The sequence below is a fragment of the Puma concolor genome, chromosome F2 (assembly GCF_028749965.1).
Source record: "Puma concolor isolate L17-30 chromosome F2, mPumCon1.1.hap2, whole genome shotgun sequence".
In the NCBI taxonomy this organism is placed as follows: Eukaryota; Metazoa; Chordata; class Mammalia; order Carnivora; family Felidae; genus Puma; species Puma concolor.
Genome location: NC_141684.1, coordinates 32,464,035 through 32,608,213, shown reverse-complemented (window position 1 = coordinate 32,608,213; position 144,179 = coordinate 32,464,035). Strand labels below are relative to the sequence as shown.

At 38.6% G+C, this 144,179-nt stretch overlaps 1 protein-coding gene and 2 long non-coding RNA genes across 7 annotated transcripts in view; all 3 read left to right on the top strand.

Annotated features, from left to right (window-relative positions):
• The window catches only part of ZFPM2 (zinc finger protein, FOG family member 2), a 474,560-nt gene extending 421,799 nt beyond the window's left edge, over nt 1–52,761 (top strand). For 2 of the 4 annotated variants that reach the window (XM_086694916.1, XM_086694915.1), the window contains 3 exons: nt 43,051–43,257; nt 46,060–46,284; nt 49,223–52,761. In XM_086694916.1, coding sequence (XP_086551042.1) covers nt 43,051–43,257; nt 46,060–46,284; nt 49,223–51,714 — 2,924 coding nt within the window. In that variant the 3' untranslated portion in view covers nt 51,715–52,761. The remainder of the gene's footprint in view (nt 1–43,050; nt 43,258–46,059; nt 46,285–49,222) is intronic. The other 2 variants (XM_086694918.1, XM_086694917.1) reach the window with 2 other exon arrangements.
• Nucleotides 52,762–60,270: 7,509 nt separating this feature from the next.
• LOC147571911 (uncharacterized) lies at nt 60,271–116,517 on the top strand. The gene is made up of 3 exons (XR_015246800.1): nt 60,271–61,145; nt 61,351–61,471; nt 113,767–116,517. It is a non-coding gene; the product is annotated as an uncharacterized LOC147571911 (long non-coding RNA).
• A 13,532-nt stretch (nt 116,518–130,049) lies between these two features.
• On the top strand, nt 130,050–133,283 carry LOC147571910 (uncharacterized). Of its 2 annotated transcripts, none has more exons than XR_015246716.1 (4): nt 130,050–130,967; nt 131,429–131,470; nt 131,746–131,949; nt 133,070–133,283. It is a non-coding gene; the product is annotated as an uncharacterized LOC147571910 (long non-coding RNA). The 2 variants fall into 2 exon arrangements; XR_015246717.1 differs by having other exon boundaries at nt 131,429–131,500.
• Nucleotides 133,284–144,179: the final 10,896 nt, after the last annotated feature.

Sequence of the window (144,179 nt, the reverse complement as noted above, 5' to 3'; positions counted from 1 at the left end):
TTCTTGATGGTTTGAAGTACTAAGCCCATAGCCCATAGCACCACTTTCTCTGCATTAATTGTCACATGACCACTTGGCACCCAAATTGGTGTATATGACACATTGACACAGGTGCCAATTTCACCTTTAGGAATAAATCAAAAAGACTAATTCAATTTTTAAAGATACCAGAAATTTCACCATCTAGGGAAACAGTGTTTCATGGAGCGAACCTCTGTTTTCTTGCCATTAAATCACAGACAAAAAAATGAGAGTCCCAGTATAGAAATGAGCTGAATTGCTGGCCTTAGTCGGGCATAGGGACTTTATGCAGACTACTGGAGACGTACTGAGGCATCGGTAATCTCTATCAACTCATTTTCCTTCGGTTCGCTTTTCATAAAGCTGTTTCAGTGGCGATATTAAGAAGGACTAAAATAAAACTACAGCAAGTAAAACTGAAGTGCAAAATGCAGGAACATATTTTGGGGTCTTGAAAGGATACATTAAAAATGCTTTCGTCCGGGTGCCTGGGTGGCTCAGACAGTTAAGCATCCGATTCTTGATTTCAGCTCAGGTCATGATCTCAGGGTTCTTGAGCTTTCTGCTGGGTGTGAAGTCTGCTTAAAATTCTTTCTCCCTCTGCCTCTCTCTCTTTCTCTCAAAACTAAAATAAAATAAATATTACCCCCCAAAATGCTTTTGTCTGCTAAAAAGTTTTAAATATAAAATATAAAAAGAAAACCTATTTAGTAGTCTGCATACATCTGTGTAATGTGTAAGAGGTAAAATTTCCAGTCTCTAAGGCACTCTAAAAAAATGATAGATTTAAAAAACAAAACAAAACTTAAAGATTTCTTTAAGCATTAAGTGGAATAAATTCTTCTCTTTCATCAAACATATATTTAAAGGGAAATGGAGAAAAATATCTCTATGAAACAAGCATTACTTCCATCCACCATGGGCTCCAGTCTACCTTAGATTCTTTTCCTTTAAGAAGCTCTCAGAAGTTCCTGTACACGCTGCAGAACGCTATTCTGTATGTCCTGTCATGTTTGTGTTTTTCTCCATGTAGGAGTGCCAGCCCTTCAAGAGAAGTCCTACATCCTGCCAAGTGACTGTTAGGTCGCAACCAACAAATACCGTTTTTTAAGAATAGAGAGAGTGAGAGGGAAGAAGGGAGTGAGAGGGAGATAAGGAGAATGGAAAGAAGGAGAAAGAAAGGAAGCTTAGGGGGGAAAGAAGGGACAGACAGAAGGAAAAAGGAGAGAAAGACAGAAGAAAGAAGGGAGGCAGAGGGGAATTTAGCCACCCAGAAAACTACCCTTCTGTTATCTCTAGTACTTTATCATGCTGGAAATGTTGCCAGTTTCAGAAATGAGAAATGAGCATGATGAATATTTTAGGGAGAAAAACACAGAGGTAGGGAAATGTAAGATTGCTTCTGGGCCACATCCATGAGTGTCCATGACAGAAAACAAAGAACAAGAAATCGACATTTGGTAATGCTTTGTCAAGCACAAGACACAAAGAACCAAATGGAGCTAGTGTTTATTGAATACCCACTGTGAGGGGAGACTCTATATCTTATTTCATTGAAATCTTAAAACAAAAAACAAAAAAAAAATCCCTGTAGACTGAATTCTCCTTATCTTACAGATGTAGAAAAACCGAACCCGGGAAGTAGGGGTAACTTACCTATCATCAAAGAGTGAATAAGGGTGCCTGGGTGGCTCAGTTGGTTGAGCATCCGACTTCGGCTCATGATCTCGCGACCTGTGTGAGTTCAAGCCCTGCGTCGGGCTTTGTGCTGACAGCTCAGAGCCTGGAGCCTGCTTCTGATTCTGTCTTCCTCTCTCTCTGCCCCTCCCCCGCTCATGCTCTGTCTCTCTCTGTCAAAAATAAATAAACATTAAAAAAAAAAAGTTAGGGGCGCCTGGGTGGCTCAGTCGGTTAAGCGTCCGACTTCAGCTCAGGTCATGATCTCGCGGTCCGTGAGTTCAAGCCCCTCATCGGGCTCTGTGCTGACCGTTCAGAGCCTGGAGCCTGTTTTGGATTCTGTGTCTCATTCTCTGTCTGACCCTCCCCCATTCATGCTCTGTCTCTCTCTGTCTCAAAAATAAATAAACGTTAAAAAAAATTTTTTTAAAAAAACCAAGTTAAAAAAAAAAGAGTGAATAGAATAGATTCCATGAATGGATATGTCACAGTAGCATCTCTCAGTTACTTGTCTCTGAAACTAACTCTGCTGTCTCCAAGGCTGTGGCTTTAGTTAATTGCATGTGCATTTTATCTGAAATAAAATCACCTTAGTAAGATACTCCAAAAGTACTTTGTAAGCTGCAATATTTTAACTTAAAATATTTTAAAAATTTTATGACTAGTATATAAAATTGTGACTTTTTAAATCAATATTATTCAAGGCAGGTGAAATCAGATTGGTGTAATAAAATCTTTCTGGAAATTATAAAAACAATGCATATGTCTAAGTTCTGTTGTAGAAGTTATTTGTCACAATTTTATTGGGGTGCCTGAGAGATTAGCAGTTTTGCTCCATATAGCATATGTGTCTATTCTGATGACATATCTTTGATGACTACACTTTGAGCTGTTGTCTTTTTTTGTTTTTAATTTTTTTAATGTTTATTTATTTTTGAGAAGGAGAGAGACAGAGTGCAAATAGGGGAGGGGCAGAGAAAGAGAGGAAGACACAGAATCCGAAACAGGCTCCAGGCTCTGAGCTGTGAGCACAGAGCCTGATGCGGGACTCGAACCCACAAACAGTGAGATCATGACCTGAGCTGAAGTTGGACACTTAACCGACTGAGCCACCCAGGCGCCCCTGAGCTGTTTTCTTAAGGGCAAAATGAGCAAGAGTAATGCTCATAATTTGCTTGATTCAGAAGAGCAACACTGGTAGAGAATAACTAATTTTGCCAAGAGGGAGATTGGTGAAATGTATCCTAGAAGCAACTATGACATTTTAAATGTAAATGTAAGAAATATATTTGGGGGGGGATGGATATACAAGAAGAATTTTCACAGAAACAGGCTTATCCTGCAACAAAGCTACTAAAGACTGATCTGACCACCCAGGATATTTTAACTTTGCCCTTTGTCTGAGGGAGGCCGTGGTCCCATCAAGCCCTGTCATAACTGAATTATCAGTTCAGCATGCAGACTTTTAAGTGAATAGAAGGGAGATTTTTCCAATCAAATTTGGTGATGTCTTCAAAATATTCTCTATGTTAATCCAGCACAAACAGTAGGGAAATGTGAAGAGGTAAAATGTTTCCCTACCAGCAATCACACCGGGTAGACTTTAAACATTTCTATTAATGCTCAGAAGTACAAGCCTGATTTATTCCCCCCTTTCCAAACTGTGTTACATTTACACAGAAAATCCAAAATGGATTACAGGAGCCTGCGTGGCTAGGAAAAAAAAAATATGTGTCTCAAATAATTAAATAAAGTAATTATAACACAGAGTAGAAGTTAAAATATTACTAAAATATTTCTGTTAGTGGGGTAGTTTAGTCACCTCCACGGCAGTGGCAAAATTGGAAGTCGGGTTGTAACAAATGCGTGTTACAGCATTAAACAATAACACGTTCTTGCCGGGAAAACTAAAATGACAGGTGTGGCCATTGATGCTTCGAGCATATACTCTGACCTCAAGACTCACAATCTGCTACAGTCTGTAGAGCACATACTGTGGAGTCAGAATTATGTTGAGGGAAGGGACTAGAAAATGTCGTGTAGGACCTTCAAATTGTTTACTGTAAAATACGTATTTCAGTGTCTTATGGAGATAGCACTTAAAAAATAAAATGGAAATAAACATCTCCCTGACTGCTTACTTCTCCTTCTCATTTTCTTAAGCACAGAAGGAGGTGTGTGAATGATGGAGGCTATTTTTATGTAGCTTTTAAAATGGATGATGCTGTGGTATTTGACCTTAGGTACATTATAAAAAAATTTTTTTTTTCAACCGATTGTCTCTTAGTTATATTTGAAACTGGATTCTTGCTGCATTTTTTATTTAAATGTGTTGCCTTAATGATCTGGCCTCATAGATTTCAGAATTATGCAAAAGATGAAAATAAAACTAGCATTAGTTAAATTCATATTTCTGAAATACATTCGTTATTACATTTTGTAGTTCTCTGTAGAGCATTACTTTGTGCTTGGATTTGCTCATATTTCCAATTCTGTCTAATTCTCCATCACAATTTTTACATTATAACCCACTGAAGATTTTCCTTTTTTTTTCATTTCGGTAACCATTATTTGAATCATAAAAAAATGCATTACTGTATTCATAATGTACTGCTCATGTGACAGTTTTTGAACTTTAATATTCTTTTCTGTAATGTGCCGGCTTAGCAGCCTATAAAAGAGACATATTGTTTGTAATGTTTCTTACCCACAACAAATGATGTGATTCTGGGTTTTATGAAATGGCAGTAGTTTTCTAAATTTGTGATTCTTCTGTGTTCCGTTGTCAAGAACAGTTGTACATCTGCTCGGCACAGACTTTCCGAGACTATGAACTTTAATTGAGGAAAAATAATGAGGGTTCAGGGACTACTGATATGGAGTCGGTTGCAAAGCAGGTGCCCTGCTGGCAGATCAATGGATTATTTACTCCTTTGTCATAAACAGGAAACAGTTGGTTGTTTGTGGTGACTACGCGCATATTTTAAAGCCCATGTACATATTTTCTCCTTCCCTGTCAATGTAGAACATTTTAAATAGTGCTTAGTTTATGATTTAGCGTAACTATATAGAGTAAGCAAACAACACTTGTTCTGTTTTAATAATTAACCACCTTGTTTGAAAAAGAACTTTAGGAATGATTTCAGGAATGCACATCATATGTGCTTCCAGCCTTTACCTCTCAACTCATATGGTCGCAGTCATAAACCCTCTATATAATTGTCTAAATATTTTTCTGCATCTCTTTATAGACCTTTGAGAGGAGAAAACCTTTTTTTCTTCCCAAATACATAAGGAAATTTAAAATACAAATTGTAGATCGTTGTAGAATTTCATTAGGACACCCTAAGAGTCTGCACAAGGTTTTCAAACCACTGGAACAGAATTTTCTCAGGAAATAATTGGGAGGTTGGGGAGGGTGGGGGGGGCAAAGCTCAGGATCCTTTTCTGAGTTCAAAAAACAAGCACGTCTGCCTTTCAGCAGGCACGTGATTTCTGAGAGAGTTGGAACTGTCTCCGACACACCTGAGCAGGACCAACCTAAGAGGCTAGGGTCACCCAAAGGGGGCGTGCTCCTCTCTCAACACTCCTCATTAGCAAACCAAACAAAGAGCTGTCTGGAATTAGCTGCAATTTCCACCACAACAAGTGACTTTTTGTGTTACATAATGATATGCTGGGAATTTAAATCCTACGTTCTAGAGATCAGTGGTTTAAATTCTAATGATGGGTTTCGTGGCATGGAAGTCTGACTTTTAACACGTGGAGGTTGGAGACCATAGAAACCATACCATAAAGTTTGTACACACAGCCCACCCACAGACAGCTCCTCTGAACCCTCAGACAGTTCACACAAACCTCATCTCTCGACCAGAAATGTTGTCATCGAGCCTGGGTTTGGGCATCGTCTTCATTTTTACTACAAATCTCTCTTAATTTCTTATGGAATTGGGATTGCTGCTGAAAACCTGAATTATGTTGGAAAGAACTGCCACCAGAGAAAAACAAATTTATGTCACGGAAAAAGAAACTTGAAGTTCTAAAATGCAAATTAAAAAAGTAACTTCAAAGTACACTTAACTGAAGTATGATGTTTAGCAATCTGGTGAGTCTGCCTTAAAGTATGAAAATATTTTGGTAAAAAAAGCAAATTTATATTTTTCTTGTTTGTTAACTATATATTCATGCCCACATAATGTAATAATTATAACAACGCATCTTTCCTACCACGCAGTCATGACAAATATCTCATCCAATGTGGAAATAAAAATAATACCTAAATTCCTATTCATATGAAATAATTGCTACTAGTTAAATGTGTCATTCCTTAGGTGAGATTGGATTGGATGTTTCAGCAACTGTCTTACTCAGCATGGGTCTTGTAACATTGTTAGCATTTCTAGTGTGCTAGTAGATATTTTAAGAAAGCTTATGTTTAGATTTTTAATTTATATTCTCTAAATATTTTGTGCAAGTATTCATTGCCTAATATTTCCCCCTTTTTCTAATCATAATAATAAATACAGTTATCATGGTAAAGTTGAGTTTTCCATCAGTACTATGGGAATAAAGCAAAAATGAAATCCATTTTTTTTTTCCCCAGTGGGGTGGATGGGGGTTTCTAGTTCAGAGTCAATAAAATTTCCTTGGAGTCCAAAATCTAGAATGGGAATCAAGGCACATTGCCATTATGAACAATGAGAGATTGTGGTTGCTCATTTCTATTGATAAAATTTTAAGTTTAACTTAAAAGAGAAGTTGAAGTTACTTAATTTAAAAGAAAATATTCAACGATAAATCTGTATTCAACTGCTATATAAAGAATTTGTTAGATCCACTGTCTTGAAAATATGCAGCATCAGAAGTACAATTATTCAGGGGCGCCTGGGTGGCGCAGTCGGTTAAGCGTCCGACTTCAGCCAGGTCACGATCTCGCGGTCCGTGAGTTCGAGCCCCGCGTCAGGCTCTGGGCTGATGGCTCGGAGCCTGGAGCCTGTTTCCGATTCTGTGTCTCCCTCTCTCTCTGCCCCTCCCCCGTTCATGCTCTGTCTCTCTCTGTCCCAAAAATAAATAAAAAACATTGAAAAAAAAAATTTTTAAAAAAGAAGTACAATTATTCATTCTTAAACATACGTGTTATTCTAAACAGCAGGAAGTAGTAAGTACAGGCTTCGAGGCTCTGTCATACCATGCAGAGATGAAAAGTTTGAGATGAAATGATATCAGTGAAAAGTCTGTGAATAAAAGACATCAGAAGCAAAGTCTTTGTCTAGGACCCCTGATCTCCGGAGATGAATACTGTACCTGAATTTCTTGTTCTATGACCTGCCATTCTCAATCAAATCTAATTTCTCAAAAAGAATATAAGAAGTGTGAGTTGTAAGAGAAAAGTGGTAATGACTAATTTTTTTTTTCTATCAATGGAAGTAAAAGCATGTGTTGTTTCTTTCTTTCTTTCTTTTTTCCTTTTTAACACAAATGTGTTAAAAATGTGTGAGGGATCACAAAGAATAAAACCGGGACATGATCTGTAAGCCCAAACATGACTGTTGCAGATTTGGCCCCGGCTGCAGAAGCTTTAAGTAGCTACTATTAGGAGGTTTTTTTGTAGTGCGTAAACAAGTCTGCCTAGATACAGACCTTCAGTGTGTCTGTTCTTCTGCATTTTGTGATGGTGAGGGGAAATTTAATGTGTGTCTGTGTCTGCGTGTGCACGCGTGCATGCGTGCGTGCATGCATGTGTTGTTGTTGTAATAATTGTAGCCGCAGCCTCAGTAGAGACAGGGAAGGCTAACTCTGTTTTCAGGAACATGCTGGGTTGAATGAAAATGTAGCAAAATACTGAAAACTTTATTGTCTTGAAAATGAAACTTGATTTTCTAGGAAATAAAAACCATATAAGAAATGCATGTGAGAGACTTCATAATGATTTTATTGACATAGTAAAAAATTATTTTCCAGCAGAAGTTTTGAGCCTACAATAAAATCTTTATGTCAAAAATTACCCTTATGCAAGGAGATTAAAGCATACTGCAAGCCTTTCAGAAATGCCATTTTCAGAATACCTTCTGATGATTATTGGTCTCTTTTTTCTGTAAAGTTCTATAGAGAATATATTTTAATTAGCTTTCGCTTCATACACACTGCCCAACTCTGACCCAATGTCTGATCATATAGAATACATTACAAAAGAACTGGTCATTTGAGTGCTTTAATATAGCTTTGCATTAATGTCAGGCATCATTTAGACAAGGCATTAAAAGTGTTATTTTAATGACTGAAGTGTGTTGGGTAGAAGAGGCTTAATCTTTATAGGAAGAACAATTTCAATTAGCTCTAAAATATTAATTTGTTGGTACAACTATATACTCTAATGTATTTGGCTACGAAACATCTTATGAATAATACATCGCTAGAATCCACTTGTCTTATGATGTAACTAATACTGCCTTTAAAAACAAGGATTGCTAATTTTATAACCACCATGAATCAGTTAAGATAAAAAAAAAGTAATGTTTTAAAAACTTGACCATTGTTAACGTCGAAGGCTATTTTTGTGCCCCCTTCCCCCCGAAGTAATTTGGAAGGTCATAAATAAAATATGCACTCTCTGGCTAGTAAGATATTGAATAGGTTTTAAACATGCTATGGCTATCTGTCTTAAATTTTAAGGGCATTTTTATTTATTTGTTTACATGGCGAATGTGAGATATTCTCCCTGGAAACAGTTTGTCTCATGGTGGAAAGTGTGAAAATATGGGAACAAAAATGACTGCATACCTTAATCCTACCATTGTGTTTCTGGGAACTAAAAACGCTGCTGTTCTGGCTTTTACTCTCCTTGAATATCTCCCTGTAGCCTTATCTTTCCATTGTGCTGGCTGTTTATTGTAACAACTTGGCATTGGTTTTCATGGCTGCACATGTGGCCCTGCCTTAAGGTGAGTGAGAGTCACATAGGTAAAAACCCCGTAGCCCTTCTGAAAATGTGCCGTTTTCCCCTAACCAAAAATCCGCGATTGCTTCGTAGACTTCTCAAGGGCTGCCTATACAAGGTGAAACATAGGTGGCTCTTAAATGCTTGAATGCTATACGCCAATGTGGAATGCTTGTCTCCTGGCTTGGATGGTGTTAACGCTCCTGTTACACCACACCGAAGCAGCTGGATAAAGAGTGCAAAACTCTGTTGGGCAGTCACAGGTTTCATGCATCCCCATAAATGCCCTCAAACAAACAAATAAAGTAGGAACAATGGCTTTCATAGAGGTGGGCCTACGAAGCATACATCATCTCCCCCACCTCTCCTAGTGACTCTCACCATTATCCCTGGCATCGGTCGCAGTTAGCCTGATTATTCTCAAATACATGAAAACTAGATTTTTTTTAAATATAGCTCTTGCACAGTGCAAGACTGGAGGGGTGAAAATGCTGAGTTTATAGCAAAGCAGAGCCACACACATGCAGTTTTTCAACTAGGTAAAGGAGGCTTTTGTAGTAGATTTCATGCAGCAGTTGGCATTGGCAGTATTGCAAAAAGAGATGTATTCTGTTGTGCTCTGTTTGATCAAGTGCTAAACCCGTGTGATCAATAGAGAGACAGATGTCGGGTGCAGATGGCGATGCCGTGATACCTGGGGCAGCGCGGGCCTGCCAGAATGACAGAATGGGAACAAGGAAGAGCAGCAATGCAACAGAATGTGACAAATGAAATTAGGGTTTATACTAGTCGATAATTTACAGCTAATACAAAGTGACAGAATTTTTCAGTACCCAGTATATTTTACTTCCAGTAATGCTATAGCCAATAAAGGCATATTTCATGCAACATAATAAAATGAAAGCTGTGGGGAAATATAGTCCAACCATTTTTTATTATGTTACAACTTTTAAAATTGATCCCTGAGAGAATACTAATAGCATGCAGGTCTTGTTAGAGTGACGTCTAAAGGCATTTTATCTCCAAATTTATAGCAGCCCCGTCACTTAGTCTCATTGCGTTTTAGACTCGTAAGTTGAAGGCAGATAACTCTGTAGTGACCCGAAATTCATATGCTTTGCTTTAGAATAATATTATAAAAAACTCTTCCAGTCTGTGTATAAAATTATAAAAACAATTATCAGTTTCAACTTACTAAGTAAACATTTTAATTTCCTATATTAATGGGAATGTTTAAGCAGTCACCTGTGTAATTAAAAATGAAAATCTAAGCACATTTTTAAAAATTTTCCTCCACACCCAGACCAAAAGCCATAGTTCATCTATTTGGAATATATTTTATGACTCTGTAATTCAAAACACATTGATAAATACTTAGAAGTGACAGCTTTGCAGTAATGGTTAGTGAATCAATTGATACCCTTTTGTGACTTAGCCAAATTCTTCATGTTCTCGAACACACACATGCACATACTCCATGGTGACCTGCTGTCAGTCTGGGACTGGTATTGGGGGGGATAAGAAGAGTCATGTCTCAACAAAACTTATACGGTAGGTTTTTTCTCTTTGCATTCTACTCTTACCTCCTTTGTTTTTCCTCCTTTTTGTGCCATCTGCAAAAGACAACTTCATAGGACTTACCAGTGTGGGACCTCTCTCCCACCCCCTTTTCTCATTATTCAAATATTCACTGAGCAGTAGAATTTTAGTATCCTTTCTCAGAGCATCTGTAACCATATCCAGATGAAACTCCAAAGTTGAAGTGCCCACAATGAGGGATGGTCTGATAAAGGCATATTGGAAAGTATAGGAATTTCCTAACCTTATGCAGGTACAATAATGGACAGCGAGACCCATGACTGTCTGTGCCATTGACAAATGCATATTAATAATATTAATGGGAGATAATCCCTGATTTCAACAAGCTTTCCTAAGTGCCTGCTTTGTGAACACCAAAGAGGACGCAAGGCATATCCTTCAGTGGCAGTAACATATTTCATTGGCTTGGGTGGGAGAATTCACAACCACATACCAATGAAAGGGGACAAGATCATGATATTTAGCGCAGTTCTGAAAATAGTGGGAGTCTTGCCCATCTAAGATATTGCTTGGCAACTGGAAATCACACACACACACACACACACACACACACACTGCTCTATTCATTTACTGTGCATACAATCATAGTTACTTTTATATAATTCTTATTATACTCATTATCCATAGTTGTGTCATAATTCAAACTAAGTAATAGATGGACCTATGGCTCTAACATGAATAGTTACAACTACTAAAACAATTTAGAGTTGCTAAAAGTAATATAGCAATAATATACTAGATATTTCAGGAGATATCATGCTTTTGGATTTGTTACTTACGTTCAGGTTAACAACAAAAAACTTCCTGCTCTATTTTTAGGAGCTTCATTGTGAAATTTTAGAAACATTTAGGTTAGGAAATCCCTAACCTTAACTAGATCTTTAATAAAGGAGACTACTATCAGCGTGTATCCCTTAGTTATTCTAATCTACCAACTGTAAGAGCTGTTAGAGAAGGCACTGTGAACTCTGAGGGCTCATACAGAAAGTATGACTCAGGTAGTTGGCCTATTATAATATGAATGGATCATTATTTTTGGAAGATATCTACAGTTGGACTCAGTTTATATGAAACTCATGCTTGATCTTACTGGTCTGTGTTATCAGGCATCTTCCTATTTAGATCATGACACTCCCTTCCAAAGATATTTTTCATATGTCATTTGATAGGAGCTAGTTGGAAATTAGCAAGGTTATAAGTATTTAACTTGATTTTTACCATTATGTAGTTCCATTTCACACATCACAATGAGTAAGCTTAGGCTCATGGAAAACCATTTTGTTTCATTTGTAAGCTCTAAAAACTCACCTAGACTTATTTCATGATGGCAGTTTTTGGGGTTTTTTTGTTTGTTTTTTGTGGGTTTTTTTTTTTTTTTGGCATGGCATCATCACTTTACCCATCTGTCAATGTTGATCTTGGTTGGAATCAGTTGAAAGAAGCCAAGGTATAAACCTTTTAATTTTGAAGGTGAAGAAAGTTAGACTCAGAAAAATTAGATGGACTTCCCACACTTATAGTAGCACATGCTATGTAAGAATCCAGTTCTCTTGACTTTGCCATCGTGGCCAAAGGTAAAAGAACACTAGCCATCCTGGGTTCCTTTACTAGGGCAAGATTCCTCTCCACAATAGCAGCCTCATACATTATTCATGAGTCAACTCAAAAGCCACCTCTTTTCCTGAGGCTTCCCCAACTATTGTAGGCATAATGATTTTCTGCTCCCATAAACTCCTATAAGTGATGTTTGTATGATTCAGCTTGACACATGAATTGTCTCTTAACGACTGCATGCACTTTGTGTGTGTGTGTGTGTGTGTGTGTGTGTGTGTGTGTGTGTGTGTTTACTACTCAACTAGATAATAAGTTCCTAGAGCCAAGGAACTCAACTTCCTTTACTAATATTGAACTGTATCATAGTAGGCATGGTAAAATGATGGATCCATTTATGCATGAATGAATTCAACCATGAATTCTTTTCATTCATCATGACTATCTTTGCTTTTGTTTCCTGTGTATTGGTCAAAGAAAGGATGCCTCCTTAGTGCTCCTGACCATTGGTAGAGATAATGATATCCCTTCATTTCACATGTTTATTGTTAGCTTACATGTGCTGGACACCCTGATAGGTTTAAGGATATGTTAGCGAACAAAATAGACAAGACTTGTTTTTTGCAACTCTGGAAGCTGAGCAATGGATTGGCAGAGTTCAAGTCAGCCAGTGAGTGAAGAAAAGGGCAGTATATATACCAAGACAAGGATTTATGATTTTTCTTTCATGATACATAGTTTGGCGTTTATATTTTTAAAGCAAGCCACTGGGACTTCTTTAGGTGTACAATTATAAGAAGATATATTTTAAACATTAACAAACCCACTTTTGCAAGGTCTTAGCACATTTCCAAATAGGCAATAGACTCTAATTAAAAATAAAAGCAAGTAATGCTGTGTTACCATTTATGCCTGAGTCACACAGGCTTAAGCCCCTTCTCTGAACTAGGCATTTTATATGTACTACAAAATACTCAGATCAACTCTAGGAAGCAGGAGCTATTACCCCATTTTACAGAAAAAAAGTGAACTGAGACTCAGAATAAACCACTACCCAAGGTAACAGAGCTAATAAATGACCAAATTATGATGGAACATACAACACAAGTTTGTCATATTTTTTTTAATTTTTTTTAGTGTTTATTTATTTTTGAGAGACAGAGAGAGACAGAGTATGGAGGGGCAGAGAGAGAGAGGGAGACACAGAATCCGAAGCAGACTCCAGGCTCTGAGCTGTCGGCACAGAGCCCAATGCGGGGCTCAAACCCACAAGCCCTGAGATCATGACCTGAGCTGAAGTCAGACGCTTCACCCACTGAGCCAGCCAGGCGCCCCTGTCATCTTTTGACAACATTTTATATCATACCAAACTGGGTCATATTATCTCTCTTTCACCTGCCTCTATGTCAGAGGTCTTTTAAAGATGATGTGAGTTTCTGTGAACATATTTCTATGGGCATGATGAACATTTCATTTGCAAGTGTCCACTGGCATCTCAGTATACATAGATCCAGTAGGAAGTAAGGCCTGCCTATGTCCAGCATTATGGGAGAAGAGAAAGCTACCACCCCTCTTTTATGAGTACAGGCTGAGCACTCTGAGTCCCTGTATTCTTTCCCCTCTGTGTTCCCCATTGCCTTGACCAGAGTGTGTGTTCCATGAATAGAGGTGAGTAAGTGGCTGAATAAATTAATAATAACAATTATCTCTTACTTGCCACCTTATGTTTCATGCTACCTAATCTGACCAGGTAATGCTGGCCTATAATTACAAATTCAGGAATAGAAGAAGTTAGTCAGACTATGCTCTGAAAGTTTTTAAAAAATCTTTCTAGATTACTGCTCTTTTCAATAAGCTATAGGAAGGCTAAGAAAAATTTTGTGTTGCTTCACAAATGCAAGGGCGGCTATTTTCACTTCTGCACTGTTAATGCCTCGTTGGGCTCAAGATAAATTGACCCACTGGTTATATAAAAATATCTATTTTTCTGAATTCCCTTAACAAACTTTTGTGTATCGCTTCTCTAAGTAGTATCTTGAACTCAGAATAGGACACGACCATGAAAGGGAGGAAACTTTACAGATTTTAACAGTTTGAGCATTTTGTAAAAAGTTACAGGAAATTTTGTAAAAAAAAAAAAAAAACAGTGATATAAAAATGTAAATGTTATTATTTGATCCCCAGAAATAAAGTGAAAACTCAGTACCTTCGTTTAAGGTCTGAAACAAATAAATGTAGGGAAATTGACAGATACAGTATAGGAAAAGCATTTAAGAAACACTTTGAACAAAAGTGTAAGTAGTGGATTATTTTCGTGCTGCTTCTTCCCATAGAACATATGTATTATATATGTTAATGCATAGCCCTTTGAAAGTCTTTGAAAATCAATTATACTGCCATACGTATTCTTGACCTACTAAGAATATGTGTACTGATAATATTCATTCCAAAATGGTGCAAGGTCTTAGACTGAAATATTTAACTGTCTACACTTTAGTAAAAAAGTTAATGCTCTGATGAGTGACGGCACACTGATTTTTTTTTTTTTTTTTTTTTTTTGTAATGGAGTTTTAGTAACACAGGGTGCACAGAATTAACACAAATCCTCCTCTCCAATAAAGATAGCCACCAAGGGTCCTGACTACAGGAGGGGTCATAGCTCACTCCAGTATCTATCCTCTCAAACCTTCATTTTGGTGTCACCTATATCATGTTAAACTGGCAAAACTCCTTGTGAGTGGGCACAGTGCCAACATGACAGATGGCTCTGAGCTGAGCATGCCAAGGGACCAGTATGTGCATCAAGTTTGACTATTAAAAATGGAGTTTCCATCCAGGAGTGCTGTTCATATAAATATTTTTGCACATTTATAGTTTTTATTTTTTAAATTAATGCCCAAACTATGTCACACACACACACACACACACACACACACACACACACCTTCCTGCAATTGCTCTAGAATTTCAAAGATTAACTGCTTAACTAAATTTTGAATATAAACAAATCCAGACTCAACCGTACAGTACTGAAAACATGATATAATCTTTAACCTTAGGTCAGTGTTTGCAGTATAGATAGTTTGTTAACATTTAGAAAATCTTTATTAATATGAATAGTATTTGTCATGGTCATTTATTTATTGAACCTAATTTTTAAACTCCTTATTCAAATTTCTCTAAATGTGAATTGTATGTAATAAATACACATATTTATAGAAAGTATTTACTAGAGAAAAAAATTAAAATATCGCATCAGTCATGACATTATTTCTCCTTTTTCATAGTTCCACTTGTTCTATCTCCTTTAAAAAAAAAAAACCCTCAATCTGCTATCTAAAAAGCAAAACAAACCAAAATCCAAATAATTTCGGACTCTGTGCAATTATAAATACAAGTAAATCCTGAGAGTTTTGGTGGTTTGCAGGTAATCCTATTTTTTGGGTTCCTAGCATACAGAATATTAGCAAGCGCATATTTATTCCAAAAACGCAGCAAACAATAGAGGTCTGAAAGCTAAACAGGGCCAGTCTTCTTTGGAAATAACAGTCTGAAATCAGTGATATAAATCACTCCCAGAAAGGTAGCCAGGGCCAACAACAGAATAGCAGAGGAAATGTGCTTTCTAGGGGCCAATGCCTTGTAGGACAATGCCTCAAGCAGGTAATGTTTTATAATCTGCCCCAATTGAAGCTTCCAAGTAAAATATTTACAAGAAGGGAGTAGAACAAACATTTTTTTTTAAATTTTTTTTTCAACGTTTTTATTTATTTTTGGGACAGAGAGAGACAGAGCATGAACGGGGGAGGGGCAGAGAGAGAGGGAGACACAGAATCGGAAACAGGCTCCAGGCTCCGAGCGATCAGCCCAGAGCCCGACGCGGGGCTCAAACTCACGGACCGCGAGATCGTGACCTGGCTGAAGTCAGACGCTTAACCGACTGCGCCACCCAGGCGCCCCATAGAACAAACATTTTTAAAGCGCCTGTCCCATGCTCATCCCTGCACTATGTCCTTCCTATAAAATGATCTTCTCTAACGGTCACCACAATCATCTGATGGTAGACCAGATAGTCCTCATTTCCTGGGTGAAGAAATTGTGTCTCAGCAGGATTCAGGAAGTTCCCCAAGGTCACACAGTTGCTAAATATTCAGAGCTGTGTTCCTCCCTCTGATTTGTCTGGTTTTTAAAATGCCAGCTCTATGCACTTTGTGACAGTGCTCGTCTCTGTTAACCCAGCCAATAGAGTACAACCGATAGCAAGCTGGGTGATTACCAAGGGTTTGGAGGTTGTTCTTCGTATCTCCAAGAAGAGGATCAAAAACGTCATGGTCCTTAGGGTAAGTGCAGCCAACCTGCCCAGAGCCTATTAGCATCATAGAGAAACCTCTATTAACAGAAAATCTGCCATTCTTAGAAACTAAATAACACACTAATTACTTTCAGGGTCTGGAAAAGAAAGGAAGGATACAACTACTTGAGTAGGATATTCTATTGACCAAATTTTCATCCTGTTGTCTTATTTTGAGTCGTTTTAAGATTCAATTGTCAAGACATGGGGTTCCTTTTGATCTTCTAGAACCATGGGAGAGGCAGGGAGTAGACAGAGTAACAGTGGATTGCCTTCTCCTACAGGGGCCAGACTTTAAAATTGTGGGTTTGTGGTGATAAAGCTAGATCACATTTTAAATTACGGGCATGGGGCGCCTGGGTGGCGCAGTCGGTTAAGCGTCCGACTTCAGCCAGGTCACGATCTTGCAGTCCGTGAGTTCGAGCCCCGCGTCGGGCTCTGGGCTGATGGCTCAGAGCCTGGAGCCTGTTTCCGATTCTGTGTCTCCCTCTCTCTCTGCCCCTCACCCGTTCATGCTCTGTCTCTCTCTGTCCCAAAAATAAATAAACGTTGAAAAAAAAAAAAAAATTAAATTACGGGCATGAGGAGAGTATGGATTTTGTGAAAGTGTTTGAAAACTTAGGAAATATAGTATATGTGTTTTCATTGGAAATAATCGAAATAAAATTGTAATAAAAATTAATTTTCAAAAATGATGTTTGCTAAATGGATTCAGGGTTTTCACAGATACTCTTCTATTGTAATTAGAAATTGAATAGATATTCCTTTTCTTGTTTTTTACTATCCTTGATTTATTATCCTTTTATTATCCTTGATTATTACTTTCTATTGCTTTTGTCAATAATTTTCTAAACCAATAGTTTAAAAAAAACTCAGGGTTTTCTTACTGAAAACAAAAACACTCAAGGTCTTCCACAGATGCAAAGAATATTGTAGTAAGTTAGATTGTGCTCAAGAACGTGAAAGGGAAAAACTGTTTCATTCGTAGACCCTTGACTCTATTATATTTCCTTTGCAAAATGAAATGTGTTTTTTTATGATTTTTTTTCTTTCAGTTTCATGGTACATTGCTATACTTGATGCGATTTCAGGGTAATTTTATACAATTTTGTAAATGACTTAAGTGATGTAATGCACTGAAATACACAGTAAGGTGTTTTAAAATCTGTCACTTCCATTTGGAGGAAAAACACCAAGTATTCAATAAGCATTTGAAAAGAAATCAAATTCAGAACCCCTGGTGTGCAGGGAAGTTTGATTTACCTGTCTCCACCTCTCTCTCTTTCCTTCCAGCAAACATGGGCTCTAGCTTTCAGAATTATAAAGACCTTTGATTTTAAACAGTTAGTACTAAGTTCTCTGTTTCTTTTAAGAGCAGAATTCTTACAGATTTCAGAAGCATGTAAGTGGTCAGTATACAATATGTCACTTATTTCCATTTTGAACACAATTGATAGAAAGGTGTTAGGCTTTGTTTTGTTTTAACAAAACCATCCTTTCTAATCCCTGAGTCATTGAATACAGACTTTGCTATAAACATCACAATACCTATTATTTTTTATTCTATATCTCTTAGTTTGCTCATAGTTAACCAGCAGTGCTTTTAAATTTACTAAAATAGTACCAATGTTAGTTTAATCTAGTACATTAAACAGGTTGCTTGAAATTCATTTTTTTCATATTTTTTAGATCATTCAAGCCACTGTCAGTTTCCCCTTAATAAAGCTAATCTTCAGTTCTGCATTTAGCCACAGTATGCCAGTACGATTTACATTTTGATTCACCGTAAAATTCTAACTTTTCATATTATTTCATTCTGGAGTGTTCCAGTTGCTTTATTTAATAGATTGTCCTTTGATCTCTTGGAGACAATTGCATTTTACTTCTCTAATGAAGCTTGTATTATTATAGCCAAGTGAATGTTGCACCAAATGGTAGAAGAAATCCCAAAGGGAAGCATGCCTTTCTCCATGGAGGTTGGAAAAAGCAGCATAATTCATTTTTGAGAGTTCTCAGGCAGTTTGTCCCCAAATCCCTATTTCATGCCATTATTTTATTTTGCATTCTGAGGTATTTTGCAACAGTGATGTATTTTCAAGGTTCTCTGAGTTATTTCTAACAACCAGCTAGTTAAATAAGTTAATGTGTCATTTATTCAGCAGACAGAATTCACAGTAGGAGCAAAGGACATGCAGAGTAGCCTCTTGTTTCCAATATTTTTTGGCAAATATTTTTATCCTCTTATTTACACTTTAATAATTTGTCACTGGCATTTCTGGAAATTAATTTTCAAGAGGCCTCATGCAATTTATTCAACAATGAGTAAAACTTTGGCCAAAATCTCAGTGGTTGAACTGAATGTGAAGGAAGTCAGTGGTTTAAAACTCTATTCTATTACGTGTGCTGTATCTATCTTTCAGGCTTTTATGTCCATAGTTTTATCTATTTCGAGTAAAAGAAGGGTTTAAAGATAAAGTGTAGAACATGGAGGGGGAAAGAGGAAGTCTACTGTATAGACAGAAATCCAGAAGATTTGGTCTTTTGTCATAACCAGCATTGATTTATGAACAGTTCTGTTGTTAACCATTAATGCCAGAACTCAAAGCTTTATAACCTCTCACTCATCTGTTTTTCCTCCCCAAAACTTCGCTTGTGCATACAATTAAATGTCAGCCATTGAGGTCATCTTGATTTCTCGTACTCAGAAGTGATAGCCAGCATGATGCTTTACTTCTAGGATGTCATGAGAAGTAGCTTGATTTCCATCCTATAGGCAATGGAGAGCCATTCAGAGGTTGTAAGTGAGGGTGGGAACAGGATCGTGTGTGTGTTTAAGCCTTGCATTCTTATAGAAGGGTGGAGGACAGATTGAAAAAGTACAAGACGGGAGGAATGGGATTAACCACGGTGAGATAGAGCTTCGGGGGTCTGAACTGAGTGAGCATCTCTGGAGGAGGAAAAGGGGAGAGAGATTAGAAAGATACATTGGATGTTGAATTGGCTACGAGTGAGGGCAGTGAGGAAGTTAACACGATTCCAGGATTCTGAGAAGGTAATGAGACTCACTTAGGAAAATCTATTTCTCAGGCTTGTAAGTCTGATCAGAAGATGAACACTAGACCTTGATAGACTGGCAATATTGTCAACCATCTTCTCGGACCAATTTTCTGGTTCATTGTTAAATGTGTTGCTGAAATCAGCCATCAGGCCAAGAGCTCAGATACCCGCCTAACGGAGCTTAGAAATATTGGATTTTCCTGATGGGGTGATGTTTTAGAAAATAATCAAGCAGTTATGAAATGATCGATAGTAAAAATACTAGTAAAAATAATTCATATCAGACAAGCCTATTCTGCATTGAACGAAACTTGGCCTGTGTTGTTACAACAGAGAAGCTATTTACAAGGATTTGAATAACCAGACACAGATACAACGATCATGAGCAAAATGCGTATCTGTGGTTTTAAAGCAGCAGGAACAGGAGGGGGGCCGTCTAGAAAACAAACAGGTGTAAAGATTTCAAACGGTGTACGATGTACTTCTCCTTCTGTTTACAAAGCACGATTTGATTTTACATACCATCCTGTATAGTGACTTTAAAATTATTAAATGAGAGCCGTAGCCAGCAATGCATGCAAAGTATTCATTCATTGTTGTAAACTACAAAAATATTGCTTTTATGCAAAGAGAATGCCATTGTAGAATTTTAAAAGGCATAGAAATAAAAGGCTCAGGATTGGAGCGATTTAAACAAACTCACTAGAATATAGTAGATGATTAAAATACAATCTATAATTACATTACACTGGTATCAGGTAAGGATAAAAGCCTATAAATACACTGGGGTCAGGGTAAGCATAAAAAATGAAACAGTTATTTGAATAATCTGAGATCAAGTTGCAGTAATTAAAAATGAATGTATTATTCAAATGAAGGAATTAGGTTACAACACTCCTCATATGAAAATATTATTGTGACAGACTGAAATAAGTTGGAAATGATTTTGATTAAAAAATGGGTAAAGGAATGTAATATCTTTCACTAGGGAAAAAATAGACAATCAGGGAATATCAAAAAAAAAATTTTGGCTGCCAGATGAGACACCACGAGAGGCTAGCTGTTCAAATGCTTTTTGATATTTTAAACTTGCATCATTCAAGCTTCTGTTTTACTATTGCATCAAATGATTTAATTTCCCAAATTATTCAGAGGTTCTAACTTCTTCCCAAATTTTTTTCCAAAATCCCTTTCCTTTTTCATAAAAGCAATGTTTTTGTAGTTTATAACAATGAATGAATATTCTACATGCATTGTGGGTTACAGTTCCCATTTAGGAATTTTAAAGTTACTATACAGGATGTAGAATCAAATTGTGATTTGTAAACAGAAGGAGTAAGTACATCCCCTCTTTCTCTCTAGATAGATCGATACGCAGATAATGTACATATATATTTTTTTCTTGCAAATACGTACACCGAACTGGGGAGAAAGGAGGGCTGTTACTTTAAGCATTTCTTACAGTTAAAGAATGAAAATTTTAATTTATCCTATAGCAGCTAGCAGCTCTAAATTAAATACAAAATGGCATATGTCATCTGTTGAGGGAAAGAAAACTTACCTTTAATGAGGGAATATACATAGACATACATATATATCCTCATTCTGCTTATAGGTGACATTCATTTGCAATGTATTCAAATACTTATACGTTCATCTTCCATTATTATTTGTAGAAACTGCACAGTTAAACCCATGTGTATTATCCAAAAATTAAAGGTAAATTAACTCCTAGATGTAATAACATCAATACCACCGGGTCCTGGGAAAGTAGGAACATCTGTTAAAAGCAGAATAGATTTTTAAACTATTCATAAAGAAATGCTTCTCTAAAGAAGGTGATATAATGTTTTTCTTAAATATATTTGTAACTACATGGAGTTTTGCTACTAAAGCCAGAGAACATATTTTAATAACACATTTTACATGAACTACTCCCCCTAATTTAATACAATTAATTGATTTTTAAAAGCTACTGGAACAACAGTATGCTATGAACACCTACTACATCGCTTTGTATCTTTTTAGTGGATAGAGAGGACTCCTATTAGTTCTCTACGTTTTCAAACCTGGAAATGTATAAATATTTCTAGAACCACAGAAGCATTTCTTTATTAATTCACTAGGACCACCTTGTTCCCTCCCTTACAAGATACAGAGTCTGAAAGAGTGATATTATATCCATGCTGTATATTTGAATTACACCCCCATCATCAAGGCTCTCTCCCAAAGGGAGTAGCAACCTTTGTCAAAATTGACAATCATGAGAGTTTTTCTGTGTTTGTTAGGCTAATGACTTGACTGTGTTCTCTTTAACTAGTTGAGAGGCTACATAACAGCTTTGGAAGGGAGCTGACTTGGGTTCTCCTCCCCGAATTTAGAATCTCTACAAATATGGATGATTAATCTCTTTAAGCCTTTATTTCAGCGGATGTAACAACACCAACCTCACAAAGTTGTTTGGAGAACAAAAATGAGGCATCATAGTAAAAGTTTAACAACTACTAACCAGTATTATGCAGTCAAAGTCATGAACTACGTATCAATCCTACAGCAGTTCTACACTGGAAGACAAATTACTCCCACGTGGAAAACAAAAATACATACATGTGTGTGTATGTGTATAGATACACACACAAACTCACACACACACAGAGGCTGTGTGACCTTTGGTGCACCACCTAACTCCTCGGAGCTTGATTTTTTTCCTCTCTGACAGAAGGTCTAAAAGCCCTCCATGGTTCCCACCAGCCATAAATATTTACAGTCTTGTGAGCAACATTCAATGGAATAAGGTAAATATGGCTTGAGGAGTCTTACTTCAATATCTTTTATTTGGAAAGAGGAAGCAAAAAACTCAGGTTTCTTTCTCCAAGGAGAACTTGTCAACTGTCGGGATTTTCATGGTTTGGGTGGGTTTTATTTTGTTTTACTTTATGTCCTCTGAAAAACAGAATCACCCACAAAGGAAAAATGGTCATTTATGAACACATATTACTTTGTTAAAATAAAAGTCGACTTTTTGCATTCCTGCTGAGCTTAGTTTAGCTACTTGAGAGGTACATGCGATAACAATCAGGATCTATCATGAGTTTATTTCCACCACCCTTTTCACTCTCTGATCCCACCCCTACCCACCCACTTCTTGGCTTCGCTGGCCAATTCCTGGCCCAAGTGTAACTTCCTACTATGGAATACTTCAAAGATTCAGATAAATGTTCTTCTCTAGAGTAAGAATTCTCTTTGTCTTCTCTCCTTGCCTTCCTCTCCTCCTTTTTCTTTAGTGGTAGTGGTAAGGGAGTTATGGGAGGGGGATCCCTGTTCCTGACTTTATTGCCAGTTTCCTTATGTCAGAACTTTGTTGGTTCTCAAAGACTAAAATCCTAAAATGAGCCTTGATCTTGAACTTTTATTTTTATGCTGTATCTCTTTGCCTGTCTTTCCTCTTATCACTGCTTATAAAACATTACCACAATCTGTCCTTAGCCTGACCCCTACCTCTGTTGAAATCCTTTTCAAGCCTTAATTATATCCTGTCTTGACTTTTTCCGTTCCTTCTTCAGCAATCTTCCACTCCCTAAAAATTTGGCTATATTGAACACTCCAACTTCCGGTGGACCCTTTGTGTTCAGGAAAAAAATTAGCATAACCTCAACAATTTCTCCCCTTCTATTATTTCCATTTTATTAGACATATAGAGATAACCTAATCTGCCATATCTTTTTTGCCTGTATTAAGAAAAATTTATTGAAAAAGTGTTGATTCCCTTCTTTTCTCCCCAAACCACCTTAATGTTCTATTTCCCTTTTTGTTTATATTTTCATTTTATCATGCTATCGGTAGAATAGATAACAGACTGTTCTTTTAACTGTCCTTGATCTAGTAAATTTTGAGCTGAGAGAATGGTTCATGAAAATATTGGACAGAACTACAACAGGGATTTGCACAACTCAAACAGATTTCTCTTAGTATTTTCCTTGGTGCCAGTAACAATGCTAACCTCACGAGGGCCTCTAGCAGCTTCCCTTGTGGTACGGAGTTGACTATTCAGTGCACTACTCTTCTATAGGACAGCCAGAGAGATAAACCATGCAGGTGATGCACTATTACACCATGCAGAGAGTAGGCTTTTAAACATCTGAATGCTTACAAAGCAGAGGAGGAGGAGGAAGAAGGAGGAAGGGGAGGAGGAGGAAGAGAGGAAGAAGAGGAGGAGAAGAGCAGGAGAAGAAGGTGGCGCTGATCTTAAGGAAAGTAGTGACACAAACTAGAGCCATAGGACTTTCTGCTCAAAGCTATACATCCAACTCCTATTAAAATGATGGCTTATACCCAAGGATCTCCCTATTATTGTGCATGAAAAATGAGATCACATAGTAAATTCTTGAGAAATAATACACAATAAACTATATTTTCAGTTAGACTTTTCAATTCATTACTAAACCTTAGAGGATATTTTTTTACTGAAGAAGTAAGTTAACTCTACCATTCTCCTGAGTAATGTCTGAATGGTATCTTGGCTACTCTAAACTGTTAAACCAAAAACCTCCATTCAGAAATTGAAGACAAAGTAAAGTGTGAAGTAAAGTGTTTGAGGCATCTGTTCAAAAAAAAAAAGCATTCAGAGAAGCAACATAAACCATAAAAAATCGCACCCAGAAGGGGAGGGTGGTCTGACTCTGACAGAGACAGAGGTAGCTCTGGTGAATTGAAGAGAATACCACCCAGCTCAGAAAGTCCTAAAGCAACATCAGTCTCCTTGCCTTGTCCCTAGGAATCCATTTCCAGATGACTCTTTTGACTTCTTCCTCCTGTGCTCACTTCTGGCCTCCCTACAGTGCAAACGATCAAGAGTGGAGTGTATTTTTCACCGGGGCATTGGTAAATGAAGAAACATATGTGGATGCAGCCGTCGTGATATTGTCCAAATCCATTCTCCTGATGAACTTAGTGATGAACTGCACACTTGAGAGTGATCTTGTCACTCGTCCTTGCACTAAACCGCCTCTGACTTTCGCCCCTGACCTGTTATGCGGTACTTGAGGAAAGCCTCCTTGTAGAAGATCCCCGCTGTCTTCTCATTGTTCTCATTGGCTTTTACTTGAGACTTACCTAAAAATGACTGATGAAATGTGATATAAAACATGAATATATTTTACCAAATCCTGTCGCAATAGAGTCTAAGAGGGATCAGTGACACATTGAGAGCATTCTCCCCTTCATTCGCAAAGGCAGTGAGAACACTATATTTTTCTATAGTCAAATGATACCAGTCTGAGGATGTTTGCACCCATTCTGGGATAAAGATAACACATTTTACTGTTAATCTTCCTAAAAACAATTGGTATGCTTTTCAATATAGCATTGACCCTTTTGTGCAAATTAATGCACAGTAAAATTTATCATTCCAAACTGCACAGTAAAATGGAACAGAAGGCCATACAAGTCTTCGAAAAATCATTTGGCTCTGGTTTTATCATCACATGAACAAAAATTTGAGATTTTGCAGTTCATTCCCCTAAGATCACTCACTCATCTGCAACAGCCTTGGCAAGAGGCCACCCCGCCTTCCACACTGCCCTTCCTAACTCGACAGTCAAGGGCCGACCTTGAAAGATGGATTTTCAAAGCACTGGGCAGAGCCACAACTCCCTTTCTGTTTGTGGAATTACAATGACTCAGAGCCTCATTTCTTCCTTTGAAATTATATGATGCGCTGTTGTGTTGACTGAGCACTCGTTTTTAATGTCTCATTTAATTAATGCTAATAGTAATGGGTGAGAAATGCTAAATGTTCTTAAAGGGTAGTAAGCTAACACGGTAGCTATATTATGCATGTTCTAAAAATAGATGTTTTAAGTAGATCTGACAAATGATGCTGGGATACAAAATGCTGCTTATCATACATCGTCCCATTGAGCTTTCCAAACCCCCTTGCCACTCACTTTGATGGGACTTTGCCAAAAATTCAACAGTTGAAATCTTTAAAGTTGGAGACTCAGTGTTAAGTGGCTGTACAGTTGGGACACTGTTCCAGGACTTCCACATAAGAAGGACAAAGGTTAAAAATGTAATGTGACTATGGGTACCGTTGCCATATGCCAGGCCAAATTCAAATCCAGTGGGGAAAACGTTCAGTCGATGACAGAATGATAGTAAGATGTGGGAGAAGGGTAGTGTAGAGAGATTTATAAGGACACTCAGATAAAATTCCTTACACCCTTTGTCATTAAAGGGAATGTAGTGCTAGTTATATGCTGCTAGTTATAGACAGCTAATGGTGATGGGAAAATAACAGTGTTTTGAAGTTCAGAGCAAAGTTTTCTTCTTGTTGGAGAAGGCAGGCAGGGGTAAAGGGAAAGAAAACCAGAACATCACTGGGAACAGACTTTCTGCAGGGTTATTTAGTTTTACATTTATACTAATCTTTACCATTCCAAGCTGGGTTTTTTTCCTTCCTCAGCACAAGCACACAATTCCTGATAACATTCCAAGGTAGTATATGTGTCTCAGTAATCAACAGAATTTGATTTGATAATTTGATAAAACAGAAGAGTTTTATTTTATGAAGACTTTAAAACATCTATGGTGCAGATTATAAATCCATTAAAAAAAAAAAAAAGGCCTTTGCATTCTTTATTTAAGGAAGGGGCTCCAAAAAAAAAAAAAAAAAAAAAAAGAAATGGCAATTGTCTTCTTTTAAGCGGAAAATTCATTGGGTGAGTTTATGTTATACCCCAGGAACCCAAGCTTCTGTTCTTTTTCTCTTTAGGGGGGAAAAAGGTTACATCTTATGCTTTGTTATCTTCACGAGAGCGCTTGAGTTGAATGCAGTGCCATTTAGATGAGCATTGGAAGACAGTCTATAAATTACCACAAAGTTGTTTAGTCAATTAACAGAAATCTTTAGGGATGATAAAGCTTGATATAGCAACTTCACATTTAGAATAAAAAAGAATTAAATAAATAAAGCCTTATTTTCTTTTCTTATAGCTGGGCTCATAGAATGCACTGAGCGCCATCTGCTGGTAATTAGCTTTTCAAAACTTTATTTTCTTACCAAACTAGTCAAAGTCAGTAGAAATCAAGACTAGGTATATTAGTATATATATAGTAAATTTATATAGTAAAATATAGTAAACATATATAGTATATATATATATATAGTAAAATATATAGTATATATATAGTATATATATAGTATGTATAGTATAGTATATATAGTATATATATATACATAGTATATATATATATAGTATATATAGTATAGTATATATAGTATGTATATATATATATATAGTAAAATATATATAGTAAATATATATATATAGTAAATTTCCCTCATTTCACATGAAAGTGTTTTATTATTATCCATTACATAATAATTCTAAAATTTGCCTTAGGATAGAGACCCAGCAACATTTCAAACAAGAAGTGAGTTTAGTTTCACTTAAATCATGACATGAAAATATCTACCTGGTGCAAAAAATTTTAAATATTAAAAATAACAAAACACTACCGTGTCTGTGTATTTGGAAGCAGTTAATGAACATGGAGGTTTAATCTTGGTCCTCTTTAAAAAATCTTTTTTTTAATGCTTATTTATTTTTGAGAGAGGGAGAGAGCACGAGTGTGAGCGGGGGAGAGGCAGAGAGAGAGAGGGAGACATAGAATCCGAAGCAGGCTCCAGGCTCTGAGCTCTGTGGGGCTCGAACTCACAACCTGTGAGGTCATAACCTGAGCCAAAGTTGGACGCTTAACCAACTGAGCCACCCAGGCGCCCCTAATCTAGGTCCTCTTTAATCATTAAATGATATGTTAAATAATGTTATAGTTTAATTTTGTAAGACATTTTAAGTCAACGTACTTAAACATGCTACTTAAATTCTTACTCCATATTTTATTTATTAATTAAAAAAAAAAACCACTGTGACTAAAGAGTCTTAGTCTTCACAGAAGTCTGAAAGGTATGATAAGAAAGGTATATAGTACTTCTAGAAAGAATTCTGCTTCACACAGTGTCTTTGAGGATTTTTGTGTTGTTTTAAATCTATGTCAGATCTGTGTCCTGATATTTGATGTGTCTCAAATTCAAGGACCATAGTAATGCAGTTTTGCCTGAATTTTAGGTCATTTATATCCAGGCAGGAAATTAGACCCATTGTTCCCTATTAACCCTCTCTAGACCAGGCACAACATGAAACAGATGCTTGAGTGTCCATTTCTGTCATTTCTGTGAAAGGCAATTATTAGTTCTGTTGTATTAAACAGGAGATTATAAAGAACAATAATTACCTATGGGAAACTCTTAGAAAAACAAATTAAAATTATAAACATTAATTTAAATTATATAATAAGAAAACCTGACATGAATTGCTATCTCCAGAATTTGAATTTAATCACAGGAGGTGGTCAATTGTTTATCATAATACATAGCCTATGTTGTCCTTCAGTAGAATTATGAGCTCTTAGGGATATCATGTTCTCTGAATAAAGGAATAACTTGAAAAAAGGAATATCCTCTGGCAGCCAAGAGAAACAAAAAAAGGATTATATACATTTAAAATGTAAGGCAGTTTGTGTTTTAAATACTATGGGTGGTTTGGGTTTTTTTTTAATGTTTATTTATTTTTGAGAGAGAGACAGAGAGAGAGAGAGAGAGAGACAGAACATGAGTGGGGGAGAGGCAGAGCCAGAGGGAGACACAGAATCCCAAGCAGGCTCCAGGCTCTGAGGTGTCATTACCGAGCCTGACGGGGGGCTCAAACCCATGAACTGTGAGATCATGACCTGAGCTGAACCGACTGAGCCACCCAGGCGCCCCCATGGGTTTTGTTTTTTGTTCTTTTTGGGTTTTTTTGTTTTAATCAATAACATATTTTGTGAAGTGAAAATTAGAGTAAATATCTTTAAAAATTAATAAACTTTGAAAAAGCATGGAATGATGTTGGACATTCGGAGAGGGGTTTCCAGAAAAACACAACGCAGAAGAAATTTAACCTCTTTTCCTAGTTTCTTATTTCCATGATTACATCTGGTCGGCACCTAAGAGGCCAGATTGCTTCTAAGAACAAGGAGTTTCTGTCCATTCCCACTTACTGTTGTTGAAACCCGCCTTCAGGGAGGAGATTTGGAACAGAGTATCACTGGGTGTTAGCGGGGACCAGAACACGGAAGCCATCCGTCCGCCCTGGCAGACTGAGTTCTACAAGTGCAGAGGCCTGCCAGCTACTTGGCACTTTGATCTCACGCATCTACCCGGCCCCGCAGGGGCCTGCCAGCCCTTCAACACCCCTTCGTAGGAATGTACACTTTTAAACTGACTCCCTGGAGAAGTTTAATGAGCCTCTTGGAATTAAAAAATAAATAAATAAAGCAAAACAAAGAAATGTAATGGAAATGGACAAGTTGAAAAAGGAATAGAGAGGTTCATTTGCAGCCTGGTGCTGGGGGGCTTTCATCAGGATGCTGCAATGGATATTTCAGAGCAGTGGAAGGAGGAGAGAAAGAAATTAAAAACAGCCTACTCTGATGAAGTTGGATAATTTATTCCTCTGCAGAACAGTGGGCACAATGTTTCATCTCCCCACCCACCCCCCGCTCTTCTTTTCCCCTCCACCTAATTTCTGAGCATTCCCAGGCTAGTCAAGAATGAAAATTAAGCATACCCCACACACGAGTCATAATGAAAGTGCAGAATGCACTCGGATTATTCATAAGCTTGCAAGTTGTGTATTTTGGTGGAGATTTCCTCCCTTCTGCTCCTGATTGCTGATGAAGAATGGTGTTTTAATAGGCAGATGGTAAAGACAATTACAGTTAGGGGCTCAGCTGGGAGTTACATCAGTTTATTGCAAATTATTAGTTGATAAATGCTTTTGTTTACAAGCAGAGTCTTAAGCAGCTTTATAATCAGTTTATCAGCTGCAAGCGGAATTTTGACAGATCGCCTTTGGGGTGTAATGTCACCTCTTGGCTAGTCATTTAAAATTACGATGGCCAGGGAGCCAGACAGTCAGATGGGCTACCTCAGGACACCACTGTGAGCTCCCAGAAGGCCATGACACAGCACCTCTTAGACGCGAGCACAAATCCAGGAATGCTGAAAAGATTCCATGAACAGACCTCTTCCTGTTGAAAGCCCGTAGAAATAGCATATCAGTTTGCCTAAAACCAACACGGTGTGACTGATGTGACCTCAGGCACATTGGTTCAGAAAGTCTTCCAGGCAGCTCTCGATGCCTTCTTAATTATAGGGCAAACCTTTCTGTACCCACACTTCAGCAGAAGTCTGGAACTGACCACAAGGACACACTATTCACTTTGTTGAAAGGGGCTTCATATGCTTCTTAAAAGGGAGAGGAAATTATCTCAGTAGGAGACATTTTCCTACAGGAAAAAAGTAAGTAATGTGGACAGAATGCATGCCAGGAGCTAAAAGCCCTAGTGGGGATTGATTACAAGTTTGGACTGAGGAATGTCCTATGTGATAGAAGAAGAGTTTAGGAAACACACTGGTTTAACCATGTTAGCTTTTCTTCCCTACAAAATCAAAATCTATACAGTGGGATGATCGCATTTCCTATTTATCACACAGATAACTCCTTTAAATTAATGGGAGTGTTTGTGTTTCTTTGTTTCTGAGTTCTGCTCAGACCGGTATTATCTGTTGAATTTGTGCTAAATAATAAAGCTATATATGATGTTTGAAATGACAGATAATTCACAGACGATGTTGAGCTCATTTCCAAAATACTTGCTGAAGGAGGGTGCTGAAATTTAGCAATTTTACATTATAGCATTACCAACATTTACCAGTTGTTTGCACTGCCGTAAAGACATAGTTTATAAACCTGAGATGTTCAAAGGTGTATCCTTGAAAGGATCCATGTGACCATAAGTCTATAAACAGTTCATGTTTATTTACCTTTATGTTTCACTAACAAATTTTGTGGGCTTAGTCAAAACAAAGAATATGTAAATAATCATCATATAGTAGCTCCTACAATAGTCATTTTCATTTGTACCTACTGACTCTTAAAAGTTTATGTATTCTTTTTTCCTGGTATTCAAGGAAAACTTATTAATCTGATAGGAAACTAACTCCTGAATTCAGAAGCCACGTTTCATAGCTGGAATTAGGTTATTACATATCCTCTAAAATATTGACCTAATGCAGGAAGATCTTTGGAAATATGACTCCAGCTGATAAATTTGAAATCATATGTAACATGTGTAAAAGCAGAATCTTTCTTCTCTTAATCTCAGAAATATGGTTAAGTACCGCTCTTCATTTATCTCCCTGACTCCTGTTCTAATTTGATCTCACTTTCTCAATTAAGATCCTAAAATCATCAGAATAGAATCAACCTTATTTAAACTGACCACATGGTTCAGTAAAGTTTGTAATTTTAATGTTGGGTTCACACAGGCTTCCTTAAAGACGAGACTATAGTTTTTATCCTTACTTCAATATTCAGCACACAGTACTCAGTTCCCAATTTTCCAGTTCTTAAGCAATTAAATGTTCTGTTGGCATCAGAGGAAAGGCTGCCTACAGAAGAGCTGAAGAATGAAAGCCTTGATATCTTAAATTGTAAGTTGTGTTTTAGCATAAAGAGCATAAAAAGTTGTTTTTCGTTTTTGTAAATCAAGTTAATGAAGGATAAATAGTGCATTTGGCAAATAGTTCTGCTGTGTGCCCGTCCCTCTTGATTGGAAAAGGCAAAGAATGATTTAAACGAAAAAAAAAAAAGTATCTTCTCCGTTGGCCCACATACTCAGGACACACTCCAGACTTGCCGGTCAAATCTGATCTTCCCCCGCCCCCCTTTCCCAGGAACTGCTAGGATGTTCTATACAAAGATGTCAGGAGTTCCCGCATGGGAAAGTTGAATGCCCCCAAATGCCCTGCATTGCCTATAAGTACAAATGAAAAATGTTAAAGATTATTCAAAAACAGGAAAGACCTTTTGCAAAATGCTTTTGATTTATTGCTGTGTATGGTGCAGATCTTTATCAATTATTCTCACTCTATTTTATTCAAAAACTATTGTAAACTATGAGTTGGCATGTTGCTGCATACGGAAAAAAAAAGGCATTAATCAACTCTAAATAAACAAGTGCAAAGATCTATCTAACAACTATGAAGTAGTTAATACATTTTTAAGCAATTTTATTATAGAAAGGAGGTCTAAAAGAGTAATGCTTAATTATCTGGACTCCTCTGTGCTGGGCTCCCTTTTGATTGTATTAATGAAGCAGCTGGCCCATTGTTTCCCTTTAATTCCTCTATTGTTTTAAGAATATGTCACAGCTCTTTATTCTTTTATCAGGTGCTGTGCAGGAGGATCCACACAATACCTCATATTCCTACTGTATTTGCCAATGCACAAAGAAACCTCCACAGCGGTTTTCAAAGAAGGGGCACACATAATTTATAAGTTCTATTCCTTGCACTACTCCACTGTCAAGAATTTCAACAGTATTGGATTTGAATTTATTATAAAATTGGTATTAAACAATGTGGCTACGTATAGATATACGTACTATGGTGATGTCTAAAGCTTGAGATCTAGGCATTAACACGTGCAGTGTTGAAATGGGGCAATTATTTAGCTTTTAGGGAATTATTCTGACCAATTACTTCCAGTTAGGAAAAAATTTCATTTCGCAAGCAGGCATCGTGTTGGGTTTTCAAATTATTTGGTACAAATAAAAGAAGTTAATGACCAAACAAGTAAGTATCCCTGTTTCCTCCACCTCAAGAAGCAAAATGTCCCTCTGTATGTGTGTTAAACAGTCCATTTATTCCCTCAGAGAATGGATTTAATTTACTTGAATGTGCCTAAGAGGTATCATGCTTTACTCTGTAGACCAATATGTAATCTTTATTAACTAAACTCTGATCATCAATTGACCGTCTTCCTATATACATCTTATATCACATGTGTGAAGGGGATAGACTTTTAGATTAATGCAGAAATGTCTCTGTACATCTTAAATGCTGTAGCAATTTAGTGTATGATATGACATTTGTGTGCCAGAGCTATCTCAAAATGTTGGTTCCTTTATGTGGGATTACTTTTTCTCCAAATGTCCATGAAAATTCTAAAAAAGCCAACCATGGTAAAATCTCAAAGGTCTGGTTCACATAGACATTTTCTTTTTACACGTGGCTTTTTTGCTTTGTTTCACTTCTGTCAAATGTCTGTTTTGGAGGCTGCTTCATTGATTTTTTTTTCCCCTAGAGTTTTCAGTCTCTAATAAAGCGAAGTAAGACTTAATGACTTAATGCTATGGAGTAGAAGTCGCTAGCTTCAACTTTTAATATATACTTAGAAAAGTCCTTAGAATAAATTACTGTAAGCTACTGGTTTCCTTTTGTATTGTTAGGTGAGTTGTGTGTGTGTGTGTGTGTGTGTGTGTGTGTGTGTGCGCGCGCGCGCGCGCGTGTGCTTAGCTTTAAATAAAGTTTCAAACTGGTATCCCTATCTATTTGCTTAAGGCTCCTTATCCGTCTACATACTGAGGCAGAGAAATACAAAATCTAAATGTGATTTAATTGGTTCAATTTGCTGTATATTTTTATGCTAAGCTTAGGTCCGTATCTTGATGAGCCCAGATGTAGTCACGCTCGAGGTTTACAGCTTCACATTGCTTGCATTTCCTTATTTTTACAAAGCAAGCGTCTATCAATCACACAGATAAATTAGAAAGGAACATGTATAGACATAACACATGGAAAAGATTTTTCAGCATGCTATGTAATTATTAACCTGATTTTTACTATTGTAAGAAGCCGTGAATTGCAGATAGCACGGACGAAGTTAAATGCTTTTATACTGGATACATTTTGCTTATACAGAACTCTATAGGTATGGTCGAACAATATAATTGAAGCTTTGTCAGCTCTGTAACCTAGCAACAGATAATACTGTTAGGTTACTGAATTGCTCCTGGTTGACAAGTAGGGAGTATTTTTGTGTTTATCATGTTTGCTAATGATGGGCTCCTTTCCAAAAGGCTTGTCTTAATCTTAATTAGAGTTTATCAGCAGAGGTCTGCATGACATTGTGCAGACACTGATTTCATAAATAATAAAAAGTGCAAGTGAAAAATTTGGCAGGATGGAGAGATATTTAAGGGCACTGCTTCTAGTAAGGGGAGTGTGGATTTACAAAATATAATCGAGTTTGAACTGTGACTTTATTCTTTATTATCGGAACTTGTAGTACACTTCACTGCAGTTTTGACAGCAATTATGAAAAAAAAATTTATAAGCTTCCTGTTAGGAACCGTATCTGTTTGCACAAGAACTTTGATCATAAACATTACTTAGAACAGTAAGTACATGGTTTTTCAAGAATGTCAAGGTCTTAGTGGTTATTACTTTCTATGGAACCTTGAATGTATCTGTCCTTTTTTGTAAAGGGAGTGGTGTGTGGGGAGACTGGGAAGAGTGACTATGTTTGCAGCATAAGAGGCAGACAAAGAGAGGATCCTAAAATAACCTTTCCATTTGGTGGAAGGGAGAGAGGTATCAGATAGCTGCTTCAGTGCCTGATGTCATTCGATAAAGACTTCACGCCCATGCAGCAGGAATGTGATTTTTGTATTGCTCTGGTTTGTACCATGTGATCTTTCACAGTTTGGGGGGATACATATGATTGATCATTTCTAATAATAAGTGACAAACCTTCAAAATAATAAAGAAGTAAATGTTGTAAAACCAAATGTTAATTCACAAATTTGCTAAGTTCCTAACTGGCTTATTCAGTTGAAAGGTGATGCGAAGTCATTACATCCTTGCTTTGTCCATCTTTCCTCCCCTTTTCACTCATCACACCCACATTCTTCAAATATTAGGGGAAAGGGGGAAATTCAGAGCGGGGTTCAGTTGCCATTTTCTGAGTTTCGAAATCTCCCTACTGAATTGTTTGGACCTGTCTATTGATTTGATTATCAAGAGACTTGTGTTCATAGAGTCTCGCTTTTTCTACCCTATACAGATGGAGATAGTTCACCCTTAGGCCAGAGATTTTTTTTAAGTTTTTTTTATTTTTTACTTTTTTTATGTTTGTTTACTTTTGAGAGAGAGAGAGACAGAGCGCAAGCTCGGGAGGGACAGAGAGAGAAGGAGACACAGAATCTGAAGCAGGCTCCAAGGTCTGAGCTGTCAGCACAGAGCCCAACACGGGGAACGAACCCATGAGATCATGACCTGAGCCGAAGTCGGACACTCAACTGGCTGAGCCACCCAGGCACCCCAAGCCAGAGATTCTTAATGCCAGAGACGCTCTAAGCCCCTCTGAGGAGCCTCTAAAAAATAATGGAGCCTAACCATCACTCCCAGATATTTTGGTTTGATTGATTTAGAGTAGGACTTGGAAATCAGTGTTGATTAAGAGCTCCCAGGTGAATTGACTGTGCAGTCAAGATTGCCAAGTAGTGCTCTATGCTTATGTGCAATTTTGATGCCCTTTTGGAGCCTAGCTCAACTTGTAATTGACATATGGAATCGTGCAAAGGCTACATTCGTGTTTAATATCACCAAATGAGTTTAATATGTGTGAAATGTTTATTATAGCACTTGGCACATAGTAAGTGCTTTCTAAGTGTTAGCTATTCTAATTCTGTGTCAATCTTATTAGAAGGTAACCTGGAGTTATTTCCACATGACAAATATGAACATTATGCTCCACATTGTAGCTATGCACTTAACAGCTAGATCTCAGCACAGTGTAATCTTCTTGACCCTGTTTCATAAAGCGAACCATCTTATTTCTGATTCAGAGAGATCACTGTGCTAATTACTCAAAAACTGAGTGTAAGGCACAGTGTAGTTAGTGAACATCGGAGGTCACTTTGACTTGACTGGGACACCTGGTTTTTCTGTGCAACATCTAAAGCCCAGCTGCCTTGTCTAAATCCCATCTCCCACACCTCACTCCCTTCCTCCAGTTCCCCTCTACACCTTACCTACACCTCCAGACTTGTGATATCTCAGTAAAATGGGAATAAATAAAAGCCACCTTACTGCTTTCTTGGGAGAAATTAAGACGATGCATGCGAAGTGCTTAGCACAGTGCTGGTACGTAGCACGAGAAACCACTGGATAAATGTGTGATTATTACTATTGTTGGCACATTGGTCATAGAAGCTTAAAAAGTTGCTTACAACCTGATGATAATAATCTACAGGATATCTGGCCTAAGGCTGTCATTTTATATGAGATGGGTAAAGCAGTTCTCCAACACTCAGTAACTGACAGTCAAGTCAGGATTGGAACTGAAGCTTCTTACCCACTGACCAGTCAAGTGCTGTTTCTAGTCCATCTGTGCCCTGAGGACAAATATATTTTCAGTGACTTTGGGTGCCACCTATGCTTCATTATTAACATGTAATCCCTTACACCGAGATCCTGTGCTCTTGAGGGCTGTGCAAAGGAAGTTGTAAGAGCTTTATCACCTAAGCATATGTGATATTACCACATATGCACCCAATCCCCTTACATAATTCTGTTTGTTTTCAGATCAATATACTGCTAGTTTGGGTTTGCGTATTAAAAATTTGCTGGGTTTGGGGATGCCTGGGTGACTCGTTTGGCTAAGCCTCTGACTCCGGCTCAGGTCATGATCTCACAGTTCGTGGCTTTGAGCCCCATGCTGGGCTCTGTGCTGACAGCTCAGAGCCTGGAGCCTGCTTCAGATTCTGTGTCTCCTTCTCTCCCTGTGCCTCTCCCTGACTTGTGCTTGCTCTGTCTCTCTCTCTCGCTCTCACTCTGTCTCAAAAATAAATAACATTTTAAAAAATAGCTGGGTTTAAATCTGGGGGCATTAAACATACTACTGCCTATGAAAACCACAAAAAACATCTGTTTAGATTCCTTAAATTCCATATCCATAGAGAGTTGACAGGAACACTCCACTGGTACTCAAAACACAAGCAGAAATCCAAATCAACAAAATCATCAGGAGCTACATCACTCAAAATTTTCAAACCCACACAATATCCAAAATTCATCCAAATGAAAACAGTTAACGTGGCCAAATATGACCAACTCCCATCTTAGCAACCTCATTCCTCTAGGGACTGAGCTTTCAAGATGCTTTCTTTGTTAAAGTAGCTTTGCTAGGAAAACTGAGAAGGGAGAAGACCTTATTTTGTTGTTTTAAGCCATCTCATATGAGGGGTGCCTGGGTGGCTTAGTTGGTTAAGCATCTGACTCTTGATCTTGGCTCAGGTCACGATCCCAGGGTCATGAGATTGAGCCCCGTGTTGGGCTGAGCCAGCTGAGCGTGGAGCCTGCTTAAGATTCTCTCTGTCTTCCTCTGACCCTCTCCTCCCGAGCTCTGTCTCTAAAAATAAGTTCAAAAGCCATCCTATGTGGAAAGCACTTTATAAAAATTAGATTCTATCTTTAGCTGTGGCTAAAACAAACTTCTGCAAATATCGGAGGTTCATTGTGGTGGCTTTTACCGAAAAAAACGGTGCTCTCATTTTTTCCCAATGGTTTTGATTGTGATACAGTACATGTAACATTAAATCTATCGTAACCATTTTTAAGTGCACAATTCCATGGCATTAAATACATTCGCATTGTCACGCAACCATCAACATGGCCCATCTCCAGAACCCTTTTCATTTTGCAAAACTGAAGCTGTGTATCCATCGAACAATATCTCTCCATTTTCTCCTCCTCCAGCTCCTGACAACCACTAGCCCACTTTCTGTCTCAGTGATTCTCAATACCTTAAGTACCTTATTGTACATGGAATCGTGCAAGATTTTTGTCTTTTTGTGACTAATTTATTTCACTTAGTATAATGCCCTCAAATTTCTTCCATGTTTTAGCTTATGTCAGAATGTCCTTCCTTTTTATTTTTTTTAAATTTCCTTCCTTTTTAAAGCCGAATATTCCATTGTGTGTATATATATATATATATATATATATATATATACACCACAGTTTGCTTTTCCATTCATCTGTCAGTGGACGCTTGGGTTACTTCCATGCTTTAGCTATTTTTTCATCATGCTGCTATGAACATGGGTGTGCAAATATCTCTTGGAGACCCTGTTTTCAATTCTTTTGAGTATATACCCAGAAATGGAGTTGCTGGATCGTAAAGTAATTCTATTTTTAAAATTTTTTTTAATTTTTTTTAACCTTTATTTATTTTTGAGACAGAGAGAGACAGAGCATGAACGGGGGATTGTCAGAAAGAGGGAGACACAGAATCCGAAACAGGCTTCAGGCTCTGAGCATCAGCCCAGAGCCTGACGCGGGGCTCAAACTCATGGACCGTGAGATCGTGACCTGAGCCGAAGTTGGCCGCTTAACAGACTGAGCCACCCAGGCGCCCCTCTATTTTTAATTTTTAATGAACTGCCATACTGTTGTCCACAGTGGCTATACCATTTTACATTCTCACCAGATGTGGACAAGGTTCCAATTTCTCCACAACCTTACCAGTACTTGTTATTTTCTGGGTTTGGTTTTTGTTTCTTGATAGTGGTGTTCTCATTTTAAAGCCAAACGTAACATTCTCTGGTTTGTTTCCATTGATAATGAGGTCGGTAGGATGAAGACACCAAAATAGCTAAATATCAACCTAATGTATCATTTGCATGCACTCAGCTTTCTCCTTAATCAAGGAATAAATGCTACTGCCTTCTATTCAATGCTAAATTAGAGTTGGCAATATCTACCCAAGCTCCAAAAACCGGTGGGTAGGAAACTGGTTCTCCTGCCTCCTCAGCCCATTGTCAGTGCTAGAAACTATTTCTGTTTCTAACTGGTCAAGATACAGTCTGTGGTCCACGAATGGATGATGCAGCCTTAGTCTTTTCCAAAATGGGTTAGTGCGCTCCAGCAAAGCATAGATACATTTGCCCATTGAATCCATAGACTTTTCTTTTTTTTTTTTTTTTTTTTTTTCTGGTGAGATTTCATTTCTTGGATGTAGCAGGACAGTGTGAAATTAGAATAACAGTCTCAACCAAATCAAACCAAAGTGATACTCGTTAACAATTATATAGTACTTCTCTATCGGGTAATATTCTTAAGCTTTCACATATATTAACTTATTTTATCCTCATAATAGCACTATGAATTCAGTATTATTATCAGTATTCCCATTTACAAGGATGGGGAAACTGATCTCCACAGTGCTTAGGTGGCAAGTTCAAATCACAAGCCAAAATTTGTATGCTGGCAGTCTGGTTCCATTGTCCGTCCTCTTGCAGATGGGATTACATCCCCCGCTAGCAATCACACTTAGAATGGTTTTTTTTTTTTAACTTTTTTAATGTTCATTTATTTTTGAGAGAGAGAGACAGAGACAGAGTGTGAGCAGGGGAGGGACAGAGAGAGAGGGAGACACAGAATCCAAAACAAGCTATAGACTGAGCTGTCAGCACAGAGCCCAACACGGGGCTTGAACCCACGAACCGTGAGATCATTATCTGAACTGACTGAGCCACGCAGGTGCCCCTTAGAATGTTTTATTAGAATCTGTAATTGAAACCATGTTACAATACTCGGCATTTCTCTCTCCCTATAAATGACTCCCTCAAGTTGAATACTCTAAATTCACCATCTAAAAAACTCAGCCAAACAGCTTCAAAGAGCCAACCCTTGATTTTTGTGCCATTCTCTTGGTCCCCCTATAACTTTTCCAAATAGATGTTCTCTATATTTTTAAATGGTCCCTGCCCTCCACCCACATCTTAATTGTTGAGACTTCCCAAATTTCAATCTGCTCCTTTTTTTAAACTCTATAGTCTTCCTGCATTACCACATCAAGGCAAAGAGTATCCACAGTCATTTAGAACGTGCTGATGACTTCCAAAAAAAAAATTTTTTTTTCCTCCAGCCTTATGTCTTGTCCAAATTCCAACTGCCTCCTCAATACATTCATGCTGAAGTCCCCCTCAGGGACTTCAGACTTTACATTTTCAAAGCAGAATTCATTATTTCTGTGCATGCACATACATACGACAAGCACACACATGCGTGTTTGGAGTCGGACAGACGGAAGTCTAAACCATGATTCCGCACTGGCTATGCATATAGCTTTAGGCAAGTTAGATAACCTCTCCAAGCTTCAATTTTCTCAACTCTAAAACAAGGAAAATATCACCAACCTCACAGAATAATTGATGGGATTAAAATAGATGAAATACATAAACCACTTAGCCTATTGGGCCCAAAGAAAGTGCTCCTAATTAGTACAATTGTCTTCTTGTTGTCTGTATAATACCACTGTTAATACACCAGTTTTACTGTCTCATCAATGGCACCCCCGCCTCTGGTTTCCCAGACCAGAACCTTCCAGTTATTTTCAATAGCCTCCTTTCTTTTATTCATCTGAGGAGATCAGCCCAGTTCTCTGTCTTGAACCTGGCCCTTCTCTCCCTCACAATTTACATGTCTCACAATTGAACTAGCACAACAGTCTCCAAATGGCCCTCGCGGCAACATGTCCTGCCCCTAGCCCCGTTGACAGTCCTCATTACCCTGAGATCTTTATTCTGGGGGAGAAAAGCCCCTGCCGAGAATTTGTTCATTTATTCACTCAAACAAGTATATGCCACATCTTCCCACCATGATGAGCCAGACACAGCCGCCTTGATCTTACTTTCCAAGCCCCCTCGACCTACTCTAAACTTTTTGAGGGGAGGAAGCCCTGATGATAACGTCTGCTAATTCCAGTGGCAAATGCTACAACTGTCACCGTGGCAGATTTCAACTCACCAGGGTGATAGCCACTAGCACGCAAAATTCCCGACAATTGGATATTGTGCTCTATGATCCCATACAGGCTGGCGCAGTCACACCATTGCCTGTAACCAGCCTCTCTCCCTCAGACCCCAGGCTCCAGCAAGGTGGCCTCTGACCATTACCAGGACCAGTCAGGCTCTTCCATCATCCTGCACCTGCACGTATGTTCCTTCCTCTGCCAGTAATGATTTCCCTGTCGGGTCCCCTACACATACTTCTGGTATTTTACCTTTATTCTTTATGAGTCAATAAAAGTCCCCCTGGATGAGTTGCCTGACTCCACCAAGAAGTGTCCATCATTCACTCTCGCGTTTTCTTTAGCATTAGGGGATGGCACCCGCCACGTGGTATTCTCATTCATCTGCCTATGTATGTACATTCTTAGTTGTTTGTGAAGGCAGGGTGCCCAGCCTGGCACACAGCAGAGAGTTCAATGAATAGCTGATGAATGAATGATGGGAAAGATTAAATCCTAATACAACGGAGACTTTCTCATCAAGTCTACACAGTGTATTTTCAGTCTGATTCGGCCTTTCTCAAGGGTATGCCCCGACTAAACCATAAAATGAGGTAAAATGATAAAGATGACAGGGGCACCTGGGTGGCTCAGCTGGTTGAGTGTCCGACTTCAGCTCAGGTCATGATCTCGTGGTTTGTGGGTTCCAGCCCCGCATTGGGCTCTATGCTGACAGCTCAGAGCCTGGAGCCGGCTTCGAACTCCATGTCTCCCTGTCTCTCTGCCCCTCCCCCACTCATGCTCTATCTGTCTGTCTCTCTCTTTCTCTCCCTCTCTCTCAAAAATAAATAAACATTTCTAAAAAAATTTTTAATGATAAAGAAAATGAAATATGAAACATTCAGTATTTCAGAAAACATAAATATTATAATTGCCGGGCTGTCTAATAATGTAGAAAATCATTTTTGCTTACTTTTGGTTGCACTTAATAGTCCTGAATCTTATTTTATTTACTTATAGGATCTTTCTGGTTCAAAGTTTGAGCACAAGTATTCTGAGCCGTCCTGCTGCATGGCTCACTGCTGGGATAGAGATTAGTTATGAGTGGTACTTTCTCTAAACATCTCAATTTCTCCTGGAAACCTGAGTCCAAACCTTTCCTTTTTCGAAAGATACCCATGGCTGGATTTACCAAAAGTACAAATTTGTCAAAAGGGGTAAAATATCACCCATCATGTAAATTCACCACTGAACTTCAGTGATTCAGTTCATCGCTGAAATCCAGCGACTCCAAAAGAGCAGGCTTTGAAATAAACCCGAATTGCCATGACTTGCTCTGCCCACCCCACCTCTCTACTACAAAGACTCACTTAATAAACTACACCCCAGAGGAGAGATAAGGTGCAAATGATTACCTTGTCTATAGCTGTAAGTAGTTTGGATCTGTACGCACATCAGAGAAGGCTTAGCAGCTGAATGCCGAAAGCTTCCAAGGGGGACGAATGGGCACCGGCAGAAACACCACCACTTAGCCCTTTTCAGTGCTCCACGGTTGCCACAATGAGGTGGTTTAGCTTCTGTTATTGGTAGATAAATAAGTCAGTGCCAAAGTGACTCTGTTTTGCAACTTGGGTAAACTTGGGTGCTTTCAGATCCGTTAGAGTCAGTGAAAAAAAGTTCAGTTGTTTTCTGCCCTTTGGGTATATTTTTCACCTTGAGTCTATTTGTGTTTCCTTTTGCGACTTTCACACAAATTCAAGGTGTGTAATCTGGGCTTTATTTTTCCACAAACATCTACTGTCGTGGACGGTGCTGCTTACTCAACCTTTAAAACGTAATCAGCCCGTGTAATTAACTGTCCAAGGTTTCTCTGGAAGTGTCCCGATTTCTTCTGTGTAACTCGGCCATATCGTATGCTGTTATCTTTTCCAGCAGATTTTTACCACAAGTTGTTTAAAAACTATGATCTATTTAAGGATGGAAAAAATGAAGTGCCGTTGAAGACACAGTTATGCTGAAAGATAAACAGAGCAATATTACTTATCAGAATGGGTACAATTTTTGCTTGCTTAATGAGTACAATATATAGCTTTGCAATATATACACAATGAGAAAAAAAGCTTTATAACATATCAAGTATGCCACATTATTTCAGGCATAACTGTAGAGGATACGTATCTAGGCCTGAGAGTGTAGATAACAAAATATAAGTGCTTTGCCTGTCTAAACATGTTAAATAAATGAGCATACACTATCGCATTGCAATACATTAGAAGATGTACTTGCATAGTTAATTTTCTTTTTAATGCACCACACGTGATCATTTGAAGTGTGGAGCCAGAATATATCTTAGTATTTGAAGAAAGGGTTCTTTTCATTTAAACAAATCTTTATTTAAATAAGCCTTTTGAAAAGGATCTTTGGCATATCTCCTTTTCAGGAAGTTCAATCAGGGTAAACGGAGATAAAGAAGCCGCATTATAAGGAATATTATATAAGTAAAGATCACTAAGCCAAAAAAAAAAAAAAAAAAAAAAAAAAAACAAATGGCAGCAGACATACGGAGAGTAAAACTAGCTGGAATGTCGTTTTAACTTTCTAGATTTTAGGAGCTTTTGTTTACTCTTTTTTTACAGTTTTAGGCATTTCGGTATTTTGGGAAGAGAGAGGGAGGGAGGGAGAGAGAAAGAAATAACTTCTGACTTCCATAAGGTACAAAAAGAGGGACTTCAAAGGCTCACCTGAAATAAATTTCTGTGGTTGGATCCCCACCATGCCTCCTCATAAGCGTGAGACCATGTAATAGCACGGTTAATGATTAAGGCAAGCCCCAGAAGGCAAACGGTTCACAAAACTCTCTACAGATTATGTCTGTTCTTGGCTCTTAGTCCTGTCCTACTGTCAGTCACTGAACAGTTCATGAAATGCAAGGAATACAATTTTCCACATAGGAGGGCACAGGAGCACAGCTATTGTCTCCATCGGACACTCCACCCCCCATAGAAAGGGATGTGAAAAACATGAGAAGATGCTATTGACATCAATCTAGTGTGCGGCGGGCTCGAGCATTCTGCGTCAATTCTATCTTTCTCTTTCTTTTCTCTTCTTAATAGGGGGTCAGCTTTGGTGCACAACCACGAAGGCCATCTCTGAGGGTGAAGAGCTAATTGCCTTTGTGGTGGATTTTGACTCAAGGCTACAAGCTGCCAGTCAGATGACTCTTGCAGAAGGGATGTACCCTGCACGCCTGCTGGACTCAATTCAGCTGCTTCCTCAGCAAGCTGCCATGGCTTCTATTTTGCCTACAGCTATTGTCAATAGTAAGTGCTGAGTGCAATAGCCCAGTACAATAGCTTTGTAGTGGTGATGGGTATTTATGGGACAAAAAAAAATGTCTACTGACAGGCAACCAGGGACAGACTTTTTTCTCCAGTGTTGTGATTTCATTTTATCTCTTCTCTAACTTTGCGCGCACGTGCACGCGCGTGTGTGTGTGTGTGTGTGTGTGTGTGTGTGTGGTCGCCTCTCATGAGAGTATGAAAAGAACACTTCTATTCATTCATTTCAGGTTGGATTCTCAAATGTCACACAAAAACTGACTTTCTGAACTAGCTGAACAACATTTAAGGCTACTTAGTTATGAGATATTGAAGAGCTTTCATGGATGCTTCTTTAATAGAATAATATAGTTATGCTTTAGGAGCCATAGAGTTAAAAACTTTCTAGAAAAAGAAAAAAATAATGGGGCATCTGGGTGGCTCAGTTGGTTAAGGGTCCAACGTCAGCTCAGGTCATGATCTCACAGTTCGTGGGTTCGAGCCCCACGTTGTGCTCTGTGGTGACAGCTCAGAGCCTAGAGCCTGTTTCAGATTCTGTGTCTCCCTCTGTTTCTGCCCCTCCCCAGCTCACACTCTGACTCTCTCTCTCTTTCCCTCTCTCTGTCACTCAAAAATAAATACACATTAAAAAAATTTACTTAGGGGCGCCTGGGTGGCGCAGTCGGTTAAGCGTCCGACTTCAGCCAGGTCACGATCTCGCGGTCCGTGAGTTCGAGCCCCGCGTCAGGCTCTGGGCTGATGGCTCGGAGCCTGGAGCCTGTTTCCGATTCTGTGTCTCCCTCTCTCTCTGCCCCTCCCCCGTTCATGCTCTGTCTCTCTCTGTCCCCCAAAAAATAAATAAACGTTGAAAAAAAAATTTAAAAAAAAAATTTACTTAAAGAAAAGGAAAAAATAAGAAACCAAAGTTTGATTAGATATAGTAAGAGGAAATATAGCTCAGTAAATCAAGACATCAGCTAATACAACAACAACAAAAAGAGACATAAAAAATAAAGAAAAATACATATAAACTGAGAATAATTTATGTGGAGAATTCAAAAATATGCTCTCGCAAATATGCCTTTGTGATTATTTTGTTAAAAAGACTAGTGAACTAAGTTTGTACTCCTTGAATACAAAGTGACACTGTATATAACAGAAAATCAGTGGTCCAATAGTCCAGGGTTTGAGTTCTAGACTCAGCTCTGCTTTCTTCTAGCTCTGTGAGAAAATCTGAATAGCAGTCACATCTTAAGAGAATAGATTGCAAAGCTAGTAGGTTTGGAAAACCTGAAAATCCCTAAGACTCTGAATGATGCAGAAATGCAGATATTGTAATGATGTCTTGATATTTAAAAAATAAATAAATAGGGGCACCTGGGTGGCTTAGTCAGTTAAGCTTCCGACTTCAGCTCAGGTCATGATCTCACAGTTCATGGGTTCGAGCCCCGCATCAGGCTCCGGAGGCTGGAGCCTGCTTCAGATTCTGTGTCTCCCCCTCTCTCTGCCCCTCTTCTGCTCATGCTATGACTCTCGCACTCTATGACTCTCTCAAAAATAAATAGACATTAAAAATTTTTTGGGCGCCTGGGTGGCGCAGTCGGTTAAGCGTCCGACTTCAGCCAGGTCACGATCTCGCGGTCCGTGAGTTCGAGCCCCGCGTCAGGCTCTGGGCTGATGGCTCAGAGCCTGGAGCCTGTTTCCGATTCTGTGTCTCCCTCTCTCTCTCTGCCCCTCCCCCGTTCATGCTCTGTCTCTCTCTGTCCCAAAAATAAATAAACGTTGAAAAAAAAAATTTTTTTTTTAAATTTTTTAAATAAATATAAAATAAATACATATTCAACAATAATTACATTCTTACTGTCCCGGTATCCTTGAAAGAAATTCTCAGGTGTATCTGGAATTACCCTACGTCCACACAGTGAATCCAGTACACCCAACCCCAGGTAATATTTTTGGGTCTCCTTTATGTAAATGTAGTTATTTTCTCTTACTGGATCTTTACGTGGATTCCGGTAGCGAGGAACCTGAAATAACATAGACCCAAACTGAATTTGTGGCAAAAGGAGTTTGGTTACCAAGGACACCAGGAGCACCGTATACTATTGTGAGGCTCCAATGGGTGAAGGTTATTTTTTAATTATCTTCCCTCTGAATCCTTCTCTGACCTTGTCCTTCCTCACCCACCTAGTGTCCCTCACCCAAAGCACTCCTCAGATGCCTCCAGCAGAATGGTCATTACAGCCTAATATAATTATCTGACCACTTGTTCATCAATCCCAGAAGAGTGTAAGATCCTTAATGACGGCTTTTTGGTGTTTCATTTTGCTTTACACCCAGCTCAGCATAGAGTCCAGCCTATAGTCGGCTTTCTATAATTAATTTATTAAATGAACAAATGCTGTCAGTAGTTGGCATCAGGCTAACTTTAGTTCAGCTCTTAGATCCTTGCCTTTTAGTCAGATAAGCCCATTCACATTGCTCTTTATACATGCATATTTTTCTAAACCATAAATACATTATGAGCAATTTAAAATGAATCTCCTGTGCTTTTAACGTGGGAGTCTCCCACGGTACCACTTTCCGAAGAGTCTGTGGGAAGGTAAATTGCACTGGGTGTAACATTTCTTTAAAAGCTTAGTCCTGCACTGTGGAACAGCACCCAGGACTGCACTCATCGCTGTCTGATTGCCTAATTCAGAACCTGAGAGCGGTCTCTGGGAAAAATGGAACTAAAATGCCGCTTTACCCGTGGTTGGTTCCAAATGGACAGCAGCTAATGTGTCCCTGTGTTTTCACCTGCAGAGGATATATTTCCTTGCAAGTCTTGTGGCATCTGGTATCGGAGTGAGCGGAATCTGCAAGCCCATTTGATGTACTATTGCAGTGGGAGGCAAAGAGAAGCCGCCCCAGTATCAGAAGAAAATGAAGACAGTGCTCCTCAGGTTTCCAGCCTGTGCCCCTTCCCACAGTGCACCAAGAGCTTTTCAAATGCCCGAGCCCTAGAAATGCACCTGAATTCACACAGCGGTACGTGCTTCCCTTGTTTCTTCTTTCGCTCCAGAAGACTTTATCCTTCTCTGCATATATACGTGCATTCATATATGCAAACATATAGAATTCTACACCTAACTGTGCCTGTGAAATCAAAATCAAACTTGACAGACCAGCTGATTGTTCTCTTATGTCACTTATCATCAGTATATTCTGCTCAAAGGATTTGGGTCCGAATTCTTTCCTAACAATTAGTGTATTCAGATTGCAGGCCAGATTTTGTCAACAGCATCATTTGCGAAATAGTCTCAATACCCTTTGTGTATTGTCATTAATATTCATTGATTTAAGTGTCAAGTGATCTTTGGAAACTGACCATACTGTTTCCCACATGGTAGGAAATACATAGTAGGTACATACAAATAAGTATTTGCTGAATTGAAGTAACACTGTTATTTTGATAGATCCAATTACAGCCACACTTGAGAGAAATTAACTTTTAAACACGAATCCATAAAATGCTCTTGACTTCTAGAGGTTGCGTAACAGCTTCGTCGATTTTTATGACATAAAACCACCTTCAGCACTATGTTTTTAAAATCCTTAAGAAAAATTAAGCTAAAAAAACAAATAGGTTTGTTTTGTTTTCTTTTGTTTCGTTTTAGCTCCCTCTTAACAGAAAGGTTGCAACTATCCCCATTTTCTTTTGGAGTTATATGCCCAATTATTGGTGGCATCATCACAGAGTATTCTAATTCTGTATTTTTTTTTTAAATTAAGTTAATCTAATGTACAGGATTATATTAACTTTAGATAGTTCTAGGAATATTTTTGAATAGGACAAACCAAGGTTTAGCCTTCAGAGTTCTTGAGCTTTTGTAATATAAAACTTATAAGGTACTTCTGGGTGACTTGACCGTTTTTGCTTGAGTTGAATAATTAAACTGAAATAGGTGCTGAGTTTAAAAAAAAAAAAAAAAAAAACCTAGCTCCAATGCTGTAGTACAGTGCAAGCTTTTGTCTTTGAACCTATAAAAATAGGCAATTTCCTTTCTAGTCATTCTCTTCCCCTTCCTACAAATGAGCTACCATTATGTAGGTGATAAAGCAGAGGAAGCAGAAACAGGTCAGTTGTCTCAGATGGTGAATAGTCAGTCATTCACAAAACAAAAATAGAGATAGAGGGATCTTTCAGCTAAATAGAATAATGAGTATTGGGTCAGTTAAGGAGAAAAGGAGACAGGAGTAAGAAGTCCTCTTTTATTGCTATACGACTGGGTTTCTTCTACCATATTTTTCAGCCAATAAATAGAAAAGGCAATTCTCATTTTAGTCTAAAGTGCAGAGGGCACGAGCCATGCCTGACTTGGCTATATGCCAACAAATGGGAACTAGAGTTGACCTTAGTGAGGAAAAGTGTCCAGATCTGAATTCAATACATGGGGGGGGGGGGGGGGTGCGTTTTCCTCATAACCGCCAAACAATTCTCCAGATACCAAAGGCATGTCCTATGATTTAACTCAAATCTGACACTATCACCTGGAGCAGAGTCAGATTCTACAGATTAGGGGGGGTCAGCCCCCTGCCCCAACTTCAGATGCCAGTTGAAAGCCCAGGTTGTTACCTGTGCTTCGACCAACTGGCTATAAATCAGAGGTTGCTAAGATCCCTCTTTGGGTTCAAATAATTTGCTAGATTGGCTCACAGAACTCAGGAAATCCATTTACTCACAAGATTACTAGTTTATTATAAGAGGTAAAGACTTAGGAACAGTAAGATGTAAGAGATGCCTAGAGCAAGGTTTGCGGAAAGGGTGAGGAGCTTCCATACCATCTCCCAGCCTGTCATTCTCCTCAAACCAACTGGGAAGCTCTCTGAAACCAGTCCTTTTGGGTTTTTATGGAGGCTTCATTACCTAGGCATGACTGATGAAATCGTTGACTGCCGGCACTTGAACTCAATCTCCAGCCCCCTCCCCTCCCCTCCTTCCCCTCTGGAGAGGAGGAACTAAAAGTTCAAACCCACCAATTGCAAGGTTGGTTCCCCTGGCAACCAGCCTCACCCTTAGTTAACCTAGGGTTTTCCAAAAGTCACTACATTAACATAACAAAAATACCTTTATTCCTCTCATCACAGGAAAATTCCAAGGATTTAAGGAGCTGTGAGCCAGGAAGCCTGGTCAAAGACCTAATATAATATATATGAATGACCAAACACACATGACTTTATAAATCACAATATCACAGTAAGGCTTACTCACCAATCGTTGGTGATATTCAAAATATTTTATAACTGACTAGAAACAGGTGGTGATTGATCAACACGGATGTCAGTCCTAAATGACTTTATTAAGGTACTGGTGTCTACCAGCTGAATATCAGCCCTGGATAGAGATAAACCATGTTCAGCAAAATCCATGCATAAAAATCTAGAGTTGTACCAAAGATAAATTAGGAGGTTATTGATTACTTTGCAAAATGGTTCCTACTTGGATTCTTCTGAAATACCTAACCTGGTGCACTGGGAGTTATTTGATTTTCACCTAGTTTATCGATATCAACTCTAATGTCTACCTGCTTCTTCCTAGTGCAGGACCTAGTGTTGTAATGAGAAGGTTATTGGATTAGAAATTACAAAATCTCGGGTTTGGGCATGGCTCCATCATTGAATAGCTTTAGTACCATAATCAATTCCCTTGACTTCCTTGAATTTGTTCCCTGACCTGTACAATGCAGACAATGAAAGCTGTCCCACAGGATATGATAATATACTTGGCTGTGCTCTGGAAACCATGAGGTGCTATTACTCTGATGACCAACCTGACAAAAGACGTCGCGAGAAAAAAAAAAAAAAATAACAGTATCGCAAATGAGATTCTGAAAAATTTCAATTCGTTCCTGCAGTGTAAAGGTTCATATCATTAGAAAACCAATGCACATGGTTCTCAGTGTTCTTATTTTGTATGTCTCTCCAGGAGTGAAAATGGAAGAATTCCTCCCCCCTGGTGCTAGTCTAAAATGCACCGTCTGTAGCTACACCGCTGATTCCGTGATCGGCTTTCACCAACACCTGTTCTCCCATCTCACTCAAGCTGCCTTCCGATGCAATCACTGCCACTTCGGCTTCCAGACTCAGAGGGAGTTATTGCAGCACCAGGAGCTCCATGTCCCTGGAGGCAAACTTCCCAGAGAAGGTGATATGGAGCACTCTCCAAGTGGAACCGAAGACAGCTTACAGCCAGCCACAGACTTGTTGACCAGAAGCGAACTCCCGCAGAGCCAAAAGGCGATGCAGACTAAAGACGCGAGCTCTGACACAGAGCTGGACAAGTGTGAGAAAAAGACTCAGCTCTTTCTCACGAACCAGAGACCAGAGATACAGCCTACGGCAAATAAACAAAGCTTTTCTTACACAAAAATCAAGTCTGAGCCCTCCAGTCCAAGACTTGCCTCATCTCCGGTTCAGCCTAACGTTGGGCCTTCTTTCCCTGTGGGCCCTTTTCTGTCTCAGTTTGCTTTCCCCCAAGATATCACAATGGTCCCTCAAGCTTCAGAGATCTTAGCCAAGATGTCTGAACTGGTACATCGGCGACTGAGGCACGGAAGCAGTAGCTACCCTCCCGTGATTTACAGCCCTTTGATGCCCAAGGGGGCCACTTGTTTTGAGTGTAACATAACGTTCAATAATTTGGATAATTATCTAGTGCACAAAAAACATTACTGCAGCAGCCGATGGCAGCAGATGGCCAAGTCCCCAGAGTTCCCTGGCGTTTCAGAAAAGATGCCTGAGGCCGTGAGCCCCAACACTGGTCAAACCTCCATAAACCTTCTCAACCCAGCTGCTCATTCTGCTGATCCCGAGAACCCACTTCTTCAAACATCCTGCCTCAATTCTTCCACTGTTTTAGATTTAATTGGGCCAAATGGGAAGGGCCATGACAAGGACTTTTCCGCTCAAGCTAAGAAGCTCTCCACCTCTAACAGCAGTGATGATAAAATTAATGGAAAACCTGTTGATGTGAAAAATCCCAGTGTCCCCTTAGTGGATGGGGAAAGTGACCCAAATAAGACTACCTGCGAAGCTTGCAACATTACCTTCAGCCGGCATGAAACATACATGGTCCACAAACAGTATTACTGTGCCACACGCCACGACCCTCCCCTGAAGAGGTCCGCTTCCAACAAAGTGCCTGCCATGCAGAGAACCATGCGCACACGCAAGCGAAGGAAGATGTATGAGATGTGCCTACCTGAGCAGGAGCAAAGGCCTCCCCTGGTCCAACAGCGATTTCTTGACGTAGCCAACCTCAGCAATCCCTGTACCTCCACTCAAGAACCCACAGAAGGGCTAGGAGAGTGCTACCACCCGAGATGTGATATCTTCCCAGGAATTGTCTCAAAGCACTTGGAAACTTCTCTGACGATCAACAAATGTGTCCCAGTCTCCAAATGTGACACTACCCATTCCAGCGTTTCCTGCCTCGAGATGGACGTGCCCATAGATCTCAGCAAAAAGTGTTTATCCCAGTCTGAGCGGACGACCACGTCTCCCAAAAGGCTGCTGGACTACCATGAGTGCACTGTGTGCAAGATCAGCTTCAATAAAGTGGAGAACTACCTGGCCCACAAGCAGAATTTCTGCCCAGTCACGGCACATCAGCGTAACGACCCGGGCCAACTCGACAGCAAAGTATTTCCAAATCCAGAGAGCGAAAGAAACAGCCCCGATGTCAGCTATGAAAGAAGCATAATAAAATGTGAGAAAAATGGAAATCTGAAGCAGCCTTCCCCTAATGGAAACTTATTTTCATCCCACTTAGCAACCCTGCAAGGCCTGAAAGTCTTCAGTGAAGCGGCTCAGCTCATTGCTACAAAGGAAGAAAACAAACATTTGTTTCTTCCCCAATGCCTTTACCCCGGGGCAATAAAGAAGGCAAAAGGGGCTGACCAGCTTTCTCCATATTATGGCATAAAGCCAAGTGATTATATTTCTGGTTCTCTTGTCATCCACAACGCTGACGTGGAGCCGAGCACAAATGCCGAAAATGAATCCCCTAAAGGCCAGGCTTCCTCCAACGGGTGCGCCCCGACGAAGAAAGATCCCCTGCCGCTGTTACCCAAAAACAGAGGCATGGTAATAGTCAATGGTGGACTGAAGCAAGACGAGAGACCTGCCGCCAACCCACAGCAAGAGAACATTTCCCAGAATCCTCAGCATGAAGACGGCCACAAATCTCCCTCTTGGATCTCTGAGAACCCGTTAGCCACAAATGAGAATGTCTCCCCAGGGATTCCTTCCGCGGAGGAACAGTTGTCTAGTATAGCAAAAGGTGTGAATGGCTCCACCCAGGCTCCCACCAGCGGGAAATATTGCCGCCTGTGTGATATTCAGTTCAACAACCTCTCAAACTTTATAACTCACAAGAAGTTTTATTGCTCATCACATGCGGCGGAACATGTCAAATGAAATAACTTCATAAATAAACACCAGTCACCTTTGGTACCAGTGTTTAGTATGTGGTTCTACCCAGTCCAGAAAACAAAAACAAAACAAAACAAAACAAAAAACAAAACACAAAAGCTGTTTGAATTACATCTGGGCAATCAGGAGATAATTCATTAAGGCTGAGTTGAAGACTTAAGGTGTAATTTCATTACGGTCCATTAGTAAAGTGTATTATTGGTGCCATTTTCAAAAAAAAATTAATTTATTTTACCAGCAGTATTCATAGCTGTGGTTATGTTATTTTTTATTTAAAAACTTTATATTAAAGTCATTTGTAATGTTATTGTATAGTTATTGTGTAGCACATATGGTTTGCACAGTATAGTAGCTTTTAAAGAAAATAGTCACGAACAATACAGAAAAGCATTTTAGAAATAGCTTCAAAAGCACTTGTGGATCTTGATTTCTTCTTATATGCTGTTGCAGATATATGTATATGCTAAAATATAACTTGCAACGATGTTCTAAATACACATGCTATAAGTTCGCCTTAAGATTTCAATTCTTGGATAATCAGGCTCTGTTTGCACTTTATATTTTAGCAGATACAGTCTCTTAGTCACTAGGCTTTGCATTTGTATGTAGCTGTATGTTTCTGTCCATTTTCTTAATCTTAAACATGTATGTTAAATGAAGATGGCAATTTTTTTCTTGTATAGTACTTGTATTTTCTTTCGCTGATGCAGCTCTGTCTCAATTTTTAAACCTTTGCTGTTAAATGCAATACTTTATAAAGAATGAACAAAATTACTGGAAGCAGTATTGTAAGTAATGAGGTAGTGTTAATCAGTTTTATCTTTTGAAAGGCACAGTCTAAATCGAAACCCTAAACTCAATGCTGCAAGTATGAATTTAATTCATATATAAGATCTATTTAAATATAAGAGTAGCAATACTGCACCTGGTGATCACAAAGATAATGTTCTACTTCTGATAGAAATGATTTCTCAACAAATATTGTTACTATGCATGTATATGGATGGAATAAAATTCCAGATTGTTGGAGAAGTTTGGCAGACTTTTTTTTCTTTAAAATACAAAGGAAAGTCTATATATCTATTCTTTGTGGTGAGAACAGGTTCAAAATAGCACTGAATAGCTGAATGCTGAATATTATATATATATATATATATATATATATACGTATTATATATATATATATATAATACGTATATATATACATATATATATATGGTGACAAATCAGTAAAGGAATAGATTGTCCATTATATGTTCCTAATTAATATGACACATATAACATCTCTCCCCCCACCACTGTAGCACAGAAAGAAAACAATTTCATAAAAGACTTGCAAAGCCTATGCACAAGAAGTGTAACAAACGTTGATGAAAAGCACCCAACTTTTAAATGAAGTTTACCAGAGAGAGAGAGAGAGAGGTTTGCCTGTCAAGGAGCCATGAAGTGGTATAGTCAAGCAATTCTGATGAGTAAAGACATACAAATTTCATGCAATTTGCACAAGACCCTAGATTTCACACATCTCACTTGTACTTTCCAAGGGTTTGCATACTGACGGGGAGGGGAGAACAGGGGATGTGAGTCAGATCATGAAGGACCTCATGGGGTATCCAGAGGTGTTGAGGTGTGACTCAGCAGGCAAGATGGGCACCTATTGCCAATCAAGACAAACCGCAGTCTACTTCAGTTTTAGAAACATCCAGATCAGTTACCTCACCTGTAGTTAAGATGCACTATTCGCAGGCAGGCTGTGATGCACTATTATTTGTCCATATCGGATTTGGTAACATAATGAACTTAAGGTGCCAGCCTGAACACGGCCTATAAATACTGTGACGAAACATAAAAACTACTGTGCTGTCCAGAACCATTCCTCCTATTGTTGTCTAGAATAACTATTTTTAAATGTAGAATCTTGACCTTAACTGATGTTTTTCATTTCAGTCCGTGACAAAGCAGAGAGGTAAACAGAACTGATCCGCTTAATAGAGTTTTTCAGGAATCTCGTGAAGCATCAGAACCCTGGGGACCCACAGACATGTTCATAAGGACCCATGCATTTCTCAGGTGGGAACTGGCAAGACTGGGTAGTCACAACAGGACTTGTCTCCCCAGTCTCTTCTTTTTCCTCTTCTCTAGGAAGGAAGGAACGAAGGAACGAAGGAAGGAAAGAGAGGGTGGGAGGGAGAGAGGGAGACAGACAAAAAGAAAAACAGAAAGAGAGAAAGACAGGAAGGAAGGGAGGGAGGGAGGGAGGAGGAAGAAGTCAGCATATCTTTGTTGACCATCTGGGATTGTACCCACTATTTGGGGGACGAAGGCAGAGGTAGAATCCATGATTGCTTCCCTGGAGGAATTTATACTCTGACTCAGTATAGAGCTTCTCAACCCTGTTCTTCCATTAGAATCACATAGGGAACATTTTTTAAATGCCAATGAATATGTGTTCTTGGTACATTGAGCTTTACATGAGATCAATTAAAGAAAACTTCTTATCTGGGAATCTCTATTTTTAAACATCTGTCCAGGTGGCTCTGATATGTGGCAATGTTGGGACACACTAAAGGGTCAACTAGGATGAGGTAAAAAGGACGAGTGAGACTGAGTAGAAAGATAAAAAGAAAAGGAAATCAATATGGGATGAAAGCACTGGGAAAGATTGTGAGGATAGGGTAAGGTCTAGAAAGGTGGGCACAGTGATGAGGAATGCCACCTGTCCTTCTGGTAGCCCTGAAATATTTTGCTGTATCCAGAAGAATATTTCTGATATTGTTCCAGTAGCCATTCACAGAAGGAAATTGATAGCAGAGGCTGAAATAGTGATGTTCAGACCACAGCGAAACCCTGGAGAGTATAGAGGAACAAAACAGTATTTCTCCATGTGGAGATCACTGTAAATAGTAGCATGGAAGTCGCATGTGATGATGAAGGGTGAGTAAAAAACTTTCCAAAAGAAGAAGGGTCAGACTGCAAAGTAGAAGTAAACAAGGGTATAGAGATCTGGTCTCCCAAGACCTTGAGTGCCAGGCTGAGGTTTATGGGTTTTCTTGTACCTTGCCTCTTAACGTAGAGTAATTGTGTATAGGAACAGTGACAGGGTGAAGCAGGAGGCCTAAATGCTAGAGGGGTATTTTCTAGAAGGCCATAACGATGGTCCAAATGGGGACTAGTGTGAGCCCACACGGAGTGAATGAAGAAGGACAAGTCTGTGTACAGCTTACATTATAACAGATCTTGGAGACCAAATTGAAGAGAAAGCCCAAGGTCTTCAACCCTGATTGCAGCACTCTGTGTTCAACGAGACAACATTGAGTCAGAATATTAGCACCAGTCGAATGGTCTAGGAAGGGTCGTAAAAAAGAATGAGAGTTTATACTGGTCTTCAGATTGTCCGTGGGATTTAAATCCTCTACAGAACACTAACATCTACTACATCAGAATATCTTAAGACGGCCATAGGTTTCTAGGGTTTTTTGGCAAAGCAACCCGAGAGTATTTTATATAATCCTCCACTGACCACAAATGAAAATCACTGAATTAAATATAGAGGGAAAAGGAGCGCCTGGCTCAGTCAGTTAAGCGTCCAGCTTCGGCCCAGGTCATGATCTCTCAGTCCATGGGTGCGAGCCCTGCATCGGGCTCTGTGCTGACAGCTCGGACCCTGGGGTCTGCTTCAGATTCCGTGTCTTTCTCCCTATCTTTCCTCCACTCATTCTCTCTGTCTCTCTCAAAAATAAACAAACATTTTAACATTTTAATAAATAAATAATAAATAAAGAGGGAATGGCAGCAAGTATTCTGCAGTCGACACCAAAATAAATTAAGCTGGTAGCAGAATTGAATTCTCAATTGGTCTTCAAAGTTGCTATCACGTATATGACACATTTTGGTGTTTAAAACCTATAATTTAAAAATAATTCAACACGTGTTTTAGTATTGAAATTAAAACTAAAAATTAAGTCATTATGGAATCTGTGAACAATATTTGAAAATCTTTTAATACGATGGAGCCCTCTCGTTTCCAGGCAGAATTAAGGGCAGAGACTTTAAGTGCCCGAAGTCGCAAAGCTAATGGGTGAGATCCAGAGACCTGAGCCTTGTTCTCAGATTACCTCTCCACCTCAAGTTCCTTTCTCCACTAAACCAGAAGGAAAAATACTAGGGCCTGTTAGCTAAAATTCCAGCTACTTTTTCTTGCTCTGATATATTTAAGTCTAGCCCAAACAATCTCTGGAGGTAGAGAAAAAGGAGCATATTGTTTTCTCATGACTACTGTAACAAATTACCACAAGCTTGGTGACTCGAAACAACAGAAGTTTATTTTGTTATGGCGCCCAGCCAAACTCTACAAATGTGTAGCAGCACAGCAGAAATTGTTACCCTGAAACTAGTAAGTCTCTTGGAACTTGATGGAGACATGAATGTTATTAACAAACATGGATGATAGCCATAAAGGATACAGCATCTAAACTATCACGTCTCAGCTGATGACTGTGGACCCAATCGTGAAGCAGAATGTTGTCTGATAACAACCCTGCACCAAGCGGTATATCTGTCTGGAACTTAGTAAATCTTAATTCAGAGAACCATAAAAAGCAGAGGCGGGCTGGGTAAAAGTTTACTTTGGCACTATCTAGAAAAAAGAGTTTGCTCAGTATATTAAAAGAATAAATAGGACTGAAGGAAAATAAACTTTTCAAGAACCTAGCAGCCCCATTTTGCAGGTAAGTAATATATTAATTTCAAATGATTTTTATCTTTATATTCAAGAAGAATGTCAGCACTTTTTGCTTCACTTCTTTGATCATTAATCCCACTTCCTACATATGACATAACTTGATTGCAGATGATGTAAATGTTTGAAATTCACTAAGTGCGGAACTTTTCTTTTCCTACCAGGATTCAATGACCCTCAGGAAAACAATCACGTAAATAAAATACAATGTTGTTATGTCTATGAAAAAAATATGCAATGATGAAATCATCTTTTAAAATTAGTAACAGGGACATAAACTTTATAATACATAAAAGAATGTATACTCAATATCATGGCTAGTTTAGAAAGAGGAGATGATTCAGATGAAGAAAGAAGGAAGGAGATTAGCATAGAAATTGTAAGAAAATAGCTGAAGAGGAGAGCGGGAAATTCAAGACAAAGGAATTAATAGGAAGGTGTTCATATCAAGATCCTCCCAGATACACCTGGGTGCACCCTCAGAATCCTTCCTCCCGCTATAATGGGTGAATTGTCCCTGATTTTAATCAATGCCATTCCTTCCACTTCAGCTTTTCATTCCCTCTAGCTGATTTGATGATTTAGCTCCTTCAAGTATTCCTTCTTTCCTGGCACAAAAGCAACAGATGTGTCTTTTTCAATTTGTGTAGGGACTCAGAGGAGAAGCATCAACATGTGCTCTGAGTTAAAGTCTGAAACAGAAATTAAAGGGTCCTTCTCACAGGTAATGGATTGCATAATAATCCATCAATTTCCTCATCCTGGAAGTTGGAGGGAGTTCCCATAATGCTCAGATTAAATTCCCGGTCAGTCTTGTCAATGGAGGTTTGGAGCAGATTCAATTTAATGTAGCAAGCAGAAGAATGTGATATTACACCTACGTAGCATTGAGCCGTGTTATCCCTGCCACATCAGTACTGCAGTGACTATTTTACCAACAAACAAACCGAGGCTTAGAGCAGTTGAGTGAGCTCCCCAAACGATAGAGGCAGTAGAGCCAAGTCTTGAGCCCAGTCGTCTGTCTTAAAGCCTTTGCTACCCTTTTCCACGAGGCCCCAGATCTCACTCCCTCTACCTCGAGCCAAACCCCTTACGATCATGTTGCAGGTCTGCCTGACACCATTTTATTGTCCACTGGCACTGGAGTTGCCTGAGTCAGGATAATCATATGTCCCATTCTGCCTGGGACATTTTTTGGCCTGGCTTGGAATTTATCTTAGATTTTTCATAGTAAGTTTTATTATCAAGAGTTACATCCAAATAAGCTGGGATGGATTCCGCAGATTTCATTTGTATTTCTGGCTTCTAACACTGTTTCCACTACTAGTGTGGGTAAGGTGCATGTACAGTGAAAAGTTTTCTCTTTAACCCGTCGTGTGTACAGTGAAAAGTTTTCTCTTTAACCCGTCGTTAAAGCTGAAAGACAATCAGAGATAACCTGCCTTTTGCAATGACCCCTTCCAGAGGCAATGTAACTAACACCTTTTCAAGGACAACATGTAAGGTACTCTATGATAAAGCACCTTTGGAGAGAAGCATCTGGGAACAACTTAATACTTCTGTGTTTCAGTGCCTGTGGGAGAAGATTTGGAAACACTACCCCTGCATACTGTTGGGTATAATTGTGCTCTGACCTCCAAGATGCACAGAGCCCCACTAGGTGATGAGAGCTGTGAAGAACGTGAGGAATTACTAGTTCCAGTACAGAATATGCTGAAAAATATCTTGTCAAAGTTACAGGTAGACAATAGTCTGAGTGCTCTATTTACTCTGGTTTTATCACTCAGTATATAGTCGTATAGGGTATAAATACGTAGTCGCTATCTATTTTGTTGTTTGGTAACATCATTTTATGTAGCAATATGTAATTTTCACAGCAAAATGCTTAAAACAAAATATATTTGATGTAAAAAACTAAGAACTTAAGTTTGCACCTCTCAGGAAAGCTAGATAATGAAGCTGTAATTCCTCAAATGATTCTTTGACACCTACCTTTCACCAAGGAAGCTGTCAAGTTATAATAAACCATGCAAAGTCAAATCACATAAGTCTGCTCAAGAATGTTTAGCAATGGGAACCTGGATGGCTCAGTAGTTTCAGTGTCCAACTCTTGATTTTGGCTCAGGTCATGATCTCATGGTTCGTGAGTTTGAGCCCCACGTTGGGCTCTGTGTTGACAGCATGGACCCTGCTTAGGATTCTCTCTCCCCCTATCTCCCTGCCCTTCCCCTAGTGGACCCTGTCTCTCTCTCAAAACAAATGAATAAACTTAAAAAAGAAAGAATCCTTAGGATTGACTTCAAATTTAGTCATTATTTAACTCATTGGGCCTGAAGATGATGACTCAGTTTGTGCAGTCGTGGAGGGTATATATGTATTACCCTGGCTTGGCTTTATGTTTCAATCAAATGGTGATCCATATTAAGTTCATTATTGAGATTGGTACAGTGCACATATAATTTAGAACTTTTGAAAATAAGCTACAACATTCCATCAGTTGAAATAGAAGTCATAGTTGGGGAAATTTAAAAAATATATATATATACTTTTAATGTAAATTAAATGTAATTGATAATTTAATTTAATTTGAAAGCTTATGTATATATGTGTATATACCAATAGTTGAATAACTGAACAAAATTTTTGTGATAAAGCTTATGTTGAATGCAAAATAGTCATTGCATGGCCGTACTCCATTTCTCTCTGCTTCCCCTCAGCAGATTTTAGAAATGTTTGAATTACTAATTTGAAGAAATTCTTTGTATACCCACATATATGTTAGATAACAGTATTGACTTTTTTTTTTTTTTTTTACCAATTCCTTTGAATTTTGTTTGTATTTAAATCAAAACAATTTGGAACTCTTTATTCAATATATTCAATGAATGGAGTCTCAAATGTTTTCATAGAAGCTAATAAAAATACATGAAATTTATCATACAGAATTGAGAATCTAAATCTGTTAAACATTAAGAGTTAAAACTGTCCAAGATTTACTCTTTAAATGCTATAATTGCATTTTGTAATATCCCAACTTTGGGGAATGCTTTTCTGTTGGAGCTTCTATTTGCAATTGCATAAATTTTTATTTTCTATTGCAAGGGAATCAAATAAGGTTGATGATCTTCCATTCATATTCAAAAAACAAGAGATTGATTATATGATAATTTTTCTTTAAAATATATTTGTCAAAAGAAGGCAGTTAAATTGAAACAAAAAATAGTCCTTCTGTGGATATATGGGCCAACATATTTGCATGTTTTGATTAAAAACAGATGAAAGTAGGGGCGCCTGGGTGGCTCAGTCAGTTGGGCGTCTGACTTCAGCTCAGGTCATGGTCTTGCAGTTCGTGAGTTTGAGCCCCGCATCGGGTTCTGTGCTGATAGCTCAGAGTCTGGGGCCTGCTTCGGATTCTGTGTCTCCCTCTCTCTCTGCCCCTCCCCCATTCTCACTCTCTGTCTCTCTCAAAGATAAATAAACTTAAAAAAAATTTTTTTTAGGGGCGCCTGGGTGGCGCAGTCGGTTAAGCGTCCGACTTCAGCCAGGTCACGATCTCGCGGTCCGTGAGTTCGAGCCCCGCATCAGGCTCTGGGCTGATGGCTCAGAGCCTGGAGCCTGTTTCTGATTCTGTGTCTCCCTCTCTCTCTGCCCCTCCCCCGTTCATGCTCTGTCTCTCTCTGTCCCAAAAATAAATAAACGTTGAAAAAAAAAAAATTAAAAAAAAAAATTTTTTTTAAATAAATGAAAGTATCTCATTAACAATTTCTTTCTGAGATTATACTCTACATATTAGATACTTTTTTCTATGACCTTGATATTTTTGAAGACTATTAGTCAGATAGTTTGTTGGATTCCTCAATCTGAGTTTGCCTGAGTTTTTTTATGATTTTTTCCCTGGTGTTACAGATTTGGAAGAATAGCAGAAATGCAAAATGTTTCTCACTACATCTTATCAGGAGACGTCTGATATCAACCCAATTATCACTGGTGATGTTAACCTTGACCACTTGACTGAGTTGTATATGCCAGGTTCTCCACTGTAAAATTACCTTTTTTTTTTTTTTTTTCTCCTTTCCACTCTCCATTCATTAGAGGTGAATCACTAAAGCTGGTCACCATTCCAGGGATAGGGAATTAAGCTCTACTTCCTGAAGGGAGAAGTATCAAAACATTTGTGGACCTACATTAAAATCACTATATAGTTAATGCACCTCTGTGGGGAGATACTTGGAGGCAATGTGTACATCCTGTTTCTCTAAAAAGTTTCACCCACTGATTTTAGCTTTCAGAGGGGTCTTGCCTGCTGCAACTGTTACTGTGGCATAGATCTTTATTTCTCTCATTCTTTCTATATTGATTATTGAAGTTCTTAGAGGAAAGCCCACCCCTTCTCCTCCACGTATGTATTTATCCAATCATTTATTTATATCAGTACAGACTTAGGGCTATTTACTTTGTTCTCTGTCATATAACCTATAGTGTGCCTTTATCCGTGGTTTTACCTTCTGATTTCAGTTACCCGCAGGCAACCAGGGTCTGGAAACAGATGATTCTCCTTCTGACATAAGGTCAGAAGGTCAATAGTAGCCTAACGCTCTGTCACGGTGCTTACGTCATTCACGTCACTTCACCTCATCACGCAGGCATTTTATCATCTCACATCATCACAAGAAGAAAGGTGAGTACAGAACAATTGGATATTTTGAGAGAAAGACCAAATTCCCATACTTTTTGTTAGAGTGTATTGTTATAATTGTTCTATTTTATTGTTGTTGTTGTTAATCTCTTACTGTGCCTCATTTATAAGTTAAACTTTATCACAGGTGTGTATGTATAGGAAAAAACATACCAAAAATAGGATTTGGTACTATCTTTGGTTTCAGACATCCACTGGGGATCTTGTATAACCCTTCCATTGGATAATGGAAGGATGATTGCACTACCACTGTTTCATTGTTCACATCGTTCTAGCTTTTGCTATGGTGCTATGGGCAACTCTTTAAGGTAGGTGCAACTTTTTTTTTTTTAAGCCATTTCCTTATAGTCTGGCACTATGAGATACTACATGCTTCAGAATGCCTAATTTCACAACCTATTTCTATGGAACTCATCTTATATTTTCCTTGACCCAGCCCTAGAGTTAATCTCTTCAAAGGACCCTCATTTCTCTTATTGGAGAATGATGTTGACAAGTCAAGATCTTGACACTAGGTATATTTGTTGTGACTCGGTATCACTGTGTCCAGACCATCTCAGCAGATGGAGCTAGGACACATGTATCTATAGTTACCAGTGTAAACACACATTTCTATACTTACATGTGTACTACGTATATTTTAAAGTAAACCTGAGTTTAGAATAAGCATAGGGTCATACTCTAATCCAGCAGTTATGTTATATTTTAGTATTCAGCTCCATACAAAGAATTTTTCTCTAATATACATTTATTTCTATTTTTTAAAAGAAATTTACTTTTAAAGATGATTTATGATTGGGGAGCCTGGGTGGCTCAGTCGGTTAAGCATCTGACTCTCAATTTCAGCTCAGGTCATGATCTTACAGTTGGGGAGATTGAGCCCCACATCAGGCTCCGCACTGACCACACCGAGCCTGCTTGAGATTCTCTCTCCCTCTCTACCCCTCCCCCACTCACACTCTTTCTCTCAAAATAAATAAAAATTTATTTTTTCTCTCAAAAAAAATAAAAGAAAAATGGTTCATGACTATAACTGTTATATAGATCCATTTATATAAAAATTAATTTGTCTTAATAACCAAATGTTTTAAATATATACAGTACTAAGTATTTCTTTTTTCAATTTTTTAAAATTTATTTGACAAAGAGTGCTCGACTGAGTGGGGGAGAGAGGCAGAGGGAGAGAGAGAGAAAGAGAGAGAAAAGTCTCAAGCAAACTCCACACTCAGTGTGGAGCCCGATGCAGGGCTCAATCCCATGACCCTGGGATCATGATCTGAACCAAAATCTAGAGCCGGATGCTTAACTGACTGAGCCACCCAGACGCCCCTATAATTATAATTATTTCAATACTTCCATTTCACTCTCAAAAATGTCCTAATCTGGATAATAAACTCTAAAGTGACCTTACAATGAATTCATCTGAGCTATGACTTATCAATTCATAAATGCTATGATTTAGAGCAAAGCCTCCCAAGATTTAAGGTTCATACCAATCACCTGAGGATCCTGTTAAACTGCAGTCTGATTTAGTAGGACTGGGGAGGGGCCTGAGAGCCTGCACTCCTCACAAACTCCCAGCTGAAACCAGTGCTGCAGGTGCACACACCACGCTTGGATTGGCAAAGCTGAAGACTACGTAGCTGTTGTTGCATGTGCCTTGTACACAGTTGTCCTGTGTCCTCATCCAGACCCATTGCTACTGAACTCTGTATCCTACTCACTAGGATTCCATTCAAGTCTGTAGCTCTTTTCTTCATTGCTATGCTTATTTCAGTTTGGTGGCTTTGTTCGTAATACAAACAAGGTGAGTTTATATCACTCTGTAAGTTAGATTAGTTGTATTTGACAGGTGGGAATGGGAGGGGTGTCCGGCTTGCCCCCTTTTTATTCTTTAGTAGTTTGGAAAATCGAGAAACTTTAGAACTTATTATTTGCCAGGATACATTCATGTTTTACTTACACAACAGCTGCCTTTTATGAACTTTCCCATTTTCAATTTAGTATTAATTTTGATGAGTTTTTTAACCCAAGGAAAACACTTGTGGAGTCTATTACAAGATTGGTGGACTCACACTGTGATCAGAGACAGATGCTTAAGGGAATAGTGGAGTCATTTGCGATTCGAGACCATTCCTGGTGGGGGGTTGGGTGGGAGTGGGGAGAGAGTGAGAGCGGGGGAGGAACAGAGTAAATATGTAGAGAGTATTGCAATCTCACGGCCATCTGTGCGAACTGCATGCTGCAAATCTCAAACAGAAACAGACAGCATGAAAGCAAATGTTATTAGTTGGTTTCAATATTGTGCCCTTCAAAATTATTTGTTTCACTCCCTTCATTCGTTCATTCATTTATTCCTGGTTACATTTGAATTTTGAGTTCTTATTCTGACACAAGCATTATAATGGGCCCTGGGGACCAAATGCTAAGGGATAGTTCCTGTCTTCTATTAGCAGTGGGTAGAGAAGCTTAGAATGAAAAGTACACAGGTGAATACAATGTTATGTAAAATGTTACGCTGTTGCATGGAGTCCTAAAAACACATTAAGAAAGCACCATATCCTATCTTGGGGATCCTAGGAAAGTTTCACACAGGAAATGGTGTCTACTCTGAGATGTAACAGATGAACAGAAGTTATTCAAGTACAGAAAAACAGGTGGCAAATAACAGAGAAAACAGGGAAGGTAAGAGGAACTGGGTGGAAATAGGGTTGGCTTTAGAACATTGTAAGAAGAGAGATTAGCAGGTGCAAAACCCAAATGCTGAGAAGAAGATAGGATTATCTTGAAGAGAAGAGTATAATTCACTATGGTAACTGTAACTTCCCACTGTTCCCTTTCCCCGGGCTCACTAACTTGGTCATATCAGTGCCACCACCCACCTGGTCACCCAGACGACAAACTAGGAGTCATTCTGGTCTCCTACTCTCTCAATGCTCCCAATTAGATGATCATCTAGTTCTGTCAATTCTTCCTTCTAGGTATATTTAAATTGTATTTATTGTCTGCCTTCATGGGGCCACTAACCTATAGCATGATTGTCTCATACCTTGATTACTATAGGAGCCTCCAGACTGAGTTTCCTCATTTGTTTTAAACCTTTTCAGGTGGCAAAACTTATTTTGACTATAGTGATCTTCCCAAAGACAAAATCTGGTTACTATCACTCTCTCCTTAACTACTTAAGTGACTCTCCATTGTCCGCAGGATCATGTCCAAATTCTTTAACATAGTTACAGCTAAAACCTTTGTTTGGCCGGACTCCTGCCCACACCTCCACCTTGCTGATACAGTACTTGATTCGTTTCATGTACACTTGTTGATCAGCTATAATCATCAAACCAGACACTCTAAATAAAATGATAAATAAAATAACTTTACATACACAAAACTTATATCCTACCAGAAAAGATATTTAAAGAAATAATTAAATTATTACCAACAGTTGTGAGAATTCTTTGCTACCACCACTATACTAACTCTATAGTATTTAGGATTATCTTGAGCCTGACCTATTCTGGAGTGAAGTTTTTCTAGACCTTAATTTTCAAATACACTGATTATTAAAAAAGAAAAAAAAGACATAGTCATGCTATTAGTTACAGTTATACTAGGCGTTATGATAGATAAATCATGAAATTTCAGTTATTTAAGACCATGAAAATTTATTTCTAGTCCCTCAAGTGCTCAGAGGCAGGAAGGACCAGGCAATAATCGTTCAGGCATTTGGGCCAATGAAGATTCTCCCATTATTAACCCAGGGTTTCTAAGTTCGCTGAGCACTGACATCCTGCTGATAGTCAAGGAAAGAAAGAAGTTGGAGACGGGTTTTAGTGGACCAGAACTGGAAGCAGCATATATCCTGTCTGACCACATTCAATTGTCTAGAATTGTCCATGTAGTCAGGCCCAAGTGAAAAGGAGAAATTTCTGGGGAAATTCAGAACAGTTCTGTGCCCAGAAACAGAGGGAGATGGGTTTGGAGAATTGCTAACCAATCTCTACTGCACTCACCAAAACACACAAATGACCAGAAGCAATCATGACCTGTGCCTGTCCGTGAGTGCAGTGAAGTTCACTGGCATTATCCACTCTCGTCTACATCATCTGCCACTTTGGACTGACAGGACCACTGGCCACGCACAGCCTAGCAGGTCAGCCCATCAACACGTGCCTCACACTAGTGAGGATTTCTTCAATTATCACAAATTCAAAAATGGATGATCACTTTTAATATCTTTAAAAAGTTATTTTAGATGCTTCTGGTGTTAAGACTGAAAGGGTCATCTGGCACATTAGTTTTCTCTCAGCTGTGAATCCTCTGTGGAAACATTCCCTCCCGTGCCTATCTTCCCCATCCCTGCCTGTGTCCCCACCAATCTGTGATTTGCTAACTCTTAGTTGTCTTTTAGGCCTTAGTTAAAAATTACCATTTATGTCACGCTCTTGTAGATCACCTCAAATCTGGGTTAGGAGTTCCTTCCGTGAATTCTAAAAGCACTTTGAAATCTCTATCTATGTATACTATAAATATGTGTGAATAATTGTCTAGGTAAACCTTGTATTCATGGAATGTAGCACAACCTGACATATCATGGGTAATATATACTTATTGACTGAATTTATTTGAATTTATCTGTGTGTCATTTATGCAAATGTTAGATTGTGGGACACACAGATATATAAGAAATCCTAGATTTTGAAGACCTCTAGACACACATACATTTATATAGAAACACATTTGTGAAAAATATATATGTATGTAATAGATATTCTTTGTATATGATGAATATATGTATATATATTTTATATATGTTTAGTATATATAACATATAGTGTGTGGACAGGTATGTATGCATATATATTTGTGTGCGCACACACATGCAGGTATATATATATTCAAAAATGATTAATATAAAGGGATCCTAACCCTTAAGGACCTTTAGCTTAGTTTGTGTGTATGTGTGTGTACATGTATGTATGTAGTAATATATGACATATATAAAGTATAATATATATCTCTATCTAAATGCACACACATACACATAATATACACTGTAACACCTTAGGTGATGGGCTACTAACTGACATAGAGGATGAGAAGTCCGAAATTTGCCTCATAGAGAAAGGAACCTGTCCCCCAGTGGTCCAGAAAAGATGGTAAATGGTCTCATCTTCCTGAGCCTGAAGAGGGCTGGCCCTCAGAAGATGTTTCAGTTATACCATGAAGCTTCCATACTTAAGTAAATCAGGAAGGTTGGGAGGACTGACCCAAGAAGAACACTATAGTTCCAAAGACCTAGGCATCAACCAGCTTGGCCAGCATCTTTAACAGGACATCTTACTGGGCACAGCCCGCTGAGAGAAGTGCTGGAAAGAAGAGGCCTATGATACCTTTATTGCAAGACTGTATGGAGAGAAAAGAGAGGCTTGTTTGGAAACATTCCTCTCAGTTTCTCACTGGAAACTATTGCCTGGGAGTAATGACAGAGCTGCTCCCACTTGAAAGCTGATTTAGGAATGGAAGGGCTTACTTTATCTCAGACCCATGACTCATGGGGGAATCAATGAAATCTATTTCTCTTAATGTTTTCCAAAGAGACTTACTGATCAAAGTTGTTTCCTTCCCAGAGGTGTGTTCCTTCTAGTGCAGGGATGAGGCATATCTCTGGGACACCCAGAGGACATTTATAGTCACTTCCCAAGTGGCTCTTGTTCTCTGGATTAAAAACGGAAATTATCTCTCGGCTGTCAATGTAACATCTTCCAGCAGCATGAAATTCTGTCAAACAGAAATTGAAGATGAATAAAACGAAGATACACACTCAGGATTATTCCTATTGTGAAGCAGCAGTGCTCTGCACTGACGATTCTACACCCTAATAGTAGATTTAGGGAAATAGAGACATACTGGTTTTCTAAACGCCCTGTACACTTTGCCACGGGAAGTAGCAGTGATTGAATAGACTGACAAACGCTGTGAGCATATGCAATGAGCCAACCATACCGCACTCCAGGGCAGGATTACAAATGATTTGTGTGCATTTGGGGGGGGGGGGTGGTAATCAGTTATCATAATTCCATTTGTAATTTATGTTTGCATGAAAATGCAGTTTTTAACCATTGCTAGGATTTGAGGCGCGAGTACAACCTGTTTTCATTTTGTCAAACTCCAGAGAATTTCAGCATGTCAGTTCAGTAATATTGCATATCTACATTATTGGATGGCTGGTTTCAAAGAATAAGTAACTACTCTTTATAGGAACAATATTTACAGAATATGTCTGGTGCATGCAAAGCTGTTCATTACCCATCAGGCTTCATTCTAAATAGACACATATCCAAATTCAGGACAAAGGAAAGGAAGACAAGTGAATAGGGAGGGCAGAAATGCGCTCCACTTTAGATACGTCAGCAACACCTGAGATTTAGGTTTTTGGAGAGTAGTGGAGAGGGAAGTTGTAGAGAGGTCCAGCCAGATGAACTGAATGTGAAAGTTTCTTTCTGCCCAGAATAGCAAGGGAGTGGTTAGAGAGATAAGGGGGAGAGAAGACATGGAGACTAGACAGAAACTCAGGTCAAATAGTCAGATGTGAAAACGTATGCATGAAAATGGAAACTGTGGGATAAAATGAAGGGTTCAAGAATTTGGGAACAAATTCCAAATAATTGTAATTATTTAGGACAGCAGACCTAAAGCTTATGTGAGCAACACTCTTAACTTTTCTGAGCTTGTGTTCTCGTGTGCATTTCTGGAAAAAGAGACCTGATTTTACCAGATTTGAAAAGAGATCTATGCAGGGGCACCTGGTTGTCTCAGTTGGTAAAGCATGTGATTCTTGATCTTGGCGTCGTGAGTTCAAGCCCCATGTTGGGTGTAGGGAGTATTAAAAATATATATATATATATCTATATCTATGCATAAAAGTTCAAGTACCACTGATAAGAAATTTAAGGAGTTTAAATCCCCCTCTGTGGAATGTGGGGGAGATAGATGTATTCCTAGTCCCAGCATTTAAACTTAGTGTTCCTTAAGTGCTTTTGACCATGACCAATGGTAAGAAAAATATTTCATCTTGAGACCCTGCACAGTCTCTTTTCTTCTGTCTTACGACTAGAAAAAAAAAGTTTCACGATGTAGTTGTTATCCTTCCTGTTAGATCCACTATGATATTTTCTGTTCTATTCTTCTCTCTTCTATTCTAGGCAATTCTGTTTTATTTACACAATGCTAGTCATGACCTACTAAATTGATTTCATGACCCATTTAGGGATCGCATCCTACAGTTTGAAAAACACTGTTTTAACGGACTCAAATGTGACAAGTGCAAAGGCAAGAAACCATGCAATGCACAGTTTCAGTAGGTGAGGGGAGCTCTCCTTCCAGCACTGACAGAGGTTCAAGTACAAAGAGGAACAGTTGAGGGGCGCCTGGGTGGCGCAGTCGGTTAAGCGTCCGACTTCAGCCAGGTCACGATCTCACGGTCGGGGAGTTCGAGCCCCGCGTCACGCTCTGGACTGATGGCTCAGAGCCTGGAGCCTGTTTCCGATTCTGTGTCTCCCTCTCTCTCTGCCCCTCCCCCGTTCATGCTCTGTCTCTCTCTGTCCCAAAAAATAAATAAACGTTGAAAAAAAAAAAAAAAAAAAACAAAGAGGAACAGTTGACATTCACAAAATTGACATAAGGGGAGTAGGGGGTGGGAGGATAAGCTATGTCCCGGTGAGATGGAGGTGAAGTTTAAAACTCTGTCTAGACTATATGAAAGGAAATGTCCCATTAATTCTGAAAAAAAAAAATACTATTAAACAGAAGACAACTTTAATAATTTTCAATACTTTGCTATGTGGTTCTACAAGTAGAACAGCTGTATACCTATCTGGGTACTGAGAGAAATACCACCCAGTGTGGAAAGAAGAAATAAGATGGGACAAAAAACAGATTTGGAGAAAATAATGATAACCTTCCTTGAGGCCCTTAATAATAAACAATATTTCTATAACTAAACATATGTGACTTTGGGGGTATCATTTTTGCGAGGAGGTTTAGAATAGAGGAGTAACTGTCAAATTGGGTGGACAGACTACTCATGTATTTTTCCATCAAAATTAATGGGAACAACTATAGGCATACCTCATTTTTATTGCACTTTGCTTTATCGCACTTCACAGATACGGTGTTTTTTTTACAGATTGAAGGTTTGTGACACCCCTGCTTCAAGCAACTCTATTGGTGCCATTTTTTTTCAACAGCCTTTACTCGCTTCATACCTCTGTGCCACATTTTGGGAGCTTTTGCCATTTTTTGAGCCTTTTCATTATGATTATATTTGTTAGGGTGATCTATAATCAGTGGTCTTTAATGTTACTCTTGTAATTGTTTTGGGGCTCCACGAGCCACTCCCATAGATGATGATGAAAGTAATTCACAAATGTTGTGCCCGTTCTGACTGTTCCAGCCCTTCCCCATCTCTCTCTCCATTTCCTTGAGACACAACAATATTAAAATTTGGCCAATAAATAACCCTTCAGTGAAAAGAAGAGCCATCGTCTCTCACTTGAAATATAAAGTAAGACATGATTAAGCTTAGTGAGGAAGACGTGATGAAAGCCAAAATAGGCTGAAAGCTAGGCCTCTTGCTCCAAACATTAGCCATGTTGTGAGTGCAAAGGAAAAGTTCTTGAAGGAAATTACAGGTGCTACTTCAGTGAACACACAAATGATAAAGAAGCCAGACAGCCTTATTGCTGATATGGAGAAAGTTTTAGTGGTCTGTGTAGAAGATGCAACTAGCCACAACATTCCCTTAAGACCAAGCCTAACCCAGAACAAGGCCCTAACTCTCTTCAATTCTATGAAAACAAGAGAAATGAGGAAGCTTAGAGAAAAAATCTGAAGCGAGCAGAAGTTAGTTCATTAGGTTTAAGAAAAGAAGCTCTCTCTTTAACAAGGTGAAGCAGCAAATGCTGATGTTGAAGCTACAGCAAGTATCCAGAAGGTCTAGTTCTGTGCCAGATAATTAATGAAGGTAGCTACAGTAAACAACCTACTTTCAATGTAGACGAAACCTCCTTCTATCAGAAGAAGGTGCAATCTAGGACTTTCATAGCTAAAGAGGAGAAGTCAGTGCCTGGATTCAAAGCTTCAAAGGACAGGCTGACTCTCTGGTTAGGGACTAATGCAGGTGGTGACTTTAAGTGGAAGCCAATGTTCATTTATCATTCTGAGAATCCTAGGGCCCTTAAGAATTTTGCAAAACCTACTCAGTCTGTGCTCTATAAATAAAAAAAAAATGTAGATGATATTACATCTACTTACAACATAGTTTACTGAATATTTAAGCCCACTGTTGAGACATACTGCTCAAAAAAAAAAAGAGCTCTTTTTTATGATAGAGAACAATGATAGAGAACAAACTGTGATGGAGGGAAGTGGGTGGGAGTTGGGCTAGATGGGTGATGGGTACTAGGGTACTAAGGAGGGCACTTGTGACGAGCACCAGGTATTGTATATAAGTGATGAGTCACTGAGTTCTACTCCTGAAGCCAATATTGCACTGTGTGTTAACTAACTAAAAGTTAAATAAAAATAAATAATTAAAAAAATAAAAAAGAAATACACTCAGAAGGCTACAGCTGCCATGGATGATGATTTTTCCAATGGATCTAGGCAAAGTAAATTGCAAACGTTCTGGAAAGTATTCACTATTCTAGATGCCATAAAGACCATTTGTGTGTGATTCATGCAAAAAGGTCAAAATATCAACATTAACAGTAGTGTGAAAGGAGTTGATTCCTAGCTTCCTAGATGACTTCAAGGGGTTCAAGTGGAGGAAGTAACTGCAGAGGTACTGGAAATAGCAAGAGAACTAGAATTAGAAGTGGAGCCTGCCAAACTATGGAAGCAGCCCAAGTGTCCGTTGATAGATGAATGAATAAAGAAGAGGTAGTATGTGTATGATAGACTATTAGTCATAAAAATGAATAGAATCTTGCCATTTGCAACAGCATGGATGGCGCTAGACAGTGTAATGCTAAGTGAAATAAGACAGTCAGAGAAAGACACATACTACATGATTTCACTCATATGTGGAAGTTAAGCAACAAAAACAAATGAGCAGAAGGAACAAAAAGAGAAAGAGACACACACCAAGAAATGGACTCTCAACTGCAGAGAACAAACTGATGGTTACCAGAAGGGAGGTGGGTGGGGTGGGGGAAATAGGGGTGGGGATTAAAGAATACACTGATTATATTAAATAAGTACAATAAAATTATATATAAAAAAAGAAGTGGAGCCTGATGATGTGCCTGAATTGCTGCAATCTTGTGATAAAACTTTAAGAGACGAGGAGATACCTCTTATGGGTGAGCAAAAAAGTGGTTTCTTGAGATGGAATCTACTCCTGGTGAAGATTATGTGAAGATTGTTGAAATGACAACAAGGATTTAGAATATTACATAATCTTAGTTGATAAAGCAGCAGTAGACTTTGAGAGGATAGATACCAATTTTGAAAGAAGTTCTACTGTCCATAAAATATTATGGGTGCCGGGTGGCTCAGTCAGTTGAGCGTCTGAATTTGGCTCAGGTCATGATCTCGCAGTTTGTGAGTTCGAGGTCCACGTCAGGCTCTGTGCTGACAACTCAGAGCCTGGATCCTGCTTCACATTCTGTGTCTCTGTCTCTCTCTGCTCCTCTCCTGCTCACGCACACGAGCGTTCATGCACTCTCTCTCTTTATCTCTCTCACTCAAAAATACATAAACATTAAAAAAAATTTTTTTAAAGCATCATATTCTATAGAGAAACATTCATGAAAAGAAGAGTCAATTAATGAGGTAAACTTCACTGTTGTTTTATGTTAGGATTTAAATTGCCACAGCCACCCCAGCTTCAGCAACCATCACTTGGGTCAGTCAGCAGCCATCCACGTGGAGGCAAGACCCTCCACTAGCGAAGAGATTATGACTCACCGAAAGCTCAGATGATGGTTAGAATTTTTAACACTGAAGTATTTTTAAATTAAGGTATCTACATTGTTCTTTTTATGACAGAACGGTATCGTACAATTAATATGCTGCAGTATACTGCAAACCTAACTTTTATATGTGCTGGGAAACCAAACAATCCATTTGACTCATTTTATTGTGATACTTGTTTTATCATGGGGGCCTGGAACGGAACCCACAATATCTCTGCGGTATGCCTGTGTCGGCAAGGCACAGTCATCCAAGCTGAAAACCCTTCTGAAGATGGCATGAAGTACCTTGGAACAATTCAATTAGCTAATCACAGATGGTTGCCAGATATGCAGTCTCAACTTTCATTTCACTAACAAATGTCACAGCTAAGAAAATCTGAACTTTGGGAAATTGGGGGTGATTCCATGGGAAGGGTAACTTCTGTTCTTGTGGTGACTCCATGAAGTCACGTGGAGGAATCTTTGTAGTAATTAGTCATCCAAGAATGAGTGGTCAGCACCACCCAAAAAGTGAGACTTGGGTTGCTCATCACCCTGAAGTTTCCTGTGTAGAGGGCAATCTGAACTTGCGGCAAGACGAAGGGCACTAACAATAATACAACAAATATATTAAACTGAATTTGATCATCAAATTAATACATTCCATAAGTGTATCCTACTTGATTGATATGAATTAATATGTGTCAGTGTTTATGACTATTTTTGAGTAACAGAATCCTTTGATAAACTGATACAAAGTTTTCTTCAGAGAAGTGGACATATGGATAATCACAGGCAGATAGTCAGGCTTTTGCAGGCAATCTAAGGTTTCAGAAACCCTGCAATTCATCCAGAGATGACTAAACCAAGGTTGCGGGACACATTGGTGCACTTGATCTAGTATGAAAATCCACATTTTTCTACTGTTTTAACGGCATAGGAACTACACTTGAAGTTTGCACTTGGGGTCGTGCGGAAGAAGAAGGAAAGTGTTTAAAAGTGATCTCTGTACTTGACATTACATCCCGCGGGCCTATATCCTTTGCTTGACACAATTAAAGGAATACATGTCACACTTAGCCTAACTTCTGAGAAAACTATGTATATTTTTTTGTTTGTTTTTATCAAAAGTTCAAGTTTATTTTTGTGATAAAAAATGTTCCTTTAATCCCAATCTTTTTTATCAGTCCTAAACAGTACTTGATAGGAGAATTAATGAATGGATGGATGAATGAATTATTTAGAGATCTCTGGAAGGAAGGGTAAAGGAAATGATTTAATTATCTAGCGATTCATGCCCAAGAACCCCCATTAGGTGTGGTTGAGTCTCCAAATTTTTCTTTCCAGAAGGAAGATAAATTGTAACTCCATGGAGAACTTTAAGCCTCATGGTCCAAGACAAAAACAACCATCGGATTAGAACATACATAACTACCCCTAACTTCTAGTAGGAGCAGAAACACCATTCAGTACATCATCTGATCCCATAATACAGAAGAGGTATTTGGTTTGATTAACATCTGATAAAGGATAGCAGCTCTATTTATCTTGGATCTCAGAGGCAATGAATTTCCTTCCTCCCAAACCCAATACTGGAATGGTTTTGATATTTCAGATACACAGTACCATCATGAAGTATGATACCCATTGTTCTGTATCAATTATCAACATCTGCAATTCAAACTCTGTATGAACCTTACACACTAAATCACCAGATTCATTTAAACCCAACAAGTACTAAAAATCCATTTAGGCTTTTGGATAACACTTTGCAGGTACTCTACCTACAGAGAAGCAGTAGGAGAGAGAAATGTGTCCCACTCCCTTCTTTACTGTCTGGACCTGTTAATATTCAGGAATATAAGACAGATAAGGCCCTCATATTCAAAATTTATACACACACATATACACATAAACACATATACATATATATGCATATACATGTGTATGTATATATACATACATATATAGATGCATATACATAAATAGATACATATATACATATATGTACATATATGTATATATAACATTTTTGAAAAGGTATATATAATTTAAAATATCAAATAACTTCTGTTTTTATAGGACACACTCAATAGCATCAAGAAGTTGACCCAAAGCCCATTTACATATTAAAAATTCTTGACCTTTAAAGAATATATTGTATCTACCCTAACAGAAATTTTGAAAAGGTAAAATATTTTTTATTTTCCCCTACTACTGGAAATGGTAAAATAAATAAATAAAAGAGTGACATACCAGTAAATTCATAAATAACCATCCATCATTCAATTATGACTATTTTAGCTAGCATACAAATGTGTATCAAGAATTAAGAATGGCCAGCAACAATGACACTTCTCAAAGTGACACACACAGCTGAGTGGCATCTCCAATGCACTAAATCAAGTTCAGTTGAAGAAATGTAAATGTCTCCAAATTTTTTTTAATGTTTTATTTATTTATTTATCTATTTATTTATTTATTTATTTATTTGAGAGAGAGCACAAGTGGGGGAGGGGCAGAAAGAAAGGGACAGAGGACCTGAAGCCTGCTCTGGGCTGACAGCAGTGAGCGGATGTGGAACCTGAACTCACGAACTGTGAGATCATGACCTGAGCTGAAGTTCGAGGCTCAATCCACTGAGCTACCCAGGCGGCCACGTCTCACAGAGACACAGGGAAATGTTTCCTTCTGTTCAGCATTTTAGTAAGGCAGGAAAACAAAAACTTTGTCCAGGGACATCTATGAGTACAATTCAGTGTCCTTCAAAGGATGACCTGCTGAGCTTGGAGGTGACAGTGAATGGCAGAGTTGAAGCTCATTTTGAAGATGCTCCCAACTGTCAGTCTTGCAAGAGACACGATGTAGTCTCTGATAATAACAGGGTTGGTTCATTACCTACTGAAAACTTCTTTAGTGAGATGGAGTACCCTCAAGGCAACAGAGAACTTTCAACTGCCTTCATAATTGGCAAGAAGTCATTGGTGAAATTAACGCCTATTACCCACAAGTACAAGGAAATAATCTAAAACAAAAGCCTTCTTCTAGTAGATATCTGCTTTTTAAATTGGCCATAAAATTGCAAGTCAGACTTCTGAGATACAACTAATGTCAACAAACACCTATTGAAAGGAATAAATCATGCAATCATTCCCTTCAACAGCAACTCCTAAAAATGAGAGAAAAAAAAATAACTCGGTGGCCTTTCAGAGAATTGGTCTTTTCCTGGCCTCTACCAACTGCCACAGAGGTTCCTTAAAAAAAAAAAAAAAAAAAAAATGTTTATTTCTGAGAGAGATGGAGACAGAGCAGGCACGGGGGAGTGGCAGAGAGAGGGAGAGAGACAGAGTCTGAAGCAGGCTCCAGGCTCTGAGCTATCAGCATAGAGCCCGACGCAGGGCTCAAACCCATGAACTGGAAGATCATGACCCGAGCCAAAGTCAGACACTCAACCAACTGAGCCACACAGGCACTCCCCAATCACTATTTAAAATAGGCAATGTATTCATGAAAATCCCCTCATCAAAATTTAGCATGACAAGATTGTAAGACAGTTTCCTTGATTGAAATATCTTCAGAGGATTTCAAAAATTATCCGCTAAAACCTGAAAATAGCAAATTGAGAAGTTCTAGGCTACATTTTATATATTGACATATTAATGGGAATTATTCCATTAAATCACTATAACTGATAAAGTGACTGCAGTTTTATCCCACTCATCTAATGGATTTATGCACACTGAAATAACACCTTCTTTGATTAGATTCATTAAGCACAATTTGCATTTTAAAATACTAATTCCAGGCATAAGATAGCCATGGTCCTAAAAGATAACTGGCAAAGACTCTTGAAGAGTATGTCTCCATTATGTGGATAAGTAGTAGTTCTTCTTTTAAATGTAGTTTCCTGAATTGATAATTTAACTATTTTAAGATTATAACAATTTCAAGACACTCAACTTTTTTTAATCGGTATTCTTATCCACAAAAACAGATTTGGTGCTAAATAGTATCCAAAGTTTCCCTCAGCTAGGCTGACCATAAAATTTATCATCCAGATGAGGACACTTTTGATATTACAAGAGGGTGCCATTAATAATTACCGTGGGGGTGGGGGTGCCTGGATGGTTCAGTTGCTTAAGCTTTCAACTCTTGGTTTCAGCTCAGGTCATGATCTCAGTGTTTGTGAGTTTGAATCTGGCACTGGGCTGCTCACTGACAGTGTGGAGCCTGGTTAGGATTCTCTCTCTCTCTCTCTCTCTCTCTCTGCCCTCCCCCGCTCATTCTCTCTGTCTCTCTTGAAACAAATAAGCTTAAAAAATTTTTTTTAAATAATTACCCTGGGAAAATAGCTACAAACTAGAACTATCCCAGGCAAAGTAGTACATATATTCACCCTCCTTTTATCAGTACTTGTTTTCAGCTCTAGAAAAGGGCTTGAACTGCTGTGTCAACTAGAGGTCATTAACATTAGCAAATAGATAATTTTATGTGTAAAGTGTGTGCTGCTAAAGGAATTAAGAAATAAGTTTTCGGGGTGCCTGGGTGGCTCAGTGAGTTAAGGGTCCCACTCTTGATTCCGGTTCACGTCATGATCTCACGGTTCGTGGGATCGAGCCTCACATCCAGCTCTGTGCTGACAGCATGGAGTTGGCTTGGGGTTCTTTCTCTCCCTCTCTTCTGCCCCTCTCCTATTCAGGCATACGTCTCTCCCTCTCTCTCTCAAAATAATTAAACTTCAAAAATAATTTTTTTTAATAAGTTTTTATCTTCTTCCAAGCTTAATTATTCTTTGAAATGCTTTTTTGCAATCTCAGTTTGTTTAGCGCATCTACTTTTGCAACGATAAGAAAGGAAAAATGTCAAGGCAGGTCCTTATGAGCTCTAACTTTCAAATTGATTTAACTTAAATTCCACAGAAGGGATTCCTTCCTTTCAAAGGACACATTCAAAGTTTCCTAAATCCAAGGCCCCAGGATTTTATTCTGTGTCTTTGGTTCTTCATTCCTGGACCATCATTAACAATCACAAAGTCAGCCAATTAGCATTTTCCGTGATGTAGATCTATCTGTTGCTGTGTTCTAGAGTCATTTTGCAGCTGAATATTGTATATTTATTGCACAATAAATTTTGCATATTTGTTGATAGCACAGACACTGGAAGGTAAGGAAACTTCATCTATATGTATTATAAAAATGAATGATCACCCTCCTTTACTTATATTTGCATGTTTTTCTTTAAAAAGTTTTTTAATGTTTATTTATTTTTTTAAGAGAAAGAGAGGTACAGTGTGAGAGGGGAGAGAGAGAGAGAGAAACACAGAATCCGAAGCAGGCTCCAGGCTCCGAGCTGTCAGCACAGAGCCTGACACGGGGCTCAAACTCGCAAACCGTGAGATCATGACCGAAGCCGAAGTGGGATGTCTAACCAACTGAGCTGCCCAGGCGCCCGTGCATATTTTTCTTTATATATTTCTATATCAATTACCTACTATTGCACAATAAAATAACCCAAAATTTAATGACTGAGAGCAGAGGTCAGCATACTTTTTCTGTGAAAAGCCAGAGAATAAATACATTTGACTTGGAGAACCAAAAGAAAGACAAAATCAGAGATAATATGTAGACTCCTAGGTGACAAGAGAAAAAAACATGTTCCCACCAAAATTTTATTGACAAAATCCAAAAGTACAATAATGGCTGAACACATCTTTTTTGTAATACAGATCTATTATTAAAAGAATGGAATTTTTCTTTTGGCTAATCAGGGTACAGAGTTCACGTTCCCTCAATAGTAAAAAAACATGGCCTCTTTCTCTGGCAAAGGCTTTGCTTGCTTCTCTGAAACAATGTCCTTCTTGGGAAATCACCAGAAGGTATTGTCTCCATGTCTCTATCTCCCTTTTGGCACTCCTATACTGCTCACAAACTGTTGGGTAATTTTTCAAATGGGTTAAAAGCCCAGAGATAAGTTTCTTGAGTTTGAATTCTAGACATACTATTCATTAGCTGTGAAATCTTTGACTACTTATTTAACCTATTTAGTATCTGTTTCCTCATAAGATGATTAGTTGTGTTATAATCACAGAATTATTGTAAAGGTTGAATGAATTAGGAGCACCTGGGTGGCTCAGTCAGTTAAAGCATCTGACTTTGGATAAGGGCATGATATCACGGTCTGTGGTTCGAGCCCCGTGTCAGGATCCATGCTGACTACTCAGAGCCTGGAGCCTGCTTCTGATTCTGTGTCCCCCTCTTTCTCTGTCCCTCTCCTGCTCAGGCTCTGTCTCTCTCTCTCTCTCAAGAATAAATAAACATTAAAAAACAATTAGGGTTGCCTGGGTGGCTCAGTGGGTTAAGTGTCTGACTTCGGCTCAGGTCATGATCTCTCAGTTCGTGGGTTCAAGCCCCGCATTGGGCTCTCTGCTGACGGCTCAGAGCCTGGAGCCTCCTTCAGATTCTGTCTCTCCCTCTCTCTCTACCCCTCCTCTACTTATACTCTATCTCTCTCTCGCTCAAAAATAAACATTAAAAAAAACCCATCTAATGAGTTAATAAATGCAAGAATTTAGAACTGAATGCGACATACTATACAGCACTCAATATAAATGCTCTCCCTTGGGGGCACCTGGGTGGGTCAGTGGTTGAGGCTCTGACTTCAGCTCAGATCATGATCTCACAGTTCATGAGTTCAAGCCCCATGTCAGGCTCTGAGCTGTCAGCACAGACAGCTATCCACATGTTATCCACAGCTGGAGCCTGCTTCAGATTCTGCCCCTCCTCTGTCTGTCTGTCTGCCTCCCTCTCTCTCTCTCAAAAGTAAATAAACATTAAAAATTAAAAAAAAAATGCTCTCATTTTTTGTATTTTTCCCCAGACTTTTTGAGATATAAACTCATGCTTAACTTGCTCACCATGCAAAAGCAGGCTGCAAGTCAGAGTTGACCTGCAATGCGTAGTTGGCCAACCACGGACTTTAAGGTACAACGATATAGTATTGCTCACAACTTTGTGGGTTGACTGCCTGGTTTCTACACTGTTTTTTTCCCAAGACTCAGACATACTTCTGCATTCAGCTAGTGGGTCAGCTATGCTGGAAGGTCTAAGAAGGCCTGTTTTGCAAATTCAAAACCATTTAGTCCTTTTACCTGCATTAGTCTAGACCACCCGTAATAATTTCAAAGTGGTTTTCAACGTTTATTTATTTTTGGGACAGAGAGAGACAGAGCATGAACGGGGGAGGGGCAGAGAGAGAGGGAGACACAGAATCGGAAACAGGCTCCAGGCTCTGAGCCATCAGCCCAGAGCCTGACGCGGGGCTCGAACTCACGGACCGCGAGATCGTGACCTGGCTGAAGTCGGACGCTTAACCGACTGCGCCACCCAGGCGCCCCTCAAAGTGGTTTTCCAAGAAGAGGAAGGTGAGAGCTGCAAGGTCTCTTGAGGCCAACACTTCAAAACTAGTGCAATATCACTTCTGCCAAGGTTACAAAGCAAGCTCAGATTTTGAGCATGGGAACATCTACTCCATCTCTTGATGGGAGGAGCTCCAAAATATTGCGGTCTTATTTTTTCAAACTACTACAACTTCCCCCATGCCAAGGCTCTCCAAACCCAAGAAACCATAGACTATGTCTTAATATCAAGAGAAGTTACTCTTTGTACTTTGGTACAAAGTTGCATCTATTGTAACACTTAGCCAATGCACCTTATATCATAGTTTTCTATGTATAAGACTTAACTGCTCTCCTACATTGTGTTATCTTTTAGGATAGGCACCACGTGTCCTTCACATCAGATCATATGTATAAAATTATTTTGTTGAAACCTCCAAAGCATTCTAGAAATGCAAGATATTTTTATGATAGCTTTTGCCATTAGTTTTTCTATTACTAGCACTTGACATGATGCCTCTTCTTGGTTAAAGCAAATGATCATTTGCTTCTGGCTATTTGTAGTTTGCAATTTTAAATATTAAGGTTCACATGGTCTAATAAATAAATCTTTTCTGAACACATGTTTTGTTTATTTAGAAGTGGAGGCAAGGGAAAGAGAATGAGTTTTGGCTCATTAATTATCTTAGTGAAAAATATTTACTGAGAACCTACATGATAGGTGGTATGCTAGTGTGCATACTACTTTGAGAGCGTCTCTTAGAAGAGGGTCCACATGGATAAAGGTAATAGATAAAACTGTAAAGCAAAATTTAATATGGCAAAATTAGCAGTAACCGTTTGATAACTCCTTCTCCTTCCCTCCACTGTCCTGTTAATTTATTTCTCAAATATCACACAAAATTCACTTTCTCCTTCTCTTAACTGCCATTGCCTTAGTCCAAGCTTCCCTGGCTATTGTGATAAAACCTCAACTTTTCTTACCACATTCACTCAATGCCTCCCCTTAAACTCACCAACTCATTCTTCTTTATCCTGTAATTTAAGTTACTTTTAAGAGGGAAATCTGGTCAAGATAGTTCTAATTAAACCTTTCAATGCTTCCTTTTATCTTCTTAGGATAAAGATAAAATCTCCCAAACTATCCTCCCTTATTCCCCTTCTCCTTTGCCATGTGCCACCTAGTGATATTAACATATTTTGATTTATCAAACTCATTGCTATCTCCTTTGAATTACAATCATTCTTTGTATTTGAGCTGCAATGTCACTCTCTTCTGAGAAGACTCTAATCCACTCAACCAGGGGGAGAGAACTTTCCATCCTATGTCCGTGCATGTTTCACATTCTGAGATGCTCAGTAATCTTCCCCATGAAGACTTCAATCTTTCTTGATTGCTATCAAGGCTGGCTTCTTAGGTATGCAAACTGTGCAGTAACACCGAATCCTACACTTAGAAAGATCCCGAGTTTGGTTTAATGCTGCACTGTCACTGTACTGAAATTACTAATAATTTTCAAACAAAAAGTCCACGTATTTTGCACTGGGCCCTGCAAATTATGTAGCTGATTCTGGTTGTCATGTTATCCACAGCTTTTTAAAAAAAAATATTTGTTTGTTTGTTTGCTTGCTTGTTTATGAGAGAGAGAGAGATTGAGAATGAGTAGGAGAAGAACAGAGCGGGTGGATGGGTGGACAGAGAATCCCAAGCAGGCTCTGCTGTCAGTGCAGAGCCTAATGCAGGGCTCAATGTCACCAATTGTGAGATCATGACCTGAGCCAAAATCAAGAGTCAGACTCTGAACTGACTGAGCCACCTAGGTTCCCCCATTCACAGCTTTTCATACAGTGCCTAAATCACCATAGGCACTCAATAAACATATGTACGTTGAGTGAACTACCCATCTCCCACTTAATTTTCTTCTTCTAGAAATATAAAACCCTGTGGTATTAATTTATTTAGTCTTCAATTAAATATTTGGACTATGAATCATTTGCAGATCCTGAAAATGTCACAAGGTTATACCATGAACAACTGCTCTGTATGTTATCTATGCTTTTTCCCTGTTTTTCTACATTGACTTGATGGTTTCCCCAAGACCATTTCTCCCTTTCTCATCCTACATAGCAATGAAACAAAAATTCAAAATTTGAGCCTAAGTAAATGATAGATTAAATGCAAATTTACAGAGATAAAATTTTCCTCTCAAAAACTGAATGAAACTACAGATGGGCAAAGAGTGAAGTAAAAAGATATTTAATTAGAGGGAAAAATGAAACAAAACAAAACAAAACCTTGAAGGGAATGGAGACCTAAAAGCAGGAAGAAAATAAAGGGTCTTCCATCAGAGGGATCATGGAGAGACTGGGAGAGATCCAGGGCCAAATTGTCCTCAACTGTGGACCCCATACAACATGCTACTCATGAACAACAGGACCCCAAGGTGGAGGTGGGTAAGTGGGCACAGAACACTGTGGATGGGAGCCTAGAGTGAGAACCTGCTTCTGGGCAAGGTAGAACATTAAACAATCTGAGAAATTTCCTGTGGCATGGAAAAATAGATGTCATGAACTGTCCATGTCCACCCCAAATTCATATGTTGAAATCCTACCCCCAATGTGATGGTATTAGAAGGTGTAGATTCTGGCAGGTGATTAAGTGGATCATCTTAACCCATTCTAAAATTTTACTGAGAACTATCTGATTGTTGAGAATCAAAGCTAATAGTAAAACATCAAAATTTTAAAAAGGTACATTTCATGATACATTGCATTGTGCTCTTCTTTTGGGGGTTCAGAAAAATTTAGGACTTTTCAATAGAGGTCTAGTAAGTGATTTATTCTGTATAAGCCATACAGCTCTGGTAACTAAAACACAGAAAAGAAAAAGGATGAAATTATATCTTGCTGAGTAAAAATTGATCTTAAAAGATTTTCTTTACACTCATTAAGAAGATTAACATAATATCTTCTGTATCCCAGGGAATCAAAGTGGATTTAGGCTTTGCCTCTGGCAGGTGGTCCATAAAAAAAGGCTTGAACATGTTTGACTGGAGCTCCACTGAAGTGAAGCCTGTCGTTAAAAAGTCCCCGTTTACTGTAAGACTGTAAGTCATTAGGGCTAAAGCAAGCAAAATGAAGGCACAAAAGAATAAAACTTCGGTTTTGAATTTTTTTAATGAAAGTACGGGACTTACACCTTTTTCTAGATTTTGGTATAAGACTTGATTCTTTCCTAGATATTGGTAAGATTGTCATCAGTGTTTATTCCCCATTTTCATATATCGTGTCTCAGCCTTTTAAAATTTTCAACTCCTAATTCTAAATTTTCTTCTCCTCTATTTCAGTTCCACATACACCTCTCTAAGCCCCGATTTCCTTATCTTTAATTCTGTCATACTGAGTACATTTACAGAATTTTTGCAAAGGGATTTCATAAGATACTCTGTATAAACCTTGTTGTTTAGTAGATGGTTAAGACTTCATTAAATTGTAACTAGCACTGGTACTACTATGATCAAGCTTATATAGGATATCCCTAGAACCTATAGCAAATATACTGTTATTACTTAAAAATCAGTTTAGTCTTCGTTCTCTCTTAGCCGAATGCTTTAGGCATGACCCCTGGGACATCTACATGTAAGTACTGTGGCAGACATATTTAGTATTCACATATCCTCCCTGTGTTCCTCAACATTTTCCATTGAAATAAGTTTTGATTTAACTATGGCACCATATATCCTACGGTTTATTGCAAGTTTAGACAATGAGAAAGGGTATGAAGAAAGGCAGCCAAGCTCCAAGTAAGATCCATACAGACAATTCAAAATAATTTGGACATAAGCCATGAGGTGATAGGTGAAGTAGAGTCACCTCCATTGACTCTTACTTTCAGAATAGTTGGTAGTCACTTCTTCATCAATGTTAGCAGTTTCCAAGTGGTTTCTCATTAAATACTAATGATAGCCATGAGGAGTAGATTGATCTCATTTTCTTCATTTTATGGAGAAGTAGATTGAGTTTTTTATTATTATTATTTTTTTAATGTTTATTTTTGAGACAGAAAGAGACAGAGCATGAACGGGGGAGGGTCAGAGAGAGGGAGACACAGAATCCGAAATAGGCTCCAGGCTCTGAACTGTCAGCACAGAGCCAGACGCGGGGCTCGAACTCACGGACTGCGAGATCATGACCTGAGCCAAAGTCGGCCGCTTAACCGACTGAGCCACCCAGGCACCCCTAGATTGAGTTTTTAAAGAGCTTAAATGATATTCCCAAGTTCGGTATAACCAAGTGGTTGAGTTTTGGAGTCCAGTAGACAGGTGGGACATGTGAGATTTGGGGAATACTGTTTACTTCTTGGAGTCTCAGTGTCTAGATTTCAAAGGGTCATTTCATTGTTTGAATAGGATAATTTATCTTTAACAGTAAACATTAGCTATTGCTGTCACAAAATTAGTAAATGATAGAATAGGCTTCAAACCTAGGCTTCTCAGACTACAAACCTATTCTGAACCACTGAAAACAACTCCCCATTTTGGCTGATAATGTAGTGCTCCATTAGCCAAATTGTTATTTTAACCACAAGTCTGGGACTGCATGCCCTCTAAATCTTAGAAAACTTGACATTTCCAGTTCTTCTTGTCAAGTTCTTGACATCGTCTTTCTTCTTCTTCATTCAGTAAGAAAGGGTATGATAATAAGTGGTGGTTCATTTGATAAACATGTTTTGGGGATCTATTATGTGCTAGGCAATAGACCAAATGCCAAGGCTACCAAGAAGGGCTCACAATCTAGAAGATAAGGTAGATATACACTAGTAAATGTCAGTCAGCATAATTAGCATTATTTAAAAAAATATTATAAAGAGTTTATGGAAACTCTGTGGATCCTATTGAACAGCTAATCCAAAGGCAAAGAAAATTGTCAGAAAAAAATAAATATAAATGATTAATAAAAGTCATTGGAAACTAGAATAAACTGTGCTTTTATTTACTAATATCTTGTTCCCCTGCCAGAAAGATAATACTTTCCCCAACCCCTTATATCAGGTTGAGCCATGTGGCCTACCAAGAAAATGTGAGCAAAAGCGGCATCTCTTTTAGGTAGAAGCTTTAAAAGCCCACCCAAACTTTTCCATATTCTTTCCCTTTGTCTGTAAATGACCAAATAGTAAATATTTTAGACTTTGAGGGAATGTATAGTCTCTGCTGCATATTTATTTATTCATTTTTATACCAACCACTTAATTTTTTAAAAAAGCATTCTTAGCTGATTGGCCATACAAAAACAGATGACAAGTTAGGTCTGGGTCACAAGTTTGCCAACCTCTGTTCTACCTAATGGTTTGTGGAGTGTGGAGAATGACAACATGGGGCAGAGAACCCAGGTGACCCATGATGGACATGTGGCATGATGACAAATTCCTGTGATGAGCTACTAAGATTTCAGCATTATTTGTTAGTGTAGCATAATCAAGCTTATCCAAACTGACAGGAAAGCCTGAAACATTCTACTCAGAGAAATTGGTTTTTGTACAGTGTTATATTTGAGATAAATTTTGAAGGAGACATAAAATCTTGCATCCTTAGAGAAAAAGGGAACTAGGCATTTTAAGTAGAGAATAGAGATTGGGCAAAAGTTTGGATTCTTGAATGTGTATGGGCGAGGATAGGAGGAGGGACAGACGGACAGGAAAAGGCCAAGTGGGAATAATAACTGAGAGGATAGCATTATTGCATTATCATCTGGGATGGTAGAGTAGGGTGTGTTTTACAGAAGGATACTGCTTAGAACATTACTACCTTTATTTGTAGAAGTTCTTTCCAATCATTGAGGAAAAGTCATAACAGAGAATAAGCAATGTTGCTATCTAGAGAGAGAAAGCTATCCCAGTCTACTGTACATAAGCTAACTATTCTGAAGAGTGCTTCAAGACTTTTATGATTTGAACAGTACTTCCTAAAGGAACTATAGATTTTACAAAGGTTTTGATGATGTCTTCATCTCCAATATCTCAATCCTCAAGAACCAAGAGTGAGGCTAGGATCACTTTAGTAGTGAATCAAATGACTTTTAGGCTTAATATCTGATGTCAAAAACTCAAGTGAAGTGGAAACACACATACAGTACCTTATAAATATGATGTGATGTAACAATTTTAATTCTTTAGCCTAATCAGTGGAGAAAATATTTTTTCTAGTATATAATTATTAAAGAGTAATTTATCAGCCTAAATATTGAAGTATGGGGTGATAGTGATGAAAATACAACTGACATTGAAATTGATCACCTTACAATTAATCAAAAACTCACAGTTTATAGAGCTTTATAGTTTATAGATAAGCTAATGTGGATAATTTGTATTTTGAATCTCCCACTCCATCCAACTTACATTAAAAAAAATTATCTTAGGTATATATTTATTCCAAATGAATATTTTGGTTATATATAGGGGTTTTTTGATTACTCACATTAATAACTTTTACCCTTTTAACTAATTTTTAAATGTGTAAATGTAAAATGCCAGCATTTTTTTGTCATCTTACAATGCATTGTCAGTAGTTGCTTTTCAACTAAAATAGAGTATCTCTGCAGAGATATTAGGATTGGCAATATAACTATATATATCCCAGTTACTCTGGATACTGACAATGCATTTTTATTAACATATTTACAAAATTTTCCAGATAAATGTTAAAGAATTTTGACAAATTGAGAAGCTGACCAGCTAACCAGAAACTCACAATCACTTCATTTTATCAACAGTGACATTTTAAATTATTCAACCATGAAAGAGATGGGAGATGGAATAAAGGAGGGGGGGAGCATTTCTCTGAAAGAAGAGAGAGTTAGGGACCTTACAATTATGATCCGAAGACCTCTCTTTCCAGTGATCTAATTTTTTTCTAATTTCCACTGGGAACTGATATGATAATTTTCAATAAAATTTTAGCTGACAGGCTGCAAAAATCTTTCTACTAGGTGTCAAAAATGAGCTCAGCACAGAGACAAATAAGGCAAATCCTAAAGCTTAAAAATTTGTCTGGGAGGATGGAATATAGAGTCAGCCATATAAAAGGAAATATGAATTTCAATGAGGTAAGCACAATGATAAAGTGCATAACGAGGCACACGTGGCAACAAAGAGAATCCTGTAAGGGCAAGGATTCAAGAAATGTTCTTGACATAGGAGTAAGATGTCTAAATTGAGTGGTAAGTGATATATAAGAGGCAGGGAGATGAAGGGAGAAGTAAGCAGCTTGGGCATCCCAAACAAAGAAAAATCCTTACAAGGATTCTTACTTCTTACAAGAAGTTCATTTCTAGGATTATTCTTTTCTTATATATAAAATTATTTGGAAGCCCCATACTTATACCAGTAAATGTATACTATAAGTATGTATTACAGTGTAGGCTACTGCATATCTTACAATATAGAATAGTGTCCAGGAACTTCTTGGGAGAGAAGGGGGAGAACATGGAGAACCAGCTTGTTGGTAGAGAGGAGCCTTACTTCTTTCCTACATTAATCTAAGTTATGGGTTCCAGAGAAAGTTTCAACCAAAGATTTATTCTTTATGTTTTGACATCAAACTGTATCAAGGTTTAGCTATGCAAATAATTTTGATATATGTAGAATAAGTGGACTAATACCATAAAGTAATATAGATTACATATATATATATGTGTGTGTATATATATATATATATATATATAATGTTTATTTATTTTGAGAGAGAGAGAGAAAGAGCATGAGTAGGGGAGGGGCAGAGAGAAAGAAAGAGAATCCCAAGCAGCCTCTGCACTGTCAGTGCAGAACCCAACATAGGGCTCAATCCCATGAACCATGAGATCATGACCTGAGCTGAAGTCAAGAGTTTGACGCTTAACCGACTGTGCTACCCAGACACCCGATTTTTTTGTTATAATATAGACTAAGTTATTAAATAAAGATATTAACTGAAGAGTGAGCTAATCTATTTCTTTTTTTAGTGTTTATTTATTTATTTTGAGAGAGAGAGAGAGACAGAGGAAGGGTGGGAGAGAGAGAGAGGGAATGTGAGTAGGGGAGAGGCAGAAAGAGAGGGAGAGAGAGAATCCCAAGTAGGCTTCATGCTGTCAGCACAGAGCCTAACTCAGGGCTCAATCTCATGAACCATGAGCTCATGACCTGAGCCAAAATTAAGAGTCAGATGCTGAACCAACTGAGCCACCCAGGTGTCCCAAACTATTCTATTTCTTAGTTTAGGTTGATGGAAAGTGATAGATTCTTGAGAAAACAAAGTTTCTCCTTTTATTTGTCACTTCCAAATGGTTAATATACTTAACGCATTCAACTGAGAATTGTGGAAAATCCAGGAGAAATGGAGTAAAATATACAAGACCCAGGTAATTAATAAGTGGGTGATCTATAGTAAATTAGCCTCTATGAAATAAATCAGTCAGAGAGGGACAGATATTATGTTTTCACTCATATGTGGATCTTGAGAAACTTAACAGATGACCATTGGGGAAGGGAAAGGGAAAAAAAAAATAAGTACAAACAGAAAGGGAGGGAGGCAAATCATAAGAGACTCTTAAATACAGAGAACAAACTGAGGGTTGATGGGGGGTGGGAGAGAGGGGAAAGTGGGTGATGGGCATTGAGAATGACACTTGTTGGAATGAGCACTGGGTATGATATGTACACCAATTTGACAATAAATTATATTAAAAAATAAAAATAAATAAAAATCACAAAAAAATAAAAGAAAGATTTAGACAATCTTAAAAAAACCCCAAAATTAGCCTCTATGAAAAGGAATAGTGCCCACCCAATCTACTTCACAGAATTGTGATATCTTGGGACAGGACATTTGGAACTGTAAAACATTAACAAATGTCAACTATTTTCATTCTTGAAATGAATTTATTGTCTTTTAAAGACTTTACTGTCTCTTCCATTCCTCACTGGTTTATCTATCTCCTTTTCTTCAATTTATATGACACACAATTTATAATTTAATTATATAATTCATCATCTTGTTTTTACTGCTTCTTGGGCTTGTCTCTCCAAATTGGGTACAGACTGATTACCATACTAATTTTTTTTTTTTTTTTTTTTTTTTGCTGTCCTCAATTCACCTAACATGGAGCTGAGCCCATTTCTTATAGTTTCCCTCCTTTAGTTAATCTCTGTCCATATGTCCAAAAACAATCACGAGTCTGATCATGGTGAATTGAATTGCGTTGGGTTATTTTTCAGAGCATTTGTTTCCCAAGTTGCAAAGGCAAGGAAACCCTGGCATTGGATCCAAGTTCCAAGTAACCAATTGAGTGTGAAGGTCAGTGACACTCACAGAGACCCAACTGTTCAACAAGAACTAAGAAAAAAGGGTCTGCCAAGACAGAAGGAAGACTGGGAATTAATTAGCTTTTTAGTAACATATACTTATTGAGTGCTGTGGGAAATCCAAACCCATGGCAATGGCCTCAATTTAGACATGAATCTTACCTTTTCAGAGATAAGGCAAGAACATCCTCTTCTCTCATCATTATCTTTCACAACACATTGCGAGTTTGTTTTGTTATTTTTTTTTCTCATGCATTATTCTATAACCGAGAGAAAACCACGTTTAAAGATTTAGAAGATTGTCACTCACATCTTTCCCCGAGCTCAAGCCAGATGTAAACTTTCCTCTGGGAGTCGGCAGAAAGGAGTTCCTTTTTCAGGATCACATTTGGTTTATAGAGACGTGAGTAGATGCTTTCCTCGGAGTGCAGAAGCCAAACTGGAAGACTCATTCAGCAGGATATGTTCTTTGAATGCTTTGGAAATAAAATATGTTCACAAGATGAAATAGTTTATCGTGCTCCTAAAGTGCTTGATTTGCAAGTTGGAAGGCTCAAAAATCCCTAAAAGATTCTATTGTACAAAAATCCCAGTTTTCTCCTCAAGGTCATTGGTCTTGTATGCTAGCGTTCCATTATTTAGATTCCAAGGCCCTTTGCCAGAAGAAATATTTTTCAAGTCAGTAATAAACACTGAATAATAAAGTTCTCTAGTTTGTTTTTGTTTCATGGAACAATGGCATGGGACTTTCTTCTCTGGATGTAAAATACAGAACTCTAAAAAGTAAAGACTAAAGGAATAAAATCTCAACACTCAAATGTATTGTGTAGATAATTATACATTTCTGTGTTCTCTGTACCCTAACAGATGGCAATCTGTCTTATTTTAGAAATTATGTGTACATTCTCTACCTACTTCATTGGGAACTTAAGGTCACTTTTATAAGGACTTTCAGTAAAATAGAAATAATATGAACCATCTCATAACATCAATATTTAAAACACAAAAATAAAGACCAGTAAAGCTCGTGAACATCTATACAACTATAGCTGAATAGAAAATTAAGCACTCAAGTTCCTCACTCATGAAGACAGAGGAGAGGAGACACAGTCAGTTATGTATTTAACCTTCTCCATATCAAGACGTCTAAATTTTTTAGGGGGTGCCATGTTTTCAGAAATGAGGTCCTAAAAACAACTTCTCATGCAGGGTTTCAAATTCTGTCATTTACTGGCTGTGTGACTTCTACAACTTACTCAACATCCCTCGTGTTTGTTCTTCATGTGAAAATGGAGGTAATAATTATAACAAACTCATAGGGTTATTAAGAAGACTAATGAACTAATATCAGTGAAATAGAATAGCGCCTGACACACAAAAATTTCTATTATCGATATTTGTTAAATGTAATATAGGAAACACATAGAGATGTAACGGACATCTTTAATAACGTTTCCTCCAAAAAATGCAACCATAGATTTCATGTGGATATCATGTGTAGAGGCCCTTCCTAGAAGCTGAGATCACAGTAACAAATCCCAGCCTAGTGAAAGCATTAGTTGTCAGGGACTTGAAAAATGTATTCCAAGTATATAGCTTGTGTGTGTTTGTGTGTGTGTGTGTGTGTGTGTGTGTGTGTGTGTGTGGCAATGACTTTTTAAAATGTTTTGAATTGATTTAATTTCAAGTTAGCATAGAGTATAGTATTGGTTTCAGAAGTAAAATCCAGTGCTTCATCACTTACATATAACACCCAGTGCTCATCCCAGCAAGTGCCCTTCTTAATGCCCATCAACCATTTAGCCCAACTCCCCACCCACCTCCCCCTCCAGCAACCCTCAGTTTGTCGTCTGTCTCTTATGGTTTGCCTCCCTCTTTGTTTTGTCTTATTTTTCCTTCCCTTCCCCTATGTTCATCTGTTTTGTTTCTTAAATTCCACATATGAGTGAAATCATATGATTTTGTCTTTCTCTGACTTATTTTGCTTAGCATAATACATTCTAGTTCCATCCACATTGTTGCAAATGGAAAGATTTCATTCTTTTTGATCGCTAAGTAATATTCCATTGTGTATACATTCCACATCTTCTTTATCCATTCATCAGTCAGTGGACATTTGGGTTCTTTCCATAATTTGGCTATTGTTGATAGCATTGCTATAAACATTGGGGGTGCATGTGACCCTTCGAATCAGCATTTTTATATCCTTTGGATAAATACCTAGTAGTGCAATTTCTGGGTCATAGGATAGTTTCATTTTTAATTTTTTGAGGAACCTCCATACTATTTTCCAGAGTGGCTGCACCAGTTTACATACCCACCAGCAGTGCAAAAGTATTCCCCTTTCTCTTCATACTTGCCAACATCTGCTGTTTCTTGAGTTGTTAATGTTAGCCATTCTGACAGGTGTGAGGTAGTATCTCACTGGGGTTTTGATTTGTATTTCCCTGATGATGAGTGATGTTGAGCATCTTTTCATGTGTCTGTTAGCCATCTGGATGTCTTCTTTGGAAAAGTATCTATTGTCTTGTGCCCATTTCTTCACTGGATTATTTGTGTTTTGGGTGTTGAGTTTGATAAGTTCTTTATAGATTTTGGATACCAACCCTTCATCTGTTATCTCACTTGTAAATATCTTCTCCCATTTTGTCAGTTGCCTTTTAGTTTTGTTGATTGTTTCCTTAACTGTGAAGAAACTTTTAATCTTCATGAGGTCCCAATAGCTCATTTTTGCTTTTGTTACACTTGCCTCCAGAGGCATGTCTAGTAAAAAATTGCTGTGGCCAAGGTCAAAGAGGTTGCTGTCTGTTTTCTCCTCTAGGATTTTTTTTTCAATGTTTGTTTTTGAGAGAGAGAGGGACCGAGTATGAGTGGGGAGAGGCAGAGAGAGAAGGGAACACAGAATACGAAGCAGGCTCCAGGCTCTGAGCTGTCAACATAGAGCCCGACACGGGGATCAAATTCATGAACCATGAGTTCATGATCTGAGCTGACGTCAGACACTTAACTGACTCAGCCACCCATGAACCCCTCTCCTCTAGGATTTTGATGGTTTTCTATCTCACATTTAGGTCTTTCATCCATTCCAAGTTTATTTTTTGTGTATGGTGTAAGAAAGTGGTCCAGTTTCATTTTTCTGCATATCACTGTCCAGTTTTCCCAGCGCCATTTGCTGAAGAGACTGTCTTTTTTCCATTGGATACTCTTTGCTGCTTTGTTGAAGATTAGTTGGCCATACATTTGTGGGTCTATTTCTGGGTTCTGTATTCTGTTCCACTGATCTATGTGTCTGCTTTTGTGCCAGTACCATAATGTCTAGATGATTACAGCTTTGTAAAACAGCTTGAAGTCCGGAATTGTGATGCCTCCAGGCTTGGTTTTCTTTTTCAACATTACTTTGGCTATTCAGGGTCTCTTCTGGTTGCCACAAATTTTAGGATAGTTTGTTTGAGTTCTGTGAAACATGCTGGTGTTATTTTAGTAGGGATTACATTTAATGTGTAGATTGCTTTGTGTAGTATAAACATTTTAACAATATTTGTTCTTCCAATCCATGAGAATGGAATATTTTTCTTTTTCTTTGTATCTTCTTCAGTTTCTTTCATAAGCTTTCTACAGTTTTCAGTATACATATATTTTTTACCCCTTTGGGTGTATTCCTAGGTATCTTATGGTTTTTGGTGGAGTTGTAAAATGGAATCAATTCCTTGATTTCTCTTTCTGCTGCTTTATTTTGGTGTATAGAAATGCAACGGATTTCTGTACATTGATTTTATATCCTAAAACTTTGCTGAATTAATGTATCAGTTATAGCAGTTTTTTGTTTTTTATTTTTGGGTGGAATCATTCGAGTTTTTCATGTAGAGTATCATGTCATCTGCAAAGGGTGAAAGTTTGACTCCTTCTTTGCTGATTGATATGCCTTTTATTTCTTTTTGTTGCCTGATTGCTGAGGCTAGGACTTCCAGTACTATGTTGAACAACTGTAGTGAGAGTGGACATACCTGTCATGTTCCTGACCTTAGGGGGAAAGCTCTCAGTTTTTTCCCATTGACGATGATATTAGCTCTGGGCCTTTCACATATGGCCTTTATGATATTGAAGTATGTTCCTTCTATCCCTACTTTCTTGAGGGTTTTTATCTAGGAAGGATACTGTATTTTGTCAAGTGCTTTTTCCTGAATCTATTGAGAGGATCATACAGTTCTTATCCTTTCTTTTATTCATTGATTGATTTACAAATATTGAACCAGCCCTACAACCCAGTAATAAATCCCACTTGATCATGGTGAATAATTCTTTTAATGTACTACTGAATATGATTTGCTAGTATCTTGTTGAGAATTTTTGCATCCATGTTCATCAGGGAAATTGGTCTGTAGCTCTCCTTTTTAGTGGGGTCTTTGTCTGGTTTTGGAATCAAGGTAGTGCTGTCTTCATAGAATGAGTTTGGAAGCTTTCTTTCCATTTCTGTTTTTTGGGAATAGCTTAAGAAGAATAGGTATTAACTCTCTTCAAATGCCTGGTAGAAGTCCCCTGGGAAGCCATCGGTCTCAGGTCTCTTGTTTATGGGGAGATTTTTGATAACCAAGTATTTAGCTTTCTAATGCTCTGGCAAAACCCAGGGATAAAAAACAAAAACAAAAAACTCTCTGTCACATTAGACTTTAAACCAAGCTTCATTGTATTCCATCAAGATATAAAGTCTGCCTCAAATCAGAAAAGTTTCCTGTCTGTTAATCTGTTTTAGAAATCAATCTTTCAAAACAAATCAATTCATCTGTTTTACAAACCAATTTCCACTATGAAAGATGGAATAAAGGAACAAGCAAAGAAAAGAATGAAGGAAAAAGAAAAGAGAAGTTAAAATCAAATATGAGACTATGACACTGAGTGCTTATATAATGTTATTTTCTCTGTTCTCACTAACCAAACCTGGGAAATAACCAAATCCAAATTCAGTTATAAACCCTGATTATCCAACCATAGTAATTCCATTACACTTCACCATTTATTATTCTTAAATGTTTATTCATTTTTGAGAGAGAGAGAGAGAGAGAAAGAGCCTGAGTGTGGAAGAAGGGAACAGAGGGGAACAGAGAGAGGGAGACAATAGAATCTAAAGCAGGCTCCAGGCTCTAAGCTGTCAGCCTGAGCCCAACATGGGGCTCGAAATCACAAACTGTGAGATCATGACCTACACCGAAGTCAGATGCTCAACCCACTGAGCCACGCAGGTGCCCCCACCATTTATTGGTTAAGTGTTGAGCATGAACACAACCATGGCCTAAGAAATATAAGGGAAAGTCTGTTGTGGGATTCCAGGGAAAAGTTTCCTCACTTTTAAAGACATACCAGAAAAATTCTCTCTTCACCCTCTTGGATCTTCTTGTGTCTGCATTTGACGTAGAACCACTCCATTCATCTTTCAGTAGTAAGGGAAGCCAGGTTGAAGACAGAGCCAAGAGACTAGGTACATTCCCACAGAAAGACAGAAAGAACCCAGGCCCCTGAGGACCTCGTTAAATCATTACATTAACTGCCTTGGCATCACACTAACTCTGAAATTGTTATGTGAGATAAGTCACCTCATTGTAGAATCCTGGTGAGCTGAGTTTTCTTTTACTTCCAGATCAAAGCTTCCTAAGTTTAACAAATGGTTCATATCTTTTAAAAAATGAGAAATTATTGATCTCTTGACAATGTGCTCATCAGTTAATCCTCCATAAGTATCTTTTTTTTTTTTTTTTAGAAAAGTTCTGGAAGACACCCTATGCAGAATTAGCAAGAAGTTGAGTACAGAAATAAAAATAAAGAAGATAATTCATAAAAAACAAACAAACCTGGAAGCACTCTGAAAAGGAAACAAAACCCTCATACAAGAGATAAGTTGAAATATAGACATTTTTAGTTGCTGAGAGCTCATACTCCTCACAGAGTCTCACTGAAAGAATTAATAAATGATGTACTTCTGTAAGATGAGATTTAAATCAGAAAGAGAGGAGTAGGGCACAAAAAGCAAAGGTAAAGAAATTGGCAAATGTGTCATCAATCTAGCAACGTTTGCGCAGGGTCCATGGAAGGAATTTATATTTATGTTGTGTTTGCCTCAGGCCTCTCAGAGGTGAATTTTTAGATCTTAGCCAAAATTTCTAATAAGGAAACTTTATTCTGTAGAGCTATATGAGAGTGCCAGTCACATGCTATCTTAAATACATACTCACTTAAATACAAAGAGACTAATTTCTTAGCACAAAGCTGGAAATGGAATTTGTAGGTATGATTCCTTATTTTCTTCCAGTATACGTATTATGTGACTTATAGGATAAGAAGTAACATTTACACAGCCCGTAATAAACATTTTTAAATATTTTGTTAGTTTCGTAGACATTATGGTTAAGGTTACATTCCTGAATGACAAGGGACATTTTTATATTTAAATTTTAGGATACTTCATGAAAGCGTTTCATTCTCCCTTCTCAAATATAAGGAGAAAAACCAGTCATTGTCATAAAATTAATCAGATCATGTAGTTTCGAATTTAAACACAACCCATGCTCCAGCCGGCTAATCTATAATGGTATTCTTTGTATACAGAACTCATGTGGTCACTGGAGTGAGATTTTTAATCTTCTCTTCCGTATCTTCCTACTTTTAACATGTACTCGACCTCTGTCAACAAGATAATCCATCCATTAAGGTTTCTCATAAAATTCTAAATTGCACTTCTCAATTTACATAATTTGCATTTACAGTTGTGATTTCTGATTTTCACAAGGCTCAGAACTTTCTTTTTTTAATTTTTTTTTTCAACGTTTATTTATTTTTGGGACAGAGAGAGACAGAGCATGAATGGGGGAGGGGCAGAGAGAGAGGGAGACACAGAATCGGAAACAGGCTCCAGGCTGTGAGCCATCAGAAGGCTCAGAACTTTCTAAGAGAGCTCAGACTGTGTCCATTTTTAAAGTTTGATGTAACCGAGTAAGGCTTGTAAAGTGAAGGGAGACTTCAACACTTTCTGTCTGTGTTTCCAAGTTTGCCGCTCTGAATTTTATAGGTTTTTTGCTTGAATACATGAAACTCTTTTTATTTTCTCCATATATTTTCTATTAGTTTCTATACATAAGAAGCCTTTTGATGGGGCGCTTGGGTGCACCTGGACTGGGTTAAGTGCCGGACTTCAGCTCAGGTCATGATCTCACAGTTGGTGGGTTCCAGCACCCCTCGAGGTCTGTGCTGACAGCTCAGAGCCTGGAGCCTGCTTCGGATTCTGGGTCTCCCTCTCTCTCTGCCCCTCCCCCACTCGCACACACACATGCTCTCTCTCTCAAAAATAAACATTACAAAATTAAAAAAAAAAAGAAGCCTTTTGATATTTATGTATTTATTTTTTATGTTTTATGTTTTATGTATTTTTAAAGTTTGTTTGTTTTTAAGAGAGAGAGGTGGGGGGAGGAGCAGAAAGAGGAGACACAGAACCTGAAGCAGGCTCCAGGCTCCCAGCTGTCAGCACAGAGCCCATGGAGGGCTCAAACTCATGAACTGAAAGATCATGACCTGAGCCAAAGTCTGACGCTTAACCACCTGAGCCACCCAGGCACCCTTTCACTTCCTCTTTTTAAGTATGTACAGTTCTGACTCCATGATCTTGCCTTCGGAGAAGTAGTGTCCGGGTCACTGGTTATCAGCGTTGGCAGTGTTTTCAAAAGCACGTGGATTTGCATTCTAGCCCTAAAACTCCCTAGCTTTATCACTCCCAAGCTTGGAAAAATTACTTTATCTTTAAAGCCTCAGTTTCCTAATATTTAAATTGAGGATGATAATACCTGCCTCAGGGTTGTTGTCAGGAGCAAATGAAATAACACATGTAAAATTTAAGAGGATACTTTACACACAGTAGATCGTCAAAACATGGTAGCTAGTATTATCTTTACATAGGTAGAAGGTCCTTAATAATATGTATTAATTTTGATAGGAGGACTTTTTTTTTTATCTTATTTATGATTCTAATGGGAAAGTCTCGGGTCTACTGTTTTGCTGTTATTTACGATTTAACAGTTTGAAATGATCTCAGGGCGTTGGAACAGGAACTGAAGCGTAAGGGTGTTTGTCAAAAGCTTATGACAAAGTTAGCAATGTGGTTCTATATTTTCCCTCCATTACTGCATAACAAGTAAGGAGGTTGAGGTTAGTTATATCTTTAAATTTATTGTTCATAGGATGGATAAGTATTGTATCTGGATTAAATTGAATATAAAATTCTTCAGGGTTAAATAAAGGGAATAGAAGCCATTATAAATATTTTAAAATCAACTTCATTAAAGTATAATTTACATAAAATAAAATTGCTACTTTTAAGTTTATAGTTTGATAGTGTTTGTAAACATATGCCATATAGTCACCACTACAATAAAAATATAGAATTGTGCTATTCAGTATAATAGCCACTATCTACAAGGGCTATTGAGCATTTGAAATATGACTAGTCTAAATTGAGATTTTTTTTAAAGTAGGCTTTAAAAAGTTCATTTCTAAAGATTCTCAGAAAATAAAAGAAATTATTACCCCCTTAGAGTTCCTTCTGATATTCGGAAAGCTCAGGAAAAAAAAAAGAAAAAAAGATCTCTTTTCTTACTTAGACCCTAATCTTTTCAGGCTATGTAAACCCAGTCTTTACTTTTCCCCCAAGGTTCCTGAGTATTCTTCTGAGATAATCTCAAAGAGAAATAAATACTTAGTCACCTGCACTGAGAGCCTTGCCTTGAGCTTCTATTCAATAACAAAGATAGTTTAAATAGAAGAGAAATGACCTCTGAAAGGGTAAAGCCTGAATATGCAGATACAGCATTGGACAGGCATTCGAAATCGGACTGGGTGTGGAAGACCTGTAGCAGGCCAGCTTCTTATGAATCTATAGAGGGGATAATGTGCATTTTGTATGTTCACCTCCCCCAGAATTCACTCACAGAGAGCTTATCATCTTCCACCCTAGGCCTCAACTCCTCTAGATCTTTTTGAGAAATAGTATATGTTGGAACGCCACAGTAGGGGTCACCAGTTAGAAACTGGTATGGTGAGGCCACCCGAAGACTCTTTTTCATTCTCCCTCCATAAGTGATGGACGTCATTAGTAATGGAAGTTACATAACTTCTGTTTTGTACACATAACTTTTTTATTTGAATATCTGAGCAGAGAATGTTGTTTCCTTTCAGAACAATGAAAAACATCCGCTGAAGGGTATTGTCACCACTTTCATCTTGAAGTTATATCATCAATGATATAAGGTTCAGTGAGTCCCCCAGGAGTCTGTCAGCCTTTTAGCCAAATTTCCTTATCCTTAAAATGATAGCTTCACACATTCTGATAAAGCAACCTCAAAATTACATGGGATGATATCCTCCTAACTTGTGTGAAATTACATGATAGTTTCTTCCTGGGTGAGCATCATTTAAACCTGGAAAGATTTAGAATGAAGTATATCAACGTCTGAGAGAATCAAATCCATACCAGTGATTATATTTTTGTTTGGCAGTCTTTGTGATTTTATATGGCGGCAATATTTGAGAGACTTTGACATTAGAAAAACGGGTTAGTCATATATTCCATATTGATTTATACTTGTGATTTATATAGGGTTTCAAAGCACTTAGAACGCAAGGCTCACCATACATGTTCAAATTATCAGATATATAAAAGTTATTTAAGTACTTGGAAATAGTTTGTTTATTAATTCAGACAACCCGAGTACTTAGAAAGAAAGTGTAAATTTAATGAAATTGTAAATGAAACCAAATATTTTCCAAAGGCAATTAGGAGGTTGGTAAAATTTGCTAGAATTTTAAATAGAATTATATGAAATGTAACTCAAACAAAAGCCTCTTAAAAGAGATGATAGGTTCTTGTATTCGTAGCTTTAATGAAATAAGAACTTTTAAAACAAAGTAAAACTTTGGATTGACTTTTCTGCATACAAAAATATCCTAAGTTACCCCCAATTTCTTATGTAACATGGAAGTAACAAAAGTAACCCAGGTTTTCAAGTAGTTTTGTTTTACCTAGTATATACCTATTTAATGCTTACTTACATTAAACCTTAAGGCATGTGTTCGATCTTTTAAATTCCCTGTGCATAGGCAGTGCTTGGTCTTTACTTAGAGGTTTTTGGGTGCTGGTGATAAGCTTCCTGTACAAAAAGCAGAGAGAAGGCACTAGTTGATTGGCATAACTAATGGAAGAATGCCTCGAGTTACCCACGCGTATAGTGCTGATTCACCACAAAGGCCACTGCTCATTTCTCCCCTAAAACAGATACATATTTAGCCTCAACTTTAGATTATAGAATATAGTGCTGCCAAACTGCTGGACCCAAAGAGAACTCAATAAATTGCCATCCCAAGAGATTCTTCCCCAAAGGCTACTACTCAAGGATCCCAAAATGCTGCAGGCTTCATGCATACTCATTCAACGGGCATTCTCTGGGTACCCACTATGTGACAAGCACTGGAAATGCAGAGATGAGGACATAGATGTCTCCCTCCCACCAACTTTTGGATAGAACCCTCTAGATAGATGGAAGACAAGCAATTAGAGAAGCAAGAAAGAGCATAGTGTGATAAGAGCATTCCTCAGGGCGAGGGAGCACATTATGGGGATCCCCAATCTAGCCTGCAAAGGTAGAGAAAAAATTTCAACAGACATTAAACTTGAACAGTGAGTAGGAGTTGTGTTTATCGTATTGCATAGAAAGGAAAAAATGATGACTTTTCAATGAATTCTAAGGTTGCTTTGGATCCTGAAGAGCAAAAGGAAAACAAGTCAGAAATAAATTCCACCTTTGGCATCTTGTTAAAAGTGGAATTAAATGTATTTGCATTACTGGACTAACAAAGCTCAAATTTCAGATTTTAAGGGGAAAGTAAATAAATTGTAACTTCCCTGCACCATAACTGAGTAGGACAAAATGTTGGGGAGGATTGGGCATGCATGAAGAGAACTAGAATATACAACCAATGTCCTAGTTTTTCCGAAACCTGGAAGCCCATTGTTACGTGATGATCCAAATTGGACAACTGGTACAATGTGAAACTTCTCCCTGATGATACACTATGCTTTGGTGGAAATTCTGCAAAGTGCCATAATCAGTTAGAGCCTGATAAAAGTGGTCAGTTTTTTGGGCACAAAAGTGTAAATTATCAAAGCACACAAATCAAAAGGCTAAATTTAACATCTCTTATGCTCTTTGGATCCAAAAATATAAAGCACAAACAACATCGCAAAGAGCTAGACAATACAGTCTTAGAATTTTACATCTGGGCTCAAACAGTCAAGTTTTGTTTAACTTTTATTTGATTTTTCTTTAATTTAAATTTAAATTTAAAAATTTTCTTGTATATGTTAAATAACCAATAGATAATTTTAAGACTTTTTAAAAAAAGACGTATTTTTAGGGGCGCCTGGGTAGCTCAGCATCTGGTTAAGCATCCGACTTCAATTCAGGTCATGATCTCACTGTTCATGAGTTCGAGCCCCGTGTTGGGCTCTGTGCTGACAGCTCAGAGCCTGGAGCTGCTTCGGATTCCGTGTCTCCCTCTCTCTCTGTCCCTCCCTGCTTGCACTCACTCTCTCTCTCTCTCTCAAAAATAAATAAACATTAAAAAATAAAAAAAAACTATTAAAAAAGAGATGTTTTTATGTCAATGCATAAAAGTTGACATGCTCTGTAATGTTCTAATCTATGCCTCATTAAAAAGACATGTTTTCCAAATTGTAAGGATTTGTAAAATCCTTACGAATCGTTGAATGTTTGCTCACTTAGCCCAGTCCGTGGTGCATATGAGATGCTCAGTTAAAGTTTCTTCAACTGGGGCACCTGACTGGCTCTGACAATAGAACATGCAACTCAATCTTGGGGTGGTGAGTTCAAGCCCCATGTTGGGTGTTTAATTACATGTAATTACATGCTAATTGCAAGTTTGTTTAATTACATCTAATTGTGTTGTGTTGAACTTGCATTGCATTACACTGAATTGGGTTGGACTAAGTTGAGTTGCACTGGGAATAAATTGACTTGGATTGCAGGGAATTGAGCTGCGCTGAAATGAACTGAACAGAATTGGCTAGACTGAGAAAGATCATCTCTGCTCCATATGGTGAGGGACCTTATATTTATGGCTCATCCCTTCAGCTCTAGGATATAGCACATTTCTTAGTACAAAACATACATGCTGTGAATTTTGGAGGAATAAAAAAAACCTTAAAATGATGGGGTGCCTGGATGGCTCAGTAGGTTAAGCATCTGACTCTTGATTTCAGCTCAGGTCATGATCTCACAGTTTGCGGCATCGAGTCCCATGTTGGGCTCTGCACTGATACAGTGGGGCCTGCTTGGGATTCTCTGTCTCCCTCTTTCTCTGCCTCTCCCTGCTCTCAAAAATAAACAAACATTTTTGGATATAAAATGATAGAAAGGCTTTATAGTAGTAGTACTTATATATTCAATAATAATTTTTTATCACAATACCACGTAGGCACTGTGCTATGTACTAGGGATACAGTGACAAAGAAAAATCCTGTCCTCAAAGAGATTGCAGTTTACTGATGGCCACAGAACAAGTAAATAAGCAAATATAAAATAAAACAGTGTCATTGGTTTTGTAACAACTGAAGAGCCATTCACATTGTGGGCTATGAGATCAGTACAACCTAAAACTGTGTATTGTAATGGCCTCGGTGAGTAATAGGAATAAATACTAAGTCCTATGCTAGAACTACCACACATGATTCTGTCCTACACAAACGTCACTGACTTGCATGCAAGGCGGTGGGTAGTAATCCTCTCTGTCTTCCACTAACCAAGCCATTAGCCTTCTAAGATCTTTCTTCTGAAATTCCTGGAAAGGATTTTCCAACTCAATTAAATTATCACATAGGTCAGGGGATCAAACCATAAAGAGTATTGACTGAAATAATTATTTTAAGTGAGCGAACAACTTGATTTTATTTTTTAAAAATCAATATGAAGAACAGTTGAAAGGCTGGGAGACTATCTAAGAGGTTAGTGCAATAATCTTTTTGGGGTACTTGAATTAGGAAAGTTTATTCCTCCCCTCTTTCTGTTTGGTAGCTTTCATGTTTATTTGCTAGATCTTCTTCCTATACCCTACCTTTCAAATGTTGGAATACCTCAAGGATCCTTCTGAAATCACCTTACATTCTCTCTACACTTACTCCTAAATAGTCTCCTTCATTCTTTTAAATACCATCTGGCGGTGTTCGTGTACCTGATCCAAACCTTATCGCTGTGCTCCGCTCCCATTTTTCTACCTACCAACTCATCTTCATTGGAATGTCTCCCAAGAAACTCAAGATTAAAATGTCCCAAGTGAAACTCCTGATTTATTTTCTCTTTGAAATTTCTTCCTTCCTGTGTCTTTCCAACACCACTGACTGCCATTATCCTGTATCTAATTCCTTATGCCTCAAACCTGTGAAGCCACTTTTGATCCTGCCCTTCTTGCAAACCTTGTTCTCTATTTTCAATCCCCATATAGACGAGTGGTTTTCTTTTTTTTTTTTTTAATTTTTTTTTTCAACGTTTATTTATTTTTGGGACAGAGAGAGACAGAGCATGAACGGGGGAGGGGCAGAGAGAGAGGGAGACACAGAATCGGAAACAGGCTCCAGGCTCTGAGCCATCAGCCCAGAGCCCGACGCGGGGCTCGAACTCACGGACCGCGAGATCGTGACCTGGCTGAAGTCGGACGCTTAACCGACTGCGCCACCCAGGCGCCCCTAGACGAGTGGTTTTCAAAATGGGATCTGAGAAGAATGGGTCATTATTGCAACATTAAAAAGCTTTTGTGGTCTATGCAGAAATCCATGTTATCTTTCTATGTCCTAAGAATTTATTGAGACTAAAAAATTGCGTATGTTAAGGATATGAACCCTTGCCTATTTTTAGAAAAATGACTGTATCTGTACAAACAGTCATTGTGCAATGTGCTTGGGACCTCCTACTCTTACATTTGTGGGTTTTTTTTTCATCATTTGACCCTGTGATATTGTGATTTATCCATGAAATTTATATTTGATCTTCATGGTCTTTTCTGACACAGAGCTCCCAAAACCCTTGGACAAAGGTGTTTCTTACTAGTTACTGAAGAGACAAGCATGGAGGCTGGCTGCAAGGAGAACCAGCCCTTTGATTAGAGAGTTGGAACTTTCAGTCCCACCCCCTCACCTCAGGGGAGAGGAGAAGGTATGGAGATTGAATCCATTGCCAGTGGTCAATTATTTAATCAGTCATGACTGAAGCCTACACAAAAACTCCAAGGTTTGGAGAGCTTCTGGGTTGGTGAACACGTGGAGGTGGTGGAAGAATGGCGCTTTTTGAGAAGGCATGGAAGCTCTGAGCCCTTTCCTCATACTTTGCCCTAAGTGTCTCTTCCATATGGTTGTTGTAATAAGTCAGGACTCTAGTAAGTAAAATGTTTGTCTGAGTTCTGTGAACCACTCTAGCAAATTAATCAAACCCAGGTAGGGGGTCCTGGGAATCTCTGATGAGTAGTCAGTCTGAAGTATAGCTGACAACCTGGGCTTGTGAGTCGGTCAGTCTAAAGTACAAGGAAGAGTTTCCTGAAACCCCCCCATCTGTAGCCAGTCAGCCAGAAGCACAGGTAACAACCTGGGTTTGCAAACTGGCATCTGAAGAGAGGGAAGCAGTCATGTAGGACTAAACCCTTAACCTGTGGAACCTGATGCTACCCTGGGCTAGATTGTGTCAGACTTGCTTGTTAGACTTGTGGGGAAAACACTCCCCCTCCACACGTTGGAATGGAGTCCGGGAACCTAAAAGAGGCCCAAAAAGGGTAATGACAAATATCTGACAGAGCTTTATGTTATAGCACAATAACTACTACATAGAGGCTGTGGTTAACTGTGCACTTCTCAAGCTTTACCAGGATACTCTCGTGTTTTCATGGTGCTCTCTGTTCATTGCTACTAAGAAAAAAAAATAAATAATGCTCGTTTAGTAGAACTATCCCCAGAGAGCAGATTCTCATTTGTCTCACCTAGCATATGGTCAATATAAAGTAATTGTTAAATTCTCTGACTACCAATTCAATTAACTAGTGAGGCCTGAGTGCTGTAATTAACATCTAACATAAAAGTCCTGAAGACTATTACTGGGATCTAAACTGTTGGCCCTGTTAATTATTCAAAGACTAGTTAAGAGTGACTTTGGTCTGCCTGCCCTTTGTTTTTTTGGTACTGAGGTACACCATTTTCCAGGTCAGCCAGTAGGTCACAGAATGGGTTTCAGAGCAGTGAAAGGCCATTAAGTTTCTCTGTGGACTGTTTTCTTGTAGCATTACTCTGTAAAATAGCTGTCTCTACATATCATGAATAATCATTGACTTGGGAACAAGGACTCCACCATTCAGAGTACAATGCTTCAATTACTGCTCTGTTCACTGGTCACTATGCCTTGTCCTTAGTCCAATATGACACTGTTCTTATTCTCAGAGCCTTGTAACCTAATACTATAGCATTAAGACTTACTGTGTCTTAATATCTCATAAGACAACCCCTCTTTCTTTGTACTGTTTTCTTCCACGTTTCATTAAGAAATAGGTCCAATTTTCTTGCTTCTTTTCATGCCTCATAATTTTTGATTGACTGCTAGGCACTGTGTGTTAAAGAAAAGTAGAGAATGAAGTAAATTTTTTCTTAAAGTTTATTTTGAGAGAGAAAGGTAGGGGCGCCTGGGTGGCGCAGTCGGTTAAGCGTCCGACTTCAGCCAGGTCACGATCTCGCGGTCCGTGAGTTCGAGCCCCGCGTCAGGCTCTGGGCTGATGGCTCAGAGCCTGGAGCCTGTTTCCGATTCTGTGTCTCCCTCTCTCTCTGCCCCTCCCCCGTTCATGCTCTGTCTCTCTCTGTCCCAAAAATAAATAAACGTTGAAAAAAAAAATTTAAAAAAAAAAAAAAAGAGAGAGAAAGGGAGAGGGTAAGAGCATGAATGGGGGAGGGGCAGAAAGAGAGAGAGAGAGAGAGAGAGAGAGAGAGAGAGAGAATCCCAAGCAGTCTTCAGTGCTGTCAGCGTGCAGCCCCACATGGGGCTTGATTCTACACACTGGGAGATCATGACCTGAGCTGAAATCAAGAGTTGGACGCTGAACTGACTGAGCCACCCAGGTGCTGCTGAAGTAAATATTTACCCCTAAAAAAGAGAATGTCCCTCCGTCTCTCTGGCCACTAGGATGAAGTCTGAGTTCTTGGAGACTGTGGGGAGGCAGTAAACTCTCATGCTTGCTGCTGAGGGAGGTCTCTCTCAACTCGCCTGTCCTGCCTCCCATGTTTCTCCTGGACCCAGAAGAGGCTGGTGGGAGTGTCAGGTCGGCCTGTCTTCTTTTGTGCAGATCTTAGAGATTCCACACCACCGTGCCAGCTCACATTCAGGCTTAACAATTTTGTTAGAATTTCCACAGACTTTTTTTTAGCCATGTCTGGAACAGATTCTTTCTCTCCTGCTGTGTACCAAGGATGGCAGCAGCTGTGGGTCTCGCCTCTCCTAGGAAGGGCTCATCACTTTCTGGATTTCTGTTTGTTAGGTTTCTGTGCATCCTCAACTATCAGTTGGTTTTAAAAATACAATGTGATTTTCCAGATTATTCTCATCATTAGGAGGAGAATGCAGTGTTCTTGCAATTTTCTCATTTGTAAGCTTAAGTGAAGTCCTTGATTGGTATCCATAACTCAGGGGGGGCCATATTGTCCTTTCCTAATTTGGCCTTGAAAACACCACTACACCAGGCTCAACTTACTCTTTTTAAATTTTCTGTAACAACTTGTAAAAAAAAAAAACCATAGGAATTTCCTGTTCCTTGAAAGTTTGTTGAAACTCTTCTTTACAACTATCTCAACCCTAATATATGAGGGTTAAGATACCCGACTAACACTCCTATTTCTTTAATGCTTATTGAGCTGTTAAATTTCTCGTGTGTGTGTGTGTGTGTGTGTGTGTGTGTGTGTGTGTGAGAGTGTGGTATTTTTAAACACATTTTTACATTTTATAATGTTTCAATTTATGGGTATACTTCTATTAAGTCTTTGTTCTGGAAGAATGGAACACAGAGATAGACCAGTCTCTGACCTGCCCTCCAGGAGCAAGTAGTCAAGAGGAAAGGCAGACATATAACTACTTAGAACTACATGTAACTACAAAGATGGGCTGATTAGTAGGCCTCACAGGGGTAACACAAGAAATCCTATCTCTGGTGAATTTATCTCAATCTAAGTTCTTTTCTTTTTTTTTTTCAACGTTTATTTATTTATTTTTTTTTTGGGGACAGAGAGAGACAGAGCATGAATGGGGGAGGGGCAGAGAGAGAGGGAGACACAGAATCGGAAACAGGCTCCAGGCTCTGAGCCATCAGCCCAGAGCCTGACGCGGGGCTCGAACTCACGGACCGCGAGATCGTGACCTGGCTGAAGTCAGACGCTTAACCGACTGCGCCACGCAGGCGCCCCAGTTCTTTTCTTAATAAATAAGAAATTTAATCTTATTACACCCAAGGAGACGGACGCTCCATTGAACAAAATTATAAGAGACTGATATGTAAACAAAGATAATAATTCTTTTTTTTTTTTTTTTTTAATTTTTTTTTTTTTTTTAACGTTTATTTATTTTTTTTGGGACAGAGAGAGACAGAGCATGAACGGGGGAGGGGCAGAGAGAGAGGGAGACACAGAATCGGAAACAGGCTCCAGGCTCCGAGCCACCAGCCCAGAGCCCGACGCGGGGCTCGAACTCACGGACCGCGAGATCGTGACCTGGCTGAAGTCGGCCGCTTAACCGACTGCGCCACCCAGGCGCCCCAATAATTCTTAATTTAGGGTAAGAGATCTCCTTTCCAGTGATGGACAGCTGTTACCTGCTACACAGACCACACTGTGTCCTAGTGCTGATGTACCAGAGGAAGACAAATTAGCTTTTAGCTTGATGTGACAAGGTGATGACAAACAAAATAAACTATCTTATAAAAATACTTATCTGTAGCTATTTCCTTTTGAAATATTTTCATACCGTTTAGTTGCATCTTCTTTTTTCCACAAGCTTATCTTTCCACAAGCTTGTCTTATTATATTTTTTAATGTTTATTTATTTTTGAGAGAGAAAGGGACAGAATGTGAGTGGGGGAGGGTCAGAGAGAGAAGGAGACACAGAATCCGAAGCAGGCCCAGGCTCTGAGCTGTCAGCACAGAGGCCAACATGGGGCTAGAACCCATGAACCATGAGATCATGACCTGAGCTGAAGTCCAGTGCTTAACCAACTGAGCCACCCAGGCGCCCCTCCACAAGCTATCCTATTAATCCAAGTAACCAGTTTTTGTTTATATTACTCTTCTCTATTTCTCTTTATTACTTTGTTTCTTTGATTTCTGCACTTCTTTGTTTCTTTGTTTCTTTGGGCTTCTTCTGTTGGTCTTTCTTCTAACTTCTGTCAAATACTTAGCACGCTTTTTTAAATTTAATATTTTATTATGAACAATGTAAAACACAGGAGGGTAGAATGGTATAACGTGCTCCAATGTGCTCAACTGATTCCCAACTATTATCACCTCATGGTCTCTCTTATTTCTTCTGTACCCACATCTTTCTTCCCTTTATTATTTGAAAGCAACGCTTCGACATTATATCATTTTATTCAAAAGTTTGGGTGTCATTTCTAAAAGATAATGAAACAGAAAATAACATGCTCATATCTTTGAAAAATCAAGCTGCTACTGTAATGTGATTAAATATCCAATTAGGTTTTCAAATTTCCACCATCTCCTGTTATGTCCGAATCCACACACTGCAATTGGTTGATATGTCTCTTAAATCTCTTTTAATTTATAAATTCTCCCATCTCTTTTCTCCCTTAGAATTTATTTGTTGAAGAGATCAGGTTGTTCACCCTGCAGCATCTCCCACAATCTAGATTTTGCGGTCTGTACCCCTGTGGTGTCACTCCACATGTTCCTTCATCACCTGTACATATTTCTTGCTTTATGTAGTTGAATTTAAAGATCTAATCAGACTTCAAGTTGATTTTCTGGCAAGTCTGTTTCACAGGTGGTACTGTATCCTTCCATTGGGAGGGTCATAATGTCTAGCTGTCATCTTTTTAGTGATGTTAGCAGCCACTGATGATCATTGCTTAGATTCACTAGTTCTCCAGGGTTTTTATTTAAAGTGATGATATTCTAACTTTATCGTTTCTCCTTCCTTTGATAGCTTGAATATTCTTACAAAGGGAAATTTCCACTATCAGATATTTGGTTAGGTTGCAATTCAGTTTGCAAAGAGAAGTTACATGCTTGATATTTTCTTTCTTTCTTTCTTTCTTTCTTTCTTTCTTTCTTTCTTTCTTTCTTTCTTTCTTTCTTTCTTTTTACTTACAATATGGTTTTTAACAACAATGAGTTGGTTCCCTGCCATCTTCCAAAGATAACTACTGAATTTTTCATATCTTGGGAACTCATGGATCAAACATATGATGTATTTAAATCTATGTTGTAATTATTATCCTTATTGATGTTCAAAGTGTCCCAGCTGTTTCTAGCAGGAACCTATTCAAATGAGCTTCTTAGTCCTGTTGATATGGCTCCTGTAGTCTTTGAGAATATATTTTTTTCTGGTTTTATTTTATTTTTTGTTTTTTGTTTGTTTTGTTGTTGGTGATGTGGGTTTTTTGGTTTTTATTTTGTTTTGTTTTTGCAAAGAAGGTATCAAAACAACTAAATCATGAGAAAATGTTCCAGATTTACTTTACACATATATTTCCCAGATCCAAAATCAGCCATTTTCTCCAGAGCCCTGTTTCCCTTTATTGGAAAATGGTTTTCAGAAACCACACAATCTAGTTCCTTTGGTTATTGTTTCTAGGCATTGTTAATAGATAGCATTTTTTAGAAACATTGTTGTGGGGCACCTGGGTGTCTCCGTCAGTTAAGCATCTGACTTCAGCTCAGGTCATGATCTCGCGGTTCATAAGTTCGAGCCCCACATTGGGCTCTGTGCTGACAGCTCAGAGCCTGGGGCCTGATTTGGATTCTGTGTCTCCCTCTCTCTCTGTCCCTCCCCCGCTCACGTTCTGTCTCTCTCTGTCTCAAAAATAAATAAACATTAACATTTTTTTAAAAATTAAAAACATTTTTGTGATCTGATAAACTTATTTAGATTATACATAAACTTCCAAGTTCTGCTTTATCCATGTACTACAAACTTTGACTACTACTGTTTTCATTATCATTTCATTGTAACCATTTCTTAATTTTCTTTTGCTTGTAATGTTTGGCAATATGTTATTATTTAGTCACTGAACATGGACGTTTAAGCTCTTTGTTTTTAATTTCTCATTGTGTTGTCTTATGTGCAAAGAACATAGTTGGTCTGACATTGATAATTTGCAATATATAGAGGTTTATGTAATGGCCTAATAATAGTCTATATTTATCAATATTTTTTTGATTAAAAAAAAAGTATAATTTATTGATTCTGGGAATTTGAAGGAGTCTAGGGGTGAATTCCTAGGAATGATTTCTCAGACTTCATCTGTTTTACCTTATTCTTCAGCTCAGTAGGGCTTTTGTGCTGCCCAGTTCTTACCATTGGACACAGACATCAGAGACCAGGGCCACTATGATCACTGATCTCTGTGGCCAAAGGGCAGGAAATGATTTGGCCAAGGCATGTGGGAAGAAGCTTTCTTCCAACTAACCTTCTCCCTGCTGCCTCTGGTTGGCATCTGTCCCAGGATCTTGCTGCCAATCATGTGCACAAACACCACACACACACACAGATATATACCACATTCCACACAGCACCTACACACACGCACACACACACACGCACACACACACACACACCACACCACACTGTACACACATCACATCATACCACACACACATACATACTATGTGCTCCACATACCTCCCACACCCTACATATACACCCCCCACATCACATCACAAATACCCCACCATACCATACATACCACATACACACATGCACACAGACACACACACACAAACCTACATCGCACACATCACATACCGCATGTTCAAGAGAGATTTCGATCTGGCCAAGTTTTTCGTGGTGTATTGGTTTCCTCTGGCTTCTGTAGATTCCCCAGCTTTAATTTAAACTCAGTGGCTTAGGCTAGTTTACCATCATGGAAAGAAACAGCTGCTTCCTCATGTCCATTTTTAAGCTAAGTTACTGGGTTAGCAGCATTTGAAAATTAAGTCAAAGGCAGCATCAAAGACATTAACCATTTAACTTAAATGTTATGTGAAATGGTCTGGAAAACTGTATCAGTCTTCAGTCTCTTGGTTTGAGGAGTAAGGGTACTCAAGACTTCTGTGAAGTCATAAAAATGTTCAGAACTATAGTATTTCTAGAAGTTTTTAAGAAAGGAAAAAAAAAAGAAGATAGCACAATTAGAGATGTGAGCCTTTGTACTCCTGAAAATATATATATTAAAAAAAAATTTTTTTAACATTCATTCATTTTTTTGAGAGACAGAGAGAAGGCACAAGCAGGGGAGGGGCAGAGAGAGGGGCAGACTCAGAATCCAAAGCAGGCTCCAGGCTCTGAGCTGTCAGCACAGAGCCCGATGCAGGGCTTGCTTGAACTAATGAAATGCAAGCTCATGACCTGAGCCAAAGTCAGACGCTTAACCGACTGAGCCACCCAGGCACCCCCTGAAAATATATTTAATGGGGTGGGGGGAAGGGGGCAGGCAACAGTGTGGAGGAGAAAGAAATGTGAAGCATCCTAATGTAAGTTTTGAGAAAGTTCTAGCTAGGTTTTATTATATATTTAGCTAAGTTTCCTAATGTTATTTATTGAACAATGTATTCCTCTCATTACTCTGTGATTCTTCCTTTACCATATAGTAAGTTCTTATTATCAATACTAAAGTTTGTTTTAGACTGGTCTGTTTAGCTGATGTATCTATTGAATCATTAGCACATACCCTTGTTTAAACAGCCATAAAAGATATTTTAATATATTTAATAAAGTTCCCCCACTTTATTGTTTTCAAAATATCGTTAGTTTTTTTTTTCTCCCATCCACTTATTATTCTAGAAGAAAAACAGCAGGAACACTCTGTCTTACAACTTCTCAGATAAAATAATTTCTATCTTCAGAGTCTTAGTAGTAATTCCCACAATGATTAACATTTTGCCTATTAGTTTTAGGCTACAAGATGTTCCAGGTGCTTTTTTGTGCAACATATTACTTCCTTTCAAATATCAGTCTAGTTGGAAAAAATTATAGCCATTTTTAAACGAGGAAACTAACGTTCAGAGAAATAAGTAGCTTGTTCAAGGTTACAACACTACTAAGTAGAAGAAATAGAATTTAAATCAAGATGCTTTTCACTTTGAAGATGTTATAGTCTTCCTTGCATTGATGCACACTGTACTTTTTGACTGGAAAATAAATAATTGATTTACTAACTTATTTTGTAAGGTATATTTTAAAAATGAAAGAAATTTACACTTAGAGAGAGATGGCTGAAGGGACGACTGATTGGAAAGGAAATGTCTGAGAATGGGTCTGAGTTCAATGCCATGGGCAAACAAAATGCTAGGTGTCTCAAGGACAGCAAACATGCCCATTAAGTATATCCAGTTGCCATGTTTCATCCCCTGATCTCTTTTCAATGGCCTTTGTCTCTTGCTCCCAAATTCCATTTATATACGCTTGGTTTGATTTGAAAAAAACAATGGTAAATCAACAAAATGGTGACTGAAGAATAAGGATGGGAAGTGCTATCATTTTCTCAGCCATATCATGTGCCGAGTTTTCATTTAATCCTTATTTCTTTCAATGTATACATGAGGAAACTGAGCCTCAGGGAGAGGAAGTAATTTGCCAAAAAATAAAAATAAACAAAAAGTCACAGCTACTAAATTGTGGAAATGGAATAGAAACCAGTATCTGATTTTTTCCAATTGCCCTAGCACAAGTTGGTACAAAATGGTGAGTTTATCAACTATAAGTAAGGTTGTTAAGGCATATCTAAACCGTCAACTTATTTTGAGATGCTTCCAGTCACAGGTAGTGACCAAAAAAAACAAACAAACAAACAAACAAAAACCACACAACAAGCTAAGTGTTGAGTCTTCCTCTCATGTTTTCAGGCAAAACAGAAGCCAAATCCAGAGGTTCTTAATAAATGGGAAGAAACAAAGGAAGAAATCTGGAGCCAGAATGAGCAATTCACTAATGGCACATTTATGTGCAAGTGGGGTATGATCTTTCCTTATGTTCTCAGGAGGAACTTGTCTTTATTTGCCTAAGAGCACTTCTTTCCTCATATCATCTAAATTCTAAAAACACTAGGTCTGACCAACATAAGTTATATTTGTAATTTCCTAAATGAATACAATAGTTAGGAGTCAGGGTGGAGTCAAGCTGGTTACAAATCCATACGTTTTCTGCAGACCTAGCAATACTTTTTCAACAGTCCTTCCCCATTAGACTTCAAGGTCCTTAAGAGCAGCCATAATAACAATTAACAGTTGTTCACATTGTACTTTCTCAAGATAGGCTATCATACTGAATCCTTACAATGACTCTGGGAGGTTGAATATATTATCATGGACCTCTTGAAGTCGTTGCAAATGCAGTACAGAGAATTCAAAGCAAAGTGCCTGAAGTCGCAAAGGTGGTGGATGGCGGGTTGGATTTGAATATAGTGAATAAGCTGTGGTCACATGCTGGGGTCTCAACAACATAACAGAGTAAGAAAGGGAAGGAAGCCGGGACTGAGCCATCATGGGCAGAGCTACTACCTGTAAGAGGGATGGCTCCTGGCAAGGTGACACGCTGGTTAGGAATGCTACCCATGGGGATATAATTTGGATCATGTTTTCTTCAAGAAAATATTTAGTGAGCCTTCTAGTGTCATGCTAAACAGTGACTAACATAGGATCTGGAACATGGTAGACATAAAATAAATCTTTAATGAACAAATCAGTTGGGATAGTTGCAATAATGCAAACCTATACCCCGGTAGAGTCTATATTGCTACATCTGGCCTTCATGCGAACCTGGTATGTCTTCGACATACTGAGTCAGTAGTAGAACATATGGAGGGTTTTCCTCTTAGGAAGATTCAGTACATGTAAGTGTTAGGAAAGGCAAGGCACAAATGCCAATCTGGGAATATACTAGTATATATTGGCAACTGGGAAATGGAGAAAGAAAGAGTAGAAAATGAATTTAATGACTTTCCAAGGCTAAGGAAATAAGACAAGTAGCTAAATATAAACACATTAAGTATAGAAAAGAATTTAAAAAACAACAACAACCCAAGATTTAACAGTGTGTTAATTTGCTATGGCTGCTGTAACAAAGTCCCAAATGCAGAGGCTTAATAATAGAAATTTAGTGCCTCACAGCTCTGGAGGTTAGAAGTCCAAAGTCAAAGTGTCAGCAGGGCCAGGCTCTGTCTGAAGGCTTTAGGGAAGAATCCTTCCTTGCGCCTTCTGGCTTCTGGCAGTTGCTGGCAATTCTTGATATACTGTGGCTTGTAAGACCTATCACTCCAATCTCTGCCTCTATTGTCACCTAGTTTGGGGTACTTTGTTATGGCAACTCCAGGACACTAACACAGACTTTGGTGCTGAGAAGTGATGTGCTGCTGTTGCAAATAATTTAAAATGTGGAGATGGCTTTGGGATTGGGTCACGGGTAGAGTCTGGAAGAATTTTGAAGCACATAGTAGAACAAGCTTAGATGACCTTGAAAAGACATGTGAATAAATGTCTAATGGAATGGGAAAGTGTGTCCTGTCCTATCCCACCACTGAATTTTAGGAGCAGATAACCTATTTTCTAATTTTACATGTCTATAGATGAAGAAGAGATTCTGCCTCAAGATGGCAGCATCAATTCCCGCCTGAGTTTCCAGACTGCTGGCCCACCCTACAGGTCTCAGACTTGGGAGTCCCGTGATCACGTGAGCTATGTACAATCACATACACCTGTGTGTATGCCTGTGTATGCACATGTGTATGCATGTATGCATGTAAGTATATGTATCTATCTATATATGTATATATAAAATCAGTGTACACATATAGAATCTCCTATTGGCCCTGTTTCTATAGAAAACGCTGACTCTTACAAACAGCAAAGAAAAGAACTCTGCTTTATACCTAAATTAGCTTTGTACTTAAGTTAGCTCATTGAGCAATGTTAGAATTGAATTTTTTAATGTTTCTTTATTATTTTTGAGAGAGAGACAGAGAGAGAGAGAGCATTCAGGGGAGGGGCAGAGACAGAGGGAAACAGGATTTGAAGTGGGCTCATATTGACTCATTGAACAGGTTTCATTTCTTCAAAGTGTTAGGAAATATAGAGACACATATTAATTGCTAGCATAAAATATTTTTGTAAGGGTCATGGAAAAATGAGTATAAAGGTTAATTTTACCTAATTAAACCTTCAGCAATGTATAATTTTATATATTTTCTTGGTCTGATGAGCAGGCACCTAGTTAGATATGGTAATATATCCCAAAGATAGGATTTGGGTGCCTAAGTCAGGCTTCAATAAATATTTAAATATGAATATTAATCAGTGAGATTGGTGATTTTCTCTTGACGACAAACAATACAGTGAGTTATTTCCTCTCTTCCCTTTGACTGTGTCTCTTCTCTCCTTAAAAGACACAAGTCACCTCTAAATTTTTAGTAAATATGCTATGATTGAAGAATCCATGTGGTACCAAGGAACTTATGTTTATGTGTAGAAATATCTTAATATTACACATAGTAAACCCCTTTTACACTGATACATTATTCTCACAGCTAATTTCAGGGCTCCATTGAAATTTTTTTTTTAACGTTAATTTATTTTTGAGACTGAGAGAGACAGAGCATGAACGGGGGAGGGGCAGAGAGAGAGGGAGACACAGAATCGGAAGCAGGCTCCAGGCTCTGAGCCATCAGCCCAGAGCCCGACACGGGGCTTGAACTCATGGACTGCGAGATCGTGACCCGAGCTGAAGTAGGACGCCTAACCGACTGAGCCACCCAGGAGCCCCTCCACTGAAAAATTTAAGAAGTTTAAAGCTCAACCCAACATGGACAAATCAGTAAAGAAAAAAACCTTGATTTTGGAAACCATAGAGTGAGTATACACATTGAAAGTGACTTCCCTGAAATGTACAAGGCTGTTCCGCAGGGGTATCTTCATCAGTTCTCTTCGCCTACATGCCTTTGTTCCTATTTTAAGGTCACATCTGAGCTGAAAATGGTAGTGAGAGTTGGTGCAGCAGAAGTGAATGTGAAAGAAATTCGCAATAGCTGTTGTCATTTGTGCTGCAGAAAGTTTATGATGCAGGAGTTCACCTCTCTTGAAGCTGTAAGTAACGGGAGCCTGGTGCTCTCATAGCCAGTGGACATAGCTTACTGGGTATTATCAGAAAATCCAGCTGGAAAATTATTAAAAGAAAGCCCTCCTACCAGTATCCTTGGTTGTCAGACTACTTACTGAAAATAAATATGATTAAATATATATGACATGGAAAGAGAAGTCATGCATGAATGAAATTCTCATTTATGGTGTCTGTTTTTAGAAATCCTACCCGGGTGTTCTCTCTTGTTCTCATTTAAATTCTAGTATTGAACAGCACTACGGAATGAATGGCAATGTTTTGGCTCCACTGGAATCCTGGGGTGTTCCTTGAGGTTCTCCCACACTGGCTTATTCTAAAACGTCTCCAGCCCTGTGTGAACTCCAGTGTTGTTGAGCTCGCGATTCCCTGTAGTTTGTTCTCTGTAGATGTACTTCATCAGGCTTCACAGAGACTTGACCTATGAATACAAAGCTTGTATTTTAGACGGAAACTCAAAGAAACTCAAAGGGACACAGACCAGTTTCTGCAACTATTTCTCAGCAAGTTCTCTTATTTCTTATGATCTTGTTTTGCAAATTCCAGCTACTCTATCATCTCTTACTTTCATATCTGTCTTCTGACCTCAGCAAAGCCACTGTCTGTTTGTGGTCCCTCCCACCTATGCAGCCATCAGGAAGTGTCCCAACAGAGAGAGATTTCATGATCCTGGGGCCTACTTTGCTTGAGTTCATTATCTTGGGAATCATAAATCTGCACTGCAGGTTTTCCAACATTTGGTATACTTTCCTCAGTTATGTAATTGTTTTTGGCAAAAGCCTGAACCATTACGAGCTACTCTGTCATAGCCAGAAGTAGGATTCTCTTACAACATGTTTTATGTTTGTGTCTTGCCTTGGGAGTAACTAGAACATCCAGTTAGTATAAATTTAAATTTCAACCTGGAAATAATTCAATTTGCCTCCTACAGTCTCAACCAAAACATGATATCTATCTTCTCCTTTCCTGTGTTAACTGGAATATTATTTCTAGACTATTCTTTCACTGAACATGTAACTCTTTCAGTAGCTGAGGTCTTTTTTTTTTTTTTTCATTAGTTGATGAGGACTAAAACCTATATCCTTAGATTATACAGTCTGGATTTCCCTTCCATGATAGTTTCATCACATAGTTACCTGCTGTGATTAAGTTTCCTCCTCATTTCTGGTTCCTCATTGTACTTTGAGTTGAGTTTATATTTAAAAGAATATTTATTACAAATGGGTTGGTCAGGGTATGGGGAAAGAGGGACTGTCATAAATTGTTGGCTCTCAGTGTCAATTTTTCAAATCTATAGAAAAAATTTTTGCAAAATCTATCAACCCTTTGAAGGTGTATACCCTATGAAGCCAAAATTTATTACAGCATAATTTACATTAGCAAAAGTTTTCAAACAATTTAAAAGTCAGTCATTACAGGACTGATTAGATACCTCTTTTATACGCATACTCTGTAGTTTAAAGAAAGAAATAATGAAGACAATTTATCTTAAAATGTGAAACTATCTCTAAAATCTATTGGTAAGTGAAACAAACACAATGAACTATGGCATGCATATTTGGTGTTCTATTGGAATAAAAATATGGTACAGTTAACCCTTCAACAACATGGCTCTGACCTATGTAGGTCCACTTACGTTTTTTCAATAAATACAGTATGATGCTATAAATATATTTTCTCTTCCTTGTGATTTTCTTTTTTTCTAATTGAAATATAAGTAACACACAGTGTTACATTAGTTTCTTCTATACCATATAGTGATTCAACAATTCTATACATTTATCAGTACTCATTAAGATAAATGTACTCTTCATCCCTTATCTGTTTCACCCATCCCACTGCACACCTCCCCTCTGGAAACCACCTGTTCTCTATATTTAAAAGTGCATTTTTGTGTTTGTCTCTTTTTTTCTTTGTTTGTTGTGTCCTTAAATCCACATATGAGTGAAATCATGTAGTATTTGTCTTTCTCTGAGTGACTTATTTCACTTATTATACCCTCTGGGTCCATCCATGTTGTTGCAAATGGGAAAATTTCATTCTTTCTTTATGGCTGAATAATGTTACACACACGCACACCCCCCCCCCCCCACACACACATACACATCTTCTTTACCCATTAATCTACCTATGAGTACTTGGTTGCTTCCATATCATGGCTATTATAAATAATGCTGCAGAAAAAATAGGGGTACATATACCTGTTCAAATCAGTTCTTTTGTATTCTTCGGGTAAATACCTAGAAGTGGAATTCTGGATCATATGGTAATTCTACTATAATTTGTTTTTTACAATCTTTTTATTTTATTTATTTATTTTTTAAAATGTAATTTATTGTCATCCAGTGCTCATCCCAACAAGTGCCCTCCTCAATGCCCATAACACACTTTCCCCTCTTTCCCACCCCCCATCAACCCTCAATTTGTTCTCTGTATTTAAGAGTCTCATATGGTTTGCCTCCCTCCCTCTCTGTAATTTTTCCCCCTTCCCTTCCCCCATGGTCTTTTGTTAAGTTTCTCAAGATCCACATGAGTGGAAATATACGGTATCTCTCTTTCCCTGACTGACTTATTTCACTTAGCATAATACCCTCCAATTCCATCCACATTGCTGCAAATGGCCAGGTTTCATTCTTTCTCATTACCAAGTAGTATTCCATTGTATATATAAACCACTTTTTTGTCCATTCATCAAACCATGGACAGAGCCTAAATGGCCATCAACTGATGAATAGATAAAGAAGATGTGGCTTATATATACAATGGAATTCTACTTTTAAATTTTTGAGGAACTTCCATATTGTTTTCCATAGTGGGAGCTCCAGTTTGTATTCCTGTCAATAGTATCTGAAGGTTCCTTTTTCTCCACATCCTCATCAACAATTGTTGTTTCTTGTCTTCGATTTTAGCTGTTCTGACAGGTATAAAGAGATATGTCATTGTGATCTAATTTGCATTTCCCTGATAATTAGTGACGTTGAACATCTTTTCATATGTCTATTGGCCATCTGTATGTCTTCTGGAAAAATGTCTGTTCAGGTCCTCTGCCCATTTTTTAATTGGGTTATTTGGAGGGGGGTTGGTATTAGTTGTAGGAGTTCTTTAGATATTATAGATATTAACCCCTTATCCTTGTGATTTTCTTCACAACATTTTCTTTTCTCTAGCTTACTTTATTGTAAGAATATAGTATATAATACAATAACATACAAAATAAGTGTTAATCAGTTGATGTTATCAGTAAGGCTTCCAGTCAACAGTGGGCTATTAGTAATTAAGTTTTTGGGGAGTCAAAAGTTATATGTGAGTTTTTGACTGCATACAGTTTCAGTGTTCCTAACTCCTGCATTGCTCAAGGATCAACTGTATATAAATATTTTTCTTTTATATGCATAGCCCATCTCTAGAAAGGTGCATGATGAACTGGTAGTTTTTAGGACTTCTGTGTAAGAAAGCTGGGTAGCTAGGCATGAGAGTGGGGGAAGAAAATTTACTATAAATACTTTTGTGTACTTTCTTGTTAAACTGTGTAAATATATACCTCTTGAGAAAAATGCTAAAAAGCAAAATGAAGTTGTTATATTTTGTCTACAATGTCTACAATGTTCTGGAGTTTTTGAGTTATTGAATCTACAATATATTCAGAACTGGAAGTCTATGACCTTCCTACTCACAAACTCCAGAATTCTTGTTTTTCCCAGTTTTATTGAGCCATTATTGGCTTATGATATTGTGTAGCTTTAAGGTGTATAACACGATAATTTGATACAGGTATATATTGTGAAATAATCACCACAATAAGATTAGTTAACACCTGTAGCCATTCACATACACACCATTTTTTGTGTCTGGGGACAATAAGAAAGACATTTACAATCTACACTCTTAGCATCTTTCAAATATGTAATATAGCATTGTTAACTATAGTCACCATGCTGTACGTTAGATCTTATTTTTCTTATAGCTGGAAGTTTATACACTTTGACTGATGTCTTCTATTTTCCCTGATCCCTAGTCACTGGCAACCACCATTTTACTTATTCTATTACTTTGTTTTTTTTAGATTCCACATAAAAGTGAGATCATACAATATATGTCTTTCTCTGTCTTACTTACTTAGCTTAACACCTTGTTTAGCTCCAGAATTTCTATTTGGTTCTTTTCAAAATAATTTTTGCCTCTCTGTTAAACTTCTCATTTTTTGGTGTGTATTGTTATCCTGATTTCACTGAATTCTCTTTCTATGTTTTCCTGTTACTCACTGAGCTTTCTTAAAATAAGTTTGAGTTTTTTGGGGGGCACATCACAGATCTCCACTTCTTTGGAGTTGGTTACTGGACAATTATTGCATTCCTTTGATGGTGTCCTATTACCTTGGCTTTTCATGTTGTTCCTTGAAGTCTTGTCTTCCGTCTTCACTTTTGAAGAAACAGCTGTCTTCCACAGCCTTCACGAACTGGCTTTGGGAGACAAATACCTGTCAGCCTTGTTAGGGATTCTGAGGCTTTCTCAGAGCTTTTCTATGGATACACCTGCTCTACACTTCCTGTGCCCTCTTGTGACAGAATTCTTGATCTTGCAGTTCTGCTCTCAGTCCTGCAAGGCCAAGCCAGAGTGGACAGCCTTCCTTTTGCTTTTCCTAGCATGATGCTAACTGTTCAAGTTTCCTCCCAGGTCCACAGTCAGCTTCGCTTTCTGCGCATGCTCACTATTTATCTGCAAAGATGCTCTTACTGCCCATGCGCACACATCTAGAGAGCCAGCCATGGGGTGGAGGGGTGAGGAGTGCAGTGTTTGAAGTGTTTTTGGTGTTTGTGGGCCAGTGGGGGAATCTGCAGGTGGAGCGTCCCCAGCGGCTCATGGATGGCCTTTCCGATGGAGACTGTGAGGTGGTTGTAGGATCAGATACCTCTGATGTCCTCCAAGAGCCCTGCTGTTCTCCCAGCTGCTCTCTGCCCACCCAGTTGTACAGCATACTTCACTATTCTGGATGGAGCAAGAGGAAAATGAGTCTCTTCAGTAGCTTCCCACACATACTCTCACTTTCCACCACAGGAGGAAGCATGGGCTGAGAAGGTCTTTTCGGCACTGATCTGCACTACCTTGGGAGAGTTTCTTTTACCCCTTTTCACCCTCTATTCACCCTCTTCAGTGCACCCAGTCTCTGACGTTTTGGCCGCAGGGGTGTACTGGATCTTTTCCATCGGACTCCTGGGTTTTCACAAAAATTGTCTCATCCATGGGTGATAACTAAATCGGTGTTATTCAGGGGAAATGTGGTAGAAAATTCTTCCGCCATGATGATGATGTGTATCTGTTTAGTATTCTTTACAGCAAAGAAAGCGTGAACAAAATACAAGAACTAAATTCTCCATTACTGCAGACCCACTGGAGAGATTCAGTTTTTTAGCAGCTCGTACAGAAAAGCATCTTAGGGAGTTGATTGTCAGTGGCAGCAATCGGTGATGTGATACGGTTGTCTAAATGGAGAATGCAAACATAGGCTGCAGCAGTGGAAACACAGTGCCTGGAATACACTGACAGTTAGCTCTGTTTTACTGTTTACTGATTAGACCACTCATAACGTAATGTTTGTTTTGATTGCTCTTTATTACAGGGAAGACACACTGTCTTAAGTTACCAAGAAGTAGATTTTGAAGCGAGGACTTATGTGAAATGGTTTATTAAGGAAGTGCTCTGAGGAATATTGATGAGGGAGACTGCCTGGTAGCAGGACAGAGAAGGACAAGAAACCAAGCAGAGGTTAATGTAAGTCCTACTTCACCCCGATTCTCCAGGGATGCTCTTGAGTGAAAGAGAGACCTTACAGTTGCCCAAAACTGAGACAAGGAAACTGGGCATTCAAACTTCCCCGTATCTTTGAGTTGTTGGCCAAAGTCCCTGAGCTCAGGCAGTACATTCCCAGACATCCTGGTTCTCAGCTTACCCACAAGGGTCTCCAGCAGCACAAGGACAGGCCTCTAAGAAACAAACCAGGCAAAGCATAACTAAAGGCAGGGAAGGGATACACAGCAGAGAAAAGGGACACAGAAACCATGATATATGACTGACTGAGCTATACAGTATTTGCCCATATTGCTACAATATTCTCAGGGAGAAACAAATGTGATCTTCAAATAGTGTCTTGTGGAAAGGGGTAAAATGTGTCTGTATGGCCTCCAGATATTGAACAAAACCTCTAGATGGAAGGACCTCAGAAAGGCTAGAAATTCTCTGGACATTTTCAGAGTTCCCTATAGATGTCATAGCCTATGTCAGTGGGCGGGAGCATCTTTGTAATCTGATTCCTAGATATTTGGGGTCTTCCTGCCAATAGAGCAGTGAGTTATGATGTGGTTTCCCAAGCCCCCCCCAATTCTGAGCATACTAGACAATCAAGTTGTCAGACTTGGTTCTCTGAACATATTTTACGGAGGGAGAAAACACAGAATTTTAAACTTCCTTCCACAAAATTGCACGTTTATTAAAATAAGGTATTGTCTTATCAATTATTTTCTCTTCAACCCTGTGCATCGCATGTTCAATCTTCTGGAACAGCTTAGGTCCAAGATAACGTGTGACCAGAAGAAAAACAAAAAAAAAAATTTTTTTTAAACCCACTTTTGTATCTTCCCACTTTCTTGTTTGCTGTGCTATGAAATAAGTAAATGGAATCAAATTAAATCTCTTGAGAAGGAGGCCAGGACCTAATCTGAAGACCTTCTGAGAAAGAACTTTCATTCTTTTATGCTCTCTTTCCACTGTATTTTTTTTTAGAAGAAATATTTCTATACCGGTAAGCCTGTAAACATAAACATTTCAGATTTGGGGAATGGGCCTCTAACGAAAGATTTGAGGGACTTTGGCAAAATGTAGGAAAAGGGAAATTTCTTCACTCTGATCAAAGATGCCAAGCACTACCATTCTGAGGTGCCTTTACCTTTAAAACTTAGGCAAATGGGGCAGTCAGAATTTGAGAGAGACAGGGACAACCATTTTCTGTTTCTAATGGTCCATGTCCAATCCTTCAAACTGACGCTTTATCAAATTTTTTTTTTTTCTAGAGAGCAGAAAATCCTCACTAGCAGGAGCTATTTAAAGGCTCTGGCCTTGCATTGAAACTGCAGATTTGGCAATGGCAGGTTTCAGCTGGATTTTCTGGGCAGTAAGTAATGCAGCAGCAAATTTACTCTTTTTAATATAATGGCAACAGTCGTTGGAAGGAATGGGAATGACTTCAGGCAGTGCCCAATTTTAAATGAAAAATCTAACTATAGCTGTTCCTTTTACTCTCTCTGAGAGCTCTGCGTGATTGTGTGGGAAGCAAGGGTGAAGGGTGACCTCAGCATGCCTGCTTTGGAGACTAGCTCAAGGGATAGCATAGGTCAGCTTGCCCCGCACCTGGTCCCTGGGGAGGATTTGTGTGTGACAATGGGAGCAGCAAGGAATTTAAAAGCAACTTCACTGTGCCGAACCCTTGTAGAGCTGGTATCATGGAGGGAGGTTTACTCTTTGATCTCAGCCCTGGAGCGATGGCATGAGAAAGAATCACTGAGTTATCAAGTAAGTACCTAACTTAGTGTGGAAGCCAGGCAGCATGCTCTCATGGACCTTTCTGGATCCCATACCGGGCAGGGGTGAGTCACTGATGGAGCAAAGGAGACATCACCACACGAATCCATCATTTTCTAAGTGAGGGGAAACAGCTGCTTCCTTTCACTGTTTTTTTTTTTTCCCCACTCAACAATCTTCTATCCCCTGACTTTCCATTTCGATTCCACCTCATAAACGAATCTTTCTACAAAAGCAGACTCCTTTAGTGTATATTAAAGTATATCTCAGGTAATCTCTACCAGTTTAAAAGTAGAGTTTTGGAGCAGAAGGTTTAGGCTTGAGCTAATCTGGAATTAAGACATGCCAGAGAATGTCTGGAAAACTCGTGGGACAGGGTCCCCAAAGGCTTCTTTGTAAGAGGGAAGGAACCCTTCTCCTTTCAGACACCGGTCCTTCGGTTTTGCCTTTGGAGGGCTCAGTGCATCAGCGATGGACCGACTAGGAGACTTTGGTGACTGCCATTAGCAAATGACAGAGGCACTGTCCACCTGGTACCTAGAAAAAGGGGGCCAGTGCCACCAGAAGGTGCAGTACCAGCTCAAACAGCAACTGAGCCCAGGATTGCATGGCAAGGCCCGGAAGAAGCAACGATGTCAGATGCAACTAGAGCAGAGGTAGCGGTCTTGGCAGAGGAGCTGATCAAAAGTGTCATGTGAGATGCCCTCATTTGGGAGCAAAGGGACATGCTCAGGAGTTTGAGGTCCTGCATAAGCAAGTAGAGGAAAGAGCCAAAAAATGTTTTCTTTTTAATGGGAACCTGTTTATACTCGCGGGTTGCTGATGTCTCCAAAAACAAAATGGTGTTCCTTTCCAACAGCATGCCTTGCTTCACTCTGCACCTTGGAAACAGCCAGCAAAACAATCAAGATCTCTTGAATGACTTTCCTTCACACAGGCTTCGGGAACAATGGGAAAGGGTGCAGAGAAGACAATCTCCCCCCTGGCGAATGCAAGATCCACAAGGCTCTCAGCAGCTCCCTCTTACAGGCTAGTGGAGCATAACAGCAGACAGGATCACTGACTTCTGAGGCCAGGTTTAAAGGCCCTGTGATTTCACACTCTAGAGGGAATAATGTGATCAGAAGGGCTATTACCTCGGTCAATATGGACACAAACAGAAGAACCAATGCCCCCCAGTGCGGCTGCTGTACCTTAGCTGGTGTGCATCGGTACTCTTTACGTTGCCAACCCTGGAAACCCCAGACTTTTCTCACTGGCTCCTCCAGCCCACAGCCTCCTTGGAAATGCAAAGTGCAACCGGTAACATCAAACGAAGACTCCTCAGGACTGTTTTCCCTATAAAAAGGAGCAATAAAATGTGTTTGGGAGCAGCGAATAAGCTATGTAAGCATCCTAGCCTGTGTGTTCTAAGTTCTGTCCACAAATAATACATTCTTCAGTCAGTGCAAGAAAATACGTCAAATATCGTTTCATCTTTCTCAGTAGACTGTTAAAAGGATCTCGTGTTACTTCTCCTGTCAGACATAAAATGTCACTTTTATGTCAGAGTGTGCACACAGTAGGCCCTTGGTAAATATGTGGTGGAAAATGACTACAAGTGACTAAACACCCTTGAAATCCTTCACCTTCACGGCGACTTCATTGACTTCATTTTAGAGATTTCATAGATGAAGGTTTTATAGATGGAGATTAAAGGGATTAACACCCAAATGGTCAATTTAATAAATAATAGGGAAAAGGGAGAGCATGAAAGATAAATTTTGAAATACTTAAGGGCACCTAAGTGGCTCACTTGGTTGAGCATCCAACTTCACTCAGGTCATGATCTCACTCTTCATGGGTTCGAGCCCCGTGTATGGCTCTGGGCTGTCAGTATGGAGCCTGCTTGGGATTCTCTCTTGGCCTTTCTCTCTACCCCAGCCCTACTTGTGCTTCCTCTCTCTCTTTCAAAATAAGTAAATAAACTTAAAAAAAAAAAAGAGAAATACTTAGAACAATGGATAAGCTCACAAATGGCTTTTAAGGATTTTTTTTTCAAAAATGAAAATATACTTGTTTTCTCATTGTTAAACTAATGTATGCCTATTGTTAAACTTTCCAACAATCCATAACGTTATCCTAGAAGAATTCCCAGTATTTCAACAATCTCTTAAGACCTAGTAGGTATACTTGGGGTGGGGTGATGCACTTGGGGATCTTGATGCATTAGTCACCTACTTCCCAAGCTCAGCCCCACTGCTGGGCTTTGGAACTTGATCGTGACTCAACTAACAAAGGTACTTTCCTGAGATCTTTGAGTTTTTCTAAATCTCTAAGTCAATTGAAAGAACAGGCTGCTTTTACAAAAAATAAACATGGCACCTTGGTGGAGGTGACCTCAGTTGGGGGGACAATGAAGAGTGTATTTATATGCCTCACCCTCATTTCCTCCAAACCAACCTGGAAGACTCCGAACCATCCCTCATGCAGGAGAACTATACCAGTAGGCATTCCTACAAAACTACAGGGGAATAGAATATTCTTGTTTAAGAGTCTGAGAAGCAAATAAACCTTACAATAAAATCAGCTTGCACATTACATTTCCTTTGGTGGGAAAAATTGTCCCAGGTGAATTTATTAAACAAAAATTACCTCAAAGAGAGTACAAATAGGTTACATTACTTTACATTGCAGTATTAGCTTTCTAAAAATAAGAATGCCAGCTAAGTGAAACTATAAATACCATGAGAACTTAAAAGCTCCCTGCAATATTAATATACAGCTGACCCTTCAACAACAGGGGTTTGAGCTGTGCAGGCCCACTTATGCGTGGATTTTTTTTTTTACTGCAAACATATTTTCTTCTTTGAATTATGATTTTTAAATAACTTCTCTAGCTTTATTATAAGAATACAGTATATAATAATACGACATACAAAATATATGTTAATGAACTGTTATTAGTAAGGCTTCTGGTCAATTGTAAGCTGTTAGTAATTAAGTTTTGGGGGAGTTTGGATTTTTGACTGCATAGGGGGTTAGCACCCCTAACCCCAGTGTTGTTCAAGAGTCGAATGTGATATGATTTCAACTATGTATGTTGATACCAAAATGTTTTTACTATACCCTGACCTCTATGCTAAGCACTTCACATGTATTATCTTGATTAACCTTCACGGCAACCCTATGGAGCAGATATGATTATCTCCACTTTTGAGGTAGGAATCTGAGGCATAGAGAAGTTTAAAAAAAATGCCAAGATCACAAAACCGATAGGTACAAAGACCAGAATCCAAACCCAGTATGACTCTGTAGCTCACAGACTTGATCACTGAGCCATCCAATGCAATGTTAGAGAGCCATGTTGGTCATAAGGTACCAAGCATGAATACAAAAAGCCAACATTGGGTTGGTGGCAAAGTAGAAGACAGGAAAGAGCCTGGGTCTTTAACAATAACGTTGACCCATAGGACTCTGGAACTACCTACCTTCAGACATCTTTCTAAAGGAGCAGTAAGTGTTGATCTTTTTTTTAAATTTCCAAGTAAAATTGACATACAGTGGAATGCACAAAATTTAGGTGCACCATGCAGTAGGTATTGGTAGAAGCTTCCACCTGTACATCTCAAACCCCTATCGTGATGCAGAACGTTATCATTACTGTAGAAATTTCCTTTATGACCCTTTCCAGTCAGTCTTTCCACCATCCTACATACAGGCAACTACGGGTCCAATTTTTTTTTTTTTTTGTACCATAAGTTATTATTGCTTGTTCTATAAATCATATAAGTGTAATCATGCAATGGATGGTCTTGGATAAGGTTTGTTTTACTCAGTGTGTAACAGAACTGTTTCATTACTTTTCGCTACTGAGCATGTGATTACATACAGTTTGTTTATCCATTTACCTGTTGAAGAAACTTGGGCGGTTTTTAGCTCAGGGCTGTAGGGAGAAATGCAACAGGTATTCTGGTGCCAGTCTTTTTGTGGATGTGTGTTCTCATTTCTATAAGGTAAATGTCTAGAACTGGAATTACTGGGGCAGGGAGGGAGTGTTAATTTTATAAAACACTGCCAGATTATTCTGCAAAGTGACTGGACGTAATCAACAACAACATATGAGTGTTCTGGTTACTCCACATGATTGCCACACTTGGTGTTCAGTTTTTTTCAATTTTAGACATTTGGGTGAGTATATAGTGGTATCTCATTATGATCTTCCTTTACATTTCCCTAGTGACTAATACAGTTGAGCATTACTATAAAGCTACTGCCATCAAGACAGCATGGTATTGGTGGGGGGCACCTGGGTTGCTTTGTCCGTTGAGCATCCAACTCTTGGTTGCCCTCAGGTCATGATCTCATGGTTTGTGGGTTCAAGCCCACATCAGGCTAATAGCATGGGGCCTGCTTGGGACTCAATCTCCCTCTCTCTCTGCCCACCCCCTCAAAATAAATAAATAAACTCAAAAAAAGGCACCATGATATTGGTGAAAGTATAGATACATTAATTGATACAACAGGACAGAAGGCCTAAAAAGAGACACACACAAATAGAAACAACTGATTTTTAACACTTGTCCAAGGGCAATAAATAGAGAAAGGGTAGTTTTGTTTTTTTTGTTTTTTTTTAATTTTTTTTTTCAACATTTTTTATTTATTTTTGGGACAGAGAGAGACAGAGCATGAACGGGGGAGGGGCAGAGAGAGAGGGAGACACAGAATCGGAAACAGGCTCCAGGCTCTGAGCCATCAGCCCAGAGCCTGACGCGGGGCTCGAACTCACGGACCGCGAGATCGTGACCTGGCTGAAGTCGGACGCTTAACCGACTGCGCCACCCAGGCGCCCCATAGAAAGGGTAGTTTTTTAACAAGTGGTGCTGAACAGACACCCATGTGCAAAAAGTAAAACCAGACAAAAAGAAACCTTGCATCCATACCTTGCAACATACATAAAATTCAACTCAAAATGGGTTATAGATCTAAATATAAAACTTAAAACTGTGAAACTTCTAGAACACAATGAAGGAGAAAATCTTTATTACTTTGGTTAGGCAGAGTTTTTTGATATGACACCAAGAGCATGGCCCATAAAAGAAAACAAATTATAAATTGGAGTTTATCAATATAAAAAATGTTTGTTCTACGAAATTCACTTCTGAGAGAATGAAAAGACAAAGACAATTTGCAGACTGGAAGAGTATTTGTAAATTGTATTTCTGACTGAGTTTTTATTTAAAAATATTGAAGTCTCCTAAAACTCAGTAAGAAGAAAACAATCCAATTTTAAAATGGTCAAAAGAGGGGCGCCTGGGTGGCTCAGTCGGTTAAACGTCCGACTTCAGCTCAGGTCACGATCTCACGGTCCGTGAGTTCGAGCCCCGCGTCGGGCTCTGGGCTGATGGCTCAGAGCCTGGAGCCTGCTTCCGATTCTGTGTCTCCCTCTCTCTCTGCCCCTCCCCCGTTCATGCTGTCTCTCTCTGTCTCAAAAATAAATAAAACGTTAAAAAAAATAAATAAATAAAATAAAATGGTCAAAAAACTGAATACACACTTCATCAAAGGACAAAACCAGAAAGCAAATAGGTGTATGAGAAGATACTCAACACCATTTGTTGTTAGGAAAATACAAGTTAAAACCACAAAAAGATACCACTGCCTTTTAATTTTATTTTTTAGTGTTTATTTATTTTTGAGAAAGAGAGAGAGAGAGAGAGAGAGAGAGAGAGAAAGACAGTGGGAGAGGGGAGGGGCAGAGAAAGAGGGAGACACAATCCAAGCAGGCTCCAGGCTCTGAGCTGTCAGCACAGAGCCTGATGTGGGGCTCAAACTCACGAAGTCTGACACTTAAGCAACTGAACCACCCAGGTGCCCCTCTACTGTACATCTTTAGAATGGCTAAAACATTAAATACCAAATGCTGGCAAGGTGCAGAGTGACGAGAAGTTACCACATTGCTAGTAGGAGTTCAAAATGGTATAGATATTGTGGCATACACTGTAACGGGTTTTTTAATTTTAATTTAAATTTAATTTAATTTAATTTAATTTTAATTTTGCTATGAGTTTAAACGTACACTTATGAAATGACCCAATCACTCTCCTTCTGGATATTCACAAATGTATAGTGAAAATCTTACACAAAAGTCTGTATGTGAGTGTTGATAGAGGGTTATTCACACTTGCCCAAATTTAGAAACAACCGGATGTTATTCAATTGGTGAATGTATAAACAGACCGGCACATCCATAAAAAACAAACATGTATAAGTTTTAATTGCATTTTGATAAGCATAAGTAACCAGAACCAAAGGGCTACATGTTATATGATATGATTTATATGCCATTCCAGAAAAGGTAGAACAGTTGGAAAGAAAAACAAACCAATGGTTAACAGGGATAACAAGGGATTGTCTGACTACAAAGGGGAACAGGAGGAAATTTTTAGGATAATAGAATTGTTTTATATCATAACTTTATGGGAAATACACAAGTCTGCATATGTCACATCCCATAGGCTGTCCACCAGCAAATTTTACTGCATATAAATTTTTAAAAATCAACAATGTGTGGGAAACTCACAGAACCTATAATGAATGAACCTAATCATATTCTGCATGAATAACATTACCACATAAAATGGAAATAGTATTTTGACTGGCTAATGTAAGGCAAAAGACAAAAAAACCACACACACAAATATTTTATTCTGGTTAGGACATTTGTCTCTCACAGATCTGTAGCTTACCAATTCTGAAGCTATTTTTATATTTTTATACTAGATTTGAAAAATAAACAAATGTATTACAGATAATGAAAGCCAGGTTTTTCAAGGTTAGATAAAGAAATCATAAATAGTACAGGGGTAGGGGTGGGAAAGCTAGAATAAGCCAAGAGGCATTTGTTTGGAATCATAAGTATCAATATGGACTCATGTTTTTGTTATGTATGTGTGTGCAGGTTTTCATATGGATAAAGAAATACAGATGTCTATAGGCATGTGTTTGCATATGTATATATATATATATATATATATATATACGCATATGTATATGCAACCATTATATACACACATACATGTATATCTATATATATATGTAGATATGTGCGTGTGTGTGTGTGTGTGTGTGTGTGCATATCTATGTCCAATGGGGTGGGGGGGGGGCGAAGGAACGAAGGAACCAAACTAGGTTTAGACATGAAAATTCAATGAAATATATAATCCTAGCTTGGATCCTGGTACAAGAAAAGCCTCCTTGGAGAAGCGGTTGGTTCCTGGCTTCCAGCAGGGAAAACACAAGATCAGCCTGGATTATCTTTTGGTGCCAAAAATAAATGCTCCAAAAAGGATGGGGACATGTCAAAAGGGCATAGGAATCAACACGAAAGAGCTTTCAACAGCCAAAGCTAAGATTTTTGAGCAGTAAAATAATAATAATGTATTATAACCCATAGAATTAAGTAAATATCCATGAGTTCATACTGATAAATCTAAATAATTGAATAAATAAATAAATGAGAGGGAAAGAATAGCTCTTCCTTTCAAAATAATTTCAACTGATAAATGTAGAAGAATGAGGGAAATAGAAAATTATCATTAGTACACCACAGCAACAATTACTTGCTAAAATTAATAGGCAAAAGTTTGAGGAGAAACTGCTTATTTTCATTGCCTCAAAGAGTCTCCCCCAAGATCTTTATTAGTTAGAAAGGGGAAAACAGTAACGTTATAGGGGGGAAACTGCTGACATCACCTGAGCCAAGGTAGCACTGTTAGCAATAGATACATGCAATGTATCTTATTAGTATCATGTATCCCTTGATGTTCTGCACTGAGAAGGATACATCAGTTCTGTGGTATTCTTGCTAAAATACATGACCTTCATCCAGTCATGAGAGGACACATCAAGAAACTCAAACAGAGATAATCTACAAAGTAACTGACCAGGACTCTTTCAAGGTCATAAAAGACAAGGAGCCACAGAACACAGATTGGAGGAGACTGGGGACACAGAAAAACTAAATGCGCTACGGACCAGATCCTGGAACATTAAAAGGATATCCGTGGAAGAGCTGGTGAAATCCAAGTGCGTTCCGTAGTTCAGGTAATAGTATTCTACCAATATAAATTCCTTTGTATAATTGTACTACGGTTATCAAAAATGCTAACCTGAGGGGAAACCGGGTGAAAATTATATGGGAACTCTGTGCTAGTTTTGCAACTTTTCTGTAAGTCTAAAATTCTTTCAAAATTAAAAAAAAAAAAAAGTCTAGTCTGATCTAATATTAAACTTCAACGTTTTTTTTATTTATTTATGGGACAGACAGAGACAGAGCATGAACGGGGGAGGGGCAGAGAGAGAGGGAGACACAGAATCGGAAACAGGCTCCAGGCTCCGAGCCATCAGCCCAGAGCCTGATGCGGGGCTCGAACTCACGGACCGCGAGATCGTGACCTGGCTGAAGTCGGACGCTTAACCGACTGCGCCACCCAGGCGCCCCAAAACTTCAATCTTTCATGTGATTTAACACTTCTCACCCCCTCACCCCCCTTATTACTATGCAGCCTTTGACATCGTCAGAGTGGGAGCTGGGAGAGGGACAAGAGGTAAGAATCAGCAAAGCACTAATCTGACAGGTATGTAGCTCTGTGGCTTTAATACTACCTGGGTATAGCAAATGACATCCAAATACTACTTCCTGTTTCTCATCCATTCCTCACCTGCTTTTGCGCCAATTCCTCCTTGCTGGGGAGCTCGAACTCATTTTCTGGCATGGCTAGATGCAAACTCCAGATAATCAGTGATGGCTGCTCCCCTCAGTGGCTACATCTGACAGTTCATCTCTAGTTTCTTTGAGCTAATGTGGATTTGCTCCTGGCAGGAAACCATTCCCCATGGAGGACTCCTTCCCAAGATGGCTCTTGGCCAGCTCTCTTCCGTTCTCTCGGAGGCATTCACATTGCTGCTCATTCCAAGGTGTAAGAACAGAAAGACCCCAGAAAGGATTTTGCCTGCTGGACCAGGCCTACGTGTTCCAGGGTCCTTCTCTTCTCACCGTGCAACAACAAAATACGTTTAAAAGCTGGTAAGAGGTAGTGAGTGGAAATTAATTTTAACATACTTACGGGGGAAAAAAATGATATTGATCAGCTTTTAGTGTATTGTGCTATTTTGATACACTTGTATCAACAACGAGACTGTATACAGACAGACTTTTATTAAAAAGTTTTGATGTTCTTTGGGGGATGCAGGAAAGAGGGACTTTTCTAAAAATGCAAAATTTGTTTGATGTTTCCAATATAACTGGAAAAAGTGCCACATTTTAGTTTTCTGAACATTGGCTTTTCTAAGAAAGATGGCTGCCCGAACCAATAAAGGATAAATCCCCATGTGACTGAGCTCAGTTGGTGTATTAGTAGGAGGGCAAGCAAGGCAGAGTGAGAAGAAAGCATTGTACGAGGCTGCGGCGTGGCCAGAGGAGGTGAACTCCTGTGCACATTCTGCTTGATCAGAAGACGCTCAGAGTCGGTTCATCTCCTCGCCATCCCTCAACGCATCCCTCAGGCACAGCCCAGTAGTAGCAAGCGTAGTAGGAGCATGATGGCTCCTATCACCTCCTGTCACATCCAGTGAGGCGTCCTGGGCTCTGAGTGTCTCCGGTCTGATAAACAGACTGGACCATGAAGCAAATGAGAGATAAGTGACCCTGGTTTTGTGTTTGTTCACGAAACCTGCACTAAATGAGCTACTGCCTCTTGCTTCTGGGCTTTGGGCGCTTCATTCAAGGTGGATGGGATAATAAGAGAGTAAGTTGTTTCCACATTAGGGTCAATTAATCCTTTTCCATGGATTTGGGAAATACTCAGTTTAGTCCATTGTCACAAAGCGAACATACCCATTGAATCAGCATACAGATCAAGAAACAGAATATCAGCATTCTGTGTGCTTCCCAAAAGCCCCTGGGCATGCACTTCCTTCCAGTTACTATCACACCGCTCTAGCTTTGCTTGTTTAAGAATTTTGTGTAGAAAGTATGCCCTCTTCTGAATCTGATTTATTTCACCCAGCACAATGTTAACTAATGGTTTCTCTTACATAACTTTTAGGATTACTTACCTGTGTCACATGCATACAGGAAAACGTGCAAAATGCACGTATAAACTTAAAAGAAAATTATAAAATTAAAAACTCATGTTCTCCCACAGGTTTCCAAAGTCGATTTTTACCAGGATCTTAGAGCTGCCCCGTGAGTTCTTCTTTCAATGCAACCTTCCCTCTCCAAACCGAGTAGCATCAGCAAACCTAGCTGTGTGAGGCAAGGGCAATGTTGGCATCATAATGAAGATTCCCAGGAGAAGATATACTGAGCAGAGTGTCCCTCTCTTGCTTCGTCTCACTGGAGGTTTAGAAGAGTCCCTTCTGGGGAAATTGGTGGACAGGATGAAGTGAGTTCTGGGACACCCAGGGCTCCCTACAGTCAGGGCCTGTGGCAGGGCTGTGAATGCGCAGGGAAGGTGCTGTCTGACAGGAATGTACCCACATTGTGAGCAGCTCAGTGTTGTCTGCTTCTCCTTTGCCGTATCCCGTCTCTCGTGTCCGAGAATAGGACAGAACAGGATTCATCTGCAGATCCAGATGAGAGTCTTCAGCTGATCAGCGAAGAACAGACGATCAGGTGGATACTTCTCCAGTGCATGGTTGAGACCTGCCAAGTTCAGGTCTTCTTCTAGGCTGGCCAACCCCTGCAGATTCTGTTTTCCAGTTAAATATATCGGAAATGGCAATGATGATCTTGTGAGAACAGCCCTGAGCATGTTGAGTCGCACTGCCCTTCTCTCCCCGCCCTCAATCTTCTCCTGCTAGTGGCCTTCTGGATCAATCTAGAGGTTTCTTAAGAAAAGAGTAAGAGAGAAAGAAAGGAAATGTCCCTTCCTCAAATAAAACTTGGGTGAAGCCCTATGTTAAAAGGCTCTGGCCCTCAAGGGGACAGCAGCACATTAAAGCCACAAGAGGCACCGGAACGGTCCATGGGAGTAGTGGTGCCCAAAACCAGTCTCTCCTTTTTGCTGTTGACCGCTTGTTTCCTCTGGAACTGAACAAATAAAGGCAATGTAAACCTGATTGCTTTATTTTCCCTCTTCAATAATAACGAATTCCTATTTTCTCAATAGGATAGCATTGTAGGATATTATAGAGAAGGAGTGGTTGGAGGAAATTTCAGACAGAGTTGGAAAATATAGATAAACTCTGCTGTGCCTGGGGTTTAAGGCCAAGACAGAATCATCCCTTTGTTTCCTTCTTGTTTGCCTTTAATCCAGAATAACACTCGCGAGGTGAGAGATAGAAACACAGAGCAGGCTCTCAGAGAATTAGTTCTGTTCGTATGGAGAAATCTGAAAAGCACCATTCATTTCTAGCAGGAGAACAGCAGAGCCAATGCAAGGAAAGCTTGGCTCTTCCATTTGGAATGTGCAACTCAAGCTTGTTTTCCATTCAGTGCCACAATTGCAAGGGGCCAGAGGGTTTCCGCAAGGTAAATGCATGTCCTGGACCTTGGAAAAGACTCCTGAACTTATCCCAGGCTAAAACAGTAGTAGCAACGTGAAAAAGGATTTTGTGTTTTTGTTTTTGTTTTTATTTATTTTTTGAAGTAGTTTGAAGGTAATGTATTCCCCCACTTAGTGCTGGGAAAGTAGGAAATTAATTCCACTAGTTTCTAGTTTTAGTTGGAGGATGTGGGTTGACTGTGCCATCTGCAAGAATATATTTCGTGGAACTGGTGAAGAATGCTAAAAGTTACGTGAGAGGGGATTCTCACAGAACAGGTGAAAAGAAGTTAATCGCCAAGTTTAATTAACAATGATATTGAATTAACTAGAACATTCCACTCCTTAGCTATGATAGTTAGTGGGCTATTTATTATATTACTTTGGTCAAATGTAGCTCATACTCAGTTTTGTCATTAAATAGCAAAAGCATTATTTCTTGGTAGCTATCATCTTAATTCTAGAGAAAAATATGCGCTTTAAACCACAAGAGGGCAGCAGCATTACTTTCTTAATCAAATGCATCTTTGGAAACTGAATCCTGGGTCTAAAACCATAATTACGGTGTAATAATTACATGCCTTTCTCCAAATGACTCTTATTAATTCTGATGGTATTTCATGAGTAAAGTTATTTTTAAAGTGTCTGTGACTAGGGTTCTTTACAAATGAGAATGCTTTCAAGACAAGCGCAATAAGATAATTTTAGCGAGTGAATTAAAGTGCCTCACGAGGGTGAATTTACAAAAGTACTTTAAATTTTGGTTTTAAAAATAGCACCATTAAAATTATACAGGTATATCTTTTCATAAATATGCAAGGGTATAAAAAGAAAACACGCATATTTGGCAATGGCTAAAGCTTGTCATGGTTTAGTTGTATGTATTTTTATAATTAGACATCTAGAACTAAAATAAGAAAACCAGGTAGCATAAAAATTCACAATGAATAGCCCCAATTTAATGTAAAAAAAAATTGGGCATTTTTCTGCTGCTGAATCTACTTTTTTTTCCATTTTTAAGATGCAATAAAATTTCAATAATTTTATTTAGCCACCAGGTGGTGCTGTGTATTTAAACAACGAAGTAGACGAAAAGAGAAAATTGAAGATCTGAGAAATATCATACCTCTTTGACACCTATTTATATATTCACCAGATTTTTTGACAAGGATGGAGTTCCTTTGATTTCTGTAAGGGAGGCTTTTGAGAAAATATTTTACAAAAATGCACTGTCTGGAGCAAATAGTTCAGAAAACTACATGAAGTTCAGGAAATTCATTTAATAGTAAAACTGAAACATGGACACTGACCTTTTCACAAACAACAACAACAACAAAAACAAACAAAAAAACCAAGAGTCTCTTCTAACGAAATCTCACTCCATGGAAGCTACTTATTTTTGCTCATGAAATTGTTCCTTTTGTTTTTCAGGCAGTGAAGAACAATTGCATTTTATTGCCCCTCATATTAGTAAAAGGTAAAAGAGAATTGTCCCTTACACTGAGGAGGGCACCTGTTGGGATGAGCACTGGCTGTTGTGTGGAAACCAATTTGACAATAAATTGTATTTAATATAAAAAAATAAATAAACATTTTAAAAAATTTTAAAAGAAAAAAAAGGAAGAAAATTGTCCCCTAACTCAGTGAAAGGTGGGGAAAGGTAACAAATCACCCTTAATCTGTATCATCTGTAGATACTGAAGTAATTAGATATGTAGAGAAGCCAAACTTCACCCATATTCACTCATTCACCAAAACCAGTTTCATTTAAATTTGGAGGATAAATAACATGACTATAGGTATCCTGCTATAGAATAAATAAATGTGGAATGTGTTAGCCATTTTGTAAGAAAATGTGTTTTACAATGACTACTTTTTACATTACCGATCAGATAATGAGAGCATTATGAAGTTTAGTAAGTCTGAATACGGTTGTAAGTTGATCATGCATTATTGTCTTACTGAAAAGGAAGAAGTAACACTGAGTTTTGCAGAGATGGTAGAGTTTTCTTTCTTTCTTTTGTCTCATTTAATCCTCAAAATTACCATCTGAGTTATTATTATCTCCATTGCAAAGAGAACTAGAATTTGAATTGACTTTTGACCCCAAAAGCCACACTTTCTACCAATGTTTATAAAATCATGGAGGACACGGGAGTCCCATCTATGCCCTCTCATGCCATTAGTAGAGATCGCTAAATAATTTTGAACTTCTTTCCCTCTGAACCCAGATGAAGCCTGAGATTCTCTGGTCAGCATTCCTGGTGGCCACTGTCAATCAGCAGTAGACAATCATGATGAATCCTATTTGCCATTCTGGTTTTTTTTCAGTCCCATTGCTCCTGATTAGAAACTCTCCTTTCTCAAAGTTTATGTTCTAGAAGCAATTGCCAGTCAGGGAATGTTAAGTATTCACAGTAGTTTGAGATATCTGATATGAAGAAATTAAGCCCATACTTGTTTGTAGATGTTCTATTGGCAGTGAGCAAATGCCTGAATCTTTTCTTAAGTTATTTGAGTTCCCTATACAGGAAGATATAGTCCCTAAAATGTGTTGTTAATGTTTTAATTTTTTTATTATCTAATTAAATGAGATAGTAATAAAATAATAGGTAGCATTTTATGAGTCCTAAACTCTTAGCCTGTGTCATCTACTGTTCTAAGTGCTTGTTATGTGTCCTTTTAACAATCCTACAAGGTCTTCATTATTATCATACCCATTTAATAGATAAGGAATTTAAGGCAAAAATTTGCACATCAGTAACCACAAATCCAGGAATTTTGTGACACCTTTGGGTCAATATTTGCAAGAACATGGTCTCAGACACTTTTCTCCATTCGTTTCAGGGTCATTGGCTGATCTTGACTCAATCAAATGAAACAATGTGCCAGGTACTGATTGATTTTTTCTCAGCCACAAACCATCTTTGCTTTGTGATGCTGGGGCTGGAAGTCTGCAGACCACATTTCTGCTGTGCTAGCTGCTCCCTGCTGGGATCTGCCCATGGTGGGGGGCGGGGGGGGGGCAGTGAGAGGCTGCAGGAGGAAGAAGGAGGCTTCTTCCTGTCTCGCCTAGGAGTTCCTGTGAGCATCACCCAGGTGACACTTCGCTCAGAAGCAGTGCCTTCCTGTGGCAGCAGCTGAATCCAGTTTCCCAACACTTGCTGTGTCCCAGGGCATGAAGAAGCAGCTTCCTCAGAGATCCCACCACCAGCTGAGCACAAGTGCCCCTTCCTCAGGTGTCTGACTTTTAGCTCCGTGGGGCCCCTTCTCTAGGCTCCTACATTTTAATTATCAACTCCTTTCCTTTGCTCCACCAGCCCTAGGGGTGGTGGCTCTTCCTACAGTCACTGTCTCTGTGAAAGTGTTTTGCTTTCTTAGGTTACCTAGTATTATGTTCTGAGTTGTGTCCCCTCGAAAGATGTTGAGTTTCTAACCCCTACTACTTGTGAATGTGGCCTTATTTGGAAATGGGGTCTGTCAAAAACCGAACTCGGCACAATGATTAAAACAAAGCAGAAAGGTGAGTTTATTGCAAGGATTTCAATGTGCAGGCCAAGAAACTCTAGGCTCCAGGAGCGAGAGTTTCAAGTTGCTCACAGATTAAGGTTTTTTTTTTTTTTTTTAATGGAAGTTAGAGGCTTTTTTTGCAACCATAACAAGTGGCTTTTTCCCCTGTTTGGGTCAGGGTAGCTGAGTTAGGGGAACAAGAAAGTCCAGAGATGACCTGAATAGACTTGGTGTTTGGGGATTCGCTGGCACCCTCTACTAATTTCTGAGAAGAACTGTACATTCCTACAGCTTCTGTTAGGTAAGGTTACGTTTCATCTCCTTTAATTCACCTGCATTGGCTGATTTTGTTTTTTCCCTGACATAGAGGCTCCATTTTAGATCTGTTTCTACAGGTCTTCACACATGGTCAAGTTTAAGAGGAGATCATTAGCGTGGGCCCTGATGCAATATGACTGTGTCCGTATAATAAGGGGGAATGTGGACACAGAAACAGACATGCACACAGAGAGAACACCATGTGAACAGGCAGAGATCAGGGTGATGTATCAGCACACTAAGGAGTGCCAAAGATTGCCAGAAAACTACCAGAAACTAGGATTCTCCTTCACAAATTCTCCCTTGCAGCCCTCAGGAGGAAAAACCCTCCTGACACTTTAATCCTCAAACCTCTAGCCTCTGGAACGAGGAGACGATACATTTATGGTGCTCAAGCCATCCGGCCTGTGGTATTTTCTTACGACAGCTCCAGGAAACGAAGATAGCTAGTTAATATTTTTTCCCCAATTAATGATTTTTTTGGATGAAATTCTCTCTGTTAAAATAACTGGCATGACTTATCTCTCCTGACCAGGTTCTGAATGATGTGATAAGTACAGAGAAACATAGAATCTGCTTTTATTGTGGTAACTTTCAAGGTCATTGTCCTCACATCGCTGCTGTGTGATCATTACTTAGCTTTAGCAGGTGTATTAGCTTGCTGGGGCTGCTGTAGGTAGTACCACAGACAGGAGTGGCTCAAATAATGGAAATGTATTTTCTGACAGTTCTGAAGGCTAGAAGTCTGAGATCAAAATATCAGCAAGGTTGGTTTCTTCTGAGGTCTCTCTCCTTGGCTGGTAGACGGCCATCTTCCCCCTGGGTCCTCACATGGTCTTTCCTCTGTGCGTATCTCTCCTAATCTCCTCTTCCTAAAAGGACACCAGTCATATTGGATTAGGGCCCACCCATATGACCTCATTTTAACTTAATCACCTCTTTAAAGGTGCTGTCTCCAAATACAGTAAAACCTTGCTTTAGGGGCATAACTCATTCCAGAAATATGCTTGGAATCCAAAGCACCCATATATCAAAGCGTATTTCAAGAATCAATTGGCTCAGTTGTGATCACATGACATTTGGCAACTTCTCGTGTTGCAAGACATCACTCATTTATCAAGTTAAAATTTATTAGAAATGTTTGCTCGTCTTGCAGAATACTCGCAGAACAAGTTACTCACAATCCAAAGTTTTACCTGTATAGCCATATACTGAGATCCTGGTGGTTAGGATTTTCCCCTATGAATTTTGGGGAAGACACAATTAAACCCATAACAGAAAGAATTTTTGATCAAGAAAAGGTTTGTGACTCAGGGGTAGCATTTTCTCCTTTTGACAGCTCTGAGGAAGGCTGCATGGTGGACCTTCAGAGACATCTCTTGTAGAAGCTCACAAATCATCCTTTCAATAATTTAGTTCAGGATATTGCTCAAGGTCAAACTCAAGCTCCCTGGTGTATGGAACATCCTTTCCCTCTCTGCTTGAAAAATCAAAACTCTCTTTTCCAAATTTTGGTATCTCTCCCAGTTTCCAACACTGCTCAGAGTCCCAGAAAATAGACTGGAAGCCAGTCCACAGGCTCTGCTGTGACTGGTGAGTAAATTAAGCAAGGTTTGCTTAACAGGTGCATCCAGATCACGTGTTAATCCATCTCCCTCTGTATGAGCTTCTCTCAGCACAGATGTTAGTTTGGCCTCATCTTTACTATTTATTTTATTTATCTATGGTCTAGGGGAGAAGACGGATGCTATTTCAATTTACTGAAAATTGTCCTACCGGCCATGACATATTGGTCATAATTTACATGAATGTTTCATGAACAATCAACACATACGTAATTAAATACAAAGTTTGCTGAGAACTTGGATTTACAAAACCGAGCCTACCAAATCAGGTTATTAAAACAGTCCGACAGAACTCACAACAGTTTTAAGTGGAGATATGAGTTTTTGTCATCCTTCAAGTCATGAAGGCTCTAAGTACACTCAGATGTCCTCATCGAAGCTTTCCCATGCAGTGTAAGTCTGGATTAAATCCCTTCTTGTCCAGTTCCTCTGTTGCATTTTATCCCTCCAGTGTGGCACTAGCCAAAATCTGCCCTGTCATACCATGTTTCTGTGGTGCATTCACGGGAGATCAGGGGCCACAGGTTATTGCAATTATATGCTGCCGGTTCCTCAATACGTGCTTTGTGTAGAGTTGCACTCAAGAAATGCATACAAAAGTCTACAGGTTGGCATTTTTTACTACAAAAATGCCAAAACTTGTATTTAAACTTAAAAAAGGGGCACCTGGATGTCTCAGTCAGCTGAGCCTTAGACTTCAACTCAGGTCATGATCATGGTTCATGAGTTGGAGACTTGCTTTGGGCTCGCTGCTGTCAGCCTAGAACCCACTTTGATCCTCGGTGCCCCTCCCTCACTCTCACTCTCTCAGAAATAAACATTTAAATAAATAAATAAATAAATAACTGTTTAAAAAAATAAATGTTTAAAAAAATAATTTAAAAAACAAAATATCCCCTACTTATATGCAAATAATTGAATATTTTGTTAGTTGGATAAAATCGTTGCCAAAGGTGAAAAAAAGAAAAAGCAATGCTAATTGAAATCAATTAGATCATAGAGTTTCCTTGGACATCACCTAAGAACAAATACAGCTTGCTTTGTTAATAATTTAGAACTAAAGACTTAGATAATATAGGTACATTTATTCTACTATACAAAATAGCTGTAGTTAGACCAGATGGCTCTTTTTTTTTAAACTCTGTGACAACTCATATTTCTAAGTTTTATAGAAATTAAATTTCAATAAATTAAGCTAAAGTTCATCAATAAGTATTATTTAATGGAGGATGTAGTGGATCCTTTTGTACATGAAGTACCTGGTTATGGTCATAATTACCTTCTTTATAGCTTTTTCTAGCATTTCTCTTCACATATATTTGAAATAATTTATATTGTCTCCTATTCTTTTAAGGACTTGACTGCAGTGTAGATCTTATTTTTAGAGCGGCAGGTAATTGACACAATGAGACTCTCAATTTGATGAAATTCTGTCCTTTAAAAACTAACAATCATAATGATCATAATATGTATGAATCTCTACTTAGTCAAGCACTTTACAAACAACAAATGATTCTATAGAATTCTGGATACCAACGAAGGCTTAGAACCTGGCAATCAGTTCTTGGTCAGCCGCTTATTAGTTGTAAACTTGGGCAAATAACGTATTGTGGATAGTTTTCACATATAACAATGGAATGGCGTCCACTTCACAGGGTAACTGAGAGGACCAAGTGAGATGATGTATATAAGTATGCTTTGTAAATTTAAAGTCGTATGTAAACATTAATTGCCGTTATTTAGCGAAGAACACATTTGTGTGTGTCCTCCCTCTGGTCTCGTGATTACTACAAAAATGCCAATAAACAATCTTCTTCAATTTCTTAGTTATTAATATTAACTCTGGTACCTCAATGCATAGATGAAATGCCTGTGAGACTTAGTGCATAGAGATGAAAAGATCTCAAGAGGTTGAAAGACTTCAGAAACAGTCCGCAGCTTATAATTCTTATAATTCTTATAGTTCTGTATGAGTCAATATGATTTATTTACACAATAAGTGATTGTACACTGCTATATGCTTAACCCATGTGTTCCAGACTTCTAACACAAATGTGTTACTTGTTTTCTATTTTCTATGCTGCCACAGGCAACAATTTTGCTAAACTCTCTAACATTGCACAACCAGAATCTTCTTTCCTCCAATGTCCAATAACTTTCTTCTGTCTGCCCAGTCTTTATAACTGTCTCCTTGAGGTGTTTCCAGCTTTAACTAACAGTCTCCTTAAGGCCCATTCAGATCCCACCTAACCCAGTCTTAAAGCCAAAGCCGTTTTTTGTTTTGTTGTTGTTGTTGTTGTTTTGTTTTGTTTTTGTTTTTGTCATGGAGTCTCCCTACTCCCAGGTTTCACATCTCTCAACCACTTACTGTTACATAACTGCCCCAAAGCACATTGGTTTCACCGGCTTAAAACAACTGCTTTGTTATATCCACGAATTTGGTGGGAAAAGGAATTCAGATAGAGCACAATAGGGATGAAGGGATGACTCCTCTCTGCTTCATGATGCCTGGGGCCTCATCTTCAAAGACTTAGACATTGAGGGTTCTTAATGATTGGGTAGTAGAATCATCTGGAAGGATATCCATTGACACATTCCATGGTGGTTGCTGATTATTGGCTGAGTTCTCAGCTGGAGACCAATGACAGGCAAGAACAGTTGATCCTACAGTGCACATATGGTACATCATTCTCTTTGTATCCAGTGAGCTCCACGTGCTTCAGCAGCCACTCCATTATAGAAGAGCTCCTGTGATCAGCTTTAGCCAGGAAGTAGCAGCGAGAGGAGTTCAGCTAATCAGGGGACCATGTCTTCTTTAATTTATATTATTATCCTTTTTAAAAAGCCACTAATCTACAAAATCTAAGATTTTATTATGTCAGATTTAAATGTGGTTGGGTATAAGAAGCTTGACATGTGCTTAATTCTTGCCAATTCTCATTTGTGTCATGTATATAGTTCATTTATTTTTTCAATCCTATAAGAAGAGCTTCTCCTTCTTCCTAAATAGCCCATCTTTAAGGGAAGATGTTGAATTTCAGGGAGATTAAATAACTTGCCTATAGCCACATAATAATTGGTCTACTCAGGATCCTCAGCTACATCTGTCATCATTTTTTTTTTATTATGTGAGAGATTTATTTATCTTAGACAATATTTTTTTCCATTCTACTGTAATACTTACCCTTCTTTGGTTTATCATTTTTATTGACAACTAGATAGCAGACTAATGACCTGGGTGGTCAGTACATGCTATTATTATTTATTCATCGGAGTGATGCTGTCATAGAAGCCAGTGAGAGACTGATGAGAACTGACCCTGCCTCTCTCCTCAGATTTAATTGTACTTGGATTGTATTTGAAAAAGTAGCACTATGAGAGATTTAGGGCTCACAATGTTTGAAAGGAAGCAGTAAAGGAAATGGTAGGTAGGTATTTTGCTTATTAAATGTTATATTCAAGATAATTTCCTATTGATACTTGTCGACATTCTCAGAACAGTTCTTGAAAAAATAAAAGATGTTTGAGAAAATTTGGAAATCAAGAGAAGGAATGGATTTATCGGGATAAGATTCTGCAGATTTAATGGACTATATGATTTTGTAGCATGTAAGCAGGTATTTAATATACCTTTTCACAAAGTTAAGGGTCTGAAACATCCTCGATGTATGGATGTGTAATTTGGAAGAGACAATACTAAGAATTTTGAATGCTTTCCTAAGGACAGTGGCAAGCTAAGGATTTTAAACAGGGCAGAAGCATCATAATTTTTTAAAAGAGAATTCTGATCGGGTAGAGAATGAAGTGAATAAGGTAGGGATAGAGTGGACAAAAAGGGGAAATCAAATGTGGGATCATCCATAGTGGTCTAGATGAGCAGTACTGTGGCTTGGATATAGGTGGTGGCAAAGGGTCAAAGGAGATAGAAATAATTTACAGAATCAATAGTACTTGATGATTGATTAGAAGTATAGTATGAGAAAAGCAGGTGTCAAGAACAACTCCACTGTTTCAGACATGTGCAACTGGGCACAAGGTGGCGCCATTTACTAAAATAGAGATTGTAAAGAGAAGAGCAAGTTCGGATGCTAGTAGTCAGTATCATGAGTTCAATTTTAGGTATATAAAGTATAAGATGCCCATGAGGCATGCATTTTTGCAGGAATTTATAACAGTTCAGATTGCACCAGACGTTTCTATCTTCTTCTATTCTTCATTGAGCATTGATCTTCAATGTGTCATGCTGGCTTATAACCTACATTAATCCATGCTGTATTACTCTTTGCTTTAATAGGTCAAAGCATGCAAATATCAGT